This window comes from Barbus barbus (genome assembly GCF_936440315.1).
Source record: "Barbus barbus genome assembly, chromosome: 4".
Taxonomy (NCBI): domain Eukaryota; kingdom Metazoa; phylum Chordata; class Actinopteri; order Cypriniformes; family Cyprinidae; genus Barbus; species Barbus barbus.
The window spans coordinates 27,940,049-28,077,453 of record NC_136732.1 but is presented as its reverse complement, the minus strand read 5'-3'; the positions used below and the strand labels follow the sequence as shown (position 1 = coordinate 28,077,453).

At 38.1% G+C, this 137,405-nt stretch overlaps 11 protein-coding genes and 1 pseudogene across 26 annotated transcripts; 7 read left to right on the top strand and 5 right to left on the bottom strand.

Annotated features, from left to right (window-relative positions):
• The first annotated feature begins 1,990 nt into the window (after nt 1-1,990).
• LOC306868989 (uncharacterized protein) lies at nt 1,991-12,381 on the top strand. 2 transcript variants are annotated; one of them, XM_079415509.1, is made up of 15 exons: nt 1,991-2,126; nt 2,899-2,923; nt 3,011-3,168; nt 3,248-3,422; nt 3,576-3,820; nt 5,716-5,902; nt 8,005-8,039; nt 10,570-10,602; nt 10,690-10,799; nt 10,885-11,014; nt 11,087-11,182; nt 11,273-11,402; nt 11,564-11,661; nt 11,761-11,896; nt 12,022-12,381. In XM_079415509.1, exons 1-15 carry the CDS (start codon nt 2,114-2,116, stop codon nt 12,059-12,061), a joined length of 1,611 nt encoding a protein of 536 aa, XP_079271635.1. In that variant the 5' UTR covers nt 1,991-2,113; the 3' UTR covers nt 12,062-12,381. The 2 variants fall into 2 exon arrangements, with proteins under 2 accessions (XP_079271635.1, XP_079271634.1); XM_079415508.1 differs by having other exon boundaries at nt 2,005-2,126; nt 3,573-3,820.
• A 3,761-nt stretch (nt 12,382-16,142) lies between these two features.
• On the top strand, nt 16,143-40,815 carry LOC306868987 (histone-lysine N-methyltransferase SETD1A-like). 2 transcript variants are annotated; one of them, XM_079415506.1, is made up of 21 exons: nt 16,143-16,158; nt 17,142-17,286; nt 17,390-17,488; nt 17,608-17,878; nt 18,940-19,064; nt 20,255-20,502; nt 20,591-22,307; nt 23,534-24,526; nt 25,012-25,182; nt 25,682-25,769; nt 25,854-26,017; nt 26,830-26,869; nt 27,028-27,232; nt 27,314-27,366; nt 27,794-29,124; nt 33,150-33,540; nt 33,767-33,945; nt 34,109-34,219; nt 37,652-37,771; nt 37,894-38,031; nt 38,963-40,815. In XM_079415506.1, exons 2-21 carry the CDS (start codon nt 17,149-17,151, stop codon nt 39,134-39,136), a joined length of 6,756 nt encoding a protein of 2,251 aa, XP_079271632.1. In that variant the 5' UTR covers nt 16,143-16,158; nt 17,142-17,148; the 3' UTR covers nt 39,137-40,815. The 2 variants fall into 2 exon arrangements, with proteins under 2 accessions (XP_079271632.1, XP_079271631.1); XM_079415505.1 differs by having other exon boundaries at nt 27,791-29,124.
• A 598-nt stretch (nt 40,816-41,413) lies between these two features.
• Nucleotides 41,414-56,110, top strand: LOC306868996 (3 beta-hydroxysteroid dehydrogenase type 7-like). Its single transcript, XM_079415516.1, has 8 exons — nt 41,414-41,489; nt 41,692-41,823; nt 46,344-46,587; nt 49,614-49,769; nt 51,213-51,321; nt 53,023-53,122; nt 53,809-53,971; nt 54,890-56,110. The coding sequence occupies exons 3-8, from the start codon at nt 46,428-46,430 to the stop codon at nt 55,303-55,305; spliced, it is 1,104 nt and encodes a 367-aa protein (XP_079271642.1). The 5' UTR covers nt 41,414-41,489; nt 41,692-41,823; nt 46,344-46,427; the 3' UTR covers nt 55,306-56,110.
• A 6,807-nt stretch (nt 56,111-62,917) lies between these two features.
• On the top strand, nt 62,918-79,207 carry LOC306868741 (uncharacterized protein). Of its 4 annotated transcripts, XM_079415061.1 has the most exons (11): nt 62,932-63,032; nt 63,341-63,446; nt 66,477-67,348; nt 71,597-71,696; nt 71,803-71,910; nt 72,170-72,276; nt 74,184-74,298; nt 74,451-74,516; nt 74,601-74,790; nt 75,479-75,633; nt 75,733-79,207. In XM_079415061.1, exons 3-11 carry the CDS (start codon nt 66,498-66,500, stop codon nt 76,588-76,590), a joined length of 2,550 nt encoding a protein of 849 aa, XP_079271187.1. In that variant the 5' UTR covers nt 62,932-63,032; nt 63,341-63,446; nt 66,477-66,497; the 3' UTR covers nt 76,591-79,207. The 4 variants fall into 4 exon arrangements, with proteins under 4 accessions (XP_079271186.1, XP_079271187.1, XP_079271185.1 ...); XM_079415060.1 differs by lacking the exon at nt 63,341-63,446 and having other exon boundaries at nt 62,918-63,297; XM_079415059.1 differs by having other exon boundaries at nt 62,932-63,446.
• A 1,033-nt stretch (nt 79,208-80,240) lies between these two features.
• LOC306869138 (myosin regulatory light chain 2, skeletal muscle) lies at nt 80,241-84,499 on the bottom strand. The gene is made up of 7 exons (XM_079415761.1): nt 84,369-84,499; nt 83,599-83,694; nt 82,099-82,174; nt 81,924-82,028; nt 81,755-81,833; nt 81,616-81,664; nt 80,241-81,126 (listed from the first exon to the last, which is right to left on the bottom strand). Exons 1-7 carry the CDS (start codon nt 84,369-84,371, stop codon nt 81,025-81,027), a joined length of 510 nt encoding a protein of 169 aa, XP_079271887.1. The 5' UTR covers nt 84,372-84,499; the 3' UTR covers nt 80,241-81,024.
• A 3,265-nt stretch (nt 84,500-87,764) lies between these two features.
• Nucleotides 87,765-90,607, bottom strand: LOC306868897 (sesquipedalian-1-like). The gene is made up of 4 exons (XM_079415359.1): nt 90,363-90,607; nt 89,930-90,039; nt 88,534-88,837; nt 87,765-88,440 (listed from the first exon to the last, which is right to left on the bottom strand). Exons 2-4 carry the CDS (start codon nt 90,008-90,010, stop codon nt 87,977-87,979), a joined length of 849 nt encoding a protein of 282 aa, XP_079271485.1. The 5' UTR covers nt 90,011-90,039; nt 90,363-90,607; the 3' UTR covers nt 87,765-87,976.
• LOC306865130 (CD2 antigen cytoplasmic tail-binding protein 2-like) lies at nt 90,185-95,383 on the top strand. 3 transcript variants are annotated; one of them, XM_079409521.1, is made up of 7 exons: nt 90,185-90,348; nt 92,409-92,481; nt 92,616-92,748; nt 93,168-93,325; nt 93,851-94,421; nt 94,606-94,691; nt 95,072-95,383. In XM_079409521.1, exons 2-7 carry the CDS (start codon nt 92,410-92,412, stop codon nt 95,180-95,182), a joined length of 1,131 nt encoding a protein of 376 aa, XP_079265647.1. In that variant the 5' UTR covers nt 90,185-90,348; nt 92,409; the 3' UTR covers nt 95,183-95,383. The 3 variants fall into 3 exon arrangements, with proteins under 3 accessions (XP_079265647.1, XP_079265645.1, XP_079265646.1); XM_079409519.1 differs by lacking the exon at nt 90,185-90,348 and adding an exon at nt 91,063-91,144; XM_079409520.1 differs by lacking the exon at nt 90,185-90,348 and adding an exon at nt 91,143-91,193.
• A 331-nt stretch (nt 95,384-95,714) lies between these two features.
• On the top strand, nt 95,715-106,256 carry LOC306868743 (uncharacterized protein). The gene is made up of 8 exons (XM_079415069.1): nt 95,715-95,848; nt 97,161-97,299; nt 99,099-99,142; nt 99,232-101,784; nt 101,945-102,092; nt 102,185-102,294; nt 102,391-102,459; nt 104,932-106,256. The coding sequence occupies exons 2-8, from the start codon at nt 97,279-97,281 to the stop codon at nt 105,242-105,244; spliced, it is 3,258 nt and encodes a 1,085-aa protein (XP_079271195.1). The 5' UTR covers nt 95,715-95,848; nt 97,161-97,278; the 3' UTR covers nt 105,245-106,256.
• Nucleotides 106,257-110,156: 3,900 nt separating this feature from the next.
• On the top strand, nt 110,157-118,040 carry LOC306868864 (RUS family member 1-like). 3 transcript variants are annotated; one of them, XR_013784137.1, is made up of 15 exons: nt 110,157-110,209; nt 110,486-110,641; nt 110,732-110,809; nt 115,104-115,218; nt 115,293-115,338; nt 115,413-115,445; nt 115,544-115,649; nt 115,718-115,819; nt 115,974-116,044; nt 116,125-116,300; nt 116,398-116,455; nt 116,544-116,608; nt 116,741-116,881; nt 117,208-117,273; nt 117,379-117,449. XR_013784137.1 is itself a non-coding variant. In XM_079415295.1 (14 exons), the coding sequence occupies exons 1-14, from the start codon at nt 110,192-110,194 to the stop codon at nt 117,462-117,464; spliced, it is 1,251 nt and encodes a 416-aa protein (XP_079271421.1). In that variant the 5' UTR covers nt 110,157-110,191; the 3' UTR covers nt 117,465-118,040. The 3 variants fall into 3 exon arrangements, 2 of the variants coding, with proteins under 2 accessions (XP_079271421.1, XP_079271422.1); XM_079415295.1 differs by lacking the exon at nt 117,208-117,273 and having other exon boundaries at nt 117,379-118,040; XM_079415296.1 differs by lacking the exon at nt 117,208-117,273 and having other exon boundaries at nt 116,398-116,422; nt 117,379-117,515.
• On the bottom strand, nt 117,176-120,014 carry LOC306868865 (uncharacterized protein). Its single transcript, XM_079415297.1, has 3 exons — nt 119,813-120,014; nt 119,114-119,311; nt 117,176-119,018 (listed from the first exon to the last, which is right to left on the bottom strand). The coding sequence occupies exons 2-3, from the start codon at nt 119,298-119,300 to the stop codon at nt 118,141-118,143; spliced, it is 1,065 nt and encodes a 354-aa protein (XP_079271423.1). The 5' UTR covers nt 119,301-119,311; nt 119,813-120,014; the 3' UTR covers nt 117,176-118,140.
• Nucleotides 120,015-120,578: 564 nt separating this feature from the next.
• Nucleotides 120,579-130,078, bottom strand: LOC306868863 (histone acetyltransferase KAT7-like). Of its 6 annotated transcripts, none has more exons than XM_079415289.1 (15): nt 129,667-129,912; nt 127,786-127,927; nt 127,410-127,589; nt 125,966-126,190; nt 125,242-125,324; nt 125,054-125,140; nt 124,817-124,915; nt 124,608-124,718; nt 123,296-123,487; nt 123,045-123,134; nt 122,804-122,944; nt 122,618-122,711; nt 122,209-122,355; nt 121,593-121,699; nt 120,579-121,462 (listed from the first exon to the last, which is right to left on the bottom strand). In XM_079415289.1, exons 1-15 carry the CDS (start codon nt 129,679-129,681, stop codon nt 121,364-121,366), a joined length of 1,812 nt encoding a protein of 603 aa, XP_079271415.1. In that variant the 5' UTR covers nt 129,682-129,912; the 3' UTR covers nt 120,579-121,363. The 6 variants fall into 6 exon arrangements, with proteins under 6 accessions (XP_079271415.1, XP_079271416.1, XP_079271420.1 ...); XM_079415290.1 differs by having other exon boundaries at nt 124,629-124,718; XM_079415294.1 differs by lacking the exon at nt 125,966-126,190 and having other exon boundaries at nt 124,629-124,718; nt 129,667-130,078.
• Nucleotides 130,079-130,897: 819 nt separating this feature from the next.
• On the bottom strand, nt 130,898-132,823 carry LOC306868375 (glucose-6-phosphatase catalytic subunit 1-like; annotated as a pseudogene). The gene is made up of 5 exons: nt 132,604-132,823; nt 132,305-132,414; nt 132,105-132,204; nt 131,557-131,676; nt 130,898-131,418 (listed from the first exon to the last, which is right to left on the bottom strand). The product of its transcript is annotated as a glucose-6-phosphatase catalytic subunit 1-like (transcript).
• Nucleotides 132,824-137,405: the final 4,582 nt, after the last annotated feature.

The following is a 137,405-nucleotide window of genomic DNA, read 5'->3' as shown; positions in this document are numbered from 1 at the left end:
TGGTTTAGATGATTTAACAAGTTTATACAATTCTTCCTCTCCTATAGTAGAGAATGAATGGAATTGTTCCTCAGGGGATCTACAGTGCACTGTCTGATGCGATACTGTAGCTGACGGCTGCATGGTTACAATTTTATCTCTAATAGTATCGATCATGGAAGTAAAATAGTTCATAAAGTTATTACTGCTGTGCTGTTGGGAAATATCAACACCTGCTGATACTTTATTTTTTGTTAATTTAGCCACTGTATTGAATAAATACCTGGGGTTGTGTTTGTTTTCTTCTAAAAAAGATGAAAAGTAATCAGATCTAGCTTTTCTGTAGTATAGGGTACTTTCCTGCCAAGCAATACGAAATACCTCTAGTTTTGTTTTCCTCCAGCTGTGCTCCATTTTCCAGGCTGCTCTCTTTATGGCGCGAGTGTGCTCATTATACCACGGTGTTGGATTCTTTTCCTTAATCTTCTTAAGCGTAAAGGAGCAACCGTATCTTAAGTGCTAGAAAAGAGAGAGTCCATAGTTTGTTACATTATCAAGTTTTTCTGTGCTGTTGATATGCTGAGGAAAAATTAGTTTTACTTAAAGCCTGCCCTCGAAGAAATACTGAGAATATTGCTATAAATTGTAGCAACACCTCCCCCTTTGCCTTTTGGATGCGGTTCATTTTTATAACAGTAATCTTGTAGGGTAGACTCGTTTAAAATAATGTATTCATTTGGTTTTAGCCAGGTTTCTATCAAACAAAGCACATCTAGTTTATGTTCAGTGATCATATCATTTACAAAAAGCGCTTTCGTAGAAAGGGACCTGATATTCAGTAAGCCAAGCTTTATAATTTTTTTCTCTGTATTATATAATTTTTTTTATTTGTTGAACGTTAATTAAATTGTTACTCTTAAATTGGTTTGGATGTTTTTTTTTTATTTTTCTATCGTTTATTTTCTAGTTCGGGGGAACAGACACAGTCTCTATAGTGTGATATTTGAAAGAGTCTCTATGTGCTGAGAGTTAACTGACTTCTGTGATGTGAGGCGGCTAGCAGACGGTCGGTTCAGCCAGTCTGTCTGCTTCCTGACCTGGGCCCCAGTTAGTCAAGTACGAACTCTAAGACTATGTGCCATATTTCTAGAGAGCAGAGTGGCACCACCCCAGGAGAGATGAAGACCATCTCTTTTCAACAGGTCAGGTCTGCCCCAAAAACTCCAATCGATTTACTTACTGATTCAACATGTCCAATCGTCTATAAAGCCTATGTTATTCTGCAGGCACCACTTAGACATCCAGCCATTGAGTGACGACAGTCTGCTTTGTATCTAATCACCCCGATAAGCAGGGAGCGGACCAGAGCATATTACAGTGTCTAACATCGTACTTGCAAGTTCACACACCTCTTTAACATTATATTTAGTGATCTGCGATTGGTGAAGTCGAACATCATTAGTGCCGATGTAGCATTAGCCAGCACTTTTAAATTTGCCAAGATGTCCAGTGGCCCCTCACTGCAGAACAAAGATCCATGGGGCGGAGTTGGATCCACATCTAGAAGGTGGAGATGGCTAGGTTTAGGCGTGGAGATGGGGTGGGTTAAGGGATCAGGGGGTGGAAATGGTAGGTTTAGGGATCAGGGGGTGGAGATGGATAGGTTTAGGGATCAGGGGGTGGAGATGGATAGGTTTAGGGATCAGGGGGTGGAGATGCATAGGTTTAGGGGTGGAGATGGGGTGGGTTAAGGGATCAGGGGGTGGAGATGGTAGGTTTAGGCATGGAGATGGGGTGGGTTAAGGGATCAGGGGGTGGAGATGGTAGGTTTAGGCATGGAGATGGGGTGGGTTAAGGGATCAGGGGGTGGAGATGGGTAGGTTTAGGTCTATGTAAGGTGGGAGGAGTTGGATCTGGATCCGACCACGCCCCCTGGATCTTGTGGGCTCCAGTGAGACGCTCCTCCATCCAAAAGCTGAATGGACAGTGTGACATCACCTGTGCCGCCTACAGGCTCAGACCGATACAACAGCGTCAGCTTCGGCGCAGTTAATACTGGTAACCGAAGGTGACTGTGCAACATTGCACAAACTGGTCTTCTGCATAAGCTTCTGAAACGATTTCAAGCGCGATTATGGCGTCAAATGGTAAGGTTTGGTTAGTGTAACGTTAATATGATTTCGCGTTTTATTGCAGTCGCTATTGGCATTAACCTAAACACAGCATCTGATGCAAAGCGTAACTTACCTCGTAATTTTCCGCAAATCTTCTTTTTTGGGTCACTCGCGCTTGGTGAGGACATTTAGTGATGTTATGTACATGCTACTGAAGCGATAGACGCATTTGATGCATTTATGGTTTAATTTGTGATAAAGAAAAACGAAGAACATGTCGGCATCCGCCATTTTGTTTGCAGCGCTTTCTATTTTAACTGGCTTGTTCCACTGACCTGTTTTTGCACCGAACCCACTATACATCGATTTAAATTCAGTTTCAATAAATTAATAATGTTGAAAATGATTAATTAGGCCTATCTGGCGTTCTCGACTCCCCATATACACTCGACGCGACACAAACAGGAACGCTCCCATTTCCATTAGCTAATGAATTATGTGAGACGGTTATTTTTTTTAAAAAACGGGATCTTGCTTACTTTTATTAAGGGGATAGTTCATCCAAAAAATTATGTTACCATTGAGTTCTGTTGTATGGACCAAAACAACAAAACATCTTATTTGTGTTTCACCGAAGATGGCCATACAGGTTTAGAATGACATCGGGGAATAAATAAATTCATGTTGTTGTGAACTAAATTATAATCTTCCTAAGGCCAACGTAGACTGATTTTTGATCTTGCAAATACTTGTAAATTACCAAAAACAGCCACTATCTTTAATGAACATTGTATTTTCCCTTTAGATTATGCCCAAACTTCAAGCCATGGGTAAGTTCAAAGCAACCTTCCCAAAGTGTTGTTAAAGTATTGAACGATTGCTCACATTTATGATTAAAATAATTGTGTTGTGTCCAGTTACGGTGGTTATGGAGGACAGTCCAGCCAGAGTTACAGTCAACCCTCCGGCCAAAATTACAGCCAGCAGAGCTATGGAGGATACAACCAAAACTCAGAGAGCAGCCCTGCTTATAATCAGGGCGGATGTAGCTCCAGCTTTGGACAGTCCCAATCAGGTATTATTCATTAATACCTCCAATTAAACTGAAAATATTGTGAATAGGCCATCATATCTAAATCCTTGTCGTTTTATAGGAGGATATGGGTCTCAGCCCCCCTCTCAGGGCTATACTCAGTCCAGTCAGTCTTACAGCTCTGGAGGCTACAGTAACAGCAGCCAGCCTCCACCAGCTCAAAGTGGAGGCTACAACCAGCAGTCCTCTTATTCCAGCTATAACCAGAATCAGTCTACTCCTCCATCTGCCTCTAGGTGAGATTTCAGCTGGATGTCAAAGTGTCTAAAGCTAGTTTTGTTAAAGATAATACTTGGACTCAATGTTATTTTATTGCTTTGAGTACCTAGAAAAGCGCTATATAAATGTAACAAATTATTATATGTTAAACCCTTTTTGTGTTTCAGCAGCTATGGCAGCAGCTCGCAGTCCTCTAGCTATGGTCAGCAGCAGCAGCAGGGTGGGGGTGGATATGGTGGCAGTGCGGGTCAGTCTGGAGGATATGGGGGCAGTGGAGGACAGAGCGGTGGATACGGGGGTAGTGGGGGTCAACACCAGTCCCCTCAGCATGGAGGAGGGCCTTACAACCAATCTCCCACCTACAGCTCTCCTCCACCTCAAAACTATGGGCAACAAAATCAGTACGGACAAGGAGGTGAGCTTGAGAGATTCGTTCGGCATATAGAATTGTCGTCATATAGAATTTGATGGTAATAGGAAATAGAGCTGTTCAGTTTGTAGTTCAAAACTTAATAGAATTGGCATTTTTCTTTTCTAGAAAAATAAAATAATAAGCTTAAATATTTGCTTAATTTGTTTGTTGTAGAACTAAAAAAAAATGTCCAAAGAAATATTACAATTCTGTAGTATTTTGTCTAAAATAAAAAATGAAACGCATAAAGACTAAAATAAGTCAAAGCAAGTGAATTTAGGCTTCATAACATTATAAAAAACAGGATAAAAAAAATTAGATTTTTACTTATTTACTTAATTTCTATGATTCCATTTCATTTCTAAATATTCCATTTAAAGGGATGGTTCACCAAAAAATGAAAATTCTGTCATTAATTACTCACTCTTGTCGTTCCAAGCCCGTAAGACTTTCATTCATCTTTGGAACACAAATTAAAATATTTTGATGAAATCCGAGAGCTTTCTGACCCTGCATAGACAGCATCGCAACTACCATGTTCAAAACCCAGAAAGTTAGTAAAGACATGATTAAAATAGTTTGTGACATCAGTGTTTAAAATTTGTTTAATTTTATGAAGCTACGAGAATACTTTTTGTGCGCAAAGAAAACAAAAATAATGACTTCAACAATTTCTTCTCTTCCGTGTCAGTCTTCGATGCACGTTCACGAGAGCACCACAGCACATGACGCGGTTGAACCACTGATGTTACATGGACATGGATGTTACAAGACATCATGGTTTTAATGATGTCTTTACTACCTTTCTGTGCCTTGAACGTGATGGTTGTGTTGCTGTCTATGGATGGTCAGAAAGCTCTCTGATTTAATCAAAACATAAAATTTGTGTTCCGAAGATGAACAAAGGTCTTGCGGGTTTGTAATGAGGGTGAGTAATTAATGATAGATTTGTCATTCCTGGGTGAGCTATACCTGTAAAGCCCAGTACACACCAAGCCGACTTCAAAGAACTAGCAGCGACGAAAGCTGACAGTGTTATCGCCTCACGTCGGCGGCGTCGGACCAAAAAGCTGTACTTGCACACACCGCTCAAACTAACACATGCGTTCTGCACCTGCGTGAGAGGAGTTAGCTGTCTTAATCAGCAGCTATCACTAGTAAATATGCGTCATTCAAAAGGAGAAACTGAAACAAAGATAAACGCAGATATACAAAATGTAAACAAAGCAGCACTTTCTTACCATTTTGAATATCAGTAACGTTGATAACTTTCATCGTTTTAAGCGGCTCATGTTGTTAGGATAATTTTTGCGTATTGGAATGCTTGTGAAAGAATACATTAGAATAGCCTTGTCTGTTCAGCCTTGATTTACTTACTAGTTTTCATCACTTTCGCTTTAATTCTCCTGCATGGATTCATTCACTAAACTGAACATCCAATCAGAGTTCTCACTCGTGCCGACGGCCCCAACACTGATTCAACATGTTGAATCGGGCAAACTTCCGCTGACGTGAGCCCGACGAGCCAAACACAAACTATCCCGACAGACGCTCCCCGACGGCCGACCATCGACTTGGTCTGTCCCAACCTTAAGAGTGCTATTAAATTATTAGTGTTTTTAAAAATATACGGTACTTTAAGCGTTAAGACTGGATACATTACACAACTTCGAAAATCTGTAAAGATTTTAGATCACAAGGCATCATACTCTTGCCGACTTTGAGGATCACACAATACCAGATGTTCAAGCTCTTCACGTCAGCTGATAAACTATATGGTGTCAACAAGTCTTACATATCTACTCAAGTTATTTCAAAGTACTAATGCAGTGCAAGGCTGGAATATTTTAGGCAGGCGTGATGTATTTCAATCTCAGTGTGTTGTAATTCTATTCTAGGCTACAACCAGGATGCCCCGCCAGTGAGTGGTGGTGGAGGTGGCGGCTATGGTGGCCAGGATGGTGGATATAGCCAGGATGGTAGAGGTGGACGTGGTCGCGGAGGTGGAAGTGGCTTTGGAGGACGAGGAGCGGGTGGGTTTGACAGAGGTGGTCGTGGAGGACCCCGTGGCAGAGGAGGAATGGGGTAAGCATATATTCACATCATGCACTTTTCCTGTCACCTTCACCACATAAAGTCCACCTGTATGCATCTGCGTTTCATTTAGGAAAAAATCAACAGGTAAAAGGTTAAAATAGAGCCAAAGGTGTTGCACTATATCAATTGGCTGGGCTGAAATTAAATGGTGGCCTAGACCTTGATTAACTACAGTTAAAATGTCTTGAATTGTGGTGTAAAGTTACGGTCTATTTAAAACTTTAACTTGGAGTAAAACTCAATGCAGAAAATACATCCAATTATGAGCCAGAATGGTCTGGTGTATGATTTATTGGTGATTCTCCTATTCATGTATTTACCTAAAATGATACATGATGTTAAGTTGGTGCCGGTGTGCTGAATATTTCCGTGTCTTCACCCTTCACAAGATGGAACCTGCCAAAGGTTCACATAAAATTATTCTAAAACTAATCGAAAGTTGCAATAAATGACCAGGTCTTTAGTTCATCATTGACTTATTGATGGAAAAAATGAACGAATTATGGGTTTGGACGTGACCTGTCTTGTGACAATAACTTGATCCTTTTACTACTTGTCTGTGGGAATGCATCACATCAAATGTTTGCCTTCACACGTCTACATTGCACATTGTGACCAGGAGTTTAATAATGTTATAATTTATGAAAAAAAGTTTTAGGTTTTATTGACCTTTTTTTACATATAGTGTTAAAGTGTAGTACATTGTTTTCATTATGATTTCTCATCAGTAATGCTTTTATTATGTTTTAGTTTTCAAGTACTTATAAGTAGGACTACTGATAATAGTATTCGGGTTTAATACGATGTTAATATGTTCTGATATCGTTAAAAAACACATGCGTAACCTGCAGAGTATTGTGAACGACTGTATTGATTTAGCTTTCCTAGCTTTTTTTTTTTTTTCCCCCACAAGTAGCATTGAAGTGTTTGACTTATTGGTGTAAAATAAATTGATTCGGTATGATGTTTTAAAGGCAAAAACCTCTTCAAATCACTACTTGAAAGTGAGGACATGAGTGTTAGAGTGCTAAAACGCTTGTTTCTGCTTCTGCTGCATTTTTCCCCCAGATGCCAAAACCAAAGAATTGGCACATGCATAGTATCAAGAACATACAGTCTTTCACAAACCCCCCAAAATTGTATTGATGGGAAGGTTAAGGTTAAAATTTTACACTTAAGATATCTATTTGAAGCAGCAGATGATAAACCCCATCTGGCTGTGATCCCACATTCTGGTCCACATCTTAAGGTGCTGTCATGTAAAAACACCTGTTCTCTAAATCTTCTCCATCCTCTCCTACAGGATTATTGTGTGTTGCAATGCTTTAATGAATCTTTAAATCTCCTCCTAGGCTGTTTTCTACAAGGTTCAGCGATTTAGGCTTATCCTTTTGAAGAAGATAAAACAGAAACACAGGCTCTAGAAAACTGGGAACTGGGAAAGATTAGTCAAGTATAAATTAGGCATGTGTGACTATCAATTAAAAAAAAAAAAAAAAAACTTACGGGCAAAAATTTTGTATTTTTGTTTTGTATTAGGGGATGTTTAAAGATCCTTTCAAATCTTAAAAGGATCCCAAAACACTATGGAACAGTTGAATTCATCCAAAAGGGGGGAGAGTGGTCACATCAGTCATGTCTCTATTAATTTAAATGCAAAACTGAATGCAGTGTGTGCAGTTTCTGTCCAAAGTAACAGAACACGGATAATGTTTGGGTGAAGGTCCTGGGCTAAAGATCAGATAAAAGAAAATAATTAATTTGGTGAAACAAAATGATTGAGTTCACAGATGCACTGCAAATCTGTACGGTAAAAAAAATGGTAATTCTTTTGAGCGAAATAGGCCAAATGGTTATAATATAGGGGCCCGCATGACTTTGGGAAGGAAATATAAAAAGGGTTTTCCAGAAGCCCTTATGGGTTATGAGGAAAGGTGAACCTAGTGAGAGGGGGCAGCTGGGATAGGGGGCAATGGGGATCTTGTAGAAAAGATGATGGAGATGGGTGGGGCCTTTCCAGCCTCGAGTGAAATGGGGCACTACCCTCATCAAGCATCAATTCGTCTCGCTTCTCTCTCCTTCTCCGTCAGAATGGGTGATCGTGGAGGATTCAATAAGTTTGGTGGTAAGTGACAAACTCTTTAAACAAGGAAATTAAGGGGTTTAAAGAGAGCCTGGTCAAATAGGGGGAGGAGTGGGCATCTGGTTGTGTCACAGACAAACTTGCATTAAAAGAAAACACTGAAACGAATGTGGTAACCACTTGGTGTGTGTGGTAAACAACTACGCTTTAATAGATTTAGCAACAGCATGCTCATTGTGGATGGAAAAGAAATAAACTCATTCGAAAACGGTCAAAGAAAATAAAAACTTAAAGGGATATTTTGCCTAAATTAAAATTCTTTAATTTACTTACCCTCATGTTGTTTAAGTCTAAACAACTTTTTTTTCTGTTGAACATAACAGAAGGTATTAGAGAACTTACATTTTTGGGTGAATTACTGCTATTATTTCAACATTCATTCTCTTGTTGATGGCGCTACACACTTCAGAAAATATTCTCAATATAAGGAAAAAAATATAAAGAATATTTAGTAATAGGAGTCTTATTGAATGAGAAGCTATTGAGCAGACTCAGAAACATGCTACAAAATGGTTGATACGTGATCGTTTTGGTGACTCCAAATGGATTGTTGTGGTTTCTTATGCACTTTTATCAAAAAGCACCATTCTTTAGTTGATATGCAAACAAAAGTCAGTTGTTGCAAAAAATACTTTTTTCAATGCTTGCACCTACTGTGGCAGTGTCGTTTTGTGGTGGTTGGACAGTAGAAGTGATGCGCACATACCTTTATTAGCTTGACTGTTCTTACAATGCATGTAATGCCTCCAGAAGTCTGGGATAATTTTTTTTTTTTTTTTTTAAATATTCATCAATTTGTATGAGAAATTCCTGTACCCTTTACTGATTTTTATTTTACCGGGCCAATTGTTTTAACAACCACACAAAAATAATATTGTTCGAATTTACCTTGAAGAATCCAATTCATTTTTATTTATTTTGAATCTCACTTTTTGTTGCACCCAACTTGTACTCTGAGCACTTTTGCTTTTTAAAAGGTGGATTCAGGTGGCCAACAACTGGATTCTAGAGGTTGTTCAAATCCATTTGTGTCAGGTGGTTTTAGTGTTGTACTTGTCTGATAAAGGTCCTGATGGAATAATTCAACAGAAACATGTATCTGATCTAAAACAACAGGAATGGAGACCTGGAGATAGAAGGGGTCAGTATTACAAAGCATGTTCACAATATATAACAGTTTGAAACATGCACAACATGTTCATAATTGTTTGAACATGACTGCATCAGCTGGAAACCAACATGCTTGTTCTCCACATGGTTTCTAACTGGTAACTACGTCAAATGGCATCTAAAGGTATAACAAGGTGTTCAAACTTATCTGGCTAGCTCAAATGCAATTTGACATGCAACCAGATCCAGTGAAAATTGTCATTGGTTTCGTATGGAAAGAATATTTGCTGAAGATGGTGGATTGTATGGTGAACTTCAAGGTGATTTCAAAGCTTGCTACACTTTGGGGTTATATGGCTGTCTAATACAGTGAGTCATGGTCTTATTTCCTAATACTGAAAGTACAACATTTGGGTTTTAGAATTTTTTTATTTTTATTTTTTTGTCTTCAGATTAGACTGGTAAAATGTGTGAGATGGTGGTTCATCGTTGATCATCGGAATCTTCTTAAAATATCAGTGGTGTTGGTAACTATTCTAATGGTTTTCCAAATTACTTGCAGTTGTATAAAAGTTGTGAAAACCTGGGAAACTCTAATATCTAGATGTACTCTGAGAGCAAAAGCAATGACACAACCCAGTGTCTGACTGTTTGGAAATCTGCTTTTGTGGGATGGAGAATGAGAACCTTTTCATATGGCCAATTAATGTATGGTCATTGATGTAATGTGTAAATATCGTTTATTACTGTGATGTGCAGTGCTGATGATGGAGTTACTCCTCATTTAAAAAGGTGAATGATACTGGTTGCAAAGTGGTATCCAGTGGTATTTTAAGGTGGAATATTAAAAGTTGTCCTTATTAGTTGTGCATGTTTTAAAATTGACCAAATACCTACAACTAATAAAGATGACAAGAAACCAACAACAACAAAAGACCCAATAGCCGCTCTTTGCAAAGCTGACTGTAAAAGTATGGTTGCAGGGGTTTGAACTAGACGGTTATTGCATGGTTTGCCGCTTTCCAATGAGAGATAAAAAGCCACTACATGGAGTTGTCTGATATGTATTTCGGAGTTCCTAGGAGTATAAATCAAGCTACATCTATTGGTATGGGAGGAAATAATCTCCCACTTGAGACCTCGGACTTATTCAAACGTTGGCCAGTTTTCATCAGTTTTGAAAATGTGTAGTGTCGGTTGGTGCTTGTGGTGTTCCTCTCAAATATCCAGCTACAGATTTGCATCAGGTCCTGTTTTCTATATTTGGAGCATACATTAGATGTAATTGATGGTACAGAAGTATATGACCCCCAAGATGATTAAGAATGAGTGATATAAGTGTGCGTAATTTGTGTGTTTGTGTACATGTGTAATATTAATGACTGTTCCTTTCGCTTCAAAGGGCCCAGGGATCATGGAGCTGGTGGGCCCAATAGTAAGTCAAAAACATTATCGTATATTACTTGCATTATTACACCATTTTCAAGCCTGATTATAAATTATTTTCTTTTTTTTTATACAGTGCAAGAGCAGGATAACTCTGACAACAACACCATCTTTGTGCAAGGTCTTGGAGACAACTATACCGTGGAGTCGGTAGCAGATTTCTTCAAACAGATCGGCATCATCAAGGTGGAAAAGCAAGAGAAAACTACCACTGTGTAGCAATTGTCTTAGCATAGTTCTTGTCTTAATATCATTTTATTTTCTCTCACAGATCAATAAGAAAACAGGATTACCCATGATAAATCTGTACACAGACCGAGAGACAGGGAAGCTTAAAGGGGAGGCTACTGTTTCGTTTGATGACCCTCCTTCTGCAAAAGCAGCCATTGATTGGTTTGATGGTATGTTGGTCAAAGTATATCACACTTTTTGATTTCCTGGACATCTAAGTCACAGACATCTTCCCCCCTCAGGTAAGGATTTTGATGGAAATCCTATCAAGGTGTCCTTCGCTACTCGCAGAGCTGAATTTGGACGCGGCAGTGGTGGCATGAGAGGTGGTCGAGGAGGTAAGATTATATCTCGTTGTGGTTTTTTTTGTCATCTCCTTTTTTCTTTTGGTCTTTTTGTTTTCCTGACATGGTTTTCTTCTCTTGCAGGGCCAATGGGCCGTGGGGGATTTGGGGGTGGAAGAGGTGCTGGTGGTGGTTTCCCAGGCAACAATGGCGGTGGCGGTGGCGGTGGTGGCGGCGGCCAGCAAAGAGCAGGAGACTGGAAATGCTCAAACCCGTAAGTGTTGGTTTGTAAACTCTCACCACATTGTGAAGCGTTTACATTTACGTAATACATATTATATATAGTACACTCATGTAAAATATTAAATACTATAGCAAATCTCAACTGGCTGCTTTAATATTGTGTATTGTTGCTTTTCTCTTGTGTGTGGGCAGAACTTGTGGTAATTTGAACTTCTCATGGCGAAATGAGTGTAATCAGTGCAAAGCTCCCAAACCGGAGGGAAGTGGAGGAGGAATGCCACCGATGGGAGGTAAAGAGAAACATTTCTGCGAAAAAGAACAAGATGCTGCAGTCGTATGTGACTGAGTGAAGTCAGTGGATTGCTGCTTTAATGTGTCTGATTTTGTAGGTGGTTTTGGTGGAGACCGGGGCAGAGGCGGTTTTGATCGAGGTGGTTTCCGCGGTCGTGGTGGCGATCGAGGGGGCTTCAGAGGAGGGAGGGGAGGTGACCGGGGAGGATTTGGACCTGGCAAGATGGACTCAAGGTGAAATTACTGATGATTCACGCTCTTGCACATCTTAAAATGTTATTTAGTAGAAAACTGATTTTCAGTATACAATATTCACCAGTGAAAAATGTATTTGATTGCCTGAGTTGTGTGTTTTTCAGGGGTGAACACAGACATGACCGCAGAGAACGGCCTTACTAATGGCAGAATTTCTCTTTTGTTCAAATAAGACTTTAATTCAATGTGGGACCAGTATTCACTCCACTTCAACATGTATTACCTTGTTGCTCATGTTTTGTGTTCTATGTTGTCAAAAATGTTTCTGTTTTAGTTCTGGTAATATTATTTTCTTGTATTATTCTCTATATATTCTGATATTCTTAATCATGAATTTTGTGTTTTTCCTCTGAATTTGCTGGTGTTTAGGTCACAGTTATTTGTGCAATTTATTACATGTACTTTCTTTTGAATTTTTTCTTTAAACTTGTGGTTTAAAATTAAAAATGTTTGAAAATAGCAAACTTGTAATGTGGCATTACTTTAGTTTTTAACATTTTTAACACTTTTTATCCACACTTCCATGCATTTGTCTATCTCTTTGATTTGCAATATTAGTAAATGGTTTATCTCTAAATTAATTATATTTCTTAAATACAGGTTTATTATAATCAAGTAAAACAAGCATTCATTACTTTTCATTACATTTCATTTTGTTATAATAAACACTAACAAATAATAAAAAAAAAATATATAAACTCTCTTCATTTCAGGTGTTTGTCAAGGTAACACTTATTTATTTAGTTTAACTTGATATACTAAAATAAAACTAAAAATGAAAAAATAATGACAACAATCATATATAAAACCTATTCAATTATACAAAAATAACTTCTTAAAGATTAATGGCACAAGGTTTTCACAATAGTAATTTATTGTTTAAATAATAGGAAGAGATTTTATGTCAAGAGACAAAAATAACGGTGAGCTTGGTGCATCCCAGTTACTCAGTGCACACTTGTGCTTAGAGGACCAGATGGCTATGAAAGTATTACATGACTCCCCTAAATAAAGGTTATTACTAATTCAGTCCTAGAAGATTGATACTGATGCACTGTCCTTTGACAGATGAATGAAGGTGAGACCACAACACAACAGTTCAGTTCTTGAGGAAGTGTGAACACCCAGGTGAAAAACAAGTACACTTCCATAATGCACTTAAAGTGCTCTATTTTCGCGCACTAATTTTGTACTTAATACACTAAAAATGATCCTTTAGTACTCCTTAAGATAAACTTAAGATCATCTAAGTGTACTCAACTGTGCTATTTTGAGACACCATGAATATGAACTAAAATGCACTTTTAGCATACTATCTTTGTATTTAAAAATTGTATTTAGCTACCACTTGTAGTCAGAGCTGGGTAGTAACTGATTACATGTAATCTGGATTACGTAATCAGATTCCAAAAATGAAGTACTTGTAATCAGAGTAAATTACATTTTAAAATACTCGTAATCAGACTACAGTTACTTTATGGATTACATGATTACATGTTATTCACACAATTGCAATAAATTATTCATAAATGATTAAATCTCCCTACTTTCTCTTTTTCATCTTTTGCATTTTCCTTTCTAAAATAGCCTAGCGATTATATACATATATATGTACATATAGTCCATCTTTGTGGACATTCACACAGAGACAGCATTTGGCCACTGGATTTACAAAAATCATTTCAGGTTTAAGAAGGGTTTCAACATTGCATCAACTACTGATGAACACATTCATTTTTATTTGAATTATTACTCTGTAGGTTTTTTTTAACCATGTGTTATTAATTAATTAAAATGCACATATTCACGTTATTTCTTAGATACATGTAATGCAGGCATTCCAAAACTTTTTGTCATCTATACCTTATTCACCGAATATATTTGCTTTAAGGTTTTAAAATAAATATTTCAATAATTAAGTATGACATTTGCATCTTCACGGTTTCTTTGATGTTGATTAATGATCACATGGCATGCAGGTAAATAAAAATATTTCATCTTTTTTAGTAAGTGTTTTATTTAAAACAAACACTATAGAAATACAAAGACGGTTCACTCCTATAGGCCTACTTATGAATGGAAGAAACTGCAATGCGCAATATGTAGGAATAGTCCCACCTTCTAAATGAAAGGGCCAAATTTCCCATAGAAACCTGACTAGACCTGCCAATGCATATGCACAGTATAAGCAGGTTATGATTCTGCATGCGCATTGCCTGGTCTAGCCTGAAAAATAAGCTTTTTAAATGCTATTTTAGCATAAGAAACAACATTCATTGGGCCATTAATTTCAGATTTTTGTTGCTGATTTGACATAAAGTGAGTTCAGCGAGCAGTTTTTGAGATTTCAGGATTCCCCCATTCATTAAGATTAAGAAGGCATTGCAAATATGGCCGCCGAGTGAAGGGACTTTCCTCAAAAGGGAGTTTGTTTTAAAATTATTATTATTTTTTTATGATTTAATTAATTGTCAGCTTTTCATTAAACTCACAACCCCCCTGCAGTTCCTTTACGAACCCTAGTTTGGGAAACTGTAATATAATGTTTAATGCACTTCATGTTGTAAATTACAATGAATGGAACAAGTTTTCTTACTCTTTGCATTTTTTACATCATTATGGTACAAGATAATGCTATTTAAATCAATGTGATAAATGAGTTAAATCAAAAGTAATCTAAAAGTAATCTGATTATATTACCTAAAATGTGTAATGTAACGGATTACGTTACTGACTACAATTTTTGTCATGTAATCTGGAATCAGTAATGGATTACAATTTGTAAGTAATCTACCCAGCTCTGCTTGTAGTACACTTGAACCCATCTTTCATACACTAGTACACTCAAGTGTACTACAAGTGATAGCTAAATACATTTTTTTAATACAAAGATAGTATGCTAAAAGTGCATTTTAGTTCATATTCATGGTGTCTCGAAATAGCACAGTTGAGTACACTTAGATGATCTTAAGTTTATCTTAAGGAGTACTAAAGGATAATTTTTAGTGTATTAAGTACAAAATTAGTGCGCGAAAATAGAGCACTTTAAGTACATTATGGAAGTGCACTTGTTTTTCACCTGGGCACTCGAGACACAACTTGCCTCCTTGCCTCGAGGAGTCTCTGAGGTTATTGTGAACATTGGTATGGAAAAATAGCAGCCAACAAAAGCACAGGTAAAATAAAGAGATTATACTTTCCTACCAGTATATTCGCTACCTTATGTCAAAATACCCTTCAATTTTATTAAGGAATAACATAAACTGTATTAATAAATGTTTAATTACCTGTGAAATTGTAGCAGCACCACCTGCTGTCCACTAACGTGTAGGGATTTCTGAACTTGTGGAAAGAATAAGTAAAAAATAAAAATGTTGCACAACACAATTGTGTATATACTTTGTGTGTATCACAATAATATATGTAAAATGAAATGAAATTGTATAATAACTCAAATGTAATTGGAAAGCTCGGATATTCGTATAGTATTTTCTCTCCGTATCTGAAACACGCATGCAACAATATCGTTATAAATAAAATATATGTTGGACAATGTATAAATTAATCTCATAATGCCTCCCAGGAGTCTCCAGAGACAAAAATGCTACTTTTATATTTACTTTCATTGTTTCTTTAAGTTGTTCGATTATAAGAGTTATTTAGAAATACATTTAAATTATTTGTTTATTATTAAAATTTATTTTGCAGCTCGTTTTACTCCCAAATTATCGGTTGTAGTAACTTAATTAGTAGTGAGGGGATTGTTTCTGAGCATAACTCATCATTTATCTGCACCCTTCTTCTAAATGTGTTGTTTTTACTGCTTAATAAAGTAAACGTTACTACAAATGTGTCGTGCAATTGTTATGCATCTTAACAAAGGTCTTGCTATATTTATGAATAGAAATAACCTTTTAAGTACACGCAGCTATATCAAGTTCGCACTCTTCGAGGACGTAAAAATGAAACGAAAATGCAGATTCGCCATAAAGAAGTCACGCTTACGTCGGTCAAAAATATATTGAGCTGTTCTGAGAAAAGTAAAGACAAGAAAATTGTTTAATGTGAATTTATATGACAATTTTAATTTTTATGAGAACAAATACCCACAATCTTTTTTAACGTCATTGGTCAAATATTGTATAGCAGAGGCGCATAGCCGGGAATTATGTGGAAAGTGCGAGTGCCAATGAAACGGTAAATATTTCTAGTGACTGATGGCGAGCAGGCGAGGCTCTCAGGTTAGTTACGCGATGGCCGCTTACTGTATTATGTTATTCTTTTTAGTACATTTCATTTTCTGGTGGAATTTAAAGACGTATGCCGCATCGATAGTGCACCGGAATACAAGCGATGCCGTTTTAGACCAGATTTAGTGCGCGTGCTTCAAAACGGAGCTAGATTTTAACTAAGGATTGTGTGTTTTTCTGCGCTGATGCAGGCCTAGCTGTAGCGAGCTAGCGGCTGCCGAAGCGGGCAATCCTCCTCAAGACGCGCGCTCCGTTGTGTGAGTCTTTTGGCACACCGTGTAACAATATTTCTTTTCAGTTTTGGGAATTAATCTGATTTCGTTTGCTAGAAGTAATTGGCATTTGCCTTGTACTCTACTGTCACATCGTATTGAAGTTGAACTTCAGCTAGCTCGCGCTGTGAGCAGCTAGCAGCTTCAGTGTTTATTATGTTAGCTTGTTGTTGCTGCTAGTCGATGTGTCAGATAGCATTTATTATACAAAAACTGCAATGCTTCTCGTTTATTACTCTGTAAAACACAGTGGGGAGCCGTGCTTTTATTTTCCACGCTTTATTGCGTGTGATAAATGTGACATTTTAAGTTGAATATAGTATATTTTCTTAACTCAAATATAAGGGATGTAAAATCAGCTTGACAGATTGACTACAAAATATTAGTCATTGTCTTAATAAAGAGGTGACAACAAATTACATCGCCCTAAATAGAGACCTCTTTGTGTGTGTTTTATAAACAAAGTGAAAACTTTAATAGTGGAGCTGTATGTGTCATATTGTTTGCTATTATGGTTTTGATGATTACAGTGTGAGACTTTGAAGATTATGCTGCTCTTTTGCATGTGGACACTGTCAGATTGGTTGCTTGGTGAAATGAGTGAGCTATAAGTGAAAAGCTTTTCTTACTGTGACTTCAACATGAGTCATTGAGGGCTGTGAGCATCTGCACAACATCTCAATCTGGTCTCTTTCTCTGCAGTGATAGCATGGATCCGGACAGCGGGGCGGACACTCAGCGAACTCTCAGTCTGCAATGGAAGAGCTATAAGTTAGTACAAGACCCTGCTCTCCGACGGGTTACTCAGAAAATCTACAGATATGATGGGATTCACTTTAGTGTACAGGTATGGACATACATAATAATACACGAGGACTGCCAAACGGAGCATACTTAAATACACATAAGGGCATACTTATGTAAAGTCTGTGTGTTCTGCTTGTTTTTAGGATTCAGGATTCCCACCTGTGGGGGACTTGCGTGATCCAAGACCCCGTAGAATCTGGTCTAGACACACAGAGCTATCGCTGCCAGTGCCCAAATTTAAGGTATGCCTCTCTTTTATTATCATTTCAGTTTATTATGCTGATTTCTGGTGAGCTCTGTGTGTCTGTTTTTGTAGTGTACATGCTAACCATTTTCTTCATTTTCTTTTTGATCTTCATAGTTGGACGAGTATTACGTAGGCCCTATACCTCTGAAGGAAGTGACGTTTGCGAGGTTGAATGATAACATCAAAGAGCCGTTCCTGGCAGAGATGTGCGCCAAGTTTGGTGAGGTTGAGGAAATGGAGATTCTGTTTCATCCCAAGACTCGGAAGCACTTGGGCTTGGCCCGTGTCCTCTTCACCAGCACTAGAGGGGCCAAAGACACCGTCAAACACCTGCACAATACTTCTGTTATGGGAAACATTGTCCATGTCCAGCTAGATATCAAAGGTGAGTTTCTCTCCTTATTGTTTTTGATCATTAATCAATCGCTTTTATTCAGCAAGGATGCATTACATTCTTCACAAGTCACAGTAAAGACATTTGTAATGTTACAAAATAATTTTATTTCAAATAAATTGTTCATTTGAACTTTAAATTAATCACATAATTCTGTAAAAAGCCTATCATGGTGTCCACAGAAATATAATGCAGCACAACTGTTTTCAATGTTGCTGATCATTTAAAATGTTTCTTGAGCACCAAAGCAGCATATTACAATGAAAGATTATGTAACGTTGAAGACTGGAGTAATGGATGCTGAAAATACGGCTTTGTAATTACAGAAATAAATTGTAAGATTGTCTCATAGTATTAGCCGTATTATTAATCAAATAAATGCTGACTTGGTGATCCTAAGAGACGTCTTTAAAACAGGGGGAAAGACGAGCAATCATGATTAAATATCTAATAATGTTTTTTAGTTTTAAGTTACTTTTGCCTTCATCTAACGCTCATTAAAAATGAATCTTTAAAACCACAAATAACTTAATAACATTATTAAATGTAATCTTTAGAAAATCTCTAAAGGAGTATCCATTTCCATTATTCATTAGTAGCATTTAAAATGTTTGATATAAATTTTTAGGTATTTATTATACATTTATTTAAATAATACAGAATAAAATTTTAATATCCTGAAGAAGGCTGTGTAGCTGAAACGCGTAGATCTACACTTCAATTTTAATGTCTTAGTCCAGTTAATTAAAGGCTTTTTGTCTTTATTATACGAGTGCCCAATTTCATATTTTTCGCCTCCAATTATCCAAAGAGGTGGTTACATGAAGAGACCAGTGCAGGATTCTCGCCTTCTGTTGTTTTGCAAAAATTTTAATATGTTTGCATCCCTGCTTGCAAAGAAATATCAAAATAAATTTTAGAACAATTCTTGTTTATATCCTTCCATCTCTTCATTTCTTGAAAATATGGAGCATAGTGATAATGTCCAGCATTGCATGATGGAAATAAATGCACTACACTGTAGTTTAGTTTATATTGTGTGTGTTTTCTAGGCCAACAGAGGATGAAGTACTATGACTTAATAGTGAGTGGCTCATACACCCCTCAGACAGTGCCGACTGGAGGCAAAGCCCTCACAGAGAAATTTCAGCCCCCAGCCCCGACTCAGCCAGATACGGTGAGTACACAAACAAACCCTAGCTCAGCTACACTGAAAAGAACACTTTGCTTTCCTATAAGTGTGTGCGGTTCCTATACGTTTCTTTGCGTCCTTGAAGAGCAATGGCCTTCCTTGAATTGAGTTGTCTTGTAGTTTATTCTACACGTTACAGTCACTTGACCACAAAATGTCTGAAAGACAAAGAGCCATCAAGCCTCTCAGTGCATTTAGATTTTCCAAATGCAGATGATACTGCTCTCATTGAGATGTTCAGCTGTTAACTCCATATTAATTGGCCTTTTTTTTTTTACCTTGTGTACCAGCATTGTTATTCAGTGACCAATGTGTTTCCCTCAAGTGATCTATTATGTAGCCACACCCTTGTAATAAAACAATAATAGGGGATTTTATTGGTCATGCTGTAAGACTTTTTTGTCTTGATTTCAGACAAAGGGATTTTAATTACTATGTTCCTAAATATTCAGTTTAAGTTGGCCAGTCACAGTTCAGGGACTTACATTTTATATATCTATGGGTCCTGTTTAGCACAGTATTTACCATATTTTTATTAACGATGATGCTGATAAATATAATTATTTTCATGGCCAATAGCGCATACATTTTTAATATTAAGGCTATACTTAAAAAAAACAAAAACAAAAAAACAATACCAGTTATCATTCATCGGACTCTCTAAGAATTTTTTTGAAAGAAGTCTCATTCACACTGTCTATATTTATCTGATCAGAAATACAGTAAAAAAATAATGTGAAATATTACAATTAAAAATAAGTGTTTCCTATTTTAATATATAAAACAGTACGTTTGAATACAGTTTGTGCTCAATATTTGTCGAAACCCAGATTAAATTTTTTTTCAGGATTCTTTGAATAAAAATGTCAAAAACGCAAGTTTTTTGAAAGAGAAATCTTTGTATGGTAATGTAAATGAGCAAAACACTACAAACTAATACAGAATGAGAAATATTCAGTTTTAGATTACGTTATTAGTGTTTAAAGATTCATACAATTTTACATTGATAGAATTTAAGTGATTGTTAAATGATGGCGAAGGTCCTAGAAATGTGGAAACTACATATTTGCAGTATCAACCAATACCAATAATTAAAAAAAGAATGATAATGTGATAACTAATTATTTTTTATCCTTTGTAATTGTTAGTTGATATTTGTTTTCTTCTTTTGTTAGTCGTCTGATATCCGGCGGAGGCTCTCCACAGATCAGATGGCAGCTCCTGCTGCGCCTCTAAACTCTGGCAGCACCACCCCCTGTTCTGTGGAGACTGGATTTGGAGACCAGCGCCTAGACACCCCTCCATCCTCACTGGGAGGACCCTATACGCCGGGTTCCTCTGCTTCTTCACAGGGCGGCGGCACCCCTTACACCCCTCGCTCTGGAACCCCTTTCTCCCAAGACTCGGGATACTCTGTGGGCAGGTGGGCTTTCTGATTTACATAAAACCTTGATTAGAAGTTACTTGGTTAAGTTTCTTTAGAGATTTAAGAAAATATAATTTTCTTTCAGGCTCAGTGGCTTCAGCAGCACTCAGAGTTATCCCCAGCAGGATATGCTTCCATCTTCCTCCTGCTCCTCTTCAGCAGTCTCCTCATCATCAGGATTCAAACCCCCTCGCTTTCATGATGACTTACACGCTCCACCTCCGCAAGAACCCTCCGTGTTCCACAGGGGTCGGCCGGGATATCCTCCTTCAGCGCCCTTCAGACCTAATGAATCTCCCTATCCGTATCCCGGTGTTGGAGGTTCAGGGATGCCAATGCCCCTGCATCCACCGATGCCACCTCCAGGGCCTCAGTTTGAGCCACCACCACTGTCCGACAGAGATAGAGACCGAGATAGAGAAAGAGGACACAGGGATAGGGATCGGGAGAGGGACTCAGGAGGGCGCTATGGAGGCGGGATAAGCTCCCGACGTTCCTCTTATCACTACCAACAGGAAACAAACTCCTCATCCACATCCAAATCTTACCATTCACATCACTCGCATCATGCTGATCGGCGGGAGGACAGGGACGGCAGGGGCTACCGGCGCGACAGCTCAGGCTCCCGCTCGGGAGATCACGGAAGGCATCGGAACCACCATCACTCCCACAACCACCACAGCAGCGGTGGAGTTGGATCGAGCCGGCGGAGGAGCAGCAGAGACCGGGAATGGGAGCGAGACCGAGAAGGAGACTATAACAGCTCCGATCCACGTTACGGAGGCCACTCGAACTCCAGCCACCACTCGTCCAATAGCCTCTCGCCTCCCTCTGCCACCTCCTCTTATGGAGGATTCTCATCGTCTAAAGACCTGTCCCCCTACGACGCACCTTCTTCCTCCCGGCTAGAGCCCTCGCCGGCTTTCCGTCCTCAGCAGGGTGCAGGCGAGAGGGGTTTTGGGATGGGAGGAAGCATGGACAATGACTACCGTGCTCATTCTCACCACACGCCCCTGGCGCCACCGCCTCCACCTCCTCCCCTCCCACCAGCCTCCGTCATCGCAGCTGCTGTGGCTGAAACGCTCGGCTCTCTTGATTTTGGTCAGGACAGTCCCATCCGAGAAGAACAGTGGACCAAACCCAAACGCTATCCCAGCACCCCACCCCATCCACCTCAGACACCTCCGACCTCCTCGCCTCCTCATGCTTCAATCCCATCATCCTCCACCTCCCCATCCTCCACCTCCCTGCCTCACCACCTCCCCTCTTCGACAGCATCCCTCTCTCCACCTCCTCCACAGCGTGACTCCTCCCCGGAGCCTGACTCCACCAATGAGAGCCTACCGTTCATGCACCACAGCAGCAGCTTGGACTCCCGTATTGAGATGTTGCTGAAGGAACAAAAAGCCAAGTTTTCTTTCCTTGCCTCAGATGATGAGGATGATGAGAAGGAGGAGGACAGAGAGAGGGGAAAAGCAGGCGAGAATGCAGACGATGGGGGAAAGAAACTCAGAGAAGAGAACGGTGAAAGGCCCAGTCACAAGAGACAAGGAGAGGCGGAGGGAGGCCAACAGAGGAGGAGAGGAGAGAAAGATGGGCGCCGCAGCAGGGCTAAAAGGCTAGGGGGTGGGGTCAGCGAAGGCAGGAAAACACCTCCAGAGGTGGAATCTTCCACTCCCACCACGAACAGTTTGGTGTCAGAGTCTCTTCAGGGCCAAATGCCACCGCCTCAGGAGGAGCACACAACCTCTGACTCACACAGGGCTCCACACACCCCACCCACCTACAATGGAGATGCACAGGTGAGGCCTACTGGTTACATGTTATTATTCAGTTTATTTTTTTTAAATAAGTCTAGGTGCTATTATTTGTAAATCTGCTTATTATTTCTGGTGTCATGGGCCACCAATTCCGGCTCCAGGCACTATCGGATCCCAAAAAGAACACACCAAACGGTGCATATATTTAATCATGTTTTGCTGCAGTACTATCAAAAAACACATTTCTAACCTTTAGAAATGTACACCAGAAGTTTTAAAAAGCTGAGCTTAAATGTTTGACATAGATGAAGAGTGTGCTCCTAAATGACTGTTGAAATAGTATTCTCACTTGATACGAAGTAAGGCTTGGAAACCGTAACAAACCCAGAAACAATATTTGAAAAGTCAAGACTCAACCAGCACACAGCGGCTAATTAATCATTAGTCTTGACCATTCACAAAAAAATGGTATTGAAAATTAAGGTGAATATATTAGTGCTAAATTACAAAATGCTCTGAGATGTTCATGTTCTGAGACTCATTATTTATTTCTGTGGCAATGCTCAGCAACAAACTGTAAAGGAGGCATTTCCTCTCATCCTTTTTAAAGCTGATATGCCTATTTATTATGCTGTCATAACTTTATTAATAACTATTATAACTAGTATGCACTATTATGTTAGTTGTATTTATTTGTATTAGCTTTGTTTTTTCTGCCATTCATAACCCTATCAGAACAGACTGCAACCCATTATCTGTATTTTTGATATAAAACAGTATTATGTGCATAAGTAGCTTCATATCTAGGGTTAATCATTTAACAACTTTCATCTGGTTCCAAGCCCATACGACTTTAATTTATCTTTGAAACAAATTAAGATACTTTCAATGAAATCCAATCCACTTGTTTGAGCAAGGTTGATATTTAAAAATATCTTCATTTGCATTCCAAAGACAAACCATTTTCATATGGTTTTGGAATGAGGGTAAATGATGCAGGAATTTTTATTTTTGGTGAACTATCACAGTTGAAGTCGCTTTTTATTTTTATAAACTTGGATAATTCTAACATGACGTAAATGACCCAGTAAGTTAACAGTAGTGAAACACATGCTCTTTTTCCATGGTCTGGTAGGCTTTGGCCTGCTCCTTTCTTAATGTGAGAGTATTATTTCTCAGTTTCAGTGCACCACTATATTTGTTTCTATATTTTGTTTTCTCCCCCCCAATGTGTTTAACCTGTAATCTTCACACTCTCTTCTCTCCAGCCTTCGCCTCACTCCTCTGGGGAGGATATGGAAATATCTGATGAAGATGACAACACCATCACCACAGCAACCCCCCATCCCGCTGCCTCTTCATCCTCCTCACCGGCCACCTCTTCGCAATCTGCCCACCCCTCACAAACCCCAGATCCCTCTGCGAGTCCTGCCCCAGACACCAGCCAGCACTTCAGCGCCACCATGCCACCTCCTCCCATCCCATCTTACCCTCCCCACCTCCCACCCCCACCTCTGCCCGGCTTCTCGCTGCAGCCCCCGCCACCCCCTGGCATTCCACCTCCGCTTCCTCACATGGAGCTGCACCCAGAGTACCCTCCTCCGCTACCGCATCACATGTACGACTACGCCAGCTCCGTGGAGCTCATGAGCCAGTACTGCGGAGGAACACCCATGTCATTCCAGATGCAGACACACATGCTAAGTCGCCTACACCAGATGCGAATGGCCTCCTCCACCAGCTCGTCGGCACCCCCTGCAGAAGTCCCGCCTGCCTCTGAATATCCCCCATCATTTCACCTCCATTCAATACCCCCTCCGCCGCACCACCCACACCACCCATACATGGACCAAGATGGTAATGTTGCCACTCACTATGACCAGGACCACCGCTACATCCCTCCTCACTTACCATACGCCTACCCAGACCCTCACGCCGCACAGCTTCCGCACCATCACACCATCCCGCCCCCCCATAGCCCCTGGCCTCCTCACGTGCTGCCCCAGCAGTTTCCTTCCCACTATCCTCCACCTGGCTTCAGCACAGTGCCTGGCGTAGATGGAGAGCTGTATGGAGTGGCGGGTGACCAGATGGTCATAATGGGCCACAACCCCTATGAGGCCGTAGTGCAGCAGGTACTGGCAGCTTTGATTGAGGAGATGAAGAACATCATGCAGAGGGACCTGAACCGCAAGATGGTGGAGAACGTCGCCTTTGGCACCTTCGACGAGTGGTGGGACCGCAAGGAACAGAAAGCCAAGGTAACTTCTGAGAGTTTTCTAGATGAGACCATGGACCACAAAACCAGTCATAAGGGTCAATTTTTTTAAATTGAAAAACTGAAAATTTATACATGACCTGAAAGCTGAATAAATAAGCGTTCCATTGTGTTCGGAGAGGACAATATTTGACCGAGATATCTGAGGGTGCAAATAAATCTAAATATTGAGAAAATCGCCTTTGAAGTTGTCCAAATGAAGTCCTTGAAGTAATGCATATTACTAATCAAAAATGAAGTTTTGATATATTTACAGTAGGAAATTTACAAAATATCTTCATGGAACATGATCTTTACTTAATATCCTAATGATTTTTGGCATAAAATAAAAATCGATAGTTTTGACCCACTCAATGTATTGTTGGCTATTGCTTCAAATATACCCATGCTACTTAGGGTCACATATGGTTTTTGTGAATGACCTTCGGTGTTCATGAACTGTACCACCTCTTGCTCTCATTTTCTCAGCCATTCCAGACAGCCATGCGGGGAGTTGCAGTGGTGCGCGAGGAGGACAAGAAGGATGAGAAGACCAGCAGCCGACCTCGGGAGCCACTCATGTCTCTGGTAGACTGGGCCAAGAGTGGAGGCATGGAGGGTTTCTCCCTGCGGGGGGCCTTGTGTTTGCCTTCTTTTAAGGTGCTTGACATTATTTACCACCTATTAAATGTTTAAAAACAATTTCCGACGTTCATGTATGTTTATCACATTTCACCCCCTAGTGACCATCACATGGAGCTTTCAAACTGGTTGTAAAGCTCTGGGGATTTTGCTCTTTATGAATTGATCTAACAGCCTGATCCACAGCAGAAATACGAATGTTGGGGTTTTGGCTAATACACAAACTCAAACACACATAACGCTATCTGTGTCTCAGTATATGACGACATGGACACATGAACTTCATCTCCAGAGCTGTTCTGAGAGTCACTTCATAGATGCTTCATTTGAGAGAATAGCTACCATCAAATACACATTGAAACTGAATTATCTTCACAACAAACCCTCAAAATAAAAGTTTGGCTGACCTTGAAGAATTTATAACAGAGATTGAAATATTTTGACTAGTGCATTTTATTACCATGATTTGAAATAATCTTGTGAAAATGATGTTACTAATTAGGAATATGTTGTTCAGGTGAAGAGGAAGGAGCCTCTGGAACTTGTGGAGGGTGGTGAGATGAAGAGAGCCAGGCCTTCCACTCCACCCGATGAGGAAGATGAGGGTATGTCTCTAATGCTGTTGTTTAGAGCTGGATTAATGACATTACTGTAAATTCTAATTGCTGTCTACTCTCTTTCTCTCTCAGACTTGTATCAGGGCAAATCTGCCGACACTGCTGCTGGAAGAACAGAAGAGAGGCGTGTGGCAGACAGAAGAGCAGCTAGGAGAAGAAGCAGAGCAAAGGCACGCAAACCATATGACCTGGACAGTGAGGGAGAAGAAACATCAGATGGTTCCTCCTCGGAGAAGGTTGGTTTATTTACCATTATGTCTGTCTTTTTTGTGTGTCTGTGTAGTAGTGGGCATGGGCTGGTTGGGAGCATCCCATTAGTATCCCATCCATTGCAGCTCAAGCCTCACATGGCCTGCACAAGAATTAGTACTTGAATTTAAACTTGCATACAATTTGTAGAATTATGTTTATTTTTTTTATAAAACTCGTCTAATATTTATATTTTACCTTCCACTTTATTTCAGTCAACAACAACCATTTTTAATAGTTTTACCTTTAGTTAACGATACGAGCGCTTTTTAAAATTGACTAACTTAACTGAACAACCTTTTAACTTCAACAATTTATCTGTTCTGAATTTTAAAAAAAGAAATTATATATAAATTTAATATCGTATTGGTAAAATTTAGATTCTATTTTTTCCATAATAAATTTTACACACAAATACAAAACATGCATGGCAATTAGGTGAGTCTTTATCTACAAATTTAAATATTTAAATGTTCATTTAAATATTGATAAAAGATACAATGATGTCATCAATATTAGATGTAAAATATTTTTTTTCTCCCTTTAAACCATGTCATAAAACCATGTGTAGGCAAAAATCTATTGAGGTCAATAGTTATGTCGAGTGTTGCCATTCTAAGATTTGGTTTTGAAAATATGAAAAAAATATCTTTTTGCAGAATGTTGTTGTTTCATTGAATAATGACTAGATGGCAGCATTTCTTTTTTCTTCAAATGCTGTGGGGAAATTCTCACAACTTTCAGAAGATGAGTTCAAACATGTTATAGCAACTGGTGATTCCTCATTCCTTATGTTTAGGAGGAGGATGAAGACAGTGACAAAGTGGATGAGTCAGAAGGTATGCAGCAGTCTTGTTTTGTCTTTTGTACTGTGCTCATTAATTTGGGCTCTTGTTGCTATGTGTATATTATTTTAGGCTTTTATGTGTCTATCCAATCATATCTTGTGGGTCTATGTTGCTTTCTATCTCTTTTCTCTGTTTCTCTTGCTTCTCAGATGAAGCCCTTAGCGCAGACAGTGATGACGAAAGCATTTCTTCCTCCTCTTCTGAGAGCTCATCATCATCCTCAGCATCGTCCTCTTCCTCCGATGAGGAAGATGAAGAGGACGGTGAACAGGCTGCTGAGAGTGAATCATTGGACACAATGGATGAGTCTACGATGGACGGCGTGGCAGTTATAGATGCAGAAAAGGATGATGGGTACGGCCCTTTTTGAGAACTGATACTGAGAATAAAGTTGTCTTCACAGACACATTGACATGCATTATCTGTTTCTTACAGGGACAAAGCAAGTCTTGACCAATCATTAGCGACTGCTGCAGGGGTCAAACAAGGTCAGTTAAAGATCACTTTACAAAAACCAAAAAAAAGAAGGGATAGTCTGCCTAAAAATGTAAATTGTTTCACTTACTCATTCTCATGTCGTTACAAACCTGTTTGATTATCTTTGTTCTGCTGAACACAAAATATATTTTGAACCAAACACTTTTTTCACGTTGAATTCCATTGTATTTTTTGTCCATGTAATGGAAGTCAATGCAACAAAACTGTTTAGTTGGCGTCATTCTTCAGAATATCTTCTTTTGTGTTCCACAGAAGCAAGTCAGTCATACAGGTTTCTAACAACATTAGGCTGAGTAACTGAATTGACAGAATTGTGTGGGGAATTGTTAACGAGCAGATTAATGAGTTTAATATTCCTGAATTTTATTTTCATGTGTGAAGTTTAGTTCACTTTATTCTTTCTTTCACTACCAGAAGAAGAGAAAACAGCTGTAGCTGTGCCTCCATCTTCTCCGTATCCCCGTCCTTCTTCACCCATTCTCCTCCTTCCCCCACTCAAGAAACGGCGCAAGACTGTTTCTTTCTCAATGGAAGAGAGCGAGGTCAAGCCCTCTATTCTGTCCCCTTCTGCTCCATCTCCCACTCCTGTCTCACAAGCTACAGATATTCCTACTTCCTCTTCTCCCGTAAGCACACCCACAGCTGCTGCCCCAGCCGCCTCCTCCAAGCCCGCCCCAATGCTCCTTCCATTTGCTTCTCGTCCCAGTGAGAGTAACGCCCTGACCTCCCCTGCTTCCCCTTCTGCCGTTCTTACCGTCCCTCCACCGGTGCGTTCCCTGCGGCTGGATGAGCCCAAAAAGAGTCCAGGTCTCCCTCCATCCCCACAAACTCCCACTGCCAAAAACGCCTCCAAACGTGGCAAAGACTCTCCCAGAACGCCCCCGGCCCCCGTCTGCCTCACTGTCCAGAACCTTCCGCTGGACCACGCCTCCTTGGTCAAAGTGGTCTACGAGGACCCCGTCCCTACCCCAACCATGCAGAAGGGTCGTGCACGTGGTCGCCCTCGGACACTCAGCCAGTCGGCTTCCGGCCCTCACCTGCATCCCGCTCTGGAGGAAGAGGAGGATGAAGAGGAGCTGGAGCAGCGCCTGAAACTCAGGGAACAGCTGGGAGTGTCCAGCCTGCTGCAGCTGGCCTCTGCCCCCAAGCCTGACCTGTCTGTGCTGGCCGATGTGGCGCTGAAGATGGACCCAGAGGCAGATATCGACTCGGAAGAAACCGAGACCTCCGATGAGGCAGAGGAGCACAAGCTGGAGGAAGAAGAGGGAGACTTCTTCGCCCCGCACCCACGCCAACCACTCCCGAATCCAGAGGGTCTGTTCGTCCTGCAGGAGCACAACTATTCTAAAACTCCTGCTCCTCCGCACCTCACATCTCCACAAAAGAGGACGAAACAGGACCCCACGGTCCTACTCCCTGCTGACCTCAACCAGCACGGTGTTCAGGAAGCCCCCGAAGAGGTCATTGGGGATGCTCTAGCCGCAAGAGGAGAGGCTCCAGAGCTATACGGGGACCTTTCCGGGATGGGCCTGCTGTGCGACGCCAGGGACACGGCTGAGACACAGACCAAGACCCTCGGCCCACCGCACAAGAGGAGAGGATCAATTAGCAAAGAGATGGAGATGGAAGAGAGGGGGAAAGGGAAGAGCAAGAAGAGAAGTAGGAAGGACAAAGAAAATGAGGAACTGCAAATCTCCAAGAAGCAGAAGGAGAAACAGATAAAAAAACAGAGGAAACGGAAGTTAGAGGTTTGTGCTTCTGTCTGGTTCTCATTAAATAACTTGTTGCGAGAGAATTCACCCTTAAGCATCAGAGTAATTGTCATATGAGGATTTTGTGAGAAATTTCCACTAACAAGCTACTACTTCTCAACATGCGGTAAAGCATGAACAAAGTGACGTTGTTGGTTGTCATTGTGTTGTATTTATTGCCAGTAGAACAGAGACAAAAAATATAGTCCAATGGGGTGACTATAGAATTTTCTTACTGATTGTGATTGTCATTTGAAAGATTAAAAAAATATATATATTTTCAAACTCCCAAGCAGAATTTTTAGCACCCCTTACAGTCTTCAGTGGCCACGTTTACATGCAACCAAATAATCTGTTAGTAATCAAATTGATGGCTGAATCAAATTTCAATTGGACTGAAATGCCTTCATGCAAACACCTGAATCGATCCGATTGAGTTCAATCTGAATGAAATTTCGATTGGATTGGGATGGGTGGCGTAGAAGTTTTCTAATTCCTTCGAGAGGACATGTAAATACTTGAATCAGATGGAAACCAAAACTGGAAAGCACTGTGCATGTGCAGGGCTCCAAACTGCGACTAAAATGGTCGCATTTGCGACCAAAAATATTAATTTGCGAGTGAAGTTTTTGCTGAGGTCGCCACTGGCGACTATATATAATTTGCATGAAAGGACTTTTTTTCCCGATTGTTTTGCGCTCACATCTTTTATGTTCACGTATTAAACTTACATAAGACGATGCGCATCAAAGTTTTACTGGAAAAGAGTTTCAAACAGTCCTCGTCTCTGCCGCACACAGTCTGCTGAACGCAGTGAGAGAGACCTGAAAGGGCCTGTTTACACCTGGTCACTTCATGCATTTTCTCTGATCGGATATCTATATGATTTGTTAAAACGTTTCCCCATTTACGCTTGGCCACATAAATGTCTTCGCAAAACGGATATAAATCCGTTCTTCAATTCCCGCTTCATATGCAAATATAACGGAGTTCACGTCAATGAAAGCAATGGATAATTTTATTAATTATCAGCTAATTTCAATATCAGAGACCGCAACAAGAGAGCGCGCGGCATCAGCACTGGAAAGCTAGGCTAGTCTCGCTACTTTTAATGAAGAAGATTGTGTGTTGAGCGTCTGCGACTTACTTTCAGGTTCATTCAGTTTGCGCGTCGCTTGCTGAAGAAATACTCCGCTACTCATCCGCGGTGATGCTTGTTGCATTGCGCTGTCATATCTGACTATAACATGCCATATAGCCTATAAAACGCTCTCACACGTTTATTATTTTAATATTATGGGAGGAGTAAAATTACCATATGTGGTTTCAACAACCAGATGCATTTACACTTGTCCGGTTTCGCCCAGACCACCTCCTGAAGTGGTTCGAGCGATTGGATTTATATCCGTCTCGAATGCGTTTCGGACGGCATTTACACCTGGTCTTTTCAGGATCAGATAGCTGTCCGATCAGGAAAAAATGCATGAAGTGACCAGGTGTAAACAGCCCCAAAGTGCAAGTGCAGAAAAGCTGTGTCTATTTCGTGCACAACTTGAACAAACTTCAACAGGTAAAGCTGTCAGCTGGATACTGGCAATATCGTCAACAATTCTCATTTATAATCATTACTAATATGGCTTCTTCTTATCGAGATCTTAGTCTATATGCTGTGTTCTGTTAATGCATGGACTTCCTGTTATTTGAAGCGCACTTGCCATCCAGTAATCGCAAAAAGCTTTGTGCTGTTACTTTTTAATAAACAAAGTATCAGCTTTAAAATGCTACGAAATTCAAATGATGCGGTTTGGGTGCTCTTTAATGCGGACCACAAGCGCACACTGTCGGTAATATAAACACCAGTACCCCGCGTCCACACGGTCCGTGTATGCGTCCGGATCGCGCGAGCGGAGAGTATCGCACTTAATTCTCAGGCGCGATCTCTTTAGCACCTCAGTTAAAGCAGCAAGTGAACCCATTATATATTTCGATTTACTACTATAGTATGAAATGAACATGATCAAAAGGTAGGCAATAAGAAAGCCTATAGTACAACTTACTGAAATGTTTTATGTAAAAGCTCATTGTTTCAAACTGAGGAAATATAAAGCTTGTAAACATTGCATTGTAATACATTTACCTCAGAATAACCACTCAGTGTCCATAAACTCATCAGTCAGCTAGAAAAATAACTATAAAGAGGAGCGTTTTGCTATATTCATGCGCTGTTGCATATTAATGTTTTTACTTATTCTGTTGTACATGATTCAACTCCTCCTATAAAATTGCATTTTACTAATGAAGAAAAACAGACTGAATGTGTGAAAGACGTGACAACATTTATAGGATGCACTGCACTCAGTTGCCAAGTGATGCTTATGGTCCATGATATTGGTACAGATTCTGTGTAACGAACAATTCTTTGTGACTGTACATTTCAAGTTGTAAAAGACATTTAGTTCACACTTTAAGTGAACCTTAGTCCCCCGGTCGACCTGATCATCTACAAGATGGATTAAAATGCTAAAAAAGCCTAGAAAAGATGAGACATAAACACGACAAAACGTAAATGTTAAAATAGGGGGAATAATAAAATGATAATAACAAAATAAACCACTTTTATTCTGTGGCACCTAAAAAAATAATTTGTTAATAAGTTTTTCTTTTATAGGAGCCAATGGCTCCTTACTCGATTTTTTTGTCTGGAGCCCTGATGTGTAATGACGTAGAATTGACGTAACGATGGAAAACATGGAACGAGCTGTTGTTTTTGTAGAATGACGTATCATAAATAACTGTCATGTTATGAGTGGAAGGAGTGGTCTCCTTCCACTCATCATCTGTGAAGTGGACCAGAACAACTTCCCATCAGTCCTCACCTCATACTCCCATGCACAGATGGCTTGTTTTGGCAACAGTGGGCAATTTTACTGCTTGGTAAATGTAAACAGCACTGCACAAAGCTTCATGTGCTCATCGTCTCCTAATTAGGACCTAAAAAAAAGAAATGTTAAGGCTGCTTTTTTAAACAAAAAAAGAAGCAATGGTTGGAGAATGTTATGTAAAAACAGTGAGAAACTCACTGTATATTTGTGCAGTGTGTACATGTCAAAAGATCAAATCTGATACTGAAGCTTTTGACAAATAACCGCACACATCAACTCGATCTCTTTACTTAGTGTTTGTGTAAGCGATGCATTTGGATTTATCAATCAGAATGATTTCATTCAGACTGAAACAAAAAAAAAGTGTCCATGTAAACAGCCAGTGTCACATGATCCTTCAAAAATCATGCTAAAATACTGATTTAGTGTTAAAGAAACATTTCAATGAGTTGAAAACACTTGTGCTGGTTAATATTTGTGGAAACGGTGATACAATTTTTTAAGGATTCTTTGATTTAATAAAAAAAACAATAGTTCAATAACATGTAACATTATAAATGTCTTGACCGTCAAACTATTTAGTGCATCCTTGTAGCATTAGTAGTATAGTAGTATTAATTTCTTTAAAAAAACTAAAAACTTACTCATCCCAAACATCTGAACAGTAGAGTAATGCCCCTTAAATGTAATTGTGTGTTTTGTTAGTAGCTTTTAATGTAACTATTTTTTCTAAACGGTTCCTTGACTAATTTTCAGTTTAAATCACTTGAAGCTTGGAAAGCTACAGTTTCAAGTGACGTCCCTAGCATTGGTCCCTGTATGAGGATCTTAGCAACATCTTACATGATTTTTATATATAATATATATTTTCTCATTGATCTATATCCTAGTTCAGTGGCACTTTGCATTGTTAATAGAGCACTGTTGCAACAATTTTAACGTGCAGGGATGTTTCAGGGCTGTTGTGATATAACAGTTTTTCCTACAAACCCACAGAACTTCAACTGCTTTCAACAGTTCTGCATTGTTGGATAATACTGTTGTTTGCCAAATAGTGTCAGATTGCCCAACAATTTGGTATGCTTTTTGTGCACATTTTGTTAGTTCATTTGTCTGTTTCCAACCATTCTCTATTGTCAGGAATATGAAGAAGATGTGGATGTGGAACAGTTGGAGTCTGGTGAGCTTTCCAGCTCCAGCTCTGACTCAGGAGACTCTGAATTTGGTCTGGAGAGATCGCTGGAGTTTGAAAAGGAAGAGGTTCGAAAAAGCGAACGACTTTTCCTGCAGGAAGCTGGCTTGACTCCCTCGACTCAGCGACGGCCCAAACACGTGCCCACTCCAGCTCCCACACCACGGCCCTCTTACAAGAACCGTAGCGAGTTTGAGCAGATGACCATCCTGTATGACATCTGGAATTCTGGCCTGGACCAGGAGGATATGAGGCTCCTGAAGAGCACCTATGAGAAACTGTTGCAAGATGATCACGGCACTGACTGGCTCAACGACACACACTGGGTCCCTCATACCAATATCCTTACAGCTGCCTAAGAATGAAAATGCTGTTTGTACAAACAAACGTGCTTTTATTAGTGATACAGAAGCCAACAGAATTATCAGTAACACAATACCAAATTTAAAGAGTCATCAAGTATAAGTGCATACAAGTTAGAGAGTAAAAGGCTTCGTTTACATATTGATGCTGCTTTCTAAGCACATTTTTCCCAAGTTTTGCTCCCTTAACCTCTTTCTTGCACTCACCAACATCCCCAACCCTCGGCGGAAGAAGAAGACCGCAGTTGGGCAGCTAAGAGAGCATGTCACGGGCTGTGCTCGTAGTGAAGGCTACTATGCCATCAGCCGCAAGGAGAAAGACGTCTACCTTGAGCTAGACCAGCTAGTGACTGTGCAGGAAGCTGGGGAATATGATACCTCAGTAGGTTCACTTTACGTTTTTAATAACTCAAATGTGTGTTTGATGCATGTACTACTGTAGTTGTTACTGAAATTAATTTACTTTGTTTAGCATGAACATGGCAGACAGTTTGGGCCAATAGTTTCTATCCATCTGATCATCTCTCTCTGTCTGTCTGTCATAGGGCTCGAATCGTCTGCTCTCTGAAAGGCGCTCTGAGCAGCGGCGTCTCCTCAGCGCTATCGGCACTGCAGCAGTGATGGACTCAGACCTGTTGAAACTGAACCAGCTGAAGGTAAAGTTCTTCAGTTCATTGACACAGCCGTGACCTTGATCATACGATCAGCACTTTTATTACATTGATCTCACCACTCCTTCAATTCCACAAACTCCCTTCAGCTTGTTTTCAGTGTAGTAATAATTCATAGCATTCCTTTCAGTGTGTTATGTAAGTGCAATGCCCGTGTAGTGGAAGGCATCTGTGGGCACAATGACCAGCAGGTCTCTTTGTAGCGTAATTCATACAGCTCTGTAAAGTCTACTGACTCCTGTGTCAGCGATCCTGACACAGGAGCCTTATCAGGTTTTGGCTGTTGATATGGTTTGATAAGATCTTTGAGATTGAGTTCATGTTTAAAAGCAGTTCTTCTTTGGACCTCCTTAATTGCACGTTCTTTGAGTAAAGAATGAATGAATGCACTCCATATGTTTGGAAAGGGCAAACATATGTCTGGTTGGTTTATTATACAGCAGGTGTGGAGGTACTTCACACAAAGGCTTCCCTATGTGCCTTTTATGTTGTTATTTTTCACTTTAAACCAGATTTTAATCAGTGAACTAGGGTCCGTTCTTCGTACATAACTCAGTTAGCTGGATTTGATTGTTGACGATTTCACTTGATCTTGGATCATTTGGTTCTTCGAAGCTCATGCCGGACTTGCTGTCATAGCAACGGGTCCGTAAGCTTAAACCTGCTCAGGAGCAGGCTTATTTCATGTAAACAGGATTAGATTGCATCTTTTTAAGCAGAATTGATGCTTCATATTTTCCCCAGCCACCGCTACTTTATTACAAGAGTATCCTACTGGTCCAGGGACATTAAAGGGATCCCTGGGTATTAAGACTTGTATGGCTTAATATAACATAAATGATGTCTCTCACTGAAATTAGTAGAAAACCATCAAAGATTTGTTATTAAAAAAAAAAATTTAAAATCGTTTTACACATATTTTGAACTATGGGGGGTGACATAAAATGGTTGCACTCGGTGAGGTACTAGCGCTACCTGTTGCTATTTTTACCACAACACAACTTGAAATACACAACTCGGAAAATAAAATACTGATATGATGACCACAGCTACTGAAAGAGCTTACAGGTTTTTTCCCCACAAGGAGTCTTAAACGCCCTGAATATTGAGGGAAATCCGCGCTGAGAAACTCCTCTAGCGGCCACGAGTCATGATCAGTGTCGGCATGTTTACATCTTAACATAATGGCATCTAGCGTTTCTTGTCTCATATGTTTGTAAGCTCTTTCAGTAGCTGTGGTCTACTAAAAGACTCAAAGGCATCGGGGCTAAAGTGGAGAGAAAAAAGAAGCGGGTTTTTATGAAGTTTTATTCGTCCACAGGCATCTTCCCATGCTTTTCTCCTCCTGTTATCGTTTGGAAAGCAGTCTTACATTGCTTCTCTTGTTGCCCTTTGACTGAAAATGACAACCAAAAGCCACACAATGTGGTATCGTATCAGTATTTTATTTTCTGAGTTGTGTATTCTGAGTTGTTGCGGTAAAAAGCCAAAGACTATAGAAATGAGCGCCAGTAGCTCACTCAGTGCAACCATTTGACATCATAGATATTATATATGTATTTTAAGTCATTTTAAAAGCTATTGTTCACGTAGATCTATTTTTATTACCACAAAAAAATTTAATAAAATATATATAATAATTACAGGGCTCTATGAAATCTGTTTTATTTCCAAATTCATTTTTTTTCCATTTTCATTTTTCTATACTCTGTTTTAATGGTTAAATTAAATTTTTATCTAATTAATTGAGTTTTATAGTTTTATCTTTACCAAATTCTGTTTTCCATTATTTTCTGGAATCCATTTTAATGGTTCCATTTAAATTGTATCCAATTAATTGATTTTATAGTTTTTTGTTGTTGTTTTTTCAGAAATACTGCACATTTACATTGTTCACCTAAATAAATTCTGGTAAATGATATTTCTGGTAAATACTCCTTTAAAAAGTGTTTTTTTTATTATAATTTTACTAGAACACGTGGATATGTTGTCATTCTCACACTATAATACTGAACTTTGATTTCAGTGATTTGGACTGAGATGGACACTTGCTGCTTGCACTGTTGCACTTTTGCTTTAAAAAAGGATTTCATAGAAATTTGGATTTTATTTGGTTTAATAAAATATTAAGTAAAAAAAAAATGGTGGCAAATTAATCATTTAGATTAATCGATTAATCGATAAATTAGTCGATAGATTAATCGAAATAAAAATAGTCGTTAGTGGCAGCCCTACATGCTATACAGTTAATCTGAGTCGTGCATTATTTTGAGTGATGACAGCTATTATGGGAGTGGCTTGATTAAGTGCAGGAGATGCAGACAGCTTGATCTCTAAGAAACTTTAATTAATGCTGTCACATAAAAAATCTGCTTCAAAGATAAAATTAAAATGAATTGCTAATTACAACATTGAAATAAAAATATAAAGCCTGTACAAATACTAGAAATCATAAATATAAATAATTAGAAATCATGTAAAAAAAAATTACAAATAAATTAAAAACAGTGCACATCTCATTTATCTATTTATATCTATATACATTTATGTAGGTTTGTTCGCTTGGCTGTTTCCTTATAAAGGTCCAGATATTTGTCAAATCTTTTGTCAGGTGTCTTTTTTTAATGATATGATGTCATTAGGTTGCTGTCTTGCCGCCAGCCAATCGCTGCGTTGCTGATCGTGGTTTCGAGTATCGATAAATCTGCCCTTTTCGGGGAACACGAGAACGGACAGTAATCTTAGACAATTTAATCCAGATTTTTTAATCTAATAAGCAAAATCGTTTGAAGAACCAAATTAGCCAGAGATCAGTTATCAAGTCATAATCGAAGTAAACACAAATCGAATTAAGACATGTGGAGTATTGCTATTATAGTCGCATTATTAATCCGTTGAGGCATTGTCTGAAACGCGGTATCTGAATCGCACCTCTCTCTCTTTCTCTGCGTGTGCGCGCTTCAGTGTGCGTGGCTGAGCACAGAAAACGGTTCGAGTCCCAATTTGACTTTAGCAAGACAAAACGCATGCAAATGATGAACTTTCACTCTATGATGGTTAAATTTAACAGTTAATCCGCGAATCACATGCGTGCCTCACGGATCATGGATCATCTACGATCCGTTGCACCTGTATTGGTGAGCATAAGAGACTTCTTCCAAAAACATTCCAAAATCTTGCTGACCCAAAACTTTAGAAAAGTAGTGTAAAAGATGATGAAAAGGTGTGCGCATAATCCAAAATTCATGCATCTGTCTTATTTAGAATTTAATAACCAGCATAGCATAATTGTGTTTATTCATTCTGTGTATGGCCAAATTTGGGGTTTAATGTTCATAGAGTATTCTTGCACTTTTAAACATGGTCAATCCTGTATGTGTTTACATGTCTTCATGCTTGTAATTCATCTGCCTGCAGTTCCGTAAGAAGCAGCTGAGGTTTGGCCGCAGCCGTATCCACGAATGGGGCCTGTTTGCCATGGAACCCATTGCTGCAGATGAGATGGTCATTGAGTATGTAGGACAGAGTATCAGACAGGTAGGCCTTCGAGCTGACAGCTATGAAGTGATCTCTACTAGGAAATGAGTTTGGTTCCTCTTGAGGAACACATACTTGTTGATTCGTTGGTGGTAAATTTGTGTTTGTTGCTCCATTTGTAGATGGTTGCTGATAATCGGGAGAAGCGATATGCCCAAGAAGGCATCGGGAGCAGCTACCTATTCCGTGTCGATCATGACACTATCATTGACGCCACCAAGTGTGGCAACTTGGCTCGGTTTATTAACCACTGCTGCACGGTATGTACCCTCCTAGTGACGCATACGTATCCATATATCTCAAAAACCACATGACACCTGATAAACATGTTGCTGCCACTCCCAATGTCAATAACTGCCACATTTATATATAAACCCATCATTAGTATTGCATTAAACTGAGGGAGGATAGTCATGTTGATTTTTTTTTCTAGTTCAAGTTTTCATTTTGCCTTGGAAGAAAAAAAACTAGTGCATTCTAATTAGGTTATGATACCAATTTTAATATAGAATTGAAACATTATTCAAGACAAGTAAACAGTCACTAATAAAATAAGAGCAAATAAGCATGTCACAAGCAATAAAGCAAATAAATAGAATAGATATACATCTTACTATATGGTTAGGATTAGAGTTTGGTTTAAGGTTACTTGCATGTAATTATGCATAATTAATTGTCATTATAATAGTAAGTACATGTAACGTGTAACAAGTGTTACTAAATAATCAGTGCTTTAAGGATTTCAGGTAGGTCTTAGACTTTGGGCCAGACGATTCCCTCAACTGTCCCGAACGTCTTTCACACTGACCCTGGGCCATCAGATACTCATTGTCAAATCCGGTTATGAATATTCATGTTTACAGATGGTCCTCCATATCTGCAGATTTTTGTCTATCTGATGGGATTCCCTGCAGCTGCAGGATTTGCTAGTTTATTATTGATGAGATTTGGATAATGTTCATATAAAAGCCAAAAAGGCATGTTCTTCCTCCAGCTGCGAATGGAATTTGTGTTTTCACCTTGTTGATAATCCCCTCCAGCAACAGAAAATGAGCTCCCATAGAGCTATTCTGAACACAAACAAAAATGCAACATCTAAATTTTCCAACACTCCAATTGGAGGGAATGTAATTCAAGAAACCCGTACTTGTTCTGCATCTTATTCATGATTTCATGCATCCTCTCTCGCAGCCCAACTGCTACGCCAAAGTGATCACCATCGAGTCCCAGAAGAAGATAGTCATATACTCCAAGCAGCCTATCGGTGTGAACGAGGAGATCACGTATGATTATAAGTTCCCCATTGAAGAGAACAAAATCCCATGTCTGTGTGGCACGGAGAACTGCAGAGGAACCCTCAACTAAAAGTGTACTAGACTTTCCCTTATACATGACTTGCCAATCAACTTTCCTGGCCCACAAGCTACTCTTCTCGGCGCACAACAATGTAGGTGTATGATGGGAGAACATCAGACTCTTTGAAAAGCTTCTATACAGACACAGATGTGTCGAGATGTTTAATCAGATGTTTGGCCCAGGGGGATCTCAGCACTGCCGCAACACCTCCAGTTCCACTTGTAAAGTTTTGTTGTTTTTTTTCTCATGACCTGGCCCTTATCAGTTTTGTTCCTCCTGTTGCAGCTGTGTTTGGTGGTGTTGTTTTGCCAAGGTCTATGCTTTGAAGTTGTTCAGCAACTGCACACACACATATTCTGCTCACTTATGCACAACGTCTGCAAAGGGCAACTTTTTGTAAAGACCTAGCTAAAAACATGGATTTAAGACTTCACCCCTGTCGTGAGAGAGAGAGTAATAATTTTTGTTCATTATTTATTGCCCCTGTTCTGAGGCCTGTTCGCTCATGTCGTTTATTTAGGTCAGATCTTTTGCTGTACATTCTTCAGATAATCTGCATAGTATCACCAGATTTTTGTTTTGGCGCACACATTTCTTTCGAAGCTTCCTCAAAGTTCAACCGATCTTAATTAAATATGTCTCATTTTCCAACATGATGTGCTGGCATTCAAACATGGTCTAGTATTGTAAGTTGTTACTTTGTACTTTTACTTTATTTTTCACTAATTAGATGTTACAATGCCAGTACACTGTAAAAACAGTTGTTCTAGAGGTCATCATGTACCTGCCATCATTTTAATTCCCCCCTTACATGAAGTGATATCCCTTTCGTTCATAGTTTTTAGCAATAGGAGAAGAACAGGACAGATAAGGTCATCTTTTTGGCGTGCTGAAATATATGCGCATTGATATTTTAGCAAAGGGATGGCAATATGCATTGTGTTTTCTTTTGGCATTTATATTATTGTATACCACTAAAGAATTGTGGCGGAATCAGGCATATGTTTTGAGACAAAGCGCACTAACTCCTATAATATAATCGTAAAATATGTATTTCCTCATAACTCATTTTCAGAGTCAGAGATCCAAAATTGGGCATGCATATTTATATATTTCACCACAAAATGAAAGTTCCAATTCCTCTTGAGAGATGTGCATGTACAGAGATTCACTAGAACAGGTGGTCATATCTGTTCCTGCTGTTCTTTGATATTACTGGTCGTCTCTCTCTCTCTCTCTCTCTGCTCCACTCTGCCATAAATTGACATGTTGACATGACAGTACATTGTTTTTCCCCCACACTTTGTCAGAGGGCCTTGCCAGCATTCTGTTCCTTTGAGAGGAAAACCTGTAAAATATGTAGATTTACTGCAGTCTTTCAGTAAAAACTGATCCACAGAAGTGTAACCATAAAAAAACGAAAATGACAACGTTAAAAAGAATTACATGTAAATATTGTAGAGGTGTTTGTTTCTCGTAGAAACACACGGGTTCTAGTCTGTAAATATGTTCATCCTTTTCCTACTTCCCATTGCAAGAAAATAATTGTACATACCTATCATTCAGTTATTTTTGTTTTTGTTGTTTTTTTTCCTTTTAATTTGATTTAAAGTTTTAATATTATTTGCAATATTTCTCTTGTATTAATGCGTTGGACCCTTTATTAATGGTGCATTAAAATATTTTTAAAAAAATAATTTCTGCTCAGTTTTTTCTTTCCCCACTTTTCAGAGGTTGAAATAAAACTTGTTTGCATGGGTGCTCATGCATGGGTTTGCAAATTAAAGAGCCTATCGCTGCACTTCTTAAAATAGAGGTATTTAGAAATGACTCCTGCTGTACATTTATAGTTATACGAAATATGACCCATCAAGCTTTGTTACATTCAGGCATGAGCACTGCTGGAGCTCCTGCTGCATGGAAATGAAACCAGAAAAACCACAAAAGCCTTCCAAATTTCTAAAGCCTTTTCTAGCCTAAAGGGAAATAACTCATTTGTTGATTTTTTTTTTTTTTTTTTTTACTTGTCTTGGCAAGATGACCTAATACTGACACACATTTATATTACAGAATATAGCTATTGTTTTGTTTCACAATCCAATTACATCACCCCACTGAAAGAGAAGACAACAGCATTGAAATGCAATCTCATGGCATGATCCACTTTGTTAATTTAACAGTCACTGATCTCTGTTGTCCATGTCAGTATTTTCCCTACCTCTTTTAGCTCCTGCATTGTGCATTTTGCTGAAGTTTTAGTTTTCAGTCTCATGGCTCCTGGCCAGCATTACAGTGGGATTTAGTTGGATGTGCATTATCTCTCTTGCCGTTGAAAGAGGCAATAGCAGATAAAGCATTGAGAGTGAGTAGCATTTCTAAACTGTCTTCAGATTTTTGTAGATTTGGGCTATTGTTGCATAGACTCTAAATCTACTGTAAGTGTTTAAGATGTATCTGTTTGTAATTTTATTTATGGATGCAAAGTTATTTTATTTTGATCCACTAAGGCAGTATCAATAACTTCGCTATTACTTCCTCTCTTTCACCATGTTCCTGCATTCGAGCTGTTTAATGCGAGGCGGAAGCATGTAGTTTGCAGAGAGAAAGAGAGAAACACCTCAAAAATGATACCGGAAACAAACGTCAAGGTTGAGCTCACTGGATTCATTGAAAAAAAAATGAGGAAATCTACTGAGGTAAGGGCTCATTTCAAATAGGAATAGATGCGTTTTGAATATCTTCTAGGGCTAAACTCATTATTTTTAAGACCTTTAAGCAAAGATACAGGAGCAAGAAGAGAGAGAGAAAGCAAGGGGGATAAAATGGGTTAAAATATTAATGATGTATTTATTCTGGGTTACACTGGGTGGCCAAACCTTCCCTGAAATGTGCGTCTGCTTCTAGGTAAATTCAGCTGATGTGAAAAAAGCCGCAGTCAGTCACGGATTGAGTCACACTCTGATACTGCGACAACCTATTTTTTTTTTTTTTTCACTGGTTTACCTTTCACGGAAACTGAAGCACTGTACTCATTCTGCAGAGGAAACCTGAGAGCGCTGTTTTGGGTGTAAAAGACAGGACATGTCGACACAAACCACGAATACTCTGAAACAATTCCTCTGTGTCGGTCGTGTCTGTGTGACGTTATTCCACGTCTTCGGTGCCGGAGTTTCCCCGAGGCACCGGCGGTGACCCGCTAATGCCGATAGTTGCGCTCCTGATAGGTCGTGAGCCGCACTGGTGCTTATACATGCCAGCAATTTACCATGACCTAAACAGAAGGTGTTTTTAACATCAAAACTAAAACATTCACTATAGTTCGCGGTAAATAAATAGGCCTAAAAGAAAATTGTAATAATTATGATGAAATCATATGGACATGTAAGGACATTATATAGCCTATGCACATTTACATTTAGTAATTTAGCAGACGCTTTTATCCAAAGCGACTTACAAATGAGGACAACAGAAGCAATCAAAATCAACAAAAGAGCAATGATACGCAAGTGCTATAACAAGTTGCTGGCCTAAAGCAGTACACATAGCAAGGATTTTTTTTTTTAAATGATATAATAAATAAGAAAACAGATAGGATAGAAAAAGAATAGAGCAAGCTAGTGTTAGAGGCCCTTTTTTGCATGCATATATATATATATATATATATCAGTGGCGATTTCTTTAAGACTGCAAGGGAAGCTCAGCTTCCCCTATAATGTCAAAAAATTAATGGTCAAACATGTACTATTGTGTTAACATTTTATTGATTAAAAATGCGTTAGAACACGTTCATCTCGAAGACGAGTTCGTTCAGAATCAGCTACATATAGCAGGAGACTCGATTTCCTTCTCATATAGTCCCGTAGCATCAGTGTATTTGCCTGTTGAAGCCCAGCGTCCATTGACTTCTATGGAGCTGCTTTGAACAGTTTTTTTCAGTGCTTCAAAACTAGACGGTCATTGGATAAATGCTGCGATTATGTCCCGCCCCCGGACGCTCAGCGTCTCTGGGGGTGAATGGAGGAGTGGGCGGGGCTGGACTCCGGGCTTCTGCGTGATGATTGGAGGGTTTGTCGAAAGACTGCATCTCCTTTTGATTGACAGCGATTGTGTCCTATAAGAAGTCGCTGATGCTGAAGCCATTCGAGCCAGTGTTGCCAATTTAGCGACTTTTCAGACCACCCTAGTGACTTTTCAGACCACCCTAGCGACCTTTTTCCCCAAAAGTGACTAGCGACAAATCTAGCGACTTCTTTGACAAACCTTAGCGAGTCTCTGTGATCGCTGGTACTGCCGCAACGGCGCGAGGTCAGCGCGCACGCACCTCTTTCTCTGTTCAGTGAGCGGCTGAGAGGAGCAGCGCGTTCAGTTCAAATAGATATTATGTTGCTTCTCTAATTTTACATGCAAATATAGCCGAAATCACAGCACAGGAATTGTCTTGTCTTATCTTGTGTGTATTATTTGATTTCATCAGACGACGGCTCGATTATAAATTAGGATTTTTGTGCAGACTAACTTCTTGGAAGGGAGAGCTGGTTATGTATTCTTAAAGGGCTGCGTTTCAGTCACTATTTCATATTTATCCCGTTGACTGACAACATAAACAGTAAAATATATAAAGGAGAACAGTTTTATTGAGAATTTGGCTGCATTAAAATGCAGTATGAGCACAGAGAGACAAACAAATGTAAAAGGCAATATGACGCGATGACGTAATTAATATGCTAATTAGCGCATGACGTCATCTGGCGACATTTAGCGACTTTTCAAACTGGCTTTAGCTACTTAGTACTTTCCATCGAAAGAAGTTGGCAACACTGATTCGAGCTCAGTCCCATAGTGGACTTGGCAAGTGTAGTCAAAAGACAAACTGCTGCAACCTATTTCTTGATATTTGCTTGGCGAAATTGCTGGCCAATTTTCATTATACGTTTCACACAATTATACACCACATTCCTTGTTTCAGTTTAACCTAATTCCCACATTTCCTCCGTCGAGTTTAATGTTTTTTTAGATCGTTTGTTCATTCATTCATACAGTAGGCCAGGCGGTGAACTAGCCAGCTAGCAAACTGCACACGATGGCAGAATTTACGTATAAATAAATGGACAATTTTTATGATGTAGGCCGAAAATGAGCTTCCCCTCTTTGAAAGACCAGCAGCCGCCACTGATATATATATATAGGATATATATTAGGGCCTATTCTATTAGCCAACAGAAAGGTTTTAAAAGGATTTTAGTCTTGGCTACTTGCATGTTGATTATGCTACACTGACTTTTTTTCAGATATATAAATATTCCTTATAAATTAAAATGACTTTTTGTTCAGAAACTGAAAACAGGTTTGTCATAGCTGTATTGTGTCATTTTGTTAATGAATTGCATTTTTAATGCATTTTTTTTTCATACAAAAGTGTGTCACATCTTTGACCATGAAGACCCTTGATGGTCATGAAGTGATTTCTGGAACCCTCTGGAGCCGTGTGACATGCTGCCTGCGCTTCACTAATGTAACACAATAAACTAACTCGGGAATACTAATATACAGAACAGGGGTTACCAAACTCAGTCCTGGAGGGTCGGTATCCTGCAGTGTTCCAACTTGCCTCAGCACACCGGCCTGAAAGTTTCAAGTATACCCAAGACCTTGGTTAGCTGCTTCAGGTGTGTTTGATTAGGGTTTGAGCTAAACTCTGCAGGACACCGGCCCTCCAGGACCGAGTTTGGTAACCCCTGTTCTATATATTAGTATTTCCGAGCTGTTTGTGATGAGAGTCATCCTGTTGTTCACCACCTATTCATATCCAAGCTGGCTTCTCTTGGGAAAGATTCTCAACCTGAAATTGTTGCCTCATTCTTTTTGTCTTAGTTTGTTTGTTTTAAACACCGCACTGCTATTTACCTTGATTTCATATTTTTTAAAGAAAAAAATCTCTAATAGCCTATTAAATTCTTGAGATTGTTTTGTCTATAATGTCTCAGCTCTTATGTCAGGTTGAGCTGTTGACCTGATGTAACCAGTACTAGCCCAACAGCTAAACAGTTTTGCAAATCCTCTTGCTTAAATTTGCTCTCATCTGCAGTTTTCTCCCATGGAGCGTTGAAGATTATGCAAAAAGTAGCCGTTTTGAAAGTGCTGGTAGGGCGTTTTGTGTTATTTTGGTGACTTTTAACATTTAAACACTAACACACTCTTCTCTCTTCACAAATTGTCACATGTTCTGTTTTAACAGGTTAAATTGCATTTGATATGGGTTAAATGGTCCTGTCCTTGACTGGAGATTGTTTTTGTGATTAAAGTTGTGATCATTGTGTTAATTTTTAACTACTCACACACTTTGTGATTTAGCAACTTACAGTAAAGAAGGCTCTGTCCTATCTGGCCCAAACAGATCAAAACTGTGTATAGATATGTCTAACATTTCCGTTATACTGAAACAAATTCCTTGCATTGATTGGTACAGACACAACACGTAACAACAACATTACGGTATCAGAATGAATCACAGGATGAATTTTAACTTTGTGTGCGTGACTTCATGTTATGGACTTGTAAGTGGTTATGCACAAAAAGACACTAATTAAAAAAAGTCAAATGGAAAAAGAAAATAATTAGCACCAGTGGGATGAGCTTGTGCATGTCTCAGTCCTCAATATTTGTGAAGTTGACCCAAAAGATTTTAATCATTGAAAGGCTGAGGCTTTAGGTGAAATTTAGCAGTGTATAAGAGAAATTGTATATTTTAGGTCCTGTAACTGATCCCCATTTCTTGAACTCATTTGAGAGGCAGTTTTAACATTAAGTGACATGACATCTGACGCACAGATGCCACTATGCTCCGTGACACTTCCGGTTTTCAGTGGCATATGTCAATGGACTGCGTCTTGTGTCACTGACATGGTCTCGGTGGGTGTCGGCATGTGCCAGTGGCATCTGTGCGTCAGATCTCATGCCACTTAAAGTAAAAAATCCTGCTGACTCGTTTTTGACTTCACAAGTCTATTTTATTTTAAATAGATTATCTATCTGTCTGTCTGTCTGTCTTAACGTGCAATGTTTAAAGAGCAGTGTTCTTTTAACTCCAATATATGGACAGGGGCGGGCATAATGCACAGCAGATTTGGAGGAGTTATACAGCCTGTCAACACTCCCTGTGTCTTGGGGGGATTTAAAAGAGCTGTTCCTAATTTGTTGGACTTGTCTTTATGTTCAGTTGCATTCGCAGAGCCCGCCTCGGTAAACATTGACGAATAAACACTTCAGTCGACACCAGGAGAGGATCCAACAGCGTAACAATATGTCTCGTGAGAAGTCGAAGTTAACTTACGTGATAACTGGAGGATGCGGTTTCCTCGGGCAGCACCTGTTGAGAGTTTTGTTGGAGAAGGAAGAAAATATCAAGGAGATAAGGCTTTTCGATAAAAACGTTTACCCAAGTCTACAAAGTCACAGTAAAGGTAAGAAACACGTGAAACAAACTGTTCATTATAATGATTAGGAGCTTGTTAGTGCCCACAGTGATTAGAAATAGACTTATTGTTGAACATTACGACACAGTGATCGTGTTTAATGTAGTTATTCTGGATACCACGACGCTACGTGCGTCTTTTGGAAAAGGCTTGATGTCATAACCAGATGTTTCCTCAATTAATTTCACACTGACTCATTTATTTAATCTCCAAAGTACATTTAAATCACAGAGGATGCTATTTTTGTCAGGTTTTTAATATATGTAACATTAAATTATGTGTTGAGCTTTTTATAATCGTGTTTTTGAATTTTGACTGGAAATGACACGTGCTTATAAAATATATATCCACTGGATTTACATCGATCATTCTTTATCTTCTAAATCGTATTTCATGTCGAGATGCGCTTTCATTTCTCAGAATGACACTGTTAACCAGTGTTGGGGAAAGTTACTTTTAAAAGTAATGCATTACAATACTGCGTTACTCACTAAAGTAACTAATTAAGTTACTTTCTATGGGAAGTAATGCGTTGCGTTACTTTTGCGTTACTTTTTAAATATGAGCAGGGCTTGATTGTTTGTTTAATACAAGAAGTTCTATTTATAGCAAATGTAAAAGCCCTTTCACACCAAAAAGTGTAATGAATAAACCTCAGGCTGAAGGAAGAGTAAATTCACGTCTGTACAGTAGAACACAGGAGAAGAAGGTTCAACACTCTTCAGCAATAAAAACAACAAAGCACAATTGTTAGTTTATCTAAAGTCATTTTTGCTTATTAGTATGGTTGAACTGGATCATCAAAGGTCAGCAGCAAAGACATTGGTTAATAAAATGGGATTAGATACATTTGTGTTATTTAACATTTAATTATTGCAGGTTTGTGTCATATTCTGAGTTTGCATTTCACTGTTTTAATTCATTTTGATGAATACTAAATCTGTTTTTGCGAGTGAGATGAATTAATTTTCACATTTAGTCTAGAACTACAGTAACAGCATGTTCACTGTCAGTCAATAAATAGGAAAAAAGTAACTCAGATATTTTCCTGTAAATTAAAAAGTAATGCGTTACTTTACTAGTTACTTGAAAAAAGTAATGTTATTACGTAACTTGCGTTACTTGTAATGCGTTACCCCAACACTGCTGTTGACGCCTTGGTAACTAAGTGGTTGTGTTGTAAATGACGCCACAAAACCTAGAGTCTTGTAATATTTTTTGAAACTTTGAGAAATCTCTTATTTATACAGCATGAAAAGATATATTGTTTTTATATTCTCTCTTTAGATTATCATAGTTCTTAAAATTTATTTTTTTCATGCAGGCATGGGGAAAATTTTCTGAGTTGGGGTAAAACACAAAAGTGCCCATCATTAAAGAAACACTCTTTATTTTATTAACTAGTTCCTGAGAATTTGTCGGCATTCGTGATGTTCACAGTATAGGGTGTAGTTTCTGTAAGTGACCACTGCCCAGGGGAAACATCTGTTGTTTCTATGACTCCAATAACCGGAAAGAGCATTGAAAAGGCAGAGGAAATGGAAACGTTCATTCATAACCTTGGCTTTATTTGTGTATATTCGGGCTTTGTTCAGTTGGCAAGGTCAGGCCACACCAGTCCATCCAGACCAGTCTCTTACGCTCACTGTCCTTTGCTCCACCAGGATGGTCCATCCGGCTGATGTCCTTCTCCGAAAAATGGGATTTTGGGATCTTATTCACTGTATTCACCAACCCTCATTGATCACATTATTATGGAGAAACTGATCTCTCATTTTCAGCAATTATGTAGCGCTTCTTAGCTGAAGTACAATGTCCTTTTACGCTATATCACTATGCAACGTCAGCCAGAGGAATATATGCACGAGGGAAGTTAGACTTTGAATTTGGTTATCTGGTTCTAATTTGTGTGCCAAATGTTTTTTATTAGCCAGAGTTGTTTTATTCTTTTATCTAGTGGGTCTCGTACAAGAAGTATCCATTGTCCTGCCCTAATGTATTCTAGTCCTCACATCTATTGCTAGTTTTTATCCCAGGGTCTAATGGGGGAAAGTTCACTTTACTTCCACAAAGATACTTGAAACTGACAACAGCAGCATGTGGTCAAAGTCCAAATGGCTATAGAAAGAGTTTAGATAACCTTTTTTTTTTTTAATCAGAAGCGAACATTGACCTACTTGCATAGTGAGCTAGTAAGTGCTTTTTGTATGTGACTGATTTTGTGTTACTACTTGGATAGCTTTGTTCATAGGCATTTGTTACTTATTACGATTATAAAGCTAAGTTAATTAACCATCACACAGATGTGAGGCATCCTGGAGACGTGTTTATTTGAACATCTGCAATGAACAGCAGCTGATATGGCTCACAGTAATTATTGTTTGTCTTGTGTAGAGGTTCAAAAACCTGTAATTCTGTGGAGTTGTTAAATGCATACATCCAAAAGCAACTGGAAACTACAGAGATCAGAAAAATGCTACATCATTTCTTTGCAGAGCAGTCATGAATGACTGTGTTCATTGTGCCAAACATATCTGCTAGTGATAATGAGAACAATGCATTTTGTTTACCAGCACGAGGGTGTTGTTTCCGCCAAGTAGATGGCGTTTATTGTTTGCTTCCTGTTTTCGATAATTGTGTCATTGTAAATCAAGAATATCACTTACGATCCTACAAATTATATCAGGAAACTTCCCAAGGTGAATCGTAGAGATAACAGGATGCTATCCAGAATGACCTTGGTTACACCCTTATTCACTGGAATACATGAACTATGTTGTGCTACAAGGAATACAGATGTTTGTCAGTAGACTCCTCTACTATTGAAATCTTTTCATTATATAACAATAGCTTTATTATACATACTGGTAGTCACATCAGTTCTCAGCTGCCTGTCTGTTTGCATGACAACTACCTTATTATACATAAAAACCCTTTATATAGATACGCCTGCGTACCAGAATTCTAATAATATGCTTTTAACAATGCACTGTATTTTACTGTTTTATTCGCAGAGCATGTGAAAGTGGTGGCGGTACCGGGAGATATAACAGACTATGGGAGTGTGCGTGATGCCTTTCAGGGAGCAGACCTGGTTTTCCACGCAGCTAGTTTGGTTGATGTGTGGTATAAGGTCCCTGAGAAGGCCATCTATGCTGTCAATGTACAAGGTGAGTGAAGAATAAGCTAGCATGGCTTTGTAGAAGTGATGTCAGTGTTTTGCACTTTGAAAAGGGTTTAGGAGTTAGCTTCAGAATACAGTTTAGGAAATAAACTTTGAAATGCATAGTAGATAGACTGGAGATTACTACAAGATTAAAAATACACTACTTAAACAGGTTGGAAAGCTCACCAAGGCCGTATTTATTTGATCAACAAATACAGTAAAAACTCTAATATTGTGAAAATATTATTACAATTTAAAAAAAACGTTTTCTATTTTAATATATTATGAAATGTAATTTATTCCAGTGATGGCAAGGCTGAATTTTCAGCATCATTACTCCAGTCTTCAGGGTCACATGATCCTTCAGAAATCATTCTAATATGATTTGCTGCTCAAGAAATTTCTTATCAATGTTTACTTGAAATTGTGTTGTTTTTCTTCAGAATTCCATGACAAAGTTCTGCAGTTTTTGAAAAAAAAGAGAGAATTTCTTTTAAAACGTCTTACTGACCTCAAACGGTAGTGGTTTTTTTTTATTGTTAGAGTAGGTGTTTTGTATGTTTTGGTTTCTCCCACAGTTTTCCTTTTGGTGACATTTCCAGTAACCTTAAAGCTTTACGGTCTGTTTAGTCCAGAAATGCATCATTTACTCTCACAAAGGCGGCGGGAATTCTCGTCTTTTTCTTACTGCATGTATAATGAAGTGAGCGCAATAGGATCAAAAATATGTTGTTTTTAACCATAGACAATAAATCCTCCTGCAAGCCTAGACCGATCATGTGGCTTTATGAGAAATAGAGCACATACAGTTTCATCAAAAAGGTCAACTCTAGCATCACCACCTGCATGAGTAAAAACATCTATTACCACAGATATGATTATTTGTTTGTGTGTTTAGATTGCTCTCATCCATTTAATTTGTTTTACACTTATTCATCAGCATGTTTTCAATTCAGACTGCTTGTTACTGGTTAAGGGTTCTTAACATGTTTTGAGGCCTGTGTCGTTATAGTATTAATAGATACAGACAAACCCATGGGATACAGATGAAAATAAGAGTTTTTGTACTGGAATTTTCCTTTAGTTTGGATCCTCTCTTATCATATCATTCTTTCCTTTGTGCTCACATTTGCACTCCACCTTACTTCTCTAGAAATCTTCTCTTTAAATACCACTGAATGATCTGGATGGTAAAAAAGTCACTTGATATCTGAAACTTCAGAAAGCATTTGAATAGCTGATGGCTTTCATGTTCAGGCTTCCAGCTGCATCAGAGCATTACTTGGAATTTAGGCATTGGGTCGTCAGTTTCAAGCTTAATGATTCTCAATAATGTCAGTTAACATCAGCACTACTAAATTTTTAGTAGCGTTCCTGTTTTCTTCACCCTCTTGGTGTTGTCATGTGTTTTTAATATTTATTCTTTTTGCATGTGGTTCTCCATCAGGGACGGAAAATGTAATAAACGCATGTGTGGAAATCGGTATTCAGTATTTGATCTATACAAGCTCCATGGAGGTGGTCGGTCCAAATGTAAAAGGAGATGCATTCATCAGGTAAGTGTCTTTATTTTAGCTGTTTATGTAAAAAACTCTTTACAAAGTAATGTTTTAATTTCAAAATATTCACTAAAACTAAATAGTTCAAAGTTTTTAAAGGATTTAGTTATCGTGGAGGGAATGTCTGAGAGAATTGAAGGGAAGGGTTTGAACATGCTGAACACATTCTGTAATGATACATCAGAATTCCGCAGCGTACACAACATTCTATCTTGACATATCTTTCACATTGAAGGATTACAGGCCACAGTCAAGATGAACATGGTCTGGAAATGCTATTCCAACTTTCAATAAATGTCTTTAAAGAGAGAGAGTCTATGTTTATGCTGTTTTCATAAGTCACTTGATAAGTGACACTTGAATGTCTCAAAGCACGTCTTGTGATGATGTCATGTTTTAATGTTGTGATCGTTGAAGTATCAGTTGCCAGCTCTGTAAATAGTCAGGCCTGATGGACTCTAGTGAAACCCATGTATTTTGCATGTTTTGATGTTAAAATGTGGGTTTGAAGTACTACACTGTAATTGGTTGATGAAAACACAATCCATTAGCCAAAAAATGTAATAAACAAACATGCAAGGGGCGTATCATGTGTATGAGTTTGGGAATGCTCTGTTGTGGTTTGGCCTAGAAATCAAGCAAAGAAAAATGTGTCACTCGGTCTTATCAGGGACCCAAATGACTTTTAAGTAGTTTCACATCTGACAGTGCAACAAAGGCTTTTGACTGAAGTAGTCTTGCCTAGAACTTTAAAACAGAGCAAAGCCTTGAAAGCTTTCCATTACTGCTAGAAATATTAACATTTTCCTGGGAGAGTGACTAACACACACACACACACACACACATTTTTATTCCTCTCAGATATGAGTAATGAAAGTAGATGGAAAGATGGATTTTATTATATTTATATGTAAATATATGTAATTATTTCAAAAGCATCAGCATTATATTTCATCTCTCCCCCTTTCTCTCACCTTTTCTCCACATTTTTATCAAGTCCTTGTGGAGTGTTTTGATATTTAATGTTGCTAAACATTGGTTGCTTGCCATTGGTAATGCCTTTCTAAGGTCATGATAATAAAACTGTTTTTGCTGGAAAGTATGTGCTGCCAGAGCCAACTATTAAAAAAACAAAACAATAAATAAAAAAACCTTGCTTTGGAAATGTGTTATAATATCAGTGCTGCTTTTACTTTATATTAAATGCTACAGTAAAATGAAACAAAATATTTCTATAAATAATTGTCATTAATAACAAACCCCAACCCAACTCAAACCCAGAGTTATACCTTAAAATAACTACTACTTATACATGCATACATACATACTCAAATCCAATATTTTACCTAACATTTTAGATTTTACAATCACTCAGGAAAGATAGACAGGGATAGGCGTCAAGTTTGTTTGAATCGGTTATGTTTGGCCATCGTTTGGATATAGTGTCATTCTGTGCATGCATTTCACATTTCTTCTGTGCAAGCTGCAAGAATGCATCTGTGTCTACTCATTTAGAGGGCAGAGGATATACAAAGAGAGTGAGCATTATGGGTCTGAATTTGGGTATAATTTGACAGCACTGGTCGGTCGGGCACATGATTTCAGTTAAAGACCTTGTTTAGACTTCAACTTAATGCCTTAACTACCTTTTCATTTTGCCCAGATTTTAACTCTTGCTGTTGTTCTTCCTTGACACAGAGGGAATGAGGATACTCCATATAATATATTTCATGAGATGCCTTACCCTAAGACCAAAGCCGAAGCCGAGAAAATGGTGCTGGGGGCCAATGGCACAAAGGTACCACACAATCCAGTGGAGTACAACAATCAAGCATTGATTTAGAATGGACCCTGACTTTCCCTTTTTAGCATGTTTAATTATATAGAAAAAGTACAATCTTCATTTACAAACACACAGAGTTTGATTAATAAATTGAAGCAGCTTTCTAATTTTGTTTTAGCCATTAATAAAGCTGTTTTCCATCTTTAATTCACATGTAGGAAGTTAGCTGATAAAGTTACTGTTCTTCTAAACTCACCATTTGTTTTTAAGACTACATTCAGGTGATGCATACTACATGTTTGCATTTTTACCAGTCTAGCAAGTTTAACTTAAAGTTTAATCAAATCTACTGACATTCTGATGACATTGGAACTCATGCTTCTCATTTCATTGGTCTAGTTGCTATTTTCCAACTTTCCACAATACTGCACCCACCCAAACCCAAGGGAAATGAACATCACATAGCAAGTTGAAGCCTTAAATTATTGTGTATGGTTGGTTATAGTTACACATTTGCTCTTTTTGTTTCATCAAGCCATGCATCTATTGGCGTTTCCCAGTAAATAATATAAATCTTTGTAAAGTTATTGATGCATCTTGTGCATCTGAGTGAACTATAATGAAAGACAATCTCTTTGCTTTTCTGCTGATGTCAATTATTGATTTCTTTCTCTCTCCTTTGTCCCACTCTCCATGATTAGGTAAATGGAGGGAACACTCTCTACACATGCTCACTACGGCCAACAGGTATCTATGGGGAACAGCATCAGCTCATGAAGGACTTCTATCTGAATGGGGTGCAGACAGGTGGTTGGGTGATCAGGGGAGTTCCACGGAACTCAGAGCACGGAAGGGTCTATGCAGGTAACCATCAGACTCCTGGTGACAGCAGAACACAGTGACCATGGCAACAGTGGAACTCAGAAGAATGGCTTCGTTTTTTGATAGAATTTCAGTTGATTTGATGTCAGTTTATCCTGTAGGGGAATTACAGTTAAACCTTATAACGTGTCTTATAAAACTATCACCAGAACAGTAAAGTAAAATGAATAAGAACAAAGTTCAAATTGATCACTCTTTTTCTATAAAAATATAAACATTTATATAATGACATTGCTTGTAATATAAACACCAGAATACATACATTAGTTTTAATTACTGTGATTATATTACATTTAATTTTAATACACTATGATTACATATTCATTACACGCTAGAAGATGGGATTAGAAATCCACTCCTTTTTATCTGAATCTGAAAAAATCTGTCTGTCACAGGACAGATCTTAGTCTAAGTTTTTAAACATTTTGATGCCACAGACCCCTAATTATAATATTCTCCATGCAAGGGCTCCCTTCCTAAAAAGGGAGCCATATATTTGTTTTATATAAAGACATTTGCAGTGTGAAAAAATAAATGTATTATAAAATAGTATCTAGAAAATATATTTTAATATTTAACTTTTTATTAGATTGTTTTTAGTTTTATAAACCTCAAGCATAAACCATGACCGTCAATAGAATCAGTTAATTATGATTAATCTAATTTTTGTCCAGACTTTAGAAAGAATAATAATAATTTAAATTAATTCAATTAAATTCAGTTCTGTGGTCCCCCTAGTACTCTTGGTTTTATTAAAAGGAAAAATAGCAGTACATAACATGTGATTTATCTATGCTGTTTGTATATTTATGTAATGGCTTTAAAATTGCTATAATTAAGTTGCGTAAGACTCAGCCCTGTAATCTTTAAATTACCTTGAATGTGTTTTTGTGCACGCAGGGAACGTGGCATGGATGCACTTGCTAGCCGCACGTGCTCTGCGTGAACATCCCTATAGGCTGGGTGGGGAATTTTATTTCTGTTATGACGACTCCCCATATAAGAGCTACGATGACTTCAACATGCAGTTCTTGTCGGCCTTCAACTTTCGCTCGTTGCACGTGTCAGTGTGGGTGCTGTGGTTCATAGCATGGATGAACGACCTGATACGCTGGCTCCTGAAGCCGTTCTACAACTACACCCCACTGCTCAACAGATACACACTCGCTGTGGCCTGCACATCCTTCACTGTCTGCACAGACAAGGCATTTCGTCACTTTCAGTACCGACCGCTCTACAGCTGGGAGGAGTGCCTGGCCCGCACACAGAGCTGGGTCAACACATTCCCTTTAGAAACTCGCACTAAGGACACCTAACAGCTGCTTCATTGTCAGGCGGACAGTTTTCATTAACACATCTGTGTCCAAAAATGAAAGATGAGAGGTTTTGTGATGCTGTGTGTCAAGCATGTGTCATGACTTTTCACCTGATGATGAACATTTGGGCGTTGTATTGCAGTATTCAGTATGTTTTCACATAAGTACACACAAACAGAGCACCTCTTAATTATATAATCGTAGATGATATGATCACAGTGATCTATTAGATGAATAAAAATATTTTAATTATTGATGTAACAATAACAGCTGGGAATATAATCTTTACATACAAGCACTTTTATGCAAAATGCACAAGTGAGGCTATTTTCATAGTAATTTACCAATACATACCTTATTGTATTCTGTATTGTATTCTGTAATCTGATAGCTGAATGTACTTTATCAGTTAAGTGTTATGTAATCCACCACATATAGGTGTATATGAATGCATTTCTTTGTCCAAGTCATTTCACAAACATTTAATAACATCACTGTTATATTATTATTTAGTCATTTAGCAGACGCTTTTATCCAAAGTGACTTAAAAATCAGGACAACAGAAGCAATCAATTGTAGTATTAAAACAACTAAAAACTGATCCAAAACTAAAAGCTAAAACTTTTTAAATACTACCTATACACATTTTAGGAATAAAGAAATTAAAAATGACAAATGCATACAACAAAATTAAAAAACTTTACATTTAAATGAAAAACAAAAAATATAAAGCTAAAAACTATTTAAAATATTAAAGAAAAAAGGTATAAGAGTATAATAATGATTATAACATAACACTAAGCCAAACACCAAAAAAACAACCCCACACACACATACATAAATATATATATATATATATATATATATACATACACATTTATAAATATATATATATATATAGTGTCCTCCAAAAGTATTGGAACAGTAAGGCCAATTCCTTTATTTTTGCTGTAGACTGACAACATTTGGGTTTGACATCAAAAGATGAATATGAGATGAGAGATTAATATTTCAGCTTTTATTTACAGGTCATTTTCATCTGGATCTGATACACAACTTAGAAGATAGCACCTTTTGTTTGAACCCACTCATTTTTCATGTTACCAAAAGTATTGGAACAGATAGAATTAACATAGATTAAAGTGAAAAAGACTTAATATTTAGTTGGCAATCCTTTGCTTTCAATAACATCAATGCATCAAGCCTGTGACCCACTGACATCACCAAACTTTAGCATTCTTCTTTTGTGATGCTTTTCCAGGCTTTCACCGCAGCCTCTGGGGGTTTGGGGGGTTACTCTCGTCAGTCTCTTCTTTAGCAGGTAAAATGCATACTCTACAGGGTTTAAGTGTGGAGACTGACTTGGCCAGTCTAAAACTTTCCACTTCTTGCCCCTGATGAACTCCTTTGTTGTTTTGGCACTATGTTTTGGGTCATTATCTTATATTATATTTCTGTAGACTTGTGAGTTAATTTTGCTGCTGCCATCATGCGTTACATCATTAATGAAGATGAATGAGCCTGTCCCAGAAGAAGCGATGAAAGCCCAAGCCATTACATTACTTGTGTAGTGTGTACACTGTGTTTCAGATGAGCTTGTATGTTTGGGATCATTAGCAGATGCTTTCCTTCTCCAAACTTTAGCCTTTCCATCACTTTGGTCCATAAAATCAGTCCATAAAACCTTGTCCCAGAATTTTTGAGACTCGTCTCCTATTCTTCTTGTTAATGAGTGGTTTGCATCTTCTGGTGTAGCCTCTGTACTTTTGTTCATTAAGTCTTCTGCGAACAGTAGATTGTGATACCTTCATTCCTGCCCTCTGGAGGTTGTTGTTGATGTCACTAACAGTTGTTTTAGGGTCTTTCTTTACAGCTGTCACAATCTTTCTGTCATCAACTGCATGTTTTCCTTGATCTACCTGTTTGAGGTGTGTTACTCAGTACACCAGTGGTTTCTTTCTTCCTCAGGAGATTCCAAATGGTTGTACTTGCTATTGCCAGTGTTTGTGCAATGGTTTGATTGATTTTTCATCTTCTCTGGGGTGGTGATGGCTAAGTGGATAAGACCCATGCCTTTGGTGTGAGAGACCCGGGTTCGAATCCACTGTGAGACACCAACGTGTCCCTGAGCAAGACACTTAACCCCTAGTTGCTCCAGAGGCGTGCGACCTCTGACATGTATAGCAATTGTAAGTCGCTTTGGATAAAAGCGTCAGCTAAATGAATAAATGTTTCTCTCAGCTTCACAATTGCTCGTTGTTCACCCATAGACACCTCTCTGGTTTTCATGTTGGTTACACGTCTAACTAACTATAAATGCAGTCTGCACGGATCTGAAACTGAGCGCAGACATTCAGTGCTATTTATCGTTTGAATAATCAATTAATAGGACACACCAGGGCAACAAAACACACCTGTCAGTCACATGTTCCAATACTTTTGGTATCATGAAAAATGGGTGGGTGCTATCTTCTAAATTGTGTATCAGATCCAGATGAAAATACCTGTAAATAAAAGCTGAAATGTTAATCTCTCATCTCATATTCATCTTTTGATGTCAAACCCAAATCTTTACAGTCTACAGCAAAAATAAAGGCATTGGCCTTACTGTTCCAATACTTTTGGAGGGCACTGTATATTTATATATATATATATATATATATATATATATATAATTTAATTTCCATTTAGTTTGTTGAAGTATTACAATAACTCAAATTAAGTAAAACTAAAACTTAATAAAAGACCTATAAAGACATAATAAATTCAGACATTATTTAACTAAAATTTAAATGGATGATAAATACAAATCACAACAGTATAGTTTATCAGTAATCCTAAGAAATAACACTACCAAACACACATGCTAAAAACAACAACTTACTAGTAAGAAATGGTTATATGAAGTGAAACAAGTAGTAAAAAAGAGGAGAAATAAAAAGTGATACTTCTATCCTTTGCTGGTGTCCCTGCCCGGTAGAGTCGATGGTCTTTACACTCTTCGGTCTTCGGCCATGGTAAACTAAGCTTTTTTATACCCATCTAACAAAATACTAATTGAATTTAGCTGGACACACTTTTCTTATTTTTCCACAACAAATGGCCAAGCAAGCGCAGACACTGACAAGATACGCGAGACAGAACGAGACCAAACGTGATTTCAGCACGTCTCCACACAGTAAACAAAATATATAGACAATTATGTGTTAATGAGCAAAAGCTTTTACATTAATTGTTTATTAAAATATTTGATTGTATGTTAAAAGAATTGCAAAACAAATTAAACAATTATATACATCTATTAAGCTTTTTGAACTTTATGCACATATAGTGCAGGCAAAATGTATAGTTTTCAGTACATCGGATCTTCTTTCTGCCTGCCATTAGATTACTTAAATGCAAACGTGGACAAAGTACACAACTCTATCACTTGAGTGAAAGTACAGATACTGGTAATATCTGTCAAATATTACTCCATTACAAGTGAAAATTGTAAAGACAGATTTTTACTTAAGTACAAGTACAGAAGTGCTTGCTTTTAAAAGTACTTAAGTACCAAAAGTAAGTTTCCTATTTTAAGTCAGCTCTACCCATCCTCACAAAAGCAGCATGGTAGTGATCTCACACAGCTCTGGCAGTGTGCACACCTTGTGTAGTCATTCACCCACATTTGAACCGAGTGGACAATGAAATCAAATCTGCTTTAAAACCCAGCAACGCAACTGTAGCTGTGTAACTTTGCAGCAACACTGCATTAACCAAAAAAAAAAAGCATAACAGCAAGATTTATTTGTCTTAAAAACACAGCTGTGTTTTGTTAGGAAGCGCACAACAGTGAAACAGGGGGAAAAAAACATGGCTGTCAGTAGAATAAAATAATTGTGATTAATCTCATGATTTCGGACTAGTTTTTAAACAGCAAAATTTATTACAACCCGAATTCTGGAAATGTTGTGACGTTTTTTTAAATTTGAATAAAATGAAAACTAAAAGACTTTCAAATCACATGAGCCAATATTTTATTCACAATAGAACATAGAGAACATAAATGTTTAAACTGAGAAATTTTACACTTTTATCCACTAAATGAGCTCATTTCAAATTTGATGCCTGCTACAGGTCTCAAAATAGTTGGGATGGGGGCATGTTTACCATGGTGTAGCATCTGCTCTTCTTTTCAAAACAGTTTGAAGACGTCTGGGCATCGAGGTTATGAGTTTCTGGAGTTTTGGTGTTGGAATTTGGTCCCATTTTTGCCTGATATAGGTTTCCAGCTGCTGAAGAGTTCATGGTCATCTTTGACGTATTTTTTTGTTTAATGATGCGCCAAATGTTCTCTATAGGTGAAAGATCTGGACTGCAGGCAGGCCAATTCAGCACCCGGACTCTTCTACTAAGAAGCCATGCTGTTATAATAGCGGCAGTATGTGGTTTTGCATTGTCCTGCTGAAATAGACGTTGTCTGGAGGGGAGCATATGTTGTTCTAAAACCTTTATATACCTTTCAGTATTCATAATGCCTTCCAAAACATGCAAGCTACCCATACCATATGGCTTTTGAACTGAACGTTGATAACACACTAGAAGGTCTCCCTCCTCTTTAGCCCAGAGGACACGGCATCCGTGATTTCCAACAAGAATGTCAAATTTGGACTCATCTGACCATAGAACACTTGTCCTCTTTGAAACAGTCCGTTTTAAATGAGCCTTGGCCCACAGGACACAACGGTGCTTCTGGATCATGTTCACATATGGCTTCTTTTTTGCATGATAGAGCTTTAGTTGGCACGGCAGATTGTGTTTACAGACAATGGTTTCTGTAAGTATTCCTGGGCCCATTTAGTAATGTCAATGACAGAATCATGCCGATGAGTGTCATCTGAGGGCCTGAAAATCACGGGCATCCAACAAAGGTCTTCGGCCTTGTTCCTTTATGCACAGAGATTTCTCCAGTTTCCAGAATATTTTGATGATGTTAGGGAAAGGACGTGACGTGTGGCCAAGTATGGTGACCCATACTCGGAATTTGTACTCTGCATTTAACCCATCCAAGTGCACACACACACACACACACAGCAATGAGTAGTGAACAAACACACACACACACACAGACAAACACCGTGAACACACACCCAAAGCAGTTTGCACTGTAGATAATAAGATTTGCAAAGCCTTTGCAATTTGACGTTGAGGAACGTCGTTTTTAAAGTATTCCACAATCTTTTTACGCACTCTTTCACAGATTGGGGAGCCTCTGCCCATCTTTACTTCTGAGAGACTCTCCCTCTCTAAGATATGCCTTTTATAGCTAATCATGTTACAAGCCTGATGTCAATTAACTTAATTAGTTGCTAGATGTTCTCCCAGCTGAATCTTTTCAAAATTTCTTGTTTTTTCAGCCCTTTGTTGCCCCTGTGTCAACTTTTTTGAGACCTGTAGCAGGCATCAAATTTGAAATGAGCTCATTTAGTGGATAAAAGTATAAAATTTCTCAGTTCAAACCTTTATGTTCTCTATGTTCTATTGTGAATAAAATATTAGCTCATGTGATTTGAAAGTCTTTTAGTTTTTATTTTATTCAAATTTAAAAAACGTCCCAACATTTCCAGAATTCAGGTTGTAATTTGTTGTTGTTGTGATTATTTGTTCTATTTAGATAATAATTTGTGTCAATTTATTTACATTTTACACTCAAAAGTTTTGCCACTTAGCACTTTTGGGTTTATTTAATAAGAAAATTTGCAGTACATAAAATTTTTGAATTTATCTGGGCTTTTTATATATTTAATAACTTTAAAATTGCTATAATTAAGCTGCTAAGTCCCTTGTGTGTAATGTAATTGCAGTTTTGCTCTCTGAACCACAATCATAAAGAATTATTACAGTGACTCACAAAAACCATCTCTGCCTGGACAAGAATGAGACCAGATTTTCCACATCAGCTTCTATTGTTATTGACTAGAGGTATCATAGCAACTTTTCTACATATGGAAGATTCTATCTGTTTAAAGATGAAAGTTTGAAATGCATAGATTAAAATGTAAATAAATGTAAAAATAAATGTATCTTTTGCTTTAGTTGGAAAATGTCTCTTTCTCTTTCTTTCTTTCTTTCTTTCTTTCTTTCTTTCTTTCTTTCTTTCTTTCTTTCTTTCTTTCTTTCTTTCTTTCTTTCTTTCTTTCTTTCTTTCTTTCTTTCTGTGTGTGTGTTCCACAGAAGAAAGAAGCTCATGCAGGTTTGCTGTAACATGAGGGAGCAAACAATCATAACAATAGGCTATTTTCGTTTTCGTTTCGAAACTTTTGAAGGATCAGAAAAAAACACAAGGGTGTTCCCAACTGGCTTCAATTTATGGGGCATTCCCTTAAAATGAGCTGTACTGTGACTAATGGCAGTTCCTCTGTCAGAGCTTCCATAGTGATTCTCACAATATTTATTCTTATGTAATGGATGAGTGGAATTTAACTTCTTAACATATCACACTAACTGTCTGCCTGTGGGTTACCCTCGAGTAAAATACTGAAATTACAGATACAAACTGCATGTCCACTGCGACATCTAGTGGTTAATGACACATGACCTATCCAAGTAATTCACTCTGTGTCAGTCACCGCAGTCTCCACTAACGACGCTCACCAGATCCCAATACCCTGATTTCTGATTTTCTTGGCATGATAATAGGCTACATTTATACATGCATACATGCATTTTATGTCAACCCTAGATAAATTTGCTTTATTGGCCTCCTTGAATAATACATTTAAGGTCATTTCGCAATCTGTTCTCTAACTTTTTTTTATTGTTTTATGCACTATTTCTAAATTGCCTTTATCAGATTCCAACTTTTCCTTACACCTTATCTATAAATATAACTGCTCAGTTAAAAAAAAAAAGATTTGTATTCATATAATCTGTAACTGATTTGGTCTTTTGTTTTGCCCCTTTTTTAGCTAACCCAAAAGAACATGCTTCAGTTTGGTAAATTGTGAAATTTAAGTATAATGATATGATTAATAATAATCACTTAACTGCATTGTCAATACTTTCATCATTATTTATGTATCAACTTATTATTATTATTAGAGCATCAACCTAAAAATTGTAGCCTAACACTTTATTTTAGTGACTTTGTTACATGTTAGATGTAGCCTACTTACTATAGTAATACCAGTAACCCTAATCCTATAGTAGGTAGCCTGTTGTTTATTAATATTACTCTGTACCTATTTGTGTAATTACACTGTAACAAGGCCACCTTAAAATAAAGTGTAACCAGGAGAACAATTAACGTTTAATTTGTGTGTGTGTGTATATGTATATATATATATATGTTTATTTGTTTTATGCTTTTTTGTTATTTTACTTTTTATTTAATGTTCAAAACAATATTTGACAAAGACAAGAACAATAAGTAAAATAAAACAGAGAAAAGGAAAAAGGAGAGGAGGATTTAAATACAGTGATATAATTAAAAATTCTCACGGGTTTTGAGAACTACAAGTCGTTAAAACTGGAGAGGAACTGAAAACAAATAATTTAGCTTTTTTTATGAAATCATCTCAGCGCGAGTGACCTGGCTGGGCGTAGTTGCGTCAGTGGACCCTGCGTGACGGGAGCGCGCACGTCGCTGTCACTCAGTTGGTTGTAGGAAATGCGGACACGGTGAGATGTCAGCAGGGCCGTGTTTATCTCTTCCAGCGATGCAGCCCGATTCTCATTTCAAGCAGGTTTCCTAACTTTTTAAAACGCACCGCACAAGTGTACTCAATGCCAGCAGTGCTACGGATCTGTTTTCGCGCGGATGAGTGGGCACGCAGTGTTTAGCTAACACCGTTAGCCCAGCAGCACACTCAGACCCCCAGCCCCAGCACTTTCGGGTTTATCATTAGGACTTTTCAGTCGGCCCTGCGGCTTACCAGCCTGCTTCGCTCCCGCCTTTACATCTGGGCGGGGGGGAGGGGGGTTAACGGTAACCGGAGCAGACAGCTGCGGGTGAGTCTGAATAATGAAGATCTTCTGTGTTATCTCTTCTCAGAGGGAACAGATGAACACAAGTTATAGCACTGTTTCCAGCGCCGTAATCCGGGAAGTTGAGCTGATCGGCCGCACTGGAGACCGTTACCATAGACACGAGCTAGCAGGTTAGCAGGCCGATTTCAGCAGCTAACAATGAGTAATATTACATTACAATTAAAAACGTATCAATTCCTAACACATCTTATGTACCGTGGAGTGAATGGTGATTTTTAGCAATATAAAGCAGCTTTAGGATAAACTTGGCAGTCACAAATCCAGCGACTCCTGCGGGGTAAGCTCGTCTCAGGTCGTGTCTGCTGCTCACTTCATGACCTTGTGTGTTTTATGACTTTAGTGTTGTGTTTAAAATCCTAATGTATTTTGTGTTGAAGCTGGCCTTTTTAAATGGAGGTTTCCCGGTAGCCGGTACCGTATTATTGTCCTGTCACCTCACATGTGGTTAATCCCAATATAACTGACAGCTCACAGGTTTATACCATTGCATTTTTAAAAACTTAACCACATGTGTGGTTTGTTTACTACTCATCAGCCCTCGTTTCAGATATTACTAGGCTTGGATACCCGGAACGAGCACAGTTCTTGTGTTTGGGTGGAGTCCCGCAAAGAAGCTTTGTCCGATTCATGAACGAATCGTTCTTCTGAATAGAATCTTTATAGTGATTCAATTGAACCGGTGTGAACGATTCATTCTCGATGTGGGCTTTTTATCGGTCCAAGCTGTTCGTGAATCGTGAGTCGACAACGTGTTTGCTGGATTTGACTTTTTGGGGAAGAAAAAATAATAGCATAAATATTACAAATGTATCACCACATAGTTTTGACAGCATTTTCAGCTAGGGTGTGAATTAGTATTGTTTCATGTACATTATCATTTATAATTAGATAGCGATGAACTTTGGTCTTTTTGAGCTGACTTCAGGAGTATAATTAATTACACTGTGTCAAATGAATCACTGAATCGTTTTTGCACCTGTTTGGAAAAAGAAAAGATTTATTAAAACGAGTAAGACTTCCTATATCTACCACAAAAACCTCCTGATGAGGTTTGCTTTGGGATTATTAATTGCTGGTTGTGAGATAATGCTTTATAACTTGTTACGTTATAATAGTCACCTGACTTCTGTGAATGTTTCATCAGCTTTTTGTCGACAGCCCACAGTTTGACCATTACACGGGCTGTGTGTCCAATCCTAGTGAACTGTCTGCCTAGACAGCATTTGGGCTTCATAGCCGTGATCGAATGTTCAGCCACAGTACTTCTGTCAAGGAACCACTTCCTTTTCACCTCCTGTTCGCATCTGTATTCGCACACATTTATATATAAATCATGCGGAAGTCTAGGAGGCAGATCTTAATGTAAGAGGAAATACTGGTGAATTAAAATGGTGCATATTACTAGTGCAGGCTTACACTGTAATCAGATCTCAGTAGTTTGTCTGCATCTTTATCATTCAGAAGATATGAGGCTCTCTGTGAAACAGTTGACCATTGTCTTTACTGAACAATGCAAAGGTCCTCTGAATGTCTTTTAATCTTGAGGATATGTTTAAATACAATGCATGAATGATGAATCTTCTAACATTAACATTGTTTAAGTGGTGTAACTTTTGTACAAATGGCTGTAAATCTCCTCTTCATCTTCCGCTGTGTGGTATTTCTTATGGTTATTTTTTACTTTTGTTATAGCAGCCTGTTTGTTTAGAAGTACATTTATTTGAGATGGGTCATATTTTGTAAGATCTTCATGAATTCAGAATCTACAAATGTCACTTTTAATTTCAAAGTTGCCAAAGTGTACTTTTTAAAGGGAGACTACCAATCAATAGTTTGGGGTTATTCAGATAAAAAAAAGATATATAAATAAGTATATATATATATATATATATATATATGTATATATTTATTTATTAATTAAAATAAACTATTAGATACTAATTTAATACTCAGCAAGGTGCATTGGAAATAAAAAAGTGGCAGTAAAGACAATATTACAAAATATTACATTGGTAATATTACAAAAGATTAATTTTAAAGGATTAATTGCATTTTAAAATATAGTATCAAAGAGTTATTTTTAGTTATTATTGTTTCAAAATATTACTGTTTTTTGTTTGTTTGTTTTTTACTGTATTATAGATCACTGGCCTTGGTGAATACAAGAGAGTTCTTTCAAAAAGATCTGAAAATCTTTCATACCCAAACTTTTGAACGGCAGTGTGTATTCTGGGTTAAATACACATTGTAGCTCTCTCTAAGATCTACAAGTTAAGCATGCTGCCATTAGTACAGTAAATATTTAAACTCCTGTCACAGTGTGTATAAGCAAACAAGAAATGTGTGTACAGTTACCCCATACACTTCCATTGCAAGTGCATTTCTTTAATTAACAATTTAAAAAATAATATTCCTGAAATATTAAACTTTTATCTCACTTGTAATATGAATAATACGAGGATAAAAATAAATATAGATTCTACTGTGTTCCACTCTACACAATCTTCACAATACCTTGCAAATGACAAATGAATTTTGTCTTTGATTTGGATGATAGCTGCTCTCCAAACTGTTTTTTTTTCTTTTTTTTCTTGTAGTTTTGGTTGGAATTAGATTCATGAATAGCCTTTCACATCATTCATCTCGTCCCCCACAGAATTGCCATACTTTAGATTTTTTTAAATAAAATATTACGTCAGTGTAGTTTCTCCCCTCATTTATTTTAATTGAAAGGACAGTAAGAAGTGTGACTTGCGATAATTGTGACAAAGAGACAGTCAAAGTGCTCAGAGATTGTTTTTGGCAACGCCTTTTTTTAGTTCAACGCCTTTTAGGCGTGTTATGTTATTATTTTCTGGTGAAACATGAGAAAAATGTTTCTTTGGAGAGTTGTGATGTGAGACATGCTTGTGGAATTTCACAGAGGATTTATTTGGTTAAAAAAAAAAACCCTACATTAATGTTTTCTTTCTTTCCCTTCCAACTCTGAGAGTATAAATGCCTGCTTCATTGCAAACCATGCACGAAATGGGTTAGGTTCGTGCCTTCAATGATATTGCAGTGTTTTTTTTTTTTTTTGACTTGTCTTATAGGAATATTAATTACTGACTATGGTCTTGTTTTGTTTCTCTTTTGATCAGCTGTATCAGTGAGGAGCAGCTATGGCTGAAATCACTGCCCTCACTCCCTCCCCTCCCAGTATGGCCGACCAGTCAATGCCTGCTTCCTCCAGCCCACAGCCTCTCCCCTCAGAAACTCCCATCCCAAAATCATCTCTCTACGGGGACCGAGCCGTGATGGGAAACCCAACATTACAGGCGAGTGGGAAAAACTCCTCTTCTTGGGAGAGCACACCTGGCCAAAACAGTGCCGCTCTGTCTTCAACAGCAACAGAGAGTGCACCGGTAGAGCTAGTAGCTGCTACAGATGGAGAAACTAATGGGAAAAATGATTTTGTTGGCCAAATAGAGCGGCACACTGAAGCACAGGAGCAACAGATGTCACCGTCGCCTGAACTTAATCCCAGTCCTAATCTCTATCCCAACGTTCAAGTTAACCAGACTTCCAGTCCTGCTCCCTCTGTGGACATTCCTCCTCAGTTTACACCTCCTGTTCCCGTCTCCAACCCGGCCCCCTCTTCACAAGACTCCAGGCAAACAGAAGCACAAACAGTCCTCCAGCCTGAGTCCCCCCAGAACCCGGAACCCAACACTCCCAGCACCACCAAGAAGATGACCCCTGAGCCCCCCTGCACACCCTTCAAGACTGAGCCCCCAGCTGTACTGGTGCAGGAGTCCAGTGGGTCCTTGGTTCTGCCCTTTGCTTACTCACGACCAGCCCCTGACACGCTCAGCTACCTGGAGTCGGCCAGCATAATGTCTGGCACGCAGGAGTCTCTGTCGGGCTTCGGCGAGGACGGCAGCTCGATGGGGTCAGACTCGGAGATCAATGGTCCAGCGAGTCATCCTGATAAATATGGCTTCCTGGGAGGAACGCAGTACAGCGAGGGCAGGTGGGTGTGTGTTTATGTGTGAACTGAATGACACAAAACCACATTAGCACGATATTTTTATTGTTTCCTTATAAGCACTTATAAGAAGATTAGTTTATAAGAGCATTTTACATAATTCAGCATGTGTGGTACCAGAGTATAAATTTATCCTGCAAGCATATTAAACATTTTCTGCATTTGTGTTTCGACTGTACATGCCACTTAAAACTTAATTCTGAGATTAATGTATTTTTTGAATATAATTTTACTCAAAGTTAATGTTACTTATCAAATTATAGTTCAAGTCAACATGAAACCCTTCATAAACCATTTTACTTTCATAATCTGATGTGTTTTTTAAATGTATCAGGATATTCATCTGAATATAGCAATGATTTGAATGCTGTTTTGCAGTATTTGACCATTGTTTCCTAAAAACCAGACTAGTTTTGTGATCGTTTCTTGTCTTACAACTCTAATTTCTAGTTTAAACTTTAGTATCTATAATAGTTTTATTGCCTGTTTCTTTCAAGAACAGTAACTATAAAGATAACTATATTAGCATGCACATTAATGCACAAAAGCGTTCTGTTTATAAAAAGTACATGCTGCGGTTATGTTGTCTGCCACTATAAATGCTCATGCTCTTTAACATAAGATGGATTATGATTGGTCAATGTTTTTATTGCTCATCAGCTGGAAAAAGTAGTTCTGTGTTCTAACAAACATTAATCTTCTGTCGTTGCCATTTTCGTGATGGTGTTGACTTCCCTTTCTCATTAAATTAGACTATTATTATATTAATTCAACTTTTAAAGCTCTAGTTCTTCCTTGGTTGTGAACTGGCTTTAAGCAGGGCCGTACGTTAACTGTTTTTGCACATAGCACTGGTGCTACAGAGGTTGAAAGTTTTGTTAGGAGTGGGCGATATGGCAAAAAATATATCACAATTTTTTTCAGGAATATCATGATTCATGATTTTAATCACGATTCTTTGCCATTTTCCCTATTGTAAAAAGAAAAAAAAACCTTTCAAGGTAACAAAATAAAAAAGAATGGCAGATATTTAGGTGGGCAAAGATAAAAATCTTTCATTATTTTATCTTTGTTATTAGAAAATAAGAACAAAGACATACATTACTAATACACACAATATACAAATAAAACAAACAGTGCTTTATTTTTCAGGTAGAGTATTTAGCAGTAGCCTAACATTCTAGAAATCGAATGAACAAATATTAAAATAAAATGCTACATGCATCAATTATACATTTTTAACGCAACTGTATTAAAGTTCATCAGTCACGAGCAGTGAGTGATTTTTTCTCTGTGTTTTGTTGTTTTATTAACATTAAAAGAATAGTTCACCCACAAATGAAAATTCTGTCATATTGTTTAATTTTTATACCATCATTTACTCACTCTCAAGTTGTTTTAATCCTCAAATAGTTTCTGTCTTCTTTTGAACATAAGTTATTTTGAAGAATGTGTTTAACCAAGCAGTTGCTGGTCCACAGCGACTTCCATAGTATTTTCCCCCCTCTATCAAAGCCATTGGGGACCAGCTACTGTTTGGTTACCCACATTCTTCAAGATATCTTTGTGTGTGTGTGTGTGTGTGTGTTCAGCACAAGACAGAAATTAATACAGGTTTGGGACAACATGTGAGTGAGTAAATAATGACAGAAATGTAATTTTTAGGTAAACTAAAAATAACTCCTTTAATGACGAGCGGCAGCATGTTTGGTTCTGTCGCTTTAAGACCTGCACGCATCAGTTTCTCTCTTAACTGTTTACTTTCATCTTAGACATAACTGTGTTTATATGTAAACCTTAGGCCTGTATGTTTTTTGACAGTATTAGACGCAAAATCAATCAGACGCGAAAGACAACTCAGTCCAGTAATCAGGCGCTGTTATAGTGTGCGGTGTGCGCGCGCTTCATGTAAGCGCTCAGAAAAGTGCACATCAGAAAAGCACGTGTATTAAATGTTTAACCGGCAAGGCTTTATAGCAGATGTAAATAATGTAGTTTTGTGATTGGGCGTAAGTGCAGTGTCCGGGGAGTGTAACTCTACTGCAGAGTTATGTATGTCGCATTGTACAGTAATTGAGGCAGAGGCGCCAGAACTGCTTCTGATAGAATGTGCGCTGTAGCACAATAGCCTACTTCAATATTTCTTCAAAAGCATATAGATGTTTTAATCATCCATGATATGTCCATATATGTCGCACTGTACAGCCCTGTTTTAAGAATTAATTAATTTTTATGAATCCGTGTTAGTGACAGATTCAAATTAAAACTATACTTCATTTTCATGATTCACCATCACTACAAATATTCTGACAAATCTGTGTTTTCTCTTTAATAAAAATAATATTTATTGAATGTTTTGGTAAAATAAGGTAGGTAAATATTTATATTTATTGTATAAAGTTTATTACATTTTTAATAGTGTTAATTTTGAGCAAAACATTTGGGGAACTGGCATTGACTGTTTTAAACTAGTGCTTTAGTGTTTAAGCCATTTTTGAGTACATAAACGTACTGTATATGTCAGAAAAGTTTGAGAGATTTTGTTTAAATCACCCATCTCCATAAAGATTAAGAAACTATTTGATTGACTGTAATTGTGTTTGAGGTTTATATTTTTGAAATTTTATATGTATAATTAAAATAGAAACTTATATATTCTGTATTATTTAATTAGTCACAATCTGGGGTATGGCTCTAGTTCTGATAAATCAGAGTAAGCATTTATAATGGATGTGAATGGCAGGGTAATGTGAAAGTACCTGATGTGAAGTGTGCTGCTGGGATATTAATAATTCATGCCTCCAAACGAGAACAGGATGAGCATTTGGTGCATTTTTCCTGTGTCCATCTCTCTTGCTCTCTCTCTGTGTCCTTCATGTGTTTGTTGTGAGTGACTCAGATCGTGCTGAGAGGGTTCGTCTGAGTCAGAGTGCACTGACTGTCTCACTTTTTGTCTCTCTCTTCCCCCAACTGCCTCCGCCTTATCTCTAGTACTGACTAATTCTGCTAAAATGGGCACTAACACTGTCGTTTGCATTTGAACGTTTCCTTTTTTTAATTCCTGTTCAGCATTAACTTAAACGGCATTAACCACCACATGCTTTTTCAGCTATTTAAAAATGGTCAATGTGGCTTAGTCTTAAATTAGACTTTCTCATATGGTCAGCATGCTGTCTGTCAGATTTAGTTTTCTGATATTTTTGTTTGTAAGCCTTTGTGTCAATCAGACAGGTTCACAAGTATACCTGATGTGGCATCTGGTGAAGTTTCAAGGCTGGGCAAATCTCAAAGACTATTTGCTAAAAGTCTCATATTTGCTACACAGTCATTAAAAAATATGAATTATTTTCTCTGTTTAATAAAATAAAGCATTTCCTACTTGCTTGTTCGTCAAACTGGTATAGAAATCAAATTTGTTACTTCATATCAGAAGATCAATATCTTTTTTTACTACTACTTATCTATATAGTAAATAATAATTTTATTAACAATGTTTATACATTCAATATATCTAAACAGTGTAGCTATGTTCAGAGACATTATCAACTTGTAAGCTACTGACTTGTTCACAGTGTTTAAAGATTTCTACTAGAATTCAAATGAATGCTGACATTAACTTAAGTCAAGACATTTTTTTATTTTGTCTAAAAGTTTCCCGAATAGTGTAAATATGGATTCTTTTCTGCTACCAAAACTGTGTTCTGTGTGTCTAAGCATCTTTACCAGTCTGAAATAACTATATTGACTTAATCTTTGGTGTGAGTATTGAGGCAGGACTATTTTTTTTTTTGACCAATGATATACTAGAGTTTCTGTCATTATGAAACATTATTATTATTTTTACAATTCTGTTTGGTGGCGAAGAAACTGCACACTTTGCCTTTAAGTAGGACTCAAATCCGAGCCTCAGACTCGGCCTCAGTTTCTATCTCTGGTGTCAGTCACTTCTAGTCTGATACCATTACTACTGTGCAGTGATATGCTTGTTCATTTGGAAGACATCATTTCTTTACAAGACTTCAAAAACTCTGGCATTTTTAGTTCACCAATAACAGAAGATTTCAGGGTTTCTGATTAGATTCAAAAGCTGTAATTGTCTGTATTTTACAGATGATCTCTTAGATTCAATATAAACCCTCTCAGGATTTGAGCCTTTTTGTCAGAAGCTCAACATTATTGCAGAGCATGAGTGAGGCTTATTTGTTGTGTTTGGTTTGTATTTGTGTCTTGTAGTGAGGCGGAGATCGCTGTGGCCGTGGCGAGGCAGAGAGAGATGAAATGGTTGGACATGTTCAGAAACTGGGACAAATGGGTATCTCGACGCTTTCAAAAGGTCTGTTTCTTACTTAAAGGGTCACGGAAGGCATTCCTGACTAGGTATAGAAAATACTGTGCCTATGAATGTTTATAGTTTGAGTTATGTTTTCTTTCTGATGCAGGTGAAAATACGCTGCAGGAAAGGAGTGCCCTCATCACTCAGAGCTAAAGCCTGGCAGCTGCTCTCCAACAGCCAGGAGCTCCTTGACTCCAATCCTGGAAAGTTTGATGTACGGTCAGATTTGATGCGTCTTCTGTGAAAACAGTCATGGTGCTAAATCAACTACTCCCAAGTTAATCTGCTGTTGCTGTAATGACCGCTAACATCACTTTGTAAAATTGTCAAGAAAAATAGGCATACAATCTTGAGCCCTGTCTTACTTTTTAAATGTTCATAGCATGCCATGTAAATCTCAGTTTACCTGCGCAACACACTCTTCCTTTCTTATTTTACATTTTCTTATATTTTTCACTTTTCTTGTCTCTCAGGAGTTGGATCAAGAGCAGGGAGATCCAAAGTGGTTGGACATCATAGAGAAGGACTTGCACAGGCAGTTCCCATTCCACGAGATGTTTGCTGCTCGGGGAGGACATGGGTAAATACAGATGAGGGTTTTGTCAAGGGGAAGGGTGATGTAAGGCTGTTCTTTAGAGCATTACACAATCTAGGAAACTGAAGGAGGGGATTTTTTTTCACTTTGTTTTTTAGTCTGTTTTCACTGCATAATGTGCATAATGATACCAGCTTTGACCCTCAGTTTTATTCTTCCCCTCACCTTTACCCACCTTTATATATTGGGGAACATATCTATACCTAATTTCTAAGCAGATAATGTCTCACCCAATTCAAACAGTATACTTAAAAAAAAAAAAATTATTAATAGTATTATTTATATACAGTGCTGCTTGAAAGTTTGTGAACCCTTTAGAATTTTCTATACTTCTGCATAAATATGACCCAAAACATCATCAGATTGTCATATAAGTCCTGCAAGTAGACAAAGAGAACTGAAGCAAACAGTTACTCCTTTTGCTGCAGTAACTGAAGCTAAAGTTTCTTGTAAATGTAGGAGTTTTAGCCCATTCCTTAGTGCAGAACCTTTGAAACTCTGTGATGTTGGTGGGTTTCCTCCTATGAGCTGCTTGCTTAGGTCCTTCCACAACATTTTAATTGGATTAAGGTCTGGACTTTGACTCAGCCATTCCAAAACATTAACCTTGTTCTTCTTTAACCATTATTTGGTAGAATGACTTGTGTGCTTGGGGTTGTTGTCTTGCTGTATGACCCACGTTCTCTTGAGACTGTTCTTAAACAGATGACCTGACGTTTTCCTTTAAAATTTGCTGAATTTAGAATTTAGAATTCAGAATTCATTGTTCCATCAATGATGGCAGGCTGTCCTGGCCAAGATGCAGTAAAACAGGCTCAAGCCATGATACTACCAACACCATATTTCACAGATGGGATAAGATTCTTAAGATGGAATGCAGTGTGTTCTTTTCTCTGAACATAATAGCTTCTAATTTAAACCAATAAGTTCTATTTTGGTTTCATCCATCCATTAAACCAATAGTCCTCTGGCTTGTCCACATGATCTTTAGCAAGCAATTTTCTTTTTGGAGAACCGTCGCTTTCTTCTTGCAACTCTGCCATGCACACCATGGTTGCTCAGTGTTCTCCTGATGGTGGGCTCATGAACATTAATATTAGCCAATGTGAGAAAGGCCTTTAGTTGCTTAGAAGTTACCCTGGGAACTTTTACAACCTCGCAGACTATTACACGTTCTGCTTTGGAGTGATCTTTGTTGGTCGACCACTTCTTGGGAAGGTAACAGTGGTCTTGAATTTCCTCCACTTGCACACAATCTGTCTGACTGTGGATTTGTGGAGTCCAAACTCTTTACAGATGGTTTTGTAACCTTTTCTAGCCTGGTGAGCAACAGCAACTCTTTTTCTGAGGTCCTCACTCGCCTCAGTAATCTCCTTTGTTCGTGACATGATTCACTTCCGCAAACATGATCAGACTTTGATAGATCCCTGTTCTTTGAATAAAACAGGTCACGTACTGACATTTGATAGTCATTGCACTGACTGAAAACACCACTGCACAGATGGACTCTAATTTCATCTTTAAATTAACTGCTAATCCAAGAGATTCACATACATTTGCCCACTCACAGATATGCAATATTGGATCATTTTCCTGAATAAATAAATGACAAAGAAAATATTTTTGTCTCATTTGTTTGATTGGATTCTCTTTGTCTACTTTCAGGACTTGTGCGAAAATCTGATGATTTTTTGGGTCATATTTATGCAGCAATACAGAAAATTCTAAAGGGTTCACAAACTTTCAAGCAGCACTGTATACATACCACAAAAATAAATATAAGGAGTTCTTATTGTCCGAAATTTCATTAATTAGTTTTTTCATTATTTTTACCTAATGTGTGTGTGTGTGTGTGTGTGTGTGTGTGTGTGTGTGTGTGTGTGTGTGTTCAGGCAGCAGGACCTGTACCGTATACTGAAGGCCTACACAATCTATCGGCCAGATGAGGGCTACTGTCAGGCTCAGGCACCAGTGGCAGCAGTGCTTCTCATGCACATGCCTGCTGAGGTAAGACAGAGTTGAACAAAGCTAAAAAGCTGTCTATGTTGCTCCGCTAGGCTGTTTTTCTTTAAAAAGAGCAACAGGGTGAAAAAAATGTGACTTAGAGGAATATCACAGGATATGAAGCCATCACCATCTTCACTGTCATTTTCTTCTAGCAAGCCTTCTGGTGTCTTGTGCAAATATGTGAGAAATACTTGCCTGGCTACTACAGTGCTGGGTTGGTGAGTACCCCAACTCAAATAGACTTTTACTAGGACCAGAGAGGAGAGTGTTTTTTTTAACTCCTCTGTTCTTCTGTCCCTCAGGAAGCTATCCAGCTGGACGGAGAGATTTTTTTCTCTCTTCTGAGGAGAGTATGTCCCATGGCTTACCGTCACCTGAAGAAATTTAAGATCGACCCCATCTTGTACATGACAGAGTGGTTTATGTGCATTTTCTCTCGTACGCTGCCTTGGTCTTGTGTCCTGCGTGTCTGGGACATGTTCTTCTGTGAAGGTCAGTTATATACATTAGAGAATAAAAGCACCTGTGATAAGTGATACTTTTACTGTATTGAGTTAAAATAGTTCTTTTTGTGCTTAAATTCAACATGACTTCAAATTTGAGTCTTTTTAATTTCTTAATACACTACTATTCTAAAGCTTAGGGTTGGTGAAATTTATCAATGGTTTTGAATGAAATCTCTCATGCTTACCAAGGCTGCATTTGTTTGATATGAAAAAACTGTGAAATGTTATTACAATTTTAAATGACTATTTTCTATTTGCATGTGTTTTAAAATTCATTTTTTCCTATAAATTAATTTATTAAAATTATTAGTTCCTGTGATCCAAAGATCCAAAGTCAGTACTCCAGTCTTCAGTGTCACATGATCCTTCAGAAATCACTCTAATATGCAGATTTTCTGCACAATAAACATTTATTGTTATTATTATTATCAATCTTGAAAACAGTTGTGCTGCTTAATATTTTTGTGGAAACGAGTTTTCCAAGATTCTATGAAAGGAACAAAATAAACAAAGAAAAGATATTTCAGAACCAAATTTAATTGAAATATTTTGTGATATTTATAAATGAACTTTTAAGCTCTGACACATACTTCAATGGAAGAATTTGCATACTTTTTTGGTGTATGTTGTTATTTGATGTTAAAGTTGTATTTCTTTATTTTATTTTTTGTCAGGAGTCAAGATTGTGTTCAGGGTGGGTCTGGTGCTCCTCAAGCAGATGTTGGGGTCTGTGGGTAAGCTCCGTGAGCTGCAGGGCATGTACGAGACCATGGAGCGACTGAGAAACATCCCTCCTGAAACTATCAGGGAGGAAGTTCTGGTGCAAGAGGTATGCACACAATCACACTTTTTTACGAGAGAACAGGCAATAGAGAAGTACCATTAGAGTTTGCCAGATCCGTTTTCGTACTCTCTGCTCTGTTTTCAGGTGATCTCTCTGTCTGTGACGGAGGCCTTTATCGAGAGGGAGTGTGGTATTCAGGTGCGCAAGTGGCGGGAATCTCGTGGAGAGTTGACTCACCAGCCGGGTCGGCGTTTGCATGGCACACGGGCCATCTTCGAGCAGAAACACCGGGCTGCTGCGATCAGCTCTGGCGGCAGCATGTCCTTCCTGGGCAGTCGCGTCCCTCCCCCTGGACCCTTACGTGCGTCATCAAGCCTCCTCTCACTTCCTGGCCTTAGAAAGCCCAAGATGCCGTTTCACTCACATAATAAGAAGGGCTCCACTTCTGGCAGCTTTGGCCAGGATATCGTCCCACTGCAGCCCCTTGGGGGCGGCATCAGTGCAGTGGCCTCAAAACCTCCTGTGCCATCTGCCTCTAACCCTGGAGCCGGTGGGCGGCCCCCAGTGCCGCATGGGCTCAGTCCGCTAGCTACAACATCTACTATCACGGCACCGGCTCCAACTGCACACGCGTCCAGCACGCAGATGCTCCAGCCGATGCCTAAAGTCATCTCCGAAAACATCACCCCCACAATCCCATCACCCACTGCAAACAACACCCCATTACCACCTTGCCTGGACACCGCAAAAACGGCAGTGGAGGAAGATGGAAAAAAGAAAAAGAAAACTAAGGAGGACAAGAAGCGAGAGAAAGAGGAGGAGAAGCAAAAATCACGGGAGAAGAAAGAGAAGGAGAAAACTGAGAGAGAACGGCTGAAGAAGGAGAAGGAGAAAGCCGAGAAAGAGAAGAAAAAGGATAAGGGGGGAAAGAAAAAAGACAAAGGGGGAGAAGGAGAGACTGAGGAGAAGAACGGAGACGCAGCAGCAAAAGATTTGGCCTAATTCCTGCCCCGTCATTCCTTAAGCAAGAATAAAAGCATGAGAATAGTGGAAAAAAGAGAACAAGGAATCAAAAAGGCTGCAGACTGGTGAAAAGAGTGAGAGAGACCGAGAGCGAGAGTGAATTGCCTGGAATGTCCATTTCATCTCAAGTACTCATTTCACAAGGATAACTGGATCACTGCACCTGCCCCACGACTCTCGTCATCTCGTCTGCACTGCTTTCACCCAGTGCCAAAACAGGAAGCAGTTATTACTCTGCCTTTTTTTTTTTTTTTTTTTTTTTTTTGAAGGTGGATATCTGATTGATGAGATCAGCTGCATAATTAGTAGTCAACCCTAGTATACTGGGTGCCATGGTGTACATAGACCTCTAGCGCCATCTGTGCCAGTCCAGCCCTACAATCCCCCTCTGTCCATCACCTGAGAGCTGTCTCAACCAGAATACCTGAATAAAACTGTTCTGTGATGAGAAAAGCACGGCGTGACTAGTAATAACTTATCTGTGAGTGCTCTGGAGGAACTATTTATTCATTGTACTGTTGATTGTTAGTGTGTGTTTGTGTGTTCTTGTATGTCTGTGCCTTGGCAGTGTAGTGAATCGCGTCACAGTCTCGTGCGGCAGACCGGTCTCGTCTTTCTTCTCTCTTCTTCTTTTCAGTCTCTCAAAGGAGCTCGTCTTTGCAGGTGTGCTCTCGTTAGAGGATGTGATAAGTGTTGTGGGGAGTGGAGGAGCTAAATTGAACGGTACGTTGAACGGGAAAGGTACGTTCTCCTTTAAAATAGTGGAAAGAGCCACTTTTAACTGTCTGTTTAACTTGAAAAAGGTTTGAATATCCAAGTTAACATAATTACTAAAAGGAAATTAAAACTGTTTATGATTAGTGTACCTGTCTATCTCCGCTCAAAGACTTTCAATCCATCATTACATCAGCCTCACCAAAAATTTCCTTCTGACTCCTAATAGCTTATTTGATTTCTTTCTATTTTAAGCAAACTTTGATCGGTTCGTTAATGTTAGGGCACTCTCTAATCCACCTCACATGACTCCTGAAGGCTGCGCCTTGTTGGACAAGAAGGGTTTGGTGCAGCACTGTAGCATTAACCTTTGACCTTTGAAGCTCTTGACTTCAGGCTGTAATGTTTTGATGTATAAACTATTAATTTAACTGGATGAAACCATATACTATCTATTACAGCTATTATTAGTCTCTTTTTGGATTAGATTTTTTATTTTTCTATACAAGTATGCAGAGGCCTGGAAGACTGGAATGGGTGTGAGCTTGGTTTTAGGAGAGTGATATATTTAAACACAGGATTTATTTTTATTTAATTTTTTAAGCGCTGAATTATTTTTGCACATTTTTCTCCCAACATCCAGGAGAGCAAAAACAAGCAGTTATTTATTTTAGACATTTTATAATCACTAGCTTGTCTAATATTACTGCAGTATTTGTGTTATGGGAGATAGAGATTTCATACTGATTTCATTCTGATCTTTTTTTTATTTTATATTGTTGTTAATATTATTATGTGTCCCAACTCCCAACGAAGGGTGAAGTGATCCTAAAGAGTTGTGAGAGAAAAGGAATGGATCATTAAAATGTGTGCTAGGCATTTAGTGTTAATTAAACATGTAAAATATAATCCTTAACACATCCTTCACCCAAACAGTGTTACTCTTGATGTGAAGTGAACACTGGCGAATTGAACTGCACCGTAATCCACTGACCCCTCAGTATTATGAATTATTCTGATACATTCACCAGGTGACTGGACCACATTTACTAGACTTCTACTCGATATATATTATTTTCTGTCAAGACAGAAGAGACCTGAAGTGGTTTCTAGGTTGCAATATGGTACCCAAATACTGTCTCCTATGTTTACTGGACTTGTTCAGTCTCAACTGCTGGGGGTCAAACCTCCACCTCACCTGTCAGTGGTGCCCTTACTGACCTCAGTGGTCATTGCTTCCTCTTAAGGCACTACTGTTCAAATGGAAAGCAAGCAAATTATGTCTATGCAAATTTGATGCTCCTAACTCTCTGCACAATGTTATGTTGTGGCCACCAGGAGGCTCAGGCAGACTACCTTCACTGTTGACAGCAGCACTGGAACTGTTGAAGGAAATGTGGAGTGGGATGTCTTGTTATCCTGAAGAACTGCTCTAAGTTTCAAGCACTAGTCTAACCCTGGTTTGCGCCTGTCAGGCCACCTTGACTAACACCGTCTTGTCTGTATTGCCGACCAAGTGCAGGACAGGTGGAGTTAAAATGGTTTGGATGCTGTGCTCACCAATAATTAATGCAAGGCCATCCAGTGTTGGTTTACTAACACTCTTAAGACAGCTGGGACTGGGTGTAAAGTAATTGGACTTGTCTTATGGGTTTCTGCATTGGTAAATATGACCCAATGTTGTAGGATTGTTGAAAAATTTTAATATGTGTAGGTTAGTTCTCTCATCCTGTCCTTTGTGTGTCTCATGCTTGTTTTTGTGTTTACATGAAACCATTTACAGTTGATGAAATAAATTCATAGATGAAGAAATTGCAGAAGAGGAAGTTCAGTGTATTTAATAATTACAGTTGTAATGAATAATAAATCATAATATATTAAAATCTCTCTCAAGAGTATGTTTCTTTCTTTTAATGTAATTAACAGAATTATTTTACGTGTCATGGAACTATCATGATACACTGAATTGACAAAATTGTGATGTTTTGGGTCATGTCTGGCCTACTTGATTCATGCGTCATGTGCTTAGGCTACATACCCACATTTTGTTTTGTCTTTGTTCCCTCTGCTAACTCGGGGTGTGTTTTAAATGAAACGTTTATTAAAATTCCTTATGAATGCACCTTACGTGGAAATGCGCCTAAAGTAGGCTACTAGCTTTTGCTCACATTGCACTGACTCGAAGCCCGCGCGCTTACAAAAAAGAGTGAAGTTAGTCATATTACCTCTTGATAAATTCTAGTTTACTTTTAGAAACATGATATTCTATCATCATTTAAAACTCGTACTTTTTTCTTCTTTTTCTATGTAACGATTTATAGAAGAATGTCGATGAAGGGTTTGTTTCGGCAGATGAAGGTAAGCGATACACCCCGAGTTCCTGACAGGTGGTCTTGTATGACCTTGGGGCTTTATTTTGCTATATTGTCTCATTGATTGTGCATCACAACTCTTAATCCATAAATAAATATACTGGATAGCGTAATAAAGCAAATACATTTTTGGTTCAAGACCTTTAATATCAACTTTTGGGCTCTTAATTATTCATTTAAATGGTTAATAAATGTATAAAAACAATTGTATTTGATCAAAGGTTAAACCAGAAATTCACAGAAAAAGCTTTTTTTTTTTTTTTTTTTGGTCAGATTTGAAATTTCTTCTCTGTTAATAATTAAAAACCTTTTGGACTGATATGGAAGCGATTGTGACTGATTGAGCAGATATGCTATTATTGAAGTTGTAGTACTATCATTGTCCAGCAGAGAGCATGCTCTCAGTATGTTCTCATATACTGCTGGTCACCCTTGTGATTCAAGTTTACTGCATCATAGACCTGCAGTTTTTGTCTCTATGTTCTGTAATTACAGAAGAGACAGTTTCATACCGCCTATCACACAGCCAGCAGACACCGCATTACAAAAAGATGTTTTATTCACAGTTTGTGGCATTTATTGGTTACAGAAGACTTTCTGACAGAGCAAAGCAGGTCCAGATGCAGAAAGCAAAAGGGTAGATAAAAAAAAAAACATGGACAGAGAAATCGTGAAGAGGAGGGGAGAGAGGGAGTGAAGAGGATATGTTTTCTTTCAGTCTCCTCCCTCCTCTCTTCCTTGGACGGTCTGTCTCTCTCACTCCCTCCGTGATAAGCTCATTACTTTTAGGAGGCCAAGCTGTCTCGGTACAAAACCCTCAACTATCAGGGGAAAGAACAAGAATGATGACTGGTTCCTCTATTATAGAGTGAGATCACTCCATCTTGCCACTTTTTCCCTCAGAATGAGCACTCTTCCACATTTATCTAGAGAGAGATTTCAGCCAAAAGCTATAGATGCCTTCAACCCTCAAGACAGCAGCAGAAGATGCAGCAACTTTCATGCATGAGAGGTGGTTGTGGGTAATGAGTGAGAAACAGAGAGAAAGTATGTGAGAGCTACAGAAATTATGTTCATTTTATTGAAAACAATCCCATATCCCCACTTGACAGACACTGGTCATGAGCCTCTCCACCCTCCCAATTCAGCCTCAGTGAGACAAGTCTTTGGAGAGACGGAGGGAGTAAGTGCTTGAGAGTAACAAAGATGACTGAAAGGGAGGAAGAAACGCAAAGTAAGAGAAGGAAGACAGAGAACAGACTGGGAGAGTTAAGCAGTGAGGGATGCACGTTCATCTCTTCATTTTCTGTCTTGTCTCCACGACCGTTTACTCCTCCTTCTCCTCTCCGTGTGTGATGACGTAGCAAATGTTCTTGTAGTCAACATTGCCAGCAACATCTGGGGGGAAGGCGGCCCACAGATTCTTCATCTTATGGATGAAGAACAACAAAGAATTCGGATTAAATAAACATTAAACAATTAACGTTTTAGAGACTCAATCTAATCCAGAAAAATAGATTAAAGTTGCAATGAAATGGAAATAGCGACAGATTTTTTTTTTACGCATTGTGACATACATCCAAATGAAATGGATGTATTGGAAATTGTAAATGGAAATTGAAGAAGAACAAAAAAGTAGGACGGGACTTAATTCTGTTCATCAGTTGGTGATTGGATGGAAGCAGATCTGAATGCAAGCTTGAGGTTGATTGAAAGAAAGGGGCAGAGTTTAAATTTACTAAATGATTGGAAAAGTCACTGTATTTCACTGTAAGGTCGAGTTATGACATTTTGATAAAAAATTACGAGCTCAAAAAAAAAAATGAAACGTATGCATGGATGAATCACTCACATAAAGATGCATAATTTGTATTTAGAAAAATAGATCGAGTGAACTGCCATCTCATGCTGATCTCACCTCTTCTGCGGAGAACCTGTCACACTGAGTGGTCAGAAGCTCCTCAAGGCTGGAAAGAGAGAGAACAAATATCAGTATGACATGGAAACATTGACTTTTTTGCACATGGAAGAAGAAGAGTGATTTAATAAAAGCTTACAATTGCTTCTTGATCAAGCCAGTGGCCTCTGGGTCCAGCACCTTGAAGGCAGACACAATGACGTCTTCAGGGTCAGCACCTTTCAGAGACAGAGAGTGAGTTACATTGACTGAATACAACGATTAGAAAACCATAGGGAAAACAGCCAGTAAAAGGGACTTTTGCATACCCTTCAGCTTCTCTCCGAACATGGTGAGGAAAACGGTGAAGTTGATTGGGCCGCTGGCTTCCTTGATCATGGCCTCCAGCTCCTCATTCTTCACGTTCAGTTGGCCTACAGAGAGACAAGGATGGTCAGCACACATTCATGGATATATTTACAAAGGACACAAGACACAACTCACCCATTGAGGCCAACACGTCCCTAAGGTCGTCTTTGCTGATGATACCGTCTCTGTTCTGGTCAATGATTGTGAAAGCCTATGTGTGCAGGACAGAGAAAAAAGCACATTGTTACAATGTTAGTTGGTGGTGGTGGAAAATGAGGCTGCTCACAGTTGCAAAACGATGACCAAAGAATCAATTTAACAAGAAATCTTGTAGCTTTTTTCTCTTCCCTGACAGTTGTAAAATGTCCTTCTCAGTCACATGAAACTCAAGAAGGGGCTTGAATAGCAGCAGCTGCTAACTCCCACCTGGTCCCCACAGAGACCCTCGCTGATCCTTCTTTCCATCAGGGAGATGTTAACTCAATCCCAACTGTAATGTCAGACATTCCTGAAGAGGCACTTGAGAAGGCTGTATCATTTATTAATAAACCATTCAAACCACTTCACGTCCTTAGTTAGCTCAGTTGCACACTAGCCCCACGTTTAGCACGTTATACATACTTTTTTACTTAGGGTCTGAGATAATGAAATTAATTTAGATGAATCACAATACGCATTTAATGTTCCTTTCCTGCAAACTACTTCAAAGGCCCTTAAACATAATCCTCATGAACTATGTTTTATTTCCACTTTCCTTTCTCTTTTATCCTGTCCATCATATGTTTCACATGATTTCTTTCTGTCCCTCTGGCATGCACTATGATCTTCAGCTGCCATCCCATTAGGATCAGGAGTTCAGGAGTGTCTGACAGATGGGAGGGCAGAGAAGAGGAAGGCTGGGCATGTTTTTTTTTTTGGATATTAGCAGACAAGACAAAAAGATCTGTTGACTCAGTCCATTTGCTGTACTGACCATCAAACAAGCCTTAATACAACCTGATAACAGAATTTGATCACATTTGAATTAGATCTCCATCTCAGAAGCAACATCTATAAGTCGCAGTGATATGTTTTTGCACTGAACTGATGTCTGGTAACATTTACCCCTAGAAATCTCATTTGGACATTGAAAATACATAAAAAACAGAAAGAATGTAACTAAAACAAATTTACAATGTATGTGACCCTGGACCATAAAACCAGTCTTAAGTCGCTGGCGTATATTTGTAGCAATAGCCAAAAATAGATTGTATGGGTCAAAATGATCCATTTTTCTTTTATGCCAAAAATCATTAGGATATTAAATAGAGATCATATTCCCTGAAGATATTTTGTAAATTTCTTACCGTAATTATATCAAAACTTCATTTTTGATTCGTGATATGCATTGCTAAAAACTTCATTTGGAAATTTTAAAGGCGATTTTCTCAATATTTTGATTTTTTTGCACCCTCAGATTCCAGATTTTTAAATAGTTGTATCTCGGCCAAATATTGTCCGATCCTAACAAACCATACATCATGATTTATAAATCTCAATTTCGAAAAATTTACACATAAGACTGGTTTTGTGGTCCAGGGTCACATATAATGTCATAAAACATGTATTAATTATAAGATCTGAAAAAATATTTACCTCTTTGTACTCCTGAATCTGGCTCTGCTCAAACATGGAGAACACGTTGGAGGAACCCTCTCCTCCTCCTGCCCTCCTCTTGGCCTTCTTGGGTGCCTAGAAAGAAAAATATATATTTTTAACAGTCTGCACAGCTGAACTGTGCATATTTCCTCTGTGTTGTTGACAATAATACATAATGACATAATCTGAAAAACAGAAAATCAGGCACTGACATTGCAGTGCCACACAAAGCTTAGAGACACAAGACTCATTCATAAAACATTTTATCATATTTATTATTAATAATACCCTGTTCAGCAATATTCTAATGAAACATATTTTTACATGTGATATACATCCAAATAATGAAGGTCGCTCCTCAATGACTAATAAAACCGTACTCAGGAACTTTACATTCGTACATTATGCTTTCTGAGAAAACACAATATTCTATATATTCTTAGTTTAACTTGCATAAAATTACCAAACAAATCCCATATTTCATGTGTAGAGACAGCAAAGCCACTCAGTTTAGCAGTTTAAAACTTCTGGTTCTGGTTCCAACAACACAGGCTCAGAAAGAACAGCTTCAGAAAAAATGCCCAGTTTATCATATCCTGTTAAATGCATTATAAGTCCACAGTTCAATTATCCAAGACTCAGACGCTGATTCAAAAAGCAAGCTCTCTTCCATTCAACCCTGTTGAGACTGAGGCATTATGTCCTTGGTTCCTATGTGTCCACCTAGATGGTGTGGCCAGGTAACATCTATGGTTCAGGTTACTCACCATGCTGAGACGGTATGTGTGAAGTCTAAGAAGCTCAAGAAGTGAAGACTGAAGCCGCGTGGTGACTTGTTCCTGGGGGGCTTATATACTACCGAAGGCCCCTTGCTAATTATAGATCCAGCCTTAAGAGCGGCTTGGGAAAAAGACAGAGGAAAGAAATAGAGACAGGGAAAACTATGAAAGGGGAGAGAGATGAGGTAGGGGTAAAGCGATGAAGGAACACAGGGGGGGATGCACTATCATCTTACAGTGCTCAGAAATAGCTATTGGAGTCTTGGAATGGGATGAATCTGATACTGATGGCAGCAGTCTGCATGTCTCACGTAGACTAATAAGGACATGGAGACGTAAAGGCTTGTTTGAGCTTTGCACAATCGCATAACTCAAGCAATTTGAAATGAATGGGCTGTAATCAGGCTCACGACTATGTTTAGATCAGTGGCGGATCAATATTTGGTTTTCAGTGTTACATCTGAATCTTGGGATTGGGATGGGGGAGGTTGCAATAACAGATACTGATTGATGTAAATCCAGAGATTTTGTGAGCCAATGATTATCTTGTTCATATATGCATGCACGCCCCCATCTGAAATATAAGAGGCTGATGTAACATCTTAACCCTTGCCATCTTGTCAACTCTTTCCAAATCAGCCCTTATCAAAAATAGGTTTTAATGCCTTTCCTAGTAGTGATGGCATAAGATTTGGGTCCAAGTCCCCCCACCACATGGCCATGCCCAAATTCAGCACTCTCTCTCCCCCTGGAGCTCTATGACCTCGCTCGGTCACTCTCATTCAGTTTGAGATGATCAGCAGCACAAGGGGTTGGTATGGGACACGCATGAAGGGAAATCTGAGGCTTAATACAGGTTCTTTTGGAAAAGTGGGGATAATGGACAGCTGAGAGTGACCAAAACAGCAAAACAAACTTGTCTGCTCCTTGAGCTCTCCTTCTCTTCTATGTTTAATCCATCAGTCTCTTCCTTGTCCACTTCTAGCAACACCAGTTTGTTTTGCGTTCCTTTCCTCCTTTAGGCTCATTTGATACCTTGTGAGTCTGTCCTTTTCGTGCTTTGTTCCCCTTTCTAGATCTTGCCCCAGATCTTTCATTGTTCATTTCAGCAATCTTTCCCTATAGAATAGCTTAACTGCAATTATTTATAGAGTGGCATGTTTTATGGAGGAACTGTTAAAGTCAGAAAGTCATGTTAGTTGTAATGGATAAGCTTAAAAAGAAGTTGTAAAAGAAAATGCTTACATATACAATATACAGTACATTTTATTTTCTTGCATTTCCTGTAAATAATTAATATATGTATGCATAATAATGTATTCATTAGTAATGATTTAATGTTAAGGTTACATTGATAACTCTTGCAGTGATTGAAAAAGCAGCTGAATGATTAGGCGGGTTCTCAAATTAGATATAGTAGCCTATGCTATATTAGTACACCCCTCCTATAACTATATATGGTGGAACCACATTCAATGTGGATGAGAGAGATTAACAGGGAGGGGAAGTAATGTCTGGGTCAGAGGAAGTGTTGATATGAGATATTTCATGTCTTAATACACTCTAAAAAATGTTAGGTAAAATATGGACAAATGCTTCGATTGGGTTGTTTTCAACCAACGGTAGGGTTAAATGTTAAACCCAACCTTCTGGGTATTAACCCAACTGCTGGGTTTGTCCATATTTTACCCAGCGCTGGGTTGTATTTAACCCAGCATTTTTTATAGTGTAGAATGATTTTCTTAAACACAATACAACTTCATTGTAGACCCTTTTCAATGTCTGACCGATGACTGATCAGGTTGTGTATACATCTGTGATTTAGTATCTTCTCAGGGTGGCCTGTAGGCCACTGTGTCAGTCATCTTTGTTTTGTTTATGGACTGTCAAAGTGTACATGTCTATACGTATAGTACATTTTACGTGTAACGTGATCTACTGACATGCATCATGAAAGCTGTTTATCACAGCAGATACGTCTGGAATCCGGATGAGGTGAAAAAGGCCACATCGTCGCTGTAGGGGTTTAACATACCTGAAGTCTGCAGAGCGCAGATGTCATGGTTGAAAGGAGGAGCTTCATGTTGCATCCAACACTTAAGGCGTTTTTAGGTTTTTGTTGTTAGAGCTCTGATGTATATCACAGAATCCCTTATTTCTTGAATCATTATACTAACCACAATATCTACCTATACTGAATTTGTGTTACATCTGCTTACAACATTTAAAGATGAAACTGTCCACATTAAAATAAATAAATAACATCAAGATCTTAACAGAACAGGACTTTATAAGGACTTTTATTCTAATTTGATTGACACGATAATATAATAGTTCAAAATAAGTTGAATAAAGTACAATAAAATACATACTTATATTGAATAAACCAAACAAACCATTCTTACCGATGCTGTGCATTATGCAGTGCTGAAATACAGACTCAAAATGTAACTAAGTAAATTAAACTTGGCATTCAATTAAACTTATTTTTACAGAATTGACATTCGAGGATAAATACTAGATCAAAACAATCAAATTGATCCCTAAACAAATTAGCATCAAAATTCATCAAATCAAATGTATTATAACAAAATGTATATGTCTTTAAATTAAGACAATGCACTGAGCATGGTGGTCATATAAACTGTGAATACAGAAAACATTTATACAATAAAAACATGTCCAACATTACTGATATCATCCATATGTAATTTCATATAGAACATTAAATAATTAAATGACTAGTGACCCCTGTACCTGAAGCACAGCTGAATAAAGGTAGTAGTACTGTTGGTGAAGTGCAGTATAAAGTATAAAGAGCTGCACCTCTGAAACACAATGCATACAAACTTGACAGTTTCTTTTGATGCTTACTGATATGACTGTAATAAAAAAAAAAGTTGCTTCTAATGTGTTCCAAATGTGTTGAGTACACCAGAAACCAAAAGAAAAAAGGCACATCTACATCCCCAAAGATTTGAGATATTGTGAAAGAGGAAGAATATAAAGGGCGTGCATTTCAGTTTGTTTATGAAACCTCCTGAACTGTGTGAAACAAGTTCTGTAAGGCTGAACTTAGTCACTTGTGTCGCCCTCGTCACAAGATCACATTATTGATTAGGCTCTCTCAGTACATATTTTAAATTATGTAACAATTTAAATATTAATTATCATGCATTTATAATAATAATTATTAATATATTAATAATTAACAACTAACGTGTCCTCTCTAATCAAAACTCAGATGTACTTTGGATCCAATATGAACTTCTGCTACTGTAAATGTCTGCACATAGATAGTTTAACAGTGGGGGTAAGGCTACTTGTGGTTTGGGTCTGTTTTATGACAGTTCAAATGAGAAGGAACTAGGCTGAGAGACCACAGAGAGGAAATGAGAAACGTTTTATCAAAAGACGCAACAAGATCTGTGTCAGTCATGCTTTCATAAAATTAAAAAGATAGCAGGATTCTACTAGTACTGCACCTTAATACATTCATCAGTCTATTATTTTAGAGCAAGATTTACTATTTAGACAACAACATTAACAAATGCATATATGTGATATATGCATTCATATATATATCAGATGCTGCTCTAGCCAAGATCAATGAGGTCCTCCTCGACATGTCCCACTTCCTCATGTTTCTTCTTCAGCCAATCAGCTCTTAGTTGCTTAATCTCATTTCCATAGTACTCGTGCAGTTTACTAAACTCTTCCAAAGGATCAAAGTTCACAATGGGCCACTCCCCATAAGATGGTGCCGGACCATTTAAGGGTGTGACATGTGCATTTCTCTTGGGCCAGAGCTTTGGAGATCGCTTATTGGTAGTCTTGCATTGAATAGGAGGGGCATGAAGACTATAGCTGATGGGTCTGTTCTGCGTAAATGGAGGTGGTATAGAACTGGTGCTGTAGCTCCGCCCATCTCTGGGCACTATGGAAGTCCCATGTACGAAATAGGGTTGTCCTGAGTTCCAGGAAGCCATTATCTTATTGGGTGTAGAAGCCACTGCTGAGGTCTGGATGGAATCACAAAGGCCTTTGTCTCTTCTAGCTTCTGTTTTGTTGAGAGCATGAAAAAATGCAATCAGACATGTTAATTGTGTTCAAGTCAGTAGACACAGAAAAAAACACATACAGATAAACGCACCTTCGTAGCATCTCTCCAGGTCTCTGACTATCATGGAAAGGTAGATGTGACTAGCGCAGAACAGAGCACCGATCCAGCTCTCCTGGCTGAGATGGTCATCAGCAGCTAGTCTATATGTGCGGAGGCCTGGTCCAGTGAACACCAAAGAGAAACAGAACTGACCATCCGTCTCACACGCCTGCACCATGCAGCCCTCCAGAACAATCACACCCAACAGGCTACGATCGCCTGGACGCTCCTGATAAAACAGCAGATTCCCCTTCAACACAAACCAGCGGCGCAGGTAAGTGGTGTTCCTCTCTCTCTGCGGAAAAGAAATGTGGTAATAGATCGAGCACAGATAGGACAAGGAAGTCATTGCAATTATGATTCATTTAAAGAGAGAGAAAATTATTCTAGAGTCTACAGGACAGAGAAAAGCTGGAGATGTGATTTTTTTTTTTTTTGTAATGCAAAAGGACTCACTGATATATTCTGAACCTGAATTAGTGCCACTAATTAGGAAATAGGCCAATGGCATGTTTTTAATGAGTTTTAAGTATGTGTAACAACCCTATTTCTCCCGTGGTACAATTTACAGATAGAGAGGGTGGTTTATTTTTAGTTTGTTCTGAAATATTGGTAACTGAACAGATTATTATTAGAAATTATTTAAAATAACGATTTAATTACTAAATCATATAGTCCTGCTTGCCACTATTATCATTACTTTTACCATGTATTTTAAATTGTACAATAACCTAAAAGTGTACATTTTGCTATTTGAATGGAGCAGGTAAATAGCACATTGAAACAAAAAATGAAAATTGTTTTTGCGCAGAGAGCTCTATACAAGGATCCTGAAGGTAAAGTCTGTAATGCAGCACGAAGAAGATAAAGATGTCTCAGATATAATGGAGCTTCACTTTCCTAAGACCGGCTTGCATAGTAAACAAATCTGACAGCGAGGCAGTTTCAATCGCAATACTCTCCTAAACTGGTTGGAGGAGAATTGAGTCTGGTTTCTAACAAGGTTTTCTTCTTCTTCTTCATTTCTGTCACCGATGGAGTTTTGGTTCCTTGCCACTGTGACCTTTGGCTTGCTTAGTTGGGGGACACTTCATTCCTGGCAATATTGTGGGCTTGACTGCACAGACACTATTTGAACTGAGCTGGACGATGACATTACTGAATCAACATTGAACTTTAAGTGAGAAAATTGACTGCTTACTATTGTCCTCTGGTATTATCAACACACTATTTCCCTGTTTAACACCGTGAAGCTGCTTTGACACAATCTGTATTGTATAAAACGCTTTATAAATAAAGGTGACTTGACTTAGATTCAGCTTTTTCAAACAAGCATTCTAGATTCATTTGATAAAATCTGGATATATTGACAAATTCAGGTCCTTACCTTTTTGTAAAGATATCCCTCTTTATCGACAGGTGAAGTGCAGAACAGGTAATGTGTTACAATCTTCTCATGGATCTTCATTACAACGCCACCTGGCGTGCAGCCGTGTCCTGGCGCGAGATTTACATGAACAGAAAATACAACAACCCAGGGATAAATCTAATTTGCTACCGTCATTCAAACTTTTTTTTCAGAAAAAAAAAGAAACCCCGCGTGCATCTAATTCTAAGCACTACGTGAATAACTAGCCTATCCGGTTCACGCGGTGTCTGTCTTTCAGTGTGCAAGACAGTATATGTTGCCACGTAAATAGTATGCGTTCTTGAAGCACCTGTGTGCGCTTTTTAAAAGGATAAACAAGGAAAGAGTGGCATAGAATTGTGACCGGAACAGTGACAGACCGACTCAGTGTTTCTCAGGTGCAGCAACTTACTTTTGTCAATGTCTTTCCGTTTATTTATCGTAGATATCCATACAACCTTACTGGCAAAACATGATTCAGGCCAAGCTCCTCAATCCCGGAGAATCGTATGAAGAGCAGAATGATATAATAAGTTTCGTATGACAAGCGCGCGCCCTCACGCCGGTCTCTCAAGTGCTGAAATATAAATAACGCGACCCACTTCCTGGTAACAAAAGCCGATGCCCTGTTCTCTTTAGACTTCATGATCAAACAGCAGCGACATGTGCGCTTTCACAGCCACAACAAACAGGCTATGCATGAATTTATCTATAGACAAAAAACGAGGGAAATAAACACTTATGAATAAAGTAAAAATACACTCTGCATGTATTATTGGGTCATGTTTCTAATTCAGGCTGCCATCAAATATTTTCTAGATACATTATATCAGAACAGTTCGTTTGCGTATGGTGGCTTTTGCACAGTTTCTGCTTCTCAAATGCACCTTTCTGTAATTAGTTTTCAAAGAGACGCATTTACAATAAAGAGGTTTTTCTCTATGCAAAGAGTGAGCCAGTGTAACATCAGATACTCATCTGAAAATAACAGAATAATCATTTGGAAACGTAAATCAGAAAGTTTATGTCGTATTTCCGAGCAGACGGACTGATGGACGCGCGGTCACAGAAGTGGGCGTCGTTACTCCGGTTCACCTGCAGGTGGCGATAGAGACTCGGACAATCTCGCGAATTACGTTCTTCCGGTTTTAGTGTGCTGTGCTTGAATGGCGCAGCGGGGAGAATAACATTCAGGTGACTAAACATTTTACCATGGGTTCATACCAGTCTGTTACGCGTGTGTGTAGGTCGAGTTAAAATGTATTTTATATACGGTTTTTGTTTACGTTAGCTAGCACACTTTGACGTAAGTTACGCGCTCCTTACGCACGCTGGCAGCATTAGCTCGCGCATTGCACAGCAGTGGTGTAAATTCTGAACAATTAAATGTGATGCTTGACCAAATTTTGTTTGTTTTTAGGGTATTATATGTTATTAAAGTTTAGTAGATTTGCATAAAGTATAGGCCCAATTCTTTAATATCTCATTTTAGGTTGAGCTTATGCTGTAACTTATAGGTATGCAGTTATGTGCCCTCTAGTCAACTAATATTAGTCTCACTAATTAGCTTCAAATCTTAAACCACTCCATATGCACAGGCTTTATGAATTCGATCTGTTATGGAGTCTCAGAGTTATGTTAAGAGTAAAAAAAATTCAGGTAACACTTTAAATCAGGGGTGCTAAATCCTGTTCCTGGGGATCGACTGTCCTGCAAAGTTTAGCTCCAACTCTAATCAAACACACCTGCCTTTAATTTTCACGCGATCCTGAAGACCTTAATTGGTTGCTTCAGATGTGTTTGATTAGAGTTGGAGCTGAACTTTGCAGGACAGTCGATCGCCAGGGAAAGGGTTGGGCACTCCTGCTTTAAATTGATAGTCCACTTTAGAGATTCTACTAACAGTTAGCAACTTTGCGACTAAATGTCAACTAGCTGTCATTAGAGCAGAGCTGTCTAAACTCGGTCCTGGAGGGCCGGTGTCCTGCAGAGTTTAGCTCCAACTTGCCTCAACACACCTGCATGGAAGTTTCTAGTATGCTTAGTAAGAGCTTGATTAGCTGCTTCAGTTGTGTTTAATTAGGGTTGGAGCTAAACTCTGCAGGACACCGGCCCCCCAGGACCGAGTTTGTACACCAGTATTATTAGACTGTCTGCTTAATATCTTCTGAAACTTAATTTTGATGGGTCATCAACATACAACACACTGACTATAAGAAGAAACTTGTGAACTTATTCTATTAAACCTACCCTAACAGTCTACTCTGAGAGTTAGTAGACATGTAGTTGCAAATTAATGATTAGTTGACATGTTGTTGCAAAGTTACTTTTAGTTAGTAGAATGTCTAAAGTGGACTATAAAAATTAAGTGTAACCAACTTTCACAGTCTATACTAGATGAGTACACTAAACACGCACAACAAAACTCATGTAGTCAAATATCTTATGCCTCTTTTAGCATGTCAAAAAGGAAAGTGACGTTTGAGGATGGAGATGGGGAGATTACTTTGGAAGATGTTCCGAAGAAGAAGGTCGGTTCCATATAACTCTCTAATGTTGTCAAAGTGTTCTGTTGCACCATGCATATTGTTATTCTGTTGTAATAGATTGTGTAGTTTTGTGAAATCTCATGCTCTCTTCTGCTCTATCCAATGTCTTTTTACAGATTGTTGATGGTGTGATTGGCCCAGGATCCAGATTTAAGGAGAAACACTCTTTGGACAGTGATGAGGAAGATGAAGGAGAGGCTGGAGAAAATAGCAGCAAATATGACATCCTTGCCAGTGATGATGTGGACGGTCTGTGAATAATAATTTGGCCTCGTGCAGATAATGAAATAAATGTTATGCACATTGCAGAGTGTTTTTTTTTCACTCTTCGTGGAGACCAGGGGCAGGCAACGTTGGTCCTGGAGTGCCGCTTTCCTGTAGAGTTTAGGACAACCCTAATCAAACACGCCTGAACAAGCTAATCAAGGTCTTCAGAATTACTAGGGCTACAGGCAGGTGAGGTTTTTTTCAGGGTTGGAGCTAAACTCCTGCAGGACATCGGCACTCCAGGACCAATGTTGCCTACCCCTTGTCTAGACCTTTGAAGCGCCTTCTATTTAAAAGGCTCAGAAAAGACAAAGTATTTTGAAAACACTAGATTGCTTATATTTCATTTATGATTCATATTATTTAAAATATTACTTATCTTAGACTTTTTGTGGTTACAGGTCAGGAAATGGCAACCATTGACTATGATGAGGGTGTACGCATCACCCCTTTTAATCTCGTCGAGGAAATGCAGGAGGGACACTTTGATTCAGAGGGAAACTATTTTGTCAACAAAGAGAAAGATATCAGAGACAACTGGCTGGACAATATCGACTGGGTACGTTGTATTGCATGAATTTTGAGAATTAGTTGATAATCTAAGTTTAAGCTTGAAGTTCAAATATTTAAGAAATGATTTTCTCTACCAAAATGAGACTCTGGACCACACAAAACCAGTCATAAGGGTAAAATTTTTTGAAATTGAGATTTATACATCATCTGAAAGCTAAAGAATAAATAAGCTTTCCATAGATGTATAGTTTATTAGGACAGGACAATATTTGGCTGAGATACAACTATTTGAAAATCTGGAATCTGAGGGTGCAAAACAAATCTAGATATTGAGAAAATCGCCTTTAAAGTTGTCAAAATGAAGTCCTTAGCCATGCGTATTACTAACCAAAAATTAAGTTTTGATATATTTACAGTAGGAAACTTGCAAAATATCTTCATGGAACATGATCTTTAATATCCTAATGATTTTGGCATAAAAGAAAAATCAATTTTGACCCATACAATGTATTGTTGGCTAATGCTACAAATATACCCCAGCGACTTAATCACACTGTATCCCTTCACACAGGTGAAGATAAAAGAGCAGCCTGTGAAAAAGAAGAAAGGCCTTGCAGCTAAGCGGAAGAGAAGAATTGGTGATGAAGACGAAGCAGAAGAGGAAATAAAACGTGAGGAGCAGCGGAAAGACAGTGAGGAAGATGAGGAGGAAGAGGAGCAGAAAGGACCTGCAGAAGACCCTCTGGCTACGTACAGCCATCATCAGCTCACAGAAGCCGTCATTGAGCTGATGATGCCTGGAGAAACAGTGGCTGCTTCTCTGAGAAGACTTGGTGGTCTTGGAGGACAGAAGAAGAAACGGAGACTGAGAGAAGGGGAAGAGGAGAAAAAAGAGACTTCGGACAGAGACGCTGGTAAACTGGACAAACTGACAGCATTGGCAGATAGACTGGTGGGGATTGGAGAATTTGAAATTTATCAGCAGACTTATGAAAAACTGGCCTACAAGTTGAAGGGGATGACTCGAGGAAAGGCAGCCAAAACACTAGAGGAGATTGACAAGGAAAAAGATGAGCTAGACATGTTCGCTGAGGAGTTTGATGACAAGCACGCTGGAGATGAGGATAAAGACAACAGCAAAGGTAAGTGATTGGACAAGGATGTGTTTTTAAAGGTGACATGATTAGATACAATTTAAATATGAACTTTTATTTGTAGTAGTGTAGCAGCTTTTTGGAACGAGTCCTGAAAATCATCTTTTATGATTATGTGATTGATGGCTGACTCCTTAGTAATAGCAGTTATGTGTTGTGTGTTTCTCTCTAGTCAGTGATGAGGTCATGTGGGAGTACAAATGGGACAATGAGAAAAACTCTGAGCTCTATGGGCCCTTCAGCAGCCAACAGATGCAGGTAAGACATTAGCGGTGCTTTAATATGAAACTTTAATTTGCAGAAGTAATTGACAGATTATTTCTTATATTAAAATGGTTTTAATTTAAACACTAATTCATTACTGCTATTTATTTTAATTTTTTTATTTTTTGAGTGATAGGACATTGACTTAACCAGTGGCGGTTAATAGTAGATGAGGAAGAGTGGTTTGAGAACCAGTTTAAAAACATTTTTGCATTTATGTTTGGTGCTTCTAGTGGCAAAAAATGACATGCAATCACCACTGAGTAAATTTTTGATTAAGGATCAATACTGTTGTTGTTGTTTTTTGTGTGTGTGTACGTTTATGTATGTAAGTAAATGCGTTTAAGTAAATATGGCTGTATCTTTTATTCCAGGGCTGGGTGGATGAAGGCTACTTCAAGGATGGAGTATACTGTAGGAGGATTGACCAAGAGGGTGCCCCGTTCTACAACTCAAGGAGAATAGACTTTGAACTTTATACATGATCTGTTGATGAGTCATTTTTACAGATTTTATTTGATTTCTTCTGCCCATCTGAAAGGGCTTCTCTGAATAATTGTTTACTCTTCGATAATTGTCTTTGTCTTATGTACACACTAGTATGTGCACCTGTGTTTGATGCATGTGTTTTAAAATAAAGACTTTATGGCTGGATCCAACCTGGTGTTCTGGCTAATGTTACAACTATCCTGACTCACGTACGTTAACTGGATATACAATTTTTTTTCAAGAGTGCCGCTATTTTGCTACAAGCAAGGTTCAATATTCAAACCGCGGGGCTCTACATAAACCAATGAAAGCTTTGAAGTTAACACAGGGACAAAGACGGCTGTTCGCGGCCACGCTATTGGTTGCCTTTCTCCCTCCTGAAACCCAATTGGTCAGTGCGCCTACGCTAAACAGTTCTAATTGGCTGAAATCTTAGACTTTACCCGAGAGGCGGGCCATTCTCATACTTTGCGAGCTTCTGATTGGTTCTTCGGCAGACCGGGAACACGCTCGCACCGAGTGATAGGTCAGAACAGTCAGTGCAATGAAACTCGGGTGCAGTCCGGCGTGGAAATGTCACTCAAACATCGGTGTTTTAGGAACAACGCCTGAAAGAGATGCTTTCACAGCCTCACCGCACGTTTCCCCTCAAACGATTTTAGGTTAGTGTGCATTTTAGTTCTATAATTTTCATCTGTGTCTGAAGTACAAGAGAGAAAAGTACCCCTGTAATGCAGTGTATTTGACGGGTTTGTGCGTAGATAGCAGCATAGCCCAGTTAGCCGCGATTTACATCGACGACGTACACAAAACCACACCAGTGTCTAATAGAGCGACTGCTAGCAACATTACTGTACAGTGTCTAATAGAGCGACTGCTAGCAACATTAATGACTGTAACTCCTGAAGGATTAGTACGCTTTTATGTTTTGAGAATTTAGCTGGGAATCTGTTTGATTGCGGTTATGGTTTGTTTTTATTTTGAGACTGCCGTTGTTTGATCTCTTCTCGGTACAGTAGTGCTGAATGTCGAGTCTATAACACATTAAAACGACGAGAAAACTTGTAATACTTATGTTAAAAACATCTAATGCCATACTAAGTTTGATCTCCAAACTAAATATTAGAAAACAAATTCTACCGGGTTTCAGCGCAGTGCTGACTGTTAGTGAGCTCAACGGTAAGATGTGTATTAATCCTCCTTTTCGCCACTATTAGTAAATAGTGACCCGCATTTAATCAAACACAGACAATATTATACTCCCACTGAACACAGCATCAGTGTGAGGGAACTAATGAAAGGGTTTCGGTTTCTTTTCGGATTAGGTTTCTTCATTATTACTGTTTTTTATTGTATTTTTTGCTAGGCGTTTTTGTTGTTGATTTGTCCTTTAGCTCAGTGAAAGATTGATAAGTCAGCAGGAGAAATGAATAAAAGCTTACACGCGATTCAGTACTGTATTCACCTGTTAATACATCATTCAGTGGTCGTGAACGAGAAGATTTGATGAGATATATATACACATACAGTACTACTTCTCACACAGGTACCTAATGGAAACATTAAGATCAAGTCATAATTTTGAAAAATGTATTTTCAGAATCAGTCGTCGCAGACATTTATTATAGCTTTTTTAACTTTAATGTTCACTTTTTTTAAGTCAATATGTTGATTAGTACAGTACTCGCGTCATTTGAGACTAAACTGCTTTGCTCATGCATACCTTGTCTTTACTATGCACTTCAGTTTCAACCCTCCGCTTGTAGCCTATTATTGCTTGGAATAGTCAATGTTTGTGCCTGTTCCTAATAGGGGTATGCAGTTAATGCGACAATTACTGCATAAAGGTTAATTATTAACTCATTTTCATATTTAAATTGCAAGCTATAATTTTGTTTAAACTTTTCCTATCCTTTTGTTCATCCTTAGTAAATTCTAGTGAAGTGGTTAACCAATGACCTGCTTGTTCCACAGTTGTGATGTTTTAGAAATAAGGGCGGCAAATAGAAAGAGTGGACTGCATCTCAGGATTGGAAAAGAGAATCAGCGATGAGGCTCGGTCACCACAGTCCCAACACTTGAGCTCATCATCATGCAAGACAAGAAAAAGATGGTAATTTCATGTTTTTGTCATCCCTCAGCACTTCTTTCACTGTTCTCCTTGGTCACTGCAACACAATTATCTGACTACTTCTTTATCAAGACACAAGTCACAACTGTCAGAGCAAGCTATGGTTTTCTCTATGAAGCTCGAGAAGCAGAGTTCCAGATGTCAAAATAAGACTTTATTGTACAGAGCAACAAAGCCGAGATGATAGTCACCACATCTAAGTCTCCGTCCACCCAAGTACCTATACTTATACCTTGTTCTTATCAGTGTTTTTTAACCAAAAATTGGTAATCCGTTTTTTTAATTTTTTTATTGCTCTCGCTTATCTAGTTTGCCACAATTAATTAATGGTCCACTTGGCTAATTTTTTAACTGTGGAATCTGGCCATTTTTAAAAACTTTTATTCTGCCACCTTCTATTGGTTGGAGGTGTTCACATTGGACATGCATCAAGCTTGTTTGTGTTGTTGTAACTGTCATATTGCGGAAATCATCTAAAGTTCATTGGTTGGCATAAGTTCGCTGGTACAATCCAATGGAAAACTGCCCAATGAAGGGCCACTAAAACTCTCAGTCTGTAAGACATCCAGTATTTTATTAATCATCATATTGATCAGTCTATTGATTATTTTTATAACCAAAGTCATATTTTTGAGTAAAATAGCTTAATATATAGTAAAATAACACACTATAATTTAAGTCACAAGCTGGCACAAGTTAGACGTTGTCAAAATAGGTTGCTCACAGCATACAGTTTGCACAACCATCTGATGCATTACTGGTCATAATCATAAGGTGTAACTGTTATAAGAGTCATATGAAGGTGTCAGGGAGGGAAGACAGACACAGTGGAACAAACAGTGGCACACCTTTGTGAGCCATTCGGAGAAAAAAAATGCAAAAGGGGAGAAAAGTGTAGACAGTGGCCCTCCAGGACCGAGTTTGGACAGCCCTGATCTAATCATTTAGTTCTGCCACTAGTCGACACGCTGGTTCTGTGATCATGTGACTCCAGTTACGCTTGTTCTCTACATGGTGACAGTGGGAGGAAAATTTCTCATTCCTCAAACTTACCTAGTTTAACTGTAAGTCATTTATGTTTAATATCAACTAAATGTTTTTGGAATTACAAAAAAGCACAAAAGTTAACCCAGATATGAGAAATGTGGGAGAAATCTATCTTCACGGTTAATTAAATTCACTTTAATATCAGATACTTCTGTCTTTTGTTCATTTTGAGTGCAACAGTCAGGTAAAAAAAAAAACAACTTGTTTTTCTCCATGGTGAAATATATTTTTAGCATTAATGTATAAGCCCTTTGAATATTGATCAACCATGAACTCTTAGGTGTATACGTATCTTCTTTTACTTTTTTTTTTTTTTCCTGACTTTATTAAAATAAAAAAATGTACATTCCTAGCTAGCCATGATCCTAAATTGCTCAGCAATAACTATACACCAGTGAAGCTTTGCATGGGTTGTGACTTGTTATCAGTAACTACAAGATTTTAGTAGTTTTATATTATACAGTCATTGAGTTATTTTGTTCAAAATACTTCACAGGATAAGTAGTTTCTCCGTTCGGATACACCTTTTCACCTTCGTCTTTTTTTCTGATTTTCAAATATTCTTTTGCTTCAAAATCGAATGGTAATCTTCAAGGTCTTGTGTAATTATATTTATATATATATATATATATATATATATATATATATATATATATATATATTATTATTTTTAAACTAATTATAAAATACTTGTAAAATCTATGTCTTCATCCACTTTTTTTTCTTGTTTTCAGACAAGCTCTGGAGTTGAAGCTGAGATGGAGGAGCAAAGTTCAGAGTGAGTGATGTTGCATCAGACAAAAAAAATAAGATCTGTAATTTTAGCCAGCAAACATGCTTGAAATGTCTTTTCTCTCTTGATTTTAGAGATGAAAACCACAAACTGGCATCACCCTGTGTGAGCTCACAGTTAGGAGATGGCAGCCCTGCAAAGGAGCAAAGCCACGGCCGAAAGCCAATGGAGATGGATTCCCCAGAGTGCCCTTCAGCAATAAAAAGATGGGAGTTTGGCCCACTTCTACAGTCATTCAAATCCAAGATGGCTAGCTTTACTGAGGTTGTCATGAGCCCTGTTCGGCTTTTTAAGCCCAGTGACTCTCTGTCCTTGATCGCACTTCCTAATCAGCATGAAAAGTCGAAAGAGTCAAATGTTGAAAATTCAACCCGGACTGAGGAATCCGAGACTGACAAATGTAGAAATGGATTGTTTCCAAAAAGGCCTTCTTCAGAAAAGGTGCAGTGCAGCACTGCTCCAAAACGCCACAGAGTTGTACAGAGACTGAATTTTTGTACAATTTCAACAAGTAACAACCACGAACCAGTATTGGATCATATTCAAAGGCACAGCGAGGTTTCATCAAATGAAGAAAATCAGATAGACCGTCCTTCAAGCCATTCACAAGACGTCCTTCAGGATGGGACACATGATGTCAGTCCTTGTAAAGCACAGAGCCCTTTCTTCAGGACTAAACCAAATCTGTCCACAGACAAACTTTTGAATTCTGCAAGTGCCATGAGTGTGTCCAGTCAGGCCAGTGTTCAGACAGATGCATTGGTTGTTCTTCATCGTCTGTCAGGTGAGAGACAGACTTGTAGCACTGACACAGCCTGTGGACATAATCGTAAATCCTACTTTTCAGAAGAGGAATCAAACCTGTTGAAACCAGTGTCTGACAGCAGCGCAAACAAGCCTGATCCTGGAGTCTCCTCTTTTAGCACTTCGTCTGATTTTGTTTTGAAAGATAAAGCCAAAAGCACAGTTGGCAGGGAAGAATCCTTTTCACGTATGGCCACCAGGAAAAGTCCTAGAAAGAAATATCTGTCAGGGTTGTCTGGACCTACCTCCACTGAACTGGCCACTTTTGTGACCGGATCAAAGACTCTGGAGATGAAGGAATCGCCGTCTGAAAACAGTATGGAGTGGACGCACCACTCGGCTGAAGTATCAGACGCTCCAAAGACCATTTCTTTCAGAGAAGCGAGGCCAAAGAGATGCAGAGAAGCTCCTCGGATAAAGAAAGACTCGCAGGCTAGAGGGAAATGTGATTTGCAGAATGCAAAAGAGGGAAGACCCACGAGGAATAAAAAAGTTAAAAACAATGACATCGCTTTGGAAATAAACCAGGGGGGAGAAACATTTGTTCTGGTTAGGAAAAAGAGGAAAGGGGTTTCTATAATGCAACCACTCCAAGACTCAAATGTGCCTATCGGTACTAGTTATGCTGCAGATGTTAAGATTAAAAATTCTGTTGAAAAAAAACATTTAAAATTTAGGACTTTACTGACCTCTAGCAATGAAGATGATGCCACTGATACTACATTCTCTCAAAATGGTACACAGAATGTCCTGATTGGCAATACCATGAATGGTTCATCAAAACTTCCAGTTTTTCCATATCCTCTGCAGTCACAGGAGTCTGAGAAAACCATTGAAACTCGAAAAACAAGACAGCATCTTAAAATTACAGGCAATGCTTTGCTGAAGAGAAACATTCGTCCACCCAAGCACAAGTTTGAGGACTTCAGCGTGACTTCCGTGGTTGATCCAGGAGGACCAAGTAAACTTTCAAAAAGAAAAATACTGCGTAGCGAACAATCTGTTATTGCGGCTGAGGAGCAGGAGACATGTATTTCTGGACTGAAAGCAAGAGAAGAAATAAAGGAACTTCTGTCACCTGGTTCGACAGCTCCAGTGCATTCAGAAAGAAAACTAAGCAGACCCACAAAGAATGTAATCCGATCAAGAAGAAAAGATGGTTCCGTTGAAAAAAGGAGATGTGCTATTGGAGGTAACAGTGAAGCGGAGAGCCAAGAAAAGTCAACTGCAGCCGTTCCAGTAGTATCGTTGTCAGGTAGCGGCCCCAACCGCCTCCTGCGCAGCTACTCCTGCCCTGAAATCCCATCCCTAGTATTCAGTGACTGTCATTTCCCCCAGTCCCACAATCATGACAACAGCTCTACCTCACCCAGCAGAAAGAGCTCACCCGCTCCACTTCCCATCCACCTGCACTCTCCGTCCAAGCGCACTCGCCGGCACACTGTCTGCAGTGTGGAGATTGAGCGGGAAATTGCCCCTTTGTGTCTCCGTAAGGAGGTGTACCCTGTTAGTCGGGGTGGCCCTTTGTGCCCCTCTTCCCCTTATTCGCTCTCCACCTCCTTCACAGTCCTTGCCTCGTGTTTTTTGTCCAGTCCTTTAGCGTTCTTGTCTAAAGGCTCAAGCCAAGGGCGTAGTCACGCTAGCGACTCCAGCACTGGCAGTGTTTCAACTGCCTCCGGTTTTGTCGCATCATCATCACCACCACCATCCTCCTTCAGTCCCCCCTTTTCTTCCACCCTCACATCCTGTCATGCTTTAACCGGCCCTTCCTCTGTCACTCCCAGCCCTGAGACACCTTCCACCTCTGTGTCATCACTCTGCAGGTAATTTAACAGATTCCCAGCCTTCCTATCTGAGTATGCTTGCTTTTTATTACCTGTTAGTGTAAAATCTATCTGTTGATGATCTCAGACGTTTTCCCATAAGAAGACATTTATAAAGATGCAAGTCAGTAGTTAAAATCCTACTTTTTCTTTCCTCAAGTGCGTTTTCACAAAGCTCTTTGGAAGGAGACAGTCGGGTGCTTCAGATGGAGTGTGAGGAGTCGATAGATGAAGAGAGATCCAACTTTGACCTTAAACTCTCTGCAGCCATCTCAGAGGAGAAAGCATTATCAGATTCTGAAATCAAGGTATGAGTTTTCTCTTAATGTTGATCTGAGGTCTAAATTTGTGGTGTCATTTTTCTTAATCCTAATTGCATCTTCGCTCTCTGTGTAAACAGACAGAGATCAAGGATGGTCAGCGTGGAAAGGTGTCCTCTATTCGTATCCGTAAAAAGATTCCAAAACCTCTAAATAATCTTACCCCTATGGGCCTTCCTAAGGTCATCAGGTGAGTATGCGAAGAGAAGGTTATAGGCTTGGTCATAACTATCTGTGTGTCTACTTTATCTCAGCAAAGATACGTTTCTTGTTTTGTGTTTTACAGAGTAAAGAAGAAGGATTTCAGCTTGGAGGAAATCTACACAAACAAAAACTTCAGCAAACCTGCTGATGGGTGAGACATTTTCCAAATTATTTGTTTTCTGGATAATTGAGTTACTCACGCATTTAACAACTTAATAATTGGTTCTCTATATATTTGGTCATCAAACTGACAGAAGATTGAATATAAAATGAAGTGCTTGGTACTTCTTTCAGACTGGTTGCATTTATTGATTTTATGATCATATCTTTATTTGTTACTATTTTAACTCCCCTTCAGGATTTCTAGTATTCACAGACATTGGGGGCAGACAGAACATCCCAATAGCCCAGTGGCTTTTTAGTGCGGCTCTCAAGCTATCAATGTGTTCTTATACTGCCAAAGTAAAGATTTTGGCTAGACACATATCACCAGTGACTTAGGCCTCATTTATACTGCAGGTCTTGATACTCAATTCCGATTTGTTGCCTATATCCGTTTTTTTTTGGCTGTCCGTTTACACATTCTTTCAATTGTGACCCATATCCAATTCATGTGTTTACACTTGCCATACTATCCGAAACATCCCGCATGTGTTGTTGTCATTTAGCGCCTCCACACGTGCGTCCTCCCGAGAATGTGGCCTATGCTGACAAAACGAGACGAGCAAATTTGAAAAATTATTTATTTTATTTTTATTTTCACATTCTCCATTAAAGACCTTCAAAATTATGTACGATTTTTTGCAATCGGACAACAAATGACTACTACACACGTTGATTATGAGAAAGATTAAAGTTTTCCTCCAGTTCTTTTCTTATGAATAATTAGGCTACTATATTAATAATCACAATATAGCTGTTTTTTTTATTTTATCTTTCCTATTATAAATAAGAACAGATGCAAAAAAAAAAAAAAATAGCCTAGAAGGAAACAAATGCATTACCTTTATCATTTTACATCTAAACAAAAGCATTCATATAGCCTACGAAAAACAAATTGTCAAATGTAAAAATCACTTCATTGTGTTCATTACAAATAAATTGATTATTAAAATTACAAAAGCAGTTCAATGAAGTGCTACGAGTGATCCCTCTTTTCTTTTATTGATAGATAACATTGAGACAGACGGCCTAATGTAATGCACGAATCATAGAAAGTTACACATCAGATGTTTTCCCCCATCAGTTCCCCAAGCGTTCACTTAAGACAGAACAGATTATGTTTGCGTGAATACTGAAATACTGTAATTCTGTATATTTATCGGGATCGTGCGCGCTCTTCAGATGACAGTCAGCTCGAGAAGCGAGCGGAGAAAAGGTTATCCTCTCAGAAAATATACAATTAAAGATACTTTTAGATGTTTAATTACTATTTGGAGCATTGGGATCGCTAAACGAGTGCTTAATGAACCAATTTTTGTGATAACCTCAAATTCGACTAAAATAAAAAACATTTTTTTGCCTGTATCTCAAAATAGCCGGTGTGCATTTACACTCATTTTGCCAGCATGGGTCCCATATAATGTCCTTAAACTGCGGCGAAGTAACAAATTGTCAAGTTTTAATGACGTACAGAACACGCTGCCTCAGAAAATCCGATCTGCCTGTTTACATGACAGTTGCATTGGCACACATCCGATTTATTTCCACTTATGAATGAGGCCTGAATACGATCTCGCTATATCCGAATGCATGTTTTTTTTTCTGTTTACACTGTCATAGAACAGATCCGATCTGTGTCACATATGAGCAAAAAATCGGAATTGTGTAAACGGGGCCTTAAATTCTATTAAATTATATTAAGGTTCTGCAATATATAAATATATTGTGGAAACTTAAATTCCTGTAGAGCTGCTTTCCAACGATTTGTATCGTAAAAAGCACTATACAAATAAACTTGAATTGATTTGATTTGAATTTAATTAAATTCTACCAGCTACAGTCTTAAATTCAATTTACATTGATATGTAGTATATTGAAGTGATAGTTCACTCAAATATTAAAATTCTATTATCATTTACTCACACTCATGTTGTTCTAAACCCATGCGACTTTGGTTAATCTTGGAAAAAAAACAAAGATCATTTTTAAACCTGATAGGATTCTGTCCCTCCATTGAAAGTTCAGATTAACCAAAACATAGGAAATCCAAACAGGTCAAAAGGACATAGTAAAACAAAACCATATGTTGTATGTGAATAAAAGCCTAAATTAAATCTGTTCAACATATAAAGCATTCATATCTCTTTACAAGTCTTTGATTAAATCGCACAATGGATTATATGGATTCATTTATGACCTTTTTGGATCTAAGTTTTTGTTACCTGGACTTTCAGTTGTGGGACAGAAATCTCAGGTTTTATTAAAAATATCATACTCCGTTTTTCTAATTTTTTGGGTTTGGAACAACATGAAGATGAGTAAATGTTGATGACATTTTCTAATTTTGGCGAACTATTCTTTTAAGACTTGAATTTATGTTGAGAGCATGTGGTTAGGTTTTGAGATTTTAGTGCGGTGTTTTATTCTTTCCCTTTTAAACTTTAATCAATAACTCTTTCAGACGTTTGGAAACCATATTTGAGGTGCCTCTTAACCGGCGTGATGGCTCTCAGGCTGTTGTGGGCCAAAAAAAGGTGAAGCGCTTTGTCGAATTCCCTGAACTGGGTGTTTCCAGGAAGCCCAAGAAACCTCTGGTTGGTGTAATGGCGGGGGGTGGAGCACAGAGGAGCGCTGGGATCTGTAGAACCAGAAGAGGTGTTGGGGTCTCTTCCAAAGTGGAGGATGGCCTCACCTTGCAGCAGCTGGAGTCCCTCCTTTGCTCCAAGCTTGAGGAGTTAGACACCTGGATGGCACTTCAGCAGGTTGTGGGCTGAGGCAGGGGTCTTGGTTGTTTTGTACCAAACAATGGGCTTTGTATGTATCATGTTAAAATTTACTGTAAATTCAACAAAACAACAATAAATAGACTTACAGAGCTGTAAAATGTTTTATTACTTATGTACTGTAAAGAATACATCACATTCTTTATATATTTTGCAAGGTAATGGTGTTTATTTTGTAGATTTGTCTGATTTAACAAGAAACAACTTCGTTCTGGTTTTTCCTTTTATAACCATTCAAAGAAAGCACTTGTTTACATGAATCTGTGTCTTAAGATATCTCCAATTCCTGCTCACTACATCTCTGTATCAGAAAGTGTTTCAAATGAAGAGTCATAAACCTTTCCTCGCTCAGTATATTCCTCTTTTAAAACATTTAAGCTCCTTTTGTTCAAATGAATGCCTTGATACACTCTCAGGATGGCCTGTGGGTTTCATTATAAAGGAGACGCCACAAAGGACTTTGTAGTGACAACATTGAATACAGCGAGTTACCAGTGAGACAAAAGCTTGCATAGTTAATTTTTAGATTATGCTTGATGCTTCTCATCTAGAAGCATAAAGGATTTAAAGCTTTCAGTGCATTCTGTGCTTTTACTCAGGTACTCTAATTATAGTCCATTCACATAATTTAGGTTTTTGTTAATCTTTAATGTAGTGATTTATAATACTGCTTGTGGTGTTTGAACACGTTGAAAGGTTTGTGTGAATTTGTATAGAAGTCTGCGTTCTGTATTTCTAATAGAATACAATTAAACTGTCTTGTATTTTTGGTGTTTTGTCGAGTTGTTTGTTAGAAGTTCACAATGAGCAGGTGCATTTTGACTGTTACACATTTTATTACAAAGTCTGAAATACATGCAGTGTACAAAAGCACAAGGTATTGAAACAGTACAACTTATTTACAAAAACAGAGTGTTAATAATGTAACCACATCCATATCTCAACATTTGACTGTCATGCTCTTTGTGAGTGTCTCAATGTTTCATTTTCAATTTAAGAGCATAAATAAAATAAAAAAGTGTAAAAGTAACTCCATCTCATGCATATGACAAATTCCTGAAAGTTTCTGTATTTTTAATTGCAGTGATTTAAGTAAGTCACTAATATAATCCAGTATGTTTTGCTGCTATACCAAAAGGCAAACAAGCTAAGTTTAGTCCTTTGTTCAAACTGTTGAATCCTCTTATGTTGTAGGTAGAAAGTTGTGGACCTTTGATCCAAACTAAAGACGAGCACCTTTCAAAACAGAATTTAAATAATGACCATTTATGTCCAAACTATTGTCAAGAAAATGTTTTGGATGGTATATATGCAGTGTCCAATGTGAACACTGAAAGAGTCTGCTTCTCCACTCCTACAGTTCATTTTCTTTGGTTGCTTATTTAACTGTAGAAAAGTTTCTTCAGTCTATGAAGGTTACCACAAAGGACAGTAATCCCAGAAGCAATGGAAAGATGAGAATTAAAACCACCCAGGCTACAATGGACCCAATTCCCCATTTACACGCCTTTTCTGAGTATTTCTTAACCATCGCTCGTGTTTCTGGACAATCTTCATTTTGAAGTCTTTTTCTCATCTCTCGAGCCTGAAAAAAAAAAGGAAATGTTAGATTTCCATTTTTTAGATTCTAAGATTATATTAGTGCATGCATGTTTCTTTCATCACTGACTGCAGTTATTAAGTTTCATGGTACTCTTTTGTTTCGTTGTGTCTCATCTTTGCCAACAGTATCTGTGATACTGGCAACAGATCTCAGCTGAGTGTCTCTGAATAGCTGTACTGTACATGAGAACAAACCGAAACTGTTAATAATTAAATAAGATAATCAGTCATGAAAATAGGCCTACTTGATGAAGCCAGTTGGAGTGTTTATTTTCATTTCACATCTTGTGTTTGTCTACACTCTTGAATCGTTTACTGAGACTGCATGGGTGAGTTACTAAATCATTAAAGTTTAAACAGAGCTTAGTGATATTTATTACAATACTAGTGCTGTAATGCAATCAAACCACTGATATTTCAGTAATACTGTACTAATAATCATTAGTTACCTTGACAGAGTACTTGAGGGACATAATTCCAAAGCAGGAGAGGCCACATATGATGCTGCAAATGGCTAGTTTACGATGGTCCGTGTCCTTACAGATGTCATGACAGGTGATGCTGTGTGCGTCAGCCCTCGGCTGAGGCCGTTCAAGTAAAGCATCCTCAACTCTCACTTCTCTTAGTTCGTTTGCGCACATCTCTGTTCAAAGTAACAAATAACAAAGTATAAATATAAGGGAGTCGGCATGAAAGTAATGGCACATTCCTGTATTTTGATGATTTTGTAGTGTACTTTATACTACAATGGTTACAGTGTAGCTCAAGTTCTGTTTGAATCCAGTTTTAAACATCAAGCAGCGATTTACAGCAAGCTGGTTCAACTGGTTCTTGACAGTGATTTCTGCTTTCAGTTTTAATAGGGTCAATTATTTATATATTTATAAAAGACAAAAGTGAGAGGGAGAATAAAAGTATATTAGAGCAATTTAAAATGGTTTTTCTAAAGCATTTAAGGTGAAGAGTATTTTTATTATCGCTTATTGTGCTGGGGCTTGAAAAACCGGTATGGACAGAAACAGTCATGGTATGACAGTAACTAGCATCAGTATTACTAGAGAGTGTTGATAGATCTCACTTGCTAGTTTTGGTTAGGCTGTCATGATACATGGAAATCTCAGCTGTGTAAAGTCTTTCTGAAAGTATCAGCAATGAGAAACATGCCAGTTGAAACACAGTTATTGAAACTAAAGCTCTCAGTACTTACAGACTCGCCCAGACTTGATCTTGAGGGAAGAAGGGTCCAAAATTCCTCAGGTTGATCAGAGATCCAAAGGTATTTAATAACCAAATAAGTTTGGTGTTTTTGTTTGGGTAGAAACTGACTAGGGATCAAGACTCTGCTAATTACTCTTTCAGTTTATGTAGTGACAGAAGTTCCAGTGTCCTTTGACAAAGATGTCACATGTCGTTGTCTCAACTTGATTCGGGACGACTTCCCATCCAAACTTCCTCTTATTGTCAATTATCTATGTGAACTATAATACAGCTTCTTTAGCTCCAGTGTCGACCTTAGAGGAGGCAGAGTGTGAAATAAATGTTTTTGTACAACAGTGACAGAATGAAACACCACACCTCCACTTTTTGTTCCCTCCCACTGTCTTATTCACTCCCACTCAGCTCGAGGTACTTCCACTCACATTCTTTAGCTCTTACGTTTATCGGTCTGTTTACCACACCTTGGTGCCCCTATGAATCATGACTAGATTCTGCAGACTTTGTATCACAGAAGCTTTGACTTCATGTCTGCTATTACTCATTCTCTCTATGACCGCTTCTTTCTCTTTCTATTTACGCAATCAGAGCCTCCTGAGAATCAAGTTCCTGACATGTAAGCGGAGGCCCCTGCAGGGCTTGTCTTGTGTTTGTAAACAGAGATTGCATGCGTTTGATCTCTTAATTGGACAGAAATGTTGGACAGCTGCATGATTTACAGCCTGTCATGTTTCATGAATGTTCTTTGACATTAAATAGCCTACTGTTTCTGATTTTCTTCCTTTGGAAAAAAAAAACATCAAGCATGTTGATTATTTTAAATGGGGGGAAAACAGTAGACAGGACCTGAGGGTTAGATTTATGTCTGCATTTTTCAGGTGCTATGTTCAAGTCCAGGCATGCAGGTATATGACACACTTGATACAAATACTCATCCCATGTGTCCAAATATGGAGAAATTCACCTCACTTATGTTTTTTTTTTTCTATTTACATCAATGCTTCTCAACCTTACTAACCCCCATTGTCCCCAGCAATATCCAATGGCCCAGTTGTTTGTGAATTTGATTTGATTTGTGAAATAAATAAATAAATATACTCACAATTTGTACCTGATAAAATGATTTAGTGTTGGGCATAAACAGAATACGTCAAAAATTTATATAAAATGTTCCTGGAATTGTACGATTTTATTCCTTTTACATTACCCTTCCGAGTCTAGAAAAATAACCTTTTTATAATTAGACCATCTCACATCTACAAGATGGGAATCTTAGTTGAGGGGTGAATTTTAAGTAATAAAGTGATACAATAATATTTTAGTTGTTGTTTTAGCTCACAGTAATGCTTATTTTGTCTTATTTTAAGTACTTTTAGGTCATCTTGACAAGTTTGCTGAGGCCCACTGGTTCAAGCTAGAAATATATACCCTGGTTGAGAACTATTGCTTTACATGATTGTTTTGAACTAATAAAAGTAGCAGCAATAAATAGTAAAATTGAGTTTGTGCCGGCCGCCATGGAGATCTTGTGTTAAAATGACATATGCTGACACCAGCTGGTAAAATGATTGCCAATTACTTATCCCAATAATACATAAATTTCTTTAATTAATAAAAAAATAACTCTTTTATGGTGCTTCAGTATATTTCAGTTTTGCTCTGACCCGTCGCTCTGTAATTGTCTCCATATCAGACACTCAAACACAGACATGCACACAACACTGGCTTGAGATTGTGAAGGTCAACTATTCTGGGTTGAGCTGACACATGAACAAAGAGACAGACACTGAGGTCAGGAGAGCCCAGACAACTTAAAATCAAACACTGATTACTTCTCTCAGTCTGGTTCTCCTTGGTTATTTAATAAAAATAAAAAATAAAATATATATATATATATATATATATATATTAAACAAAATGTAATATTTACAAACAAAATAAAACAAATCGCTGTGTATTATGTAACCACACAAATAAGTAAATTAACTAATAAAACTACCAGCAAAGAATCTTCTCACTCGTTTTGTATGGTTTTGATTGCGCAACGTCAAATCCCATGAGCCAATCAGAAGCCGCGCAAGATTCTGACGCAGCGATACAGTCTAAACACGGAAGAATGATATGAGGACCGTGGGCCAGGTGGGCGATTCCTGTAAAATCTTCTGAAACTCCTTCGCGTAATAGTAATTTTAGCCCTTTGCATGTCAACCTACACAGCGTGACAACATACAGAAACCTCTATTGTATTCAACAATATATTTTGGTAGATAATGTGCTTGAGGTGCAACGTGTGAGACTGCTGTTACATTTGAGTGTGAAAATTCAAAGTTAAAGACCTGAAGTTATTGATTTTGGTTTTTCATTTGGCTTTGTGGCTCGTTTGTGTTTAATACACGCGTGTTAACTGGTGTGCAGATGGCAGAGATGGAGGAGTGTGAAGGGGTGATTGCCACAGAGCGCTATGGCTCACAGGAGTCATGGAAATACCTGTTGAAGGATGGGAGGATGAAGAGACAGAGGGATGCAGCAGACGGCAGGCTGGCGGGGATTTCAATCTCTGGCGTGTTTAAAGTGCGTGACTGACACAGAAAAACACCAAAGTCGTTCAGATCCTTTATACAAACTCTCTGAGACATCACTAACTGCTCTGTCCTCTCCCAGAGTGTTTTCCTGCCACAGGGGTATCCTGAGAGTGTCAGTGAGGATTACTCACAGTATCAGCTCTGGGACACTGTGCAGGTACATGTGCCATAGATCTGACACTCATGTAGTGCTGAAGTTTCTTTCATTTTGTCGTTGGGGAAAAATTCATTAGCCAAAAATAAATAATTTTCACAAAATGAATAATATTAACCTTAATATTGTCAGAAATAGAAGAAAGACCCCACAATTCATTTATTGCGCAATACGACTTAATACAAGTACTTTTTTACATTTTAATTGAATTTATTTTGTTTACCTCAAAATAATAAAAACTTGGAGGTGGTAAGATTTTTTTATGTTTTTGATAAAAACACAGTAATAATTATAAAATATTCTGAAATACAGTGTTCTGTTTGAATATATTTTCAAATGTAATTAATTATTTTAAGTGTCACATGATTATTCAGAAATCATTCTAATATGTGATTTGGTGTTTGGGAAAAATTTATTATTATCAATGTTGAAATAGTTGTGCAGCTTAATATATTTGTGGAAACAGTAATATTTTTTTTTTTTCTTTAATTCTGTGACAAAGAAAGTTCAAAAGAGCAACATGTATTTGGAAAACAGAACTTGGTAATATGTTCTTTCAAGCAATTAAAAAATGGAATACAAATTGCCACAAAAATGTCTTTACTGTCACTTTTGATCAATTTAATCCATCTTTAAAAGTAATAATTTCTTTATTAAAAAAATCTTACTGACCCCCTGATATATATATATATATATATATATATATATATATATATATATATATATATATATATATATATATATCAGGGGGTCAGTAAGATTTTTTTTTAATAAAGAAATTATTATTTGTATATGAAGGGTTTTATTTGCAAAAACAGATAATTCCTTTTTTTTTTTTGAATTTTTCAAAAATCATGTTTTTAAGTTATCATGTTTTTATTGTGTTAGTTAGCTCTTTTTTAAAGTTATTTTTTTTAACCTAGTCAAAATTACCCAACTGCAGTTTAATTGAGATTAATTGGAAAGCACAATGAAAAAACTAGATTTTTGAGAATTGTTACAGTTTTTCTCGATTGCTTAAACACATTTCTTGAAACTATACCTCGTATTCTCAAAACAGTAAACACGAATCCATAACTTCTAACTCAATTCCCCAAACTTCCTATATTCAGGTCAAAATGAAGCTCTCCACTCAATCTTGCTGAAAAACCAAACTTTGCTCTCAGACATGACACACGAACAGTCAAAAACACACACACTACAACAGTTTTACACACTGATGAGATCAATTCAAAACAATACTACAAAAACCGCTTATAAGTGTGGTACTTCCCAAATGTTTTATTTCTCAATTTACAGTTTTTCTCAATTGCTTTGGCACATTTTCCCAAACAGTCTGAACATTCTCTAAACTGTGAGTGCAAATATCACAACTGTTTGCTGGAACTTCAGAACTTTATTGCATGTCTGCAAAATGTAGTTACTCACCCAAAACATTTCATACATGCTTCAAAACCTAGTTATCGTGTCGGTAATTTGGCCAAGGCCACCAAAATATAAAGTATTTCTGTCATCGTGTGAGCCACACTGGTCAAAATGTTTAGTTGTTTTTTCACCATGACTGTAGAAAACTGTGTGTAGTATTACTTGAGGCAAACTATGGCAATAGTTTAGATGACAGTTACTGTAGGCCTACTGAAACGCAGAAGGCTGCACATATATCCATTTCAAAAGTACAAATTTACACATTACTGTATGTGGGATATTGATTGAAAGAGACTGTTTCGAAATGTTTGAATTATTGGGGATATGGTTGATCTCACAATATTTAGCTGCACACTTCAGCCATTGTAAGGCCATGATTGACAACATGGTCCACAATAGTGGCCCTAATTTAATCTCATATGCACCTCTTCTGCCTCTTCCTCTGTTTTGCCTGTGTACCCTTCCACCATGCATTCCTCTCGGCTGTTGACCCTGATCGTTTTCTGGATGTTCATCCACTGCCAGAATTTGTAACTCTTGTGTTGTCCTCTGTCTATATGCTTTCCAACTGAAGATTCATGAGATAAACCTTGAGCTATTTCAGAGAACTGGTTTACGTATAATTGGTTCATCTACAGGGTGGGCCATTTATATGGATACACCGTAATAACATGGGAATGGTTGGTGATATTAAAGTCCTGTTTGTGGCACATTAGTATATGTGAGGGGGCAAACTCCTCAAGATGGGTGATGACCATGGTGGCCATTTAGAAGTCGGCCATCTTGGATACAACTTTTGTTTTTTCAATAGGAAGAGGGCCATGTGACACATCAAACTTATTGGTAATGTCACAAGAAAAACAATGGTGTGCTTGGTTTCAACGTAACTTTATTCGTTCATGAGTTATTTACAAGTTTCTGACCACTTATAAAATGTGTTCAATGTGCACTGATAGCAACACCGCAGGAGAAATGCCAGCACAGGCACCCAGTATCCGTAGTTTCAGGTGCTGCACATCTCGTATCTTCACACCATAGACAATTGCCTTCAGATGACCCCAAAGATAAAAGTCTAAGGGGGTCAGATCGGGAGACCTTGGGGGCCATTCAACTGGCCCACGACGACCAATCCACTTTCCAGGAAACTGTTCATCTAGGAATGCTCGGACCTGGCACCCATAATGTGGTGGTGCACCATCTTGCTGGAAAAACTCAGGGAACGTGCCAGCTTCAGTGCACAAAGAGGGAAACACATCATCATGTAGCAATTTCAAATATCCAGTGGCCTTGAGGTTTCCATTGATGGTGCACCACCACATTATGGGTGCCAGGTCCGAGCATTCCTAGATGAACAGTTTCCTGGAAAGTGGATTGGTCGTCGTGGGCCAGTTGAATGGCCCCCAAGGTCTCCCGATCTGACCCCCTTAGAAGAGTGGGAGAAGAGGGTTGCATTGACAATCCAACACAATGGGCAGCACATTGAACACATTTTATAAGTGGTCAGAAACTTGTAAATAACTCATGAACGAATAAAGTTACGTTGAAACCAAGCACACCATTGTTTTTCTTGTGACATTACCAATAAGTTTGATGTGTCACATGGCCCTCTTCCTATTGAAAAAACAAAAGTTGTATCCAAGATGGCCGACTTCTAAATGGCCACCATGGTCACCACCCATCTTGAGGAGTTTGCCCCCTCACATATACTAATGTGCCACAAACAGGACTTTAAAATCACCAACCATTCCCATGTTATTACGGTGTATCCATATAAATGGCCCACCCTGTATATTCTCTTCATTCGTGAAAGTCAAGATTCACTTGCACAATTCATGGCAAATTTACAAAAAGTCTAATAGAAATGTGTAGAAAATATGTTTGACAGTTTATGACAACTAGATCAACCATTTTGCATTTAATGACTTATACAATGAACTAATGACTAGATGTTTTGAGGGGTAAGACTATTGCACAGAGAACTATATAATACATTTTGAGCAGCATGATATTAGCAACTGAAAACTTAGGAAACCACAGACAAATGTACATAATCAATCGCATGAATGTACCAAAGCAATCGTAGCTTGTTCAAAAGAATGAGAAACTGCTTTTATGATGTGCACAAGTGACTAGATGATGTGGAGGTTGAACAAGTAGTTTTGAGAATTTCATTTCTGATCTGAGAAATGCACCAAAGCCACTGAGAAAAACTGTAAGCTGACTTTGCCCCTTTTATCTATCCATCGAAGGTTCTGATTGGTGTGTGATACATTTTGACTCCTAGTGTTTCCACTTTGGTAATTGTGTGCTATTTGAGCTCAAACTGTGCAGACTTGAGTGAACAATACTGAATGCTAGTGCTTTCTAAATGACCACATGGTGTAAGCATTGAGAAATGTAGGGATTTGTGTGTAGAGTTTTGCCGTAACAGTTCACCAAATCTGACTCATGTGTTAAAGCAGGGAATAATGTTTAGAATTCAGCAAAATGGGTGTGCTTTTTGAAAAATGGCGTTATGGTTTTGAAATTTTAGTTCAAAAGCCTGGTTATAGTGTTTTAGCAATCGAGAAAAACTGTAAAAACTGAGTTATGTTTTTGCAAATTAACTCTTCATATATATATATATATATATATATATATATACATACACACACACACACACCACATACTATATATATAGTGTGTGTATATACTATATACTGCTGTGTGTACATTAATGAGGAAAAAAAATGAACTTAAATTATTTTAGCAAATGGCTGCAATATAACAAAGAGTGAAAAATGGGGGGTCTGAATACTTTCCGTACCCACTGTGTATATATATATATATATAGATGCACATTAATATCATAAGATGGCTTTTGTTTTCCAAGGCATTTTCCAGCTCTATGTCTGGCACACTCGCCACTCAGGCTTCACTGAGGGGTGTTGGGGTTGGAAATCAAGAAGCAACAGTTGCAGCAGCTACGATAACGTGGCTGCTTAGGGGTATGTGCAGAAATGACTTATGTTCAGTTTTGAATGCATGCTTTTCTAACCATTTTCTCCCACTTTTTTTTCAGATGGAACTGGGATGCTGGGAAGAATACTTTTTGCTTGGCTCAAAGGGTAATACTTGACCAGCCGTTCAGATTGTGAAGATGTATTATTTTATAGTACTTAATTGTGACCCTGTATTTCAGGAACAAGTTAGATTCAGAAGCAAAAAAATGGAGGTACCGTATGCTAATGAATTGAATGTTTTAGTTCGAATAAACATTTTAATCTAATACTTTTCATAAATAGTTGACATAATGTTTTATTTGTCTTTCAGGCTCTTCGCTGACATTCTCAATGATGTGGCAATGTTCATGGAGATCGCAGCCCCTCATTTCCCTCCTTTTTTCACTCTAATCGTCTGCATTTCTGGGATATTTAAGGTAAAAATAACCTTAAATATATTTGACAGTAAATATCTAGACATATTCCTTTATTTCTATCATTCCAGTCCATTGTAGGAGTCGCTGGTGGAGCAACAAGAGCTGCCTTAACTGTCCATCAAGCTCGCAGGAACAACATGGCTGACATCTCCTCCAAAGATGGGAGCCAGGTTTTTATTCACTTTCTCTCATTTACTTCATGAGAGTTTTTCTTTCTTGATTTTTCCCATCAAAATTCCCTTGTAGTGTAGGAAATTGAGGTCAATATGTGTCAGGGGATTCATGTATCAGTGTATCATTTCTCTGCTTTTTTGTCCTGACAAGGAAACCCTGGTGAACCTGGCAGGACTGCTGGTCAGCCTGGCACTCATCCCGCTTGTAACAGATAACCCATTGTGAGTACACCCTGATGTGTAAGCAAGCCACGATCTACATGAAATGTGTAGCAGAAACTGATTTGTGCTCTTTCATTCAGGTTGACGTTCATCCTGTTCACTGTTCTCCACCTCTTTGCCAATTACAAAGCTGTTCGTTCTGTTGTTATGGAAACCCTTAATGAGGCTCGCTTGTCCATAGTCCTCCATCGGTACCTGCTTCATGGTCAGCTGCTCAGTCCAGTAGAGGCCAATCAGAAGGAGCCTGTGTTCTTATGTATGGCCTTAAAACCTGATCACTTTTAAATGCTTTGTTGTTCATTTAATACGATTCATTATGCATCTAATTAGCAAAATTCTATTCTTCTTCACAGCACTTGGAAGGACAGTTCCTATAAAGTTGGGTGTGAGGCTTGGAGACATTGTGCAAGAGTCTGTTTATATTAATTTACTAATTACGAATATATTGTTGTTGTGAAAACAGTATTGACTGTTAAAATTATTTCTTATTGACTTAAAGGCCAGGAGAACTGCAGCTGGCGTTGAAGAACAACAGCAAACCGTATCTTATTGGATTAAAAAATGGTACAAAAACCTCCCAAATTCTGCTATATCAGACATAATAACATGATCTGAAATGACATTAGGGAATTTATGCTTAACTACGACTCAGCCAGAACAGCAATGGCACATACTATGATATGCATTTTGTCCCAGGTACTGTCTGTGTGTGTCTGGGAAGTGATGCTTCTGTGCGTGATGAAATCATGGCAGCATGTCAGGCCTTGTGTCTTCGTGCTGTGCTGCACAATGATTCCCCTCTGAGCGGTGCGCTCAAGCAGCTCTCAAACACTAAGGGTAAGCACTTGTTCAGTTGTGATAAAAGATAGATCATTTTATATTTATCTTAAGACTTGTAGTACTGGTTACGCTTGCTGATCATGAGATGGTAGCCTCTTTTCTTTAGATCGTAAGTCAGGTTAGACACCAAATTAAAATTAACACAGATGAAAGCAAGGCTGACATATTGTCGGCTGAACAATCTGTATGTTATTAAATCTATTGAATACAATCTATTGAATGCCCAGTACTTCTGTTCTTTACAGCCTCATTTTCATTTCTTTCAAAAATTAAATATGGTGCCATATCATTCACCAGATCAATGACGCTGTTTTATTTTCCAGACCCATGAGAGTTAGTATCACAGAGTCATAGGATGATTAATACAATTTTCCAGACATTCCTAAAAGGTAAATTTGTAATGTATGTTGTAATAAAATTTTGCATTGAGAGACCAAAAAAAAACAAAAAAAAAACACCTTTTTTGTAACCTTCTTTTTTTTTATCTTTATCAGAACTGGATCAAGCAAAGTGGCAAACAGACCGGACACTATTGGACTGGAACGAGTGGCGTGTGGAATGGAGCAAAAAGAGAAGCTGAAGCGAATTATGAAAGAAATGGAGGATGGATGTCACTTTGAAACATCTGTCAGTTTTAAATGATTTGCAAGAGCTCAGCTACAGAGCTGAAAGTGTGCAGATTTATGCCAGTGTACCATACAAACAAAAAGAGGATAACGGTTGGAGCAGCGAATCTTGTATTCCTATAGTCAAAGGTGGGGCCTGACTCTAGGTGGTTATGCTACGGTTAAACATTTTGGGGTCAGTAGTTTTTTTTGTTTGTTTGTTTGTTTGTTTTCTTTGATAGAACTATTCAGCAAGGTTTTATGAAATTAATCAAATGTGACTGTAAATATAATCATAATGTTTCAAAAGACTTCTTAAGTGATCTCTGAAGGATCATGTGCTACTGAAGACTGGAATAATGATGCTGAACAGAAAACTAATTGTGCAGCCTTGGTGGGAACAAAAGACTGCTTTCAAAACCATTTTAAAATATCTTACCAACCCTGAACTTTGAAACCGTAGTGTGTGTTTTTGTACACTTTTTTTTAATTCAATTTGATGGAAACAGCTGGCTACATACTATATTAAAATAAAGTGGGAGAAAACAGGTCTAATGGGCTGAGTAACTATAGTAATTTTGAGATATAAGCAGTGATTTTGTTGAATGATCCAAAGTCAACATGCTAAAATAAATGCTGTGAATTTAAAGCTCACAGCACTGCTCCATAATGAACCTTCCTCAAGTGTCTTCGGAGATTCTCTGTTCGGTTGAATCTCCGTCCACAGAGCGAACAGTTATATGGCCTTTCTCCTGTATGAATGCGCTCGTGCTTTTTCAGATCGGCTAAACGACTGAACCTGAAATTGCAGCACTTGCAACTGAAAGGTCTCTCGTTTGAATGGCACACGAAGTGCGCTCCAAGGCTGGAGGGCGTTGCGAAGGTCTTGCCGCACACGTGGCAGCTGTGCAGAATCTCCCTGCTCTCACTGACGCTGGGAGTGCTGTGAATGCCCCCCGTTTGGACCATATTCTCCACCCGTGACCTAAGAATGTGTTTGGAAGCAGAATTTAGTAATTTGCCTAGTTGGTTATAGTGGACAAGGTTGTTGGAAAAGGAAGAGACAGGCAGCTGGTTGTGTTCGTTTGCTGGCGGACCATCCTGAAGGAGAACTACGGGTGCTTGTGTTGCCACATTGTCTGTCTCTTCTGTAACAGAACATTCCAGAGGCTCTGGTTTAGATTCCTCTTTGATTCTGTTTGAGCCCAGTGGTGTCTCAGTGTTGCTGGTCGCTGGACTCTCTCTGCTGCCAGCGTTTGGGATTCTTCTTGGAGGGCTACTCTTTACCCTGGAGAGGGGTCTCTGCTTCTTCAAAGAATAGTCACAGGTCCGTTGCAGAGTATGATGTCTGTTGTCTAAAGTAATCTCATCTAAAACCAGCTTCGTGTGCATAGGATTGTCACTCGAACATTGTGGCTGCTCTGTCTGCTTGCTCACAGCTGAATTTCCATGATAAATGATATCTTCCTGTGCATGATCCTCCTCTAAATGAGGCTTCTCAATGGGTAAAGAGACTTTCAGGACTATATCTAAAAATATAAAAGAAGATGATTGAAAATTTGTACATGCAATTAAGTAGAACAGTTACGGTAATTCCACAACTGTAAGCTTGTCATAATCTCACTTGAATTCTCAGTCATGGTCTCCTGGAGCTGTTTGAGCTTCTGCTGGAGGGTCTGATTCTCCAGGCGTGCTCTGGCAGACTCTTTCTGATACTCTAACACAGCCTGACCCATGAGCTGCAACACTTCTTGTACAGCAGCAGTGAGGAGCTCAGCTACATTTGTGACGAGGAGCTCCATCTGAGACATTCTGATAGGACCTGCTCAAAGAGAAAACAAGCTCCTGTCATAGATTTACTTCACCTGATGTTGTTCCAAACCTGTATAAATGTTCTTCTTTGGAAAATGTAAGGAAAATATTCTGAGAAATGTCTCATTGTTTTGCCCATTATCCATGAAACGAAAGACAAAGGTCACCAAAACATATTTTGTGTTCCACAGGAGAAAGAACATGTGGGCGAGTAAATGATAACAGATGCTCATTTTCGGCTGAACTCTGATCTCTTTAATTAAATGCGAGGTTGTGCGCAGGACTGCTTCCGAACCAAAACAATAAACATAATACAATGACTATTAAACTTAATTTCTGAGAAATTACACAGTTTAACAGTGGCTTAATGTGACGTGCTTTTGAACAAACCCAGTTCTCTCTCTGCGCACTGGTCACTCAACAATAACCTTACATATATATTTATTATTTTAATAAAACGAATATTTAAGATCTCATTATACCACTATTAAAATGACACAGTACCACCTACCTCTCTGTTCTCAAGAGCAGACAGGCTATAATGTCAACAAGGTAAACCGTGAACTAACGTCCGAAAACGAGAGGTCTCATGATATTTGTATCTTCATGCTGGACCGTATGTAGGCTAGTTGTTTTTCTCTCAGGAAACGTCAAAGCTGACTGTGTGGCCGTGTTGTGGAAACGCATGTTGGTTACGTACTACTTCCTTTTCTACGCGCGCGAACTACTTCCTGTGTACGCTGCCAAACATTCAATGGTTACCTGTTTGGCTGTTTACTCTTGTCTCTATGGTTACAAACAATGAACTGTAATATATCGTTTTATGGTGGTTATCACTTGATTAATCACTCGAAAATAAGAAACAGAGAAAAGAAGACTAAAGAAACAGAAAGTCATACATGTTTGTAACGACATGAGGGTGAGACCGTTAAAGTTTCAGTTATACGCTTCAAGTCTTTAACCATAAACCGATATGTTATAATTCATTGATTGCAATCATAGAAACAGCGCTGTTTCATAAAACAAGATTACCAAAACAAGCCAGGCTTATTTCAGTTATTCTGACTTATTTTGAACCAAATCAACTGATAAGTCAAACTAACTTAAATAAACCTGGTTTATTTGGTAAACTTGTTTTATGAAACAGTTTGGTGTTGCCATCATTCACACAGTATCATTTGTGTGGGTGAATTACATTTTTTTCTTAAATGAACTTCCTTTAATGAGTTTCTTCATTGTTTATTAACATTTATACCCCATTAATTCACTGAACTTCATCGTGTTAAACAGTGACCGAATTTATTTCAGAGGAAAGCCATGGAAACTCACATGCTATAGAGTATAGTGAGTTAAATCCACTAAGTGCATCACGGTAATTATATGAGCTATTCTGGCTGCTCACAAATCACACTTGCTGCAAGACATGCTATAAACTAATAGTTTTCGTTGTAGGCTTTAGAAAAAATAATACTTGATGAAGGGTTAATATAATCACATTTACTGCAATGTGTCTTTTCCAAAATACATGTTAGTCTCACTTGAGTTAATAAAATATTCTTATAACTTCTAGTGCAATGACTGGCTAATGTCAAATAGGGCTGGGAACACATCTGGTTCACAGGAAATTAAAAAACGAAGAAGCTCTTTAGCTCACAAAATCATTAGTTACAGAAACACTGTAATGTTTATGTATATTTATATACATAAATATTTAACAGTCAAAAAGTCATTTCTATAAAGTAAAGAGATGCAATAGATGACTAAAAAAAACAACAGTAAAAACAATTGCCATTTGAGTATCAAACACTAAGTTAGGTGTCCTATGCAGCAGTTCTACGATGCTTGTTGAAATGTTAACCATGTTTCAAAAAACTAGGATAGGACAGTTAAGGTAACTCAAAATGTTTTAACTGAACCATGTGACACGTACACAGTTAGAACTGCAGCCTTACTTGTAACTTACTGTAACAAAGAAAACACTTTCCTATGTGTTGAGCTATTCTAATAGTAACCAAGACCTGCTAAGCTACAGTAAACAGTGAAGAGCATGCAGATTATTGTCTTAGGTTCCTTTGGGTGGGCTCCACTTCAAGGCCGTAGGGTCAATAGTCTTGCTGCTTCCACGTTTTGCCTCTTTGGTTTTCCAATCATCAATCAGATCCTAAAAATCATTCAACCATTTAAATGCATTAAAAAACCCCACAAAGTTACATCAAAATAACAAGCCTGTAATTAATGTAAACAGTCTGTTGCTAAAATGACTACAGAAATTACATTACAATTCCAGTTACCTGTCTTTTTAAGATCAGGTGCTTCCCTTTCCAGTACTTCAGCATCTGGAGTGACTGTAGAGTGCTGACAATGTCTACAGGATTGACAGCTGTTTCTTGACTGATTTCTGCTCCCAAGTGTTAATATATGACAAAGAATGAAAACAATTACTCATAATATTAAGTGTTACATCCATAAATAGAAAAGGAAGATAAAGGAACACACACTACTGTTCAAAAGTCTTTAAGATTTTTAACGCTCTTATGTTCACCAAGGCTGCATATTTATTTGATCACAAATACAGTAAATATTGTGAAATATTATAACAGTTTAAAATAACTGTTTTGTATATCAATACATTTGAAATGTAATTTATTTCTGTGACTGGAAAACCGAATTTAAGCATCCATTACTCCAGTCTTCAGTGTCACATGATCCTTCAGAAATCATTCTAATTTTATTTAACAGTCAGGATTCTTTAATGAATAAAAAATAATAAAAAATAAATGTCTTTATTGTCACCTTTGATTAATTTAATGCATCTATGCTGAATAAAATCATTTATTTTTAAATAATTAATAATAAAAATAAAAAATACCAACATTTTTTAAAAGTACTGAAGATAACATTAAGTACCTTTAATGGAGATCTCTTTGCCCTGGAAGTTGTGCAGGTAACGCAGGAGCACTTCCTTCCAGTAACTCCTGTAGCTGATGAGTCCCAGGTCAGAGAGAGGCCGTTCAGGGGAGCCAACCTTCTCCTCTACTTTAGACAGCAAATAACCTGTGCAGAAACAAGCCAATCACACATTAACATGTTGATGTCTTCCATTAACTGCAGCATCAAAAAGTGCACACATTGTAAAAGAGCTATTCTAACATGTTCTTAAGGTTTTTTTCAAAACAAAATGACATGGCATAAATTATGTATTCTACGTTTGCAATTGTAATTTTAACATCACCATTTGCAATCTTGTTTAAGCTTAACACAGTAATGACGTAACAGATATAAAAAGTATTCAAATGTCTAGATCTACTGCACTCACTGAAATCAATCAGCATCTTGCCATAACCCTGCCTCATATACTGTGGCATGGTCAGGATGCAGGAGACATTGTAGTTCAGGAATGAATTCTTTTCCTAAACCCACATACGTATTTTGATTACTACAAAATAATCAAGTGTGCAAGTTAACTGAAGCTTAAGGTGCACTGGAGTCACTAACAGAGTACCTTGGAGAAATAGCCTACAAGATGGCAGCCGGTATTGTCAGCTTCAGTCATCACATAGAAGAGGAACGGCTCCACATCGTAATACAAAGTTTTGTGGTCCAGGAAAAGTTTGGCAAGCAGGCACAGGTTTTGGCAATAAATCTGCAAAAGACAAATGACAGTGTCAAGGCAGAATCAAGTACTGACTGCAAATTACTGACCTGCAGATAGCCAATTTAAAATCAAGTGTCTTTGTTCTTGCCTTGTTCTTCTTGCCATCCACTTCAAAAACAGATATAGCCCCTTTTCTGTAAATCTCATCACCTGGTGGATGTTTCCACACACATTTGGCCTGATTGAAAGTGAGATAAACAAGAGGTGCATGTGTAAATACAACACACACACACACACACACACACACACACACACACACACACACACACACACAAACAATAATTCAAGGTTGGACAAAACTAAAATTAAACTAATTAACTGAACGTGTGAAAGGGTTACCATGTGACGTCGCAGAATGGTCTGACTCTTCATGTATTTGAGGCAGAACTCGCACATGTAGAGACGGCCGAGGCGGGCATACTCTTCGGGGTACGGCGAGTGGTACCAGGTGTCCAGCTCGTAGCGGCCGAACACAATGATCTTTATCATGTTGCCGCCCTCCGTGACCTGTCCCTGCAGCCGGAGTTTTTCCTGCAAGGACCAATGAAGAGTGGGAGAAACACAGGTATGACTGGAGGGAATAACGACACGGAGATAGAAGGAAAAACCCTGAAGCCTACCACAGAAGATTCATGAATGAGGAGGTTGAGGACGAGAGCAAGATATACACTATAGTTGAAATACTTGGGGACAGTAAGATTTTTTATTTTGAAAGAAAGTAGTTAATGCTTTTATTCAGGAAGGATGCGTTAAACTTGACTGTAAATACAATGTTACAAATGATTTCTATTTCTAATAAACACTGTTTCTCTAAACTTTCCATTTATCAAACGATCCAACAAAAATTATAGTATCACAATTTCCAAAAAATATTAAGCAGCACAATGGTTTTCAACATTGATAATAAGAAATGTTTCCTAAGCAACAAATCAGCATATTAGAATGATTTCTGAAGGTCGTGTGAGACTGAAGACTGGAGTAATGTATAAACTGCAATAGTAAACAGTTATTTAAACAGTTCTAAATGCAGCCTTGGTGAACATAAGAGACTTTTTACAAAAACCTAAAAAAAAAAAGATTACTGATCCTCAAACTTTAAAAAAGATTACTGATCCTCAAACTTTTGAATGGAGGTGCACATTTACCGAGACCGTACTAATTAATAAACATAAGGCAATGTGGAAAATTTAGAGTTAAATTAAAAGTTAAGATAGAAATCAGCTGGAGAAAATAAGAAGGTGCATGAAATGTCTACTCAAGATTATTATTTTCTCTTATTGGAACAGTTCAGCCAAAAGAATTCTGTTATTATTTACTCAATTTTGTTGTTATTTTCTTTTCAGTCAAGCTCTAGAATATAATACTATACAGGACACGAGGGTTAGTAAACATCAGAATTTTCATTTTTGGAGCTGTTCCTTTAAGGTAGGACAGGTGAAGTATGTTGCTTAAAACTTTGAGTAACACCCATATGTAACAGGCGAGAGAATGGCAGAAGTTTGGAGGCTACAGTGGAAGAGAGTCCAGTGTAGGCCCATCGCATTAACCCAGAATGCAGTGGTGAGAAGGCTCAGACCACTGCGATCTTTACAGCTTCATGAAAAAGAGAGGGAAACAAGAGGGAGAAAATGAGATGGGTCTTCTCTCTTACAAGATCATCCGAGGAACGTGCCTGGGCTTTTCTGAACAGCTCCAGGTCATAGTCACTTGTGATATTCTCCAGCAGAGGCTCACAACTGCTGCCATGGATCTGTTTGTGCTCCTGGAGAGAGTCAATCAATGAGAGCTCAGAAACCGATACATGTATCTGCTAAGGGTTTTTGTCATTCTTTCTGCAAAAACGGAGCATGTGACACTCACTGTATACTTGTCTTTTTGCTCTTTAAGAGGAGCAGAGTTTCGCTTCCTCCTCATCTCTGTCACCTTTTCTTTATACCGCAGCTGTCGCTCTGCTTGGGCCTAGAGGGGAGGTAACTCAGAGAATGTGAGCTAGTTGAGGCTAATTAACATGTAGAGAATGTCATACATTGGGGGTCACTACTAGGGCACATACCGGTCCAAGAGGCAGGACGGTAATTTATTGGTGTGCTGCTTTACCTGTTGCCGAGCGGAATGACGATTTTCATCCTGCCGCTGTGACAGCGTCCTCTCGTCCACGTGTTTGTCACGAGAGCTTGCCTTCACCTAAGTAAAAGGTTTGATTTTTAGGTAAATCTTGCCGTTTAAGCAAAATACATAAAATATCTGGCTAAAGGTTTAGTCCAAATGACACAGATAAGCATTACCTTACACTCATCTGCTGAAAGGTTATGGTACAGTGGACATCCAGATATTGAAAAGTGCCTTTCGTGTTTCCCTGTCAAATGTCCTGAAGGAGGAATGAAGGTTGAATTTAAAGGTTTAAGGATTTAAATAAGCCTGTCCACAAAACAATCCTGCTAGAAGAAAAGTAAAGCCACTTAATATGAAACAAATACACTCCCATTCAAAAGTCTGGGGTCTGTAAATGATTTTTTTTTAAAGAAACTAATTCTTTTATTCAGCAAAAACACATTAAATGGATTAAAATGGACAGTAAAGCCATTCATAATACAGTATTACAAGAGTTTTCCAATACAAATAAAAGCTGCTCTTTTTAACTTCCTGTATATCAAAGAATCAATGTTTTCAACACTAAATAAAAACATGAATAATAAGAAATGTTTTCCAAGCACCAAATTAGAATGATTTCTGAAGGATCATGTGACACTGAAGACTGGAGCAATGATGCTGAGAATAAATTCAACTTTGCCATCACAGGAATAAATTTCAATAAATGAAAATAGAATAGTTATTTTTAATCAATCACAATTTTACTGTTTTTACTGTATTTTTGATCAAATAAATGCAGCCTTGGTGAATATAACAGACTTTTTTTCAAAAACAACAACAACAAATCTTCCTCCAAATTTTTGAATGCTAGTGTAAATATTCTTAACAATTAAGATAAAGGACCTGGAATCCAATTACCAAGTGAATTACAACCAGGTGTGGGGCACTTCATGTTAAAGTTGTAGCTCTCATGAAAGCGTCGTCGTTTGGGCCGGTGAGCAAGGCCGGACTCTTTCAGTGACAGCTCCTTTGCCAGACTCTCATCATGAGACACGTTTGGGCTGGACGTGTCAATGTCAGACTCAGAGGAAGGAGCGTTGCCTGTGGGCGTCCTGGGTGGGGATTCATCATGGTGTTTAATGTCTGGATGACCAACACAACAGAAAACAGGACTCTATGAAATCTAAGAATGGAATAAGGTATATATCATTACATTAATAAAATGAAGATGGCAAAAACTACAGCGGAAATGAAGAGTAAAACAAAAACAAGAGAAGGTTAAAATGAAGGTAGAGCGAACCACATACCGTACCAACCACGTCTCTCAAAATTTGAGATTAAAATGTCAATCACATCATGTCAATTAGTAATCTGTCGTATAAAACTTGTTTTGTTTTTTTATCAGTGATGATCATTCATGTTAAAAATGGCATTTATTAATTATCAAATGTTGATTGTTGCTGTAATTCATGACAATATTAACAAAATATTTTTGTTTACTTCAGATAAACTTAAATTTTTCAATCTAATTTTAAACTTAATTTAATTCAAATTTAACACATCTTGAAAAACTGGATGCCCTTGAAAAAGAGGTGTTTAATTGATGTTTAAATCAACATATTGTCAAAAACAGATTAAATGGAGCTAACTATTTTAGGGTGTACATTTATATGTACAAAACAAAACCGAACGAATAGAGAATGGTGCATATGAAATGAAATGGCAAATTACAACAGAAAAAATAGGCAGAAGCCAGAATATATTATTTCAAATAATTCAATTTTTAAATTTGAAGGAATTATGAAAATGATGTACACTACCATTTCAAGGTTTCAGGTCAGTAAGATTTTTTAAACATGTTTTTGAAAGAAGCCTATTTGCTCACCAAGGCTGCATTTACTTGATCAAAAATACAGTAAAAACACTTACACTTTAAAATAAGTTTTCTATGGTAATATATTTTATAATATAATTTATTCCAGTGATGACAAAGCTGAATTTTCTGCAGCCATTACTCCAGTCTTCAGTGTCGCATGATCCTTCAGAAATCATTCTAATATACTGATTTGGTGCTCAAGAAACATTTCTTATCAACGTTGAAATCAGTTGTGCTGTTTAATATTTTTTGGAAACTGTTTTCAGGATTCTTTGATTAATAAAAAATTTCAAAAGAAAAGAAAAGACAATTCTTACTGACCTCAAACTTTTGAATGGTTAACATGTATGAACTGAGGAAAATCTGTGATGAGCTGTGAAGAAAAAAAACTAAGCAAGTGAAGAGAAGCACATGTGAGCAGAGCAAAGCATGGAGATACTCAAATGAGGGAAGGCAGGAGTGAACAACCATGCGGTTTTCTCCTACCCCTCTCTGAGGTTTCCCCATGCTGCTCCGTGTCTGAGCCAGAAGAGCGACTCTGCCGCAAGGGGTATTTCTTGGGCAAGGCTGTCACCCCCTGCTGTTGACTACGAGTCACGCGACGGGTGGAATAGTTCACCACCTCCTCTGAAACCGGGGCAGACGGGTTTCCCACAGGACTGGAATCTAGAAACAAAGCTCTCAGGTTTGTTCACTCATTCTTTTGTTTTTTTGGTGCTTCCTCCCAGTCTACCCATTACCTAAGGTTCCATTATTCCCACAGCCCAAAGTCCCAAAGTTATTGTTCGCATCATTATTAGTAAATCTATACTTTTCCTGAAGAACTCCAAGTAAGTGATCAGTACAAGGCCTCGTGTCTTACCTTGCGAGTTGCGGCTGAGGTGCAGTGAGGAGCGAGTGAGGCGAGTGTTTCTCACCGTGTGGACGTCACTCTCTGAGCTGTCTGTGTGCTCAGCGGAGAAGTCTGAATCCTCTGTACCTTCAGAGCTACTGCCCGCATTTCTCTAATGCATAAAAAAAAAACCCTGTTTGGTCACTGAATACAAATTAAATCTTGGTGACACTTTACAATATGGTCTAACAATAACCATAACATAATTGTTGTTAATATTTGTTAATACAAATTAAACTGTTCAATGATAGTTCATTTTAGCTCAGATTGAATTTGAACAGATTCAGCTTTTGATTTTAATAATGTATTAGTAAATGCTGAAATTAACACTAAGATTATTAAAGAAGTATTTTTAGTCTGTTTTATTTCATCTTAACTAGCGTAATCCAAAGTTAACCAATGGAATCTTATGATAAATTGTTAGTTATCTTTTTTATTGTTATACAGATACTGAAACAAATGAGGAGGAAAAAATACTTTTAAAGGGATGATAAGCTTTTCATGAAAATTTACTCCACATTTTATGCTTGATTACCCTGTTAATTAGGGTAATTTGACAGTAACAAAAATCAAGTAGCGTCACATGACCTGTGAAAATGACCCCGGTGAGCCTTTCCTTGTGTTTCTTATTTTAATTACCACTGTTTAAATAATTATCTATTATATATGTAATAATGTTTGCTCATATTTTAATAAAATTTGAGAATTATAACTTTATTATATTTCCTTCAATACCATGAATATACCTTATAAACCTTTTTTACACAGTGGTCACTGGTTTGGTTGAATCAAAACATTTGAACTAGGTAATAAATATGGGTGTACAATGAACGAAAATAAAAAATGTCATGGGCGATGATGCTTTTAAAAGCCCTGTAGCTAATTTCTGGACCACTCTCACTCCTATTATTATTCAGAGTGAGTCTAATGAATCCTAATAGCTCTGTTCAAAAGAATTATTCTCCTGACAGTAAATATAGCTTTATCAGCATGTATGAAACATGACTTGATATAAGGTAATTACAATGACTTGGAGAAAAAAATACCTTATTTAACCTTTTCCCTTTTCACAAAAACAAATGTCTGAATTGACGGAACAATAAATATGCACGATTTGTGTATGCACTCATGGCATAAGTGAAAACTTGTATTATGTAATTATACAGAGCATTAACTTTATAGTTTTGGCTACCATCTTCACATTCCACACACAAACAATTTAACTACGTTAGTCATCTGCTTGTGATGACTGCAACTGCGCCCCATACAAACTGCTGGATCTCGTGTATGTGCACTGTATTGCCAAAAGTATTCGGTCACCCCCTTCTAATGAACAGGTTTGACTGCTTTAGTAATTTCCATGAGTACAAATCTTAATGTTAAAGCATATAAAGATATTCTAGGGAACGGTGTTCTTCTACTTTTATAGCAACAGTTTGGACAGGACCCTTTTCTATTCTAACATGACAAAGCATCTGTGTAAATTATAAGGCAAGGTTCAAAAATAACTGATTGATTCAGTCAGTGTGGAAGAGCTTAGCACCTTTGGTGTGACTTTAAATGCAGACCTTGAACTCATCACCAAACACCATTGGCTTGTACATGGGTACAGTCATTTTAGACACTTCCAACAGTTGCAGCGGAGATGGAAATACAATTCAAATTACGAATTATGCTTCCATCTTTGTTGCCACAGTTTTGGAAGTGCCTTTTTCTGTTCTAAAGAAGGGGGTGTCCCAATACTTTTGGCAATACAGTGTGTGTGTGTGTGAAGCGAGCAGGTGAAAGCTGGTTACACATGAGCACGCAGGTGCGCGAAGAACGCAGCTGGCCTGTAGGATGCAGTCATACCTTCCGCCGCGGCATAGCGCTTCTCCGCGGCGCTCCCTGCTGCAGACGATTCACGAGGTCTGATTTCTGCTGGATTTCTGAGTGCTGTTAGATCGCCGAAACCTGTCTTAAGTGATGCATCCCTGTGGAAGTGAGGGAAACATTCATGTGGTACAAGGAAACACTGCTTCATCACTGACAGTCACGGGTCATGACTGCGCGCGTGGTCTGTTTACACTCTCCACTTCCGGTACAAAATTCTAATGTAAAGGTCTCACAGAAAATGATAAAGACGAGGAAGTAACCATTGTTTTAAACAGACGTGGACGATTTATGTATGATCACCCTATTGCTAGCTGATTACAAATGTTTATCAGGTAAAACACAAAGAAAAGAGATGTTGTGCAGTTCCTGTGGTAATAGTTCTGTCGCTAGATGGCGGCACTAATGTCACTGATGAAGACATGTTTGAATTTGAAATTTCTGAAGGTCTCTGTAACCCGATTTTTTAATACACTGTGCATTTCATAAAATAATTATAATAGATCAACGCTTGATATTGTTTTTAGACTGTAACATATTTAATACAACAGAGCTACTTGAAGTTGTGTAATATATCTCCCTGCTATTATATATACAATTGTTCAAGCTCAATAATAATAATAAACAGTTTGATTAATATTATCTTTCAGCATAGGTTTATTTTTGAAATTCAATGTCTCTGTAGGTACACTGAACAACATTTGCCCTATTATAGAGGGGCATGTTTGTTGTCACATTATATGGGGTAAGTTGTCACAATTAAACCTGCCATTTACAGTTTATTATAAGCTTTTCAGCTACATTTAAACCATAAAAACACAAACGATTTATCACAGCATCAATATAAAAGGTAGCAAAAATCAAACAATAATGTTGGCCAGCAGATATTATAAAATATACTAGATAGTAAATGTACGTACATTTTCACTGAAAATTATAGCTCTGATCTCTATTAATCATGACATTTATATTATTTATTATATAATATTTTACGTTAATTATTATATATATAGCATTGGATATTCCTGATGATATCTCCGCTTAATTCAGTTTGCAACTTTGCATACATTAAAATCAAAACATATAAAGTAATCTTTGGTTTTCAAGTATAATATTTACAATTGAAATATTTTAAAACAGGCAAAGTGAAGAAAATAGTAAATACAGACTTAACTGCCAAAAATACAATCTCATTATGTGTTTTCCGAGTTTAATATGCTTTCATTCTGTGGTAGACATTTGTTAATGTGCTTATGCAGTAAGGTACAAAACTTATAGTGGTTAGAGGCACAGTGGCGTTCTTACAGAAAGAAAGTGCATAGAAGATCGCACGAGTGCTAGTGGGAGGTCTGAATGAGTCTAAGAGGCTCAGGAGAGGCAGTGTTGCTGCTGTACAGGTCAGTCTGTAAATGGCGCTGTTTCCAAAGCACTTGTTTTTTTTTTGCAGATCACCATGAATAGGCAAATAGAGGCTCAGTCCTAGGTCAAACAGGGCCCCGGTGTTGCGGAGGAGGCCAGCAAAGGGTGTGGTGTCCAGATGGACCCATTCAGGCTGAATGCACCACTTCTGAGCCTTCATTAGGCTCCAGTAGGGGTCTATTGAAGCAGCATCCAACAATGCATAAAGCCCCAGCGCAATGAACACAAGACAGAGGATGGTGTGCACATAACTCTTCAAGCTTGCTGAATAGATCCAAGATGCTCTATTAAAAGCCTTGGCCACAGCGATTCCTGTATTGTGAAAGTGAACAATTAGGCCTACTTAAAAATCTGTATGTTGAAACCAGAATAAGAGAAGTAAGAGATTTATTAATCTCGTATGTAAGTTTTAAAGGCAGACAAATATTAAAAATATGCAATGCAACTGACCTGAAACAATTCCCACAATGACCAGATGTGGGAAATGAGCTACAATGAAGACTGACTCGAGAAAGACTGACACAAACCTGTACACCCCAGAAAAGGGCCTAAAGAAGACCCCGCAAGTACCTAGTGCATGGCACAAATGCAAAGGAAGGAAAATGTTTATCATTAATATTAAATAGCAAAACATAGACATGAAGAATCTGGTTATTTTTCAAAATTACATTCAATATCTATATGAGTAACTGGCCCATAATCTACCCAAAATAAACGGCATCTTTGCAATATACAACTTGATATGGTGATAAAACCTTGCTGCTAAGATAAATGAGTTTACTAGTAGTTTATGAGGTATCTCCGTCAGACTGGAGGCTGGAAAGATTGTGATATGTTGTGTAAGTGTTTTCTTTCCTTCCTTTTTATCTCTCAACTGTTCTGGGTGATTTCTTGTGACTGAGGATTATTTCCATGTGTTCAATTTCAGTCTGGTATTATCTTGTAAATGAAGTCTTACTGAGGACTATAAAAAATATAAACAGGACATAATCCCTCACCATCTTTTTAGGGGGTCACATTCCTGCAAAATCGTCAGCAGTGATGTGACCATGGCATAGTAAACCCCTGCAGCTCCCATCGCATGACCAGAGGGACTTCCTAGAAGAGCGGACAGAAACCGCTGTGAAATCTGCTTTTGATTTAGTGTGTTGGTTGGTCTATATAAATACGGGTAACAGCAACATAAGGAGACACTCACCAGGGCCGGTCTCGCATGTCATGGGGAACTGATTGATTTGTGGTACAGACAAGTTGCCATAATAAACTGTTTCTTTAACCCACCAATAAGGACTCTCACCAAACATAAGCCTGTTTAGTGATTTAAAAAAATAAATCTGATTAGGACCTGTGAAGATAAATTCATTACATTTCCAATAGACATTAGATATTGAGATTTGTGACTATTCTACTATTTTCCATTCAGTCTGGCTACAAATGCTTTTTTTAAGGGCTATTTCATATTTCATGGATATTTACAGAAGCAACAACAATACTTACCACTTGAGGACTAAGTTGAGCCAATCTCCCACAACAGCAACCCAGACCAGCTTGACTCCCACTGCTGATTGTAGATGAAACCAAATGGGAAAAAAAAGTGTAAAAATGTTGTACGCAGTTCTGTCATTGTAGACACAAATGTAATCCAGCTTTGGGCATGTCCATAATGCATCTGCAGGTATAATGTACTGCTGACCCCATAACCATACAAGACTTCCATTACTACTGTCAGTCTGTTATAAAAAACAGGAATATTACGGATCCTCAATCATGTTCTCAGATTTGGGTAACATTGTGAGTCTTGGCAGGCACAAGTAGCTATTTGTAAAATCTTTTCATTGTTCTCAGTGTCTTGAATCCGGATTGTCATCCCAATGACAACCTGCATGAGTTCAGCCTGCTCCTTGTATCCATCCACTCAGTTGCCTGGTCACTGGGCACCACCTGAGCTTTGGACTCTCTGGAGTACATAGAGGGGAAATTGTCTCCAAACATTAAAGCGTGGTCATTAAAGCAGGCATATGTGTGAAGTGGCAGGTTTTGGGAGCTAAATTTAGCTCTCGATTACGAGAAAGACACTCACTAGTTGAATGATTGAATGTGCATGGACACATTGGACTCTTGACTGTTCTCTAAAGTTGTATTGTTAATATGAAAATGCGTTTATGTATTTATTATGTGTTATTGATGTGTTTATTCTGTTTTATTTGTATATACGTTATAAGTCTCTTTTACTGCATTTATTGTGTTTGATCAAAACAAGTTGTTTAAAAGTTTAAAATTACAGCATTTATTTGAAATAGAAATCTTTTGAAACATTATACTGTAAATATCTTTGCTGTCACTCTTGATCAATTTAATGCAACCTTGCTGAATAAAAGTATTCATTTTTCCTCTAAAAAACATACTGACCCCCAGGGCCGCTGCTGGTCAAATGGGTGCCCTAAGCAGGAGTGTTGTGCCCACTCCCTCAAATATTATAGAAGTAAAAAAAAAAAAAAAAAAATCCTACTATAGGGGTCAAAATAGAACTTCATTAAAATATAAAAGTAAATAAATTGTAATTAAATTGTATTATTTACAAATGACAATTGTAGCTCTAGACAGTTACCTATGGTAGTAATACAGTTGTCTGATTGATTTTATGGTTTCAAGCATTCAGAAATCACGCAAAAGAAAATTAAATGGTTAATTACCATGGTTAATTTTTGTAAGGTTTGTGATATCCACAAGTTTTTTTGTTGAAGAAATTAAAGAGCCTGTGTCATCTAAAGCAAAAAGGTGGCCAAAAATTTAAGATTAAGTGGATATTTGAATTAAATGTTTGAACAACGTCAACACCCAAAAAGGTTTTGCAGGATTATAAATGCAGCCTAGTTCAGTAGTTCTGTTGAGCCAAATAGCTCACATAAGAAAAACAGGAAGTGCTCAGTTCTTAAGGGCAGTCCAATCTCACGCCCTCTGGTCACGTCCAGTCTCAGAAGTCTCAACAATGGTCAGTTCCTGTGGGCATACGGCTTTGAGAATAAATACTGTATGCTTTCGACCACATATTCTACTGAATTGTGTGCATTATGCTGGTCTAATAAAGGAGATATTCCAGTGAGAAAGCAGATAGTCATAAACAGAAAATAAATTGTCTAATATAAATATAAAGAAATAAATTGATTGTATAACATCTTCTGTCTCAGGGCATGTTGGATATTTTGATGCAGTAATTTTCTTATCATTATTTAGATGTAGTTTTTGCTTTAACTTTAACTTACTTAGATGTTAATATGTTGTATTTGATTGTGTTATTAGATTTGAACTTCTTTGTTTACTTGTGTGCGTGCTTTAAAAAAATAAAATAAAATCTGGGTTGACCTAGGACCTAAGTTTTTTCGCATTATTTTGGGGTTGTCTTTACACATGCATTCTTTGCCTGTGGTTCACCGCTGAACTGCACTGTCTGAATATGCAGCCCACATTTGGAAATCGTGCTCTGTATTCCGAGTGGGAGTGCTGAGAAAGTTAAAGGAGCAGCTGTAGAGCTTGTGCAACTCTTGGTACCTATGGAATTCTGGCAAGAGCCAGAAGACATTACTCTTTCTGGGATTGCTTGGAATTCTTGCAATACATGATACACAACCACTTATCATCCCTCCTGCAAAACTACAGCCTAGAAAACACGGCAGAGCTTGATAAATTGATTCTGTGCTCTGTGAAACACATTTTAACACAGTACTGCAATAATATTCATAAGCTGCAAGTAAGGTTTGCATAGGGTGCTTAATAAAATCTTCAAATAATAAAAATGTATTACAGTGCCAAAGTATTAATTTGCAACTTCCTTTGCTCTCCTTCATTATTTTTCTAAGCACTAAAAATATATATTTTTTTCTGTGACAGTGTTTATAGTTTGAAAACAGACAGATGGCGACAGACAGAGTTCATTGGCTGATAATTAGCTATGTGAAGATGTACCAGTCCACTAAAGGCCATTTCACAATGCACCAAAAGACAAACGCAATGAACACATTTGTTGAGTTTTGTCGGATCAGTGTGTTACCATGTTGGTGTCTGATGGCATTTTGGTGCTTAAATGTTAATCCAAACAGCATATTTCCTTTCTTATTAAATCTAATTTTGTATTTTAAAATAAAAATCACAAAGAACAAATTACGCTTTGAAACACTGTATTTATGAAGACCATAGCAGAACCATAATGTGTTGATATTAGTTTTATTCAGGTCTCTCTTGATAGATCTGCCTGTTCTTTGTCAGTACACCTTGTTCATCACTCTGACAGTCCACTTTAAGATCACTCCAGCAAGTAACAAACACAGCAGATACTCTAATTAAATAGCCTTGCTTTGTTTGTTCAGATCACCAGTTTGTCTGTTTGTGTATATAAACTGTTGTGTTATTGTTTGTTACAGTTTGAAATGACATGTGAGACACATTGTTTAAATCTGAGAGATCACAGCACATACAGGGCTGTGCACAGTGATAAATTTGTTGACCTTATAGGGGAGATGGGGCTAGTTGTCACACAGGGTGGTTGTTACAAGGGCTGTAGGCTAATCTTATATCTATATATTACTAATTAGTTGTCACACTATATTAGGGCAAGTTTTAAATGCAATTTATTAAATAACAGTAAATATTAGCCTCAGCAGTGGCTTGAGATTTTTGCATGTTGCTTTCTATTTATTTGCTGTTGCTGTTATAATGGTTGAAATGTTCAATACATTTTTTTGTGGTCAGTACTGTAAAACAAAAAAAAGAGTAGAAAGTGTAACTAGTCATTGGTCTCTCCCCTACAGTATATACATATAGTATCTAATGGGAGGAAGGTAAAGTATGTATAAACTAAGATAACATGGACATAACTGGCATGGCTGCTGTTCTCCAAATGCACCATCTGGAATTCATTGACTGCTGACATCTTGACAGAATAACTGTATATGTATGTATGTGTATATGTGGGGGAAGGGTGTCTGTAACTGTTTGAGACACAGAAAGAGAGAAAACAAGTTGGAATTAGTTTAATATATATACATACAGTCTTTTCTTGCATATACATACTTAGAAATGAGAGGCAGCTGGGAGATAAACAATCATCAATCCTTGAAGAAGTTTAGCGTACAGTGTCAGTTCTCTTAATTTATAGCCCTCCTACAGGTCATGTTCTTCATAGGTTTGCATTCCTTATCTGTTCAGCTATAAAACCAAGGTGGTGTTTTGCATGCGTCTACTCTTGGCTAATAAGGAATCTTAGGCTTTGTTTTAATAGAGCTGAACTGTCTCCTATAAGGATAGAGGACATGTGTTTGACATGCGGCAAAAATACACATATTTTAGTTTATCTTTTGGGCATTAGATGCCCAATCACTTTTGCGCAATCACTTGGTTGACCCACTTAAGTAATTACCAGCTTGCATCAGTCGCTTTTAGTGTGCTTAAACTCTAAAAATCACGGTTATTTTATTGCAACATTTTTTAGTGTTTGGGTAGTTTTTGTGTAACCAAGCTCCTAGGACAGTCGCAACAGTGTGAGTGCGAGCAGATATATATTCTCTTCGGGTGAGAGCAGTTCTCTGTGCCGCTGACTTACTTCTTTGGTCAAATAGGCTATAGGTTAGGGTTTCATTTAATCTATAAAACAGTAAACCATTTTATTTTATGCAAAGCAAACCAAGTCACCTAAACGAGCCGCATCGGTCTTTTTGCGACTATGAAATGTTTTATTTTTACTTCTAAAATGCTTGTTAAACGAGTTGAAATGTAAGAAATGTTGTATAGCCTACATGTTTAAACGGTAAAACATGTTGTATTAAGAACTGTAGGCCTATTTGACGTAAATAAAAGGCATTTAGGCAAGAAATAAAGAAGAATTAAAATAAATAAATGAAAACCTAAAACAAAACGAAACCAACAGCAACTAAATAAAATAATCAAAAACAAATAATCGTTTTCTAACCAATCTCAGCATACTTTAATTTTGTGTCGCAAGTGGTTTGCCTCAATAAACTTCTGTTCTGTTAATTCTGCTAAACTTTAATTACTAAAACTAAAATTAAAACGGAAACAAATGTGTAAAAACTATAGGCTAGAAAACTGTTCACAAAATAAAAACTAAACTAAAATTAACCAAATTATTAAAAAATAAAAACGAAACTGAAATTTATAGCGAAAGTTGAAAGCAATATTAAAAAACGAATTTAAAAATGCAAAACTACAATAAACCTGACACAAACGTCTTTCATTGGAGGATGGGCATCCGCCAATTGAGATGATCGGAATTCGGAGGTGCCGAA

What these genes read in the sequence shown, in the direction of transcription:
- LOC306868996 (XM_079415516.1), top strand. Translation starts at nt 46,428, where the DNA reads ATGTCTCGTGAGAAGTCGAAGTTAACTTACGTGATAACTGGAGGATGC. An exon ending in CTATGCTGTCAATGTACAAG is followed by an intron (nt 49,770 to 51,212) that starts GTGAGTGAAGAA and finishes GTTCTCCATCAG; the next exon opens with GGACGGAAAATGTAATAAAC. An exon ending in TGGGGGCCAATGGCACAAAG is followed by an intron (nt 53,123 to 53,808) that starts GTACCACACAAT and finishes CTCCATGATTAG; the next exon opens with GTAAATGGAGGGAACACTCT.
- LOC306868897 (XM_079415359.1), bottom strand. Translation starts at nt 90,010, where the DNA reads ATGAAGATCCATGAGAAGATTGTAACACATTACCTGTTCTGCACTTCA. An exon ending in AGGGATATCTTTACAAAAAG is followed by an intron (nt 88,838 to 89,929) that starts GTAAGGACCTGA and finishes TCTTTTCCGCAG; the next exon opens with AGAGAGAGGAACACCACTTA. An exon ending in CCTGGAGAGATGCTACGAAG is followed by an intron (nt 88,441 to 88,533) that starts GTGCGTTTATCT and finishes TCAACAAAACAG; the next exon opens with AAGCTAGAAGAGACAAAGGC.
- LOC306869138 (XM_079415761.1), bottom strand. An exon ending in GGACGTGTTGGCCTCAATGG is followed by an intron (nt 82,029 to 82,098) that starts GTGAGTTGTGTC and finishes GTCTCTCTGTAG; the next exon opens with GCCAACTGAACGTGAAGAAT. An exon ending in GTTCGGAGAGAAGCTGAAGG is followed by an intron (nt 81,834 to 81,923) that starts GTATGCAAAAGT and finishes TGTCTCTGAAAG; the next exon opens with GTGCTGACCCTGAAGACGTC.
- LOC306868863 (XM_079415289.1), bottom strand. An exon ending in CACGTTCCTCGGATGATCTT is followed by an intron (nt 123,488 to 124,607) that starts GTAAGAGAGAAG and finishes TGGTCCTTGCAG; the next exon opens with GAAAAACTCCGGCTGCAGGG. An exon ending in CCATTCTGCGACGTCACATG is followed by an intron (nt 123,135 to 123,295) that starts GTAACCCTTTCA and finishes ACTTTCAATCAG; the next exon opens with GCCAAATGTGTGTGGAAACA.
- LOC306868864 (XM_079415295.1), top strand. An exon ending in CAATCTCTGGCGTGTTTAAA is followed by an intron (nt 110,642 to 110,731) that starts GTGCGTGACTGA and finishes GTCCTCTCCCAG; the next exon opens with AGTGTTTTCCTGCCACAGGG. An exon ending in CCTCCAAAGATGGGAGCCAG is followed by an intron (nt 115,820 to 115,973) that starts GTTTTTATTCAC and finishes TGTCCTGACAAG; the next exon opens with GAAACCCTGGTGAACCTGGC.
- LOC306868989 (XM_079415508.1), top strand. An exon ending in AACAGATCGGCATCATCAAG is followed by an intron (nt 10,800 to 10,884) that starts GTGGAAAAGCAA and finishes TTTCTCTCACAG; the next exon opens with ATCAATAAGAAAACAGGATT. An exon ending in CATGAGAGGTGGTCGAGGAG is followed by an intron (nt 11,183 to 11,272) that starts GTAAGATTATAT and finishes CTTCTCTTGCAG; the next exon opens with GGCCAATGGGCCGTGGGGGA.
- LOC306868987 (XM_079415505.1), top strand. Translation starts at nt 17,149, where the DNA reads ATGGATCCGGACAGCGGGGCGGACACTCAGCGAACTCTCAGTCTGCAA. An exon ending in TGCTGCAGGGGTCAAACAAG is followed by an intron (nt 27,367 to 27,790) that starts GTCAGTTAAAGA and finishes TTTCACTACCAG; the next exon opens with AAGAAGAGAAAACAGCTGTA. An exon ending in TTATTAACCACTGCTGCACG is followed by an intron (nt 38,032 to 38,962) that starts GTATGTACCCTC and finishes CCTCTCTCGCAG; the next exon opens with CCCAACTGCTACGCCAAAGT.
- LOC306868741 (XM_079415060.1), top strand. Translation starts at nt 66,498, where the DNA reads ATGGCTGAAATCACTGCCCTCACTCCCTCCCCTCCCAGTATGGCCGAC. An exon ending in GCTACTACAGTGCTGGGTTG is followed by an intron (nt 74,517 to 74,600) that starts GTGAGTACCCCA and finishes TCTGTCCCTCAG; the next exon opens with GAAGCTATCCAGCTGGACGG. An exon ending in AGGAAGTTCTGGTGCAAGAG is followed by an intron (nt 75,634 to 75,732) that starts GTATGCACACAA and finishes CTCTGTTTTCAG; the next exon opens with GTGATCTCTCTGTCTGTGAC.
- LOC306865130 (XM_079409521.1), top strand. Translation starts at nt 92,410, where the DNA reads ATGTCAAAAAGGAAAGTGACGTTTGAGGATGGAGATGGGGAGATTACT. An exon ending in AAGATGTTCCGAAGAAGAAG is followed by an intron (nt 92,482 to 92,615) that starts GTCGGTTCCATA and finishes GTCTTTTTACAG; the next exon opens with ATTGTTGATGGTGTGATTGG. An exon ending in GGATAAAGACAACAGCAAAG is followed by an intron (nt 94,422 to 94,605) that starts GTAAGTGATTGG and finishes GTTTCTCTCTAG; the next exon opens with TCAGTGATGAGGTCATGTGG.
- LOC306868865 (XM_079415297.1), bottom strand. Translation starts at nt 119,300, where the DNA reads ATGTCTCAGATGGAGCTCCTCGTCACAAATGTAGCTGAGCTCCTCACT. An exon ending in GACCATGACTGAGAATTCAA is followed by an intron (nt 119,019 to 119,113) that starts GTGAGATTATGA and finishes TTATATTTTTAG; the next exon opens with ATATAGTCCTGAAAGTCTCT.
- LOC306868743 (XM_079415069.1), top strand. Translation starts at nt 97,279, where the DNA reads ATGCAAGACAAGAAAAAGATG. An exon ending in TGCAAGACAAGAAAAAGATG is followed by an intron (nt 97,300 to 99,098) that starts GTAATTTCATGT and finishes TCTTGTTTTCAG; the next exon opens with ACAAGCTCTGGAGTTGAAGC. An exon ending in TATCAGATTCTGAAATCAAG is followed by an intron (nt 102,093 to 102,184) that starts GTATGAGTTTTC and finishes CTGTGTAAACAG; the next exon opens with ACAGAGATCAAGGATGGTCA.